This window comes from Canis lupus, chromosome 17 (assembly GCF_048164855.1).
Source record: "Canis lupus baileyi chromosome 17, mCanLup2.hap1, whole genome shotgun sequence".
Classification (NCBI taxonomy): domain Eukaryota; kingdom Metazoa; phylum Chordata; class Mammalia; order Carnivora; family Canidae; genus Canis; species Canis lupus.
The window spans coordinates 43,647,109-43,769,004 of NC_132854.1; the positions used below are offsets into that span (position 1 = coordinate 43,647,109).

The following is a 121,896-nucleotide window of genomic DNA, read 5'->3' on the forward strand; positions in this document are numbered from 1 at the left end:
CCCTGTGGGGAACCTGATGTGTGACTTTATCCCAGGACCCCAGGATCAGGACCTGAAGCCAAAGCAGACACTCAACCACAGAGCCACCCAGGTGCCCCTTCTCTCTGATCTTTATTATTTTCTTCCTCCTATTAACTTCAGGCTTCATTTGTTCTTCTTTTTCTAATGTTTTTTTGTTTGTTTATGAGTAAGTTAGATTGTTTGAGAGTTTTCTTGTTCTTGTTTTGGGGGTAGGCCTATATTACTATGAACTTCTATCTTAGAATTTGTTTTGCTCTTTCTAAAAAAAAAAAAAAAAAAGACTTTTTTTTTTTTTGCTGCATCCTATAAATTTTGGTCAACTGTATTTCCATTTTCATTTGTCTCAAGGTTTTTGTATTTCTCCTGTGATTGATGTTTTGGTTGTTCAGTGGCATGCTGTTTAATCACCACATATTTTTAATTTTTCTGATTTGACCCTTTTAATTGATTTCTAGTTTTATACCATTGTGGTCAGAAAAGATGCTTTATAGGATTTCATTCTTCTTAAAGTTACTGAGTCTTGTCCTGTGGCCTAACATATAACCTAAATCAGAGAATGATCTATTTGCACTCGAAAAGAATGTGTATTCTGCTACTTTTGGATGGAAAGTCCTGAATATATCTATAAATGTATATATGTCCATATATATCTATGTTTAATGTGTCATTTAAAGCCAATATTTTATTTTCTGTCTGGATGATATATCCATTGATGTAGTTGGGCAGAAATCTTCAAATATCATTGTATTGCTGTCAATTTATCCCTTTAGATCTGTTAATATTTGCTTTATATATTTAGGTTCTTCTATGTTGTTGCATGTATATTTACAATTGTGATATACTTTTGTTGTATTGACCCCGTTACCACCATTTGAAATTTTCCTTTTTCTTTTATTACAGTCTTTGTTTTAAAATGTTTTTTTTTTTTTTTTTTTTTTTTTTTTTTTTTCCTGAGGCACCTGGGTGGCTCAGTCAGTTGAGCAGATGGCTCTTGATTACAACTCAGGTCATGATCTCGGGGTCCTGGGATCAAACCCCATGTCAGGCTCTGCATTCAGTGGGGACTGTTTGAGGATTCTTTCTTGTCTTCCCCTGTGTTGTACCATGTGCATGTGTGTGCACTCTCTCTCTCCAAATAAGTAAATAAATCTTTTTTAAAAAAATCAATAAAGTGTATTTTTTCAGATATAAGTATAACTACCTCAGCTTTCTTCTGGTTTCCATTTGTGTGGATCACCGATTTTCATTCCCTTTCAGTCTTTGCATATCCTTCCAACTGGGGTGAGCCTCTTGTACACAACACATATAAGTGAGTCTTGATATTTTATCCATTTAGCTACACTATGACTTTTGGTTAGAGAATTTAGTTCACCCACATTTAAAGTAATTATTGAGGGCAGCCTGGGTGGTTCAGCGGTTTAGCGCTGCCTTCAGCCCAAGGCGTGATCCTGGAGATGTGGGATCGAGTCCCAAGTCGGGCTTCCTGTGTGGAGCCTGCTTCTCCCTCTGCCTATGTCTCTGCCTCTCTCTGTGTGTCTCTCATGAATAAATAAATAGAATATTAAAAATAAAAAATAAAGTAATTATTGATAAGTATGTACTTACTGCTATTTAAAAAATTGTTTTCTGGGTCTGCATTCTTTTTTTTTTTTTCTTGCTCTCTGTCTTTGTGGTATGATGATTTTCTCTAGTGATATGCTTAGATTCTTTTCTTATTATCCTCTGTGTATCTACTATAGATTTTTGCTTTGTGGTTACCATGACACTCACATATAATACTGTATATAGATAACAGTTTAAGTTGATAGCCACATAAGTTTGAATGTATTCAAAAATTACATTCTTAGTCCCTTCTCCCCGTTTTTTGCTTTTTGGATGTCATATTTTAGATCTTTTTATTTTTTATATCCTTTGATTTTCAGTTATTTTTACTCTTAACCTTCATAATAGCTTTTAAGTGATTAGTCCATTACTTTTACTATATATTTACTTTTACCTATAAGTTCTATAGTTTCATATATTTTTTGTTGTTGTTGTTATTAATCAATGCCCCTCTTTCAGCTTAAAGAAGTTCCTTTAACATTTTTTTCTAAGGCTGGCTTAGTGTTAATGAACTCCTTTAGTTTTTGCTTTTCTAGAAAACTATTTCTCTTTCAATTTTGAATGATAACCTTGCCGTGTAGGTTATCTTGGTTGGAAGTTTTTTCTTTTCAGTATTTTGAATATATTGTGCCACTCCCTTCTAGACTGCAAAGATTCTGATAAAAAAATCTACTGATATAGGGGTTCTCTTGTACATAACAACTTGCTTTTCTCTTTCTGCCTTTTCTTTTTTAAATTTTAAGAGAGAGAGAGAGAGAAATCAAATTGGGGAGGGGCAATGGGAGAGGGAGAGAGAATCTCAGGCAAAATCCCTGCTGAGCATTAAGCCCAATGCCGGGCTTGATACCAGGACTATGAGATCATGACCTGAGCTGAAATCATGAGTCAGACACAACTGACTGAGCCATCCAGGCACATCTTTTTTTTTTTTTTTTTTTTCCCCTTCACTGCTTTAAAAATCTTTCTTATTTGTAACTTTTGACATTTTAATTGCAATTTTTTTTGGAGTGAATCTTTTTAGGTTCATCTCATTTGAACTCTGTGCTACCTAGATCTGCATGTCTGTTTCCTTTTCCAGCTTAGAGACATTTTCAACCATTATTTCTTCAAATACATTTTCTGTCCCTTTTTCTCTCTTTTCTCCTTCTATGACCCTATATAGTGAATGTTATTTCCCTTAATGTCTGATAGGTCCTTTAAACTATCTTTACTTTTTAAAAACTTATTTTCTCTCTTTTTGCTTCTCTGGGTGAATTCCACTGCTTATCTTCTAGATCATTGATCATTTCTTCCACTTCATTCAGTCTGCTGTTGAACCTCTTTAGTTTGTTTTTCAGTTCAATGACTGTATTCTTCAGCTGTGTGACTTGGTTGAGACTTTCTTATGTTTTCTATCTCTTTGTTGAAGTTCTATGTTCATTCATTCTTTCCCAAAGTAGGTGAACATCTTTATGACCAATACTTTGAGCTCTTTTTTCAGGCACATTATTTTTTTCCACTTAATTAAGGTTTCTTTCTGAATTTTAATCTTATTCTTTCATTTGGAATATATTCCTCTGTTTCCTCAATTTGTTTGAATCTCTGTGTTTGTTTCTATGTACTAACTCTCCCAGTTTTGAAGGAGTAGCCTTGTGTAGAAAATGGATCTTATTGTTCAACCTTGCTCTAGCTCTTGGTTGACTCTTGACTCTTTGTGGTTGTCTAAGCATCCTCATTTATTTTTGTAGGTCCCAGTTGTGGAGGTTGTGTGAAGACTTGTCAGTGTTCCAAAGGGAAGGATCTAGTTTTGGTCTGATTAGAAGCCAGGCCCTTGAGCTGCACCTTTGAAAGTATGCAAATATATCCAGTCCTATGGGACTGCAGTCACAAACCCTGCTGGCCTCTAGACTGGTAAATCCTGTGTTCTCTGGCCAAAGTTGTAAAAATCAGGGCTTCAGACAAGTGTATAAGCTTCTTTCTTGGAAATACTAGCAAGCTGTAGCAAGACAAAGGGAGCAAAGATGGCAACTCTCAGCCTACATTCCCTGAGAGCACTTCTGTAGCCTCCAGATGTGTGGCAAACCTGAAGACTACCCCTCAGACTGAAGCTCCAAGACAGTTAATTAGAGCTTTTTAATAGAAAGACTGGGAGTGTGTTTCAGTCTGGCCCTCTGTGTAGTGACTGACCGTGGATGGTAGCCCACCCAGAACTATCATTCTTATTGTTATAGTCCTATGAGACCCAGGAACACAAATCCCTAGCCACCAGAACCTAGTGATCAAGAAGTGTCTCCTGTATGGATTATATAAGCCTATTGGCTTTTGTAGGACTATAAGGGAGCATAGGGCCAGGGTGTGCCCACCCACTCTAGTGGGGCCTCAGGAGAGCACAGGGCTGAGGGCACCTGCTGGCTCTAAGAGGGTATCAAAGTAGTGGGATAGCACAAAAGTAGAACCTGTTTCTATCCCTAGGGAGAGTCCCAACAGGCTCTTGCCCATCCACCAGATGCTTTAAGATTAGCAAATACACCTTCTTCACTTATAGTAGATGCTTTTCAAACTATTTCTCTTGCACTGGTCCTGAGGCAAATGAGTCTATGCACAAGCCATTTAAGAGAAGTTTCTCAATTCCCTACAGCCCTTTCAGTCTCTTGGACGTGAGCCCCATTGATTTTCAGACCCAGATGTTTTGGGGGCTCATCTCTCCATTGAAGGTCCCAAAAGTTGGGTTTCCTAATATGGAGCACAAACTTCTTTGTCCCCAGGAAGAAGTTCCAGAATTGTGAGATACCTCCAAATTGTAGCTTACCACACTTGGGATAGGGTATTTGGTGAGACCCTGTCTCTGACTCTCATACTTGTCTCAATGTGGCCCTGATACTACTGTTACGAAGGAACTGTTTAACTAGTTCTTAGGTCTTTTTCAGAGGAAAGTTGTTACACATATAGCTGGAGATGTAGTGTGTCTATAGGAAGAGAGGAGTTTAGGATCTTCCTGTGCTGCCATCTTGGACTATCTCCCAACATTCCATTTTTGCTATATATTATTTATCATTTCATTATACATGTACATATATAGATATTCTCTTTCTCTGTTATAATGAAATACAAAGCTTTAAAGTTTATTTTCCATTATGAAAAATGTTTAAGAAAAATTAGTTATACTTGCTTTAGGTAACATTTTCATTTCTTTTCAAATGCATTTCAAATAAAACAGTAAGGCCACATCAGTGGAAAACCATATAGACATAACAAAGTGTTATTTTTTCTTTTGTACTCATAGCTTTAAAATTTAAAATCAATTATTATGTGGGCAGTAGGAGCCTGAGGATACCAACTGAGTCAACACACTTTTATTGATACAGGCTTGTCTTTACAACTGAAACATACTTTCGCTGTATGTCAATCATACCCTAACCGCAAAGCCTTTTATTATTTTTCTCTAGATTATTACTTTCTTCTCAGTTTAAATGGATTGGAAAATTGAAATGCTATTTTACATTTTCTGCCTCCAAGAAAAAAGTATAACTAATCTAAAATGAGGCAACCAGCAACATATCAACTTTGTCAATCACTATTGACATAATATTCAATTCTATCTGTATGCTAATATCGATTTATTTCTGGAAATGTATTTTTCAAATATAAGTCAACCAAGAACATGAAGCATTAATATGATTCCAGTGAACAAATATGGATAATTTTTAGCAACAGAGTGTCATGATTACATTTTGGTATAATTCAGATAAAAAGCAAAATCACTAAAATCATTTCAGAATTTGTTCTACATTTGTAGTGAGTTTTAGAGCTATTTTTGGGGTCCAATGTAGTAGCTACTACAAGCGATATTCTGGTGCACACCAATAGATTATGAAAACATACTATCTTCATTAAAAAAGTTTTTAAATAAATATGTTACAGGTGCTTTATAAGTGAAATGATATTCAACAGTGTTGTTTGTATAATTATTTGAAAAAAAGAGGATAAACATCTCTAGACTTTGTTATTTTTCTCTAGTAACTAATTTTATAGTGAAAGAAAAAAATCAGTTATGATCATTATATGAAACTTAGATTATTTTGATCTAAGGCATCCATTAAAGTACTAGCTAAACATGGGTTACAGAAGTTAAAAAATCACCAATTGTGATAAACATACAGACAGAAATGAACAAGACAAAGCCAATTTTGTCCAAATTAAAATATAATAAAATTGGCATGAAAATATTTGAAAATCTGATATAATTATTTATAACATAACCATCTCTATTCCTTAAACATTTGAGGCATTTAATTTGCTAAATGTCAAATGTTACTTTGAAATTCTCTCAGATGAAAATCATTTGTACAGCAAGCATGCTGCTGTCAGTAGCTGCCAAAAACAAGCCAACATATAATCTATACGATTTTATTTTAAAATCATTAATTTTTTAAAAGGTGGAATGTAAATGCAATAATAACTATGGCAATAACATCAAACACTGAGCAAAAGCTGTCAAAAATATGTCTTATAGAAAAGGTCGGTGAATGTTGGTGGGAATGTAAATGGTGCAGCCACAGTGAAAAAAGTAGTACAGCCACAGTGAAAAAAGTAGTAGGGTTCTTTAAAAAGTTAAAAATAGAATTGCTCTAGGATCCAGTAATTACACTAGTGGGTATTTACCCAAAAAATACAAAACCAGGAATTCAAAGAGATAAATGCACCCTTCTGTTTATAGCAGCCTTATTTACAATAACCAAATTATGGAAGCAGTCCAAACACACACACACACACACACACACACACATACACACACACAATGGAATATTACTCGGCCATAGAAATAATAAAATCTTGCCACTTGCAATGACATGGATGGAACTAGAGAGTATAATTTGAAGTGAAATAAATCAGTCAGAAAAAGACAAATATCATATGATTTCACTCATATGTAGAATTTAAGAGAGAAAACAAATGAACATAGGGGGAAAAAAAGAAAATGAGAGAGAGAGAGAAACGAAGAATAGACTCTTAACTGTAGAGAACAAACTGATGCTTACCAGAGGGGAGGTGGTGGGCAGATGGGTGAAACAGGTGATGGGGATTAAGGAGGGCATTTGTCGTGATGAGCACTGTATTATTTGTAATTGTTGAAACAATACATTGCATATCTGAAGCCCACATAACACTGTATATTAACTATACTGGAGTTAAAATAATTTAAATTTAAAAAAAATTTAAACTTAGTGACCTTATGTGTATATATTACTTCTTAATCATATGTATATTTGAACTTCCCTCAAGACTGCATTTCTCCAAATGATAACTTAATTCATTTTTATAATAATCAAGTGCTTTTAGATGATCATTTTAGAATATTATTTTAATAATAAGAAGCATAAATAAAACGTTCATCCACTTAAACAGCTGGTGCTGAGGAAAATAAAGAATATAAGGGCCCAAGGAATACTGCCTTCGAATTTTAAAATAGTATTGAAGAAAAATCCTTAAGTTATAATTATAAAAACTTTACTTTTGACAGATTTAGATTGTTAGTTTATGCCTGAGGTGGAATTCTCAGGCATAAAAACTTTATATTTAGAATCTCTAAAACAGAAAAAAGACCCAACACTTAGCTTTAAATAAGAAAAGCAGTTCAATTATTGAAAGTCATGCTTTTGTAGATATTTCCTCTTGCCAAGTGTGGAATATGTTTCATTTAATAAGCAAAATGCTGGGTAACTTCTTAAGGGAGATGAAATTACAGATAAAACTCATATACCTGTCACCAAGAACTTAAACTCAATTAATATCCCTGGTTTTTTGCTTAAAATTACATGAAAAAATCAAGATTTTTTATATACAAAGCTAATGTAGAAAGCCATGAGTGTCCCAAACTTCACTATAAATCATGATAGAGGATATATATATTTCTATATCCATATATGTATATATTAAATATAACAGATACACCAAAAGATAGATGAATAGTAAATAGGATGATGAGAACACAGGAATCTGTAAAAACCTACCAGAGTTTGGTGGTCTGGGCAAATAGAGAAAGCAGGGAGATTTTATATGTGACTGGTTTTTATGTTCCCTCACTACTACCAGTATTATGATTTATGGAAAAGAATGACAAATAAATAAATATAATACATTATAGACAGTAATAATTCTACAATATTACTGAAAGAATTGAGACCAAAAATGAAATAATTTGCTCAAATTTATGTTATAAATACTGAAAATAGGACTGGGATCTTGGAATTATATGTATATCTACATATATAGTTTGTTTGGTTTCCTCTATGTTATTATATGTTGTGTTATTATATGGTAGACATCTTAGAAATAAATAACACGGATCACTGATATAAATATGAATAACTGTGGAAGTTTACTGTGTGTCACCAATAATAAATAAAATGATGATGAAAATGAATAAAGATTCATTAACAAAAAGGGCATGATTTCATAGTCAAAAAAGAGAGCTCTCTATATTTTGTTGTAAATAAATCGCAAAATCCTCAGTGGATGCCAGAAACCACAGATAGTACTGAGCTCTCTATACACAATATTTTCTCCTAAACATACCTACCTATGATAAGGTTAATTTATAGATTGGACACAGTGAGATACTAACAACAATAACCAATAATAAAATAGAACAAATATACTGTAATAAAAGTTATATGAATGTGGCCTGTCAAGATGTTCTATTGTACTGTATTCACCCTTCTTGTGATTATGTGTGATATAAAATGGTCAGGTGATAAGATGAAGGAGGGGAATTATGTAGGTACTGTGATGTAGTGTCAGGCCACTCTTGACTTTTTGAAGATATACCTGGATCTGGAGAACAGTTGACTGGAGGTAATTGGAACTGTAGAAAACAAAACTGCTCATAAGGGGAGACTACTTCATTACTCTGTTCAAATTCCAAATTGCTGAGGTGTTCTCTCCTTACATAATTTTGAAATACATACAATATGACCTAGCAAAAATAATGAAATCAATGGGGCTCCTGGGTGGCTTCGTCAGTGAAGCCTCCGCTTTGGGCTTACGTAGAGATCCCAGAGTCCTGGGATGGAGCCCCCGTGTGGTCAGTCTCCGGCTCAGTGGGGAGTCTGCCTCTCCTTCTTCTGCCTCCCCCTACTCTCTCTCACTTTTTCAAATAAATAAAATCTTTTTTGAAAAATAATGAAACCTATAAGTATAATACAGTAGAACAAATCACATCAAAATTCGGTAGCTTGCGACTACAATAACTTACTTTTCTTCACATGCTCACTGGTCCAGTTGGATCTACTTCTAAATACATGTTAGGTCCAGTTGGATCTGCTTCTAAATACATGTTAGGTTCAGTTGGATCTACTTTTAAATACATGTTAGGTTCATTACTATGTAGTGGCAGAAGTATAAGAGGGAAAAGAATTCATGTGATACCTCTGAAGGTCTAGGCTCAGAACAGACAGGACACACAGATCTGCTACCAGAATTCTATTGGCCAGGTAAGTCATATAACGAAGCCAAATATCAGCAGGATGGGGAAATATACTTCATCTCTGGTATAATAAAGTGCAATGCAACAGAAAGAAATGAAGAATTTGGAAGTATATTGGAATCTGTAATAAAAATGATAAACTGGTGATTTCTGGTGAAAAAGGTTTAATAATTATGTCACTAATCCATATGTGCTTCTGTCTTATCTTTGGAATATAATATAATTGTCAAAATGCAAAGTATGGAAAAGTTAGCTTTACAAAGACACTGAAATCTAGAATAAAGGTGGATATGATAAAAAATAACTTGCATTGTAAGAACAATTCTAAAAAAAAACAATTCTAATCTATAGTTTCAGAAAAAGTACACAATGTGGTAAAGAAGAACAAATAACGATTAAGATGTTAAATTTAAATTACCAAAATATATAAACCCCCAACCTTAATGCTTTTCCCCAAATCATCATCCTTTACTTCTACTCATGTTATATTATTTAGCATTATTATATGGCCCCAACCTAAATGCAAGGGTTACAATAGAGAAGCAAATATGCATTTGCTTAATTACCTAATCACAAAGATGTTCTAGGAAATGGTCTTCTAAATATTGATGTTTAAATATTTATTGAATGCATGAATGGGAAAATAAATAAAATATCACGATCAAAATTGACTAAACTTAATGAAAAATTAACCTTGAGGTTATGTGGGAAACAGTGAGAAAAGCACATGTTTTCTCAATCATCAATAGAGAACAAAAGTCATAGCTTTTAGGAAAAACATACCAACTGCTTGAATTTATCACCAGATCCCTTGTTGGCTCAATATTTAAAATATAAATTACAATATTTCAAAAGAGAGTGATCTTTGGTGGCAAGATGAATATACTAAAAAAAAATAACTTCTAAATAAACTGGTTTTAAATAAATAAATAACAAAGCAAAAAACACCCAGTATACTTAATAATACAATAAATTAAGGAAATGTTAAAAGCATTAAACCAGGCCTTTTTACAAAGTTTCTTAATTTGACTTTGAGGACACTATGGAAATGTCTTTAAAAAAACATGATATATATTTAAACATACACACAGACGTGTGTATGAATAAATCTGGTAGAGATTTTCTAGTAATATATTATAATGCTCTACTTGAATAGCAAATTGAATCTAACAATAGATAAAAAAGATAATCCATCATAACTCATTAATTGTGGTTAGCACCATAATGTAAAATTACTTTAATATTTGAAGAAGTGTCTGGGTGGCTCAGTCAGTTAAGCGTCTGACTTTTGGTTTTGGCTCAGGTCATATTAGGATCCTGAGATTGAGCCCCACATTGGGCTCTGCATTCAGCATGCAGTCTGTCTGGGATTCTTCCCTCATCCTCTCCTTTCCCCCATTCTCAGACAAGCCTGCGTGTTGCTCTCTTACTTTCTCTCTCTCAAATAAATACATTAATTAATTAAACAAAATCAATCAGCGCAATTCCCCATACAAATAGGATAACAAAACCCACATGATCACAGTAATACCTCAAAATAGTTTATCAAATTCTATATCCAATCATTAAAATGCTCAGCCAGCTAGGAATACAGGAGAAATGTTAAATCCAATAAAGTATATCGATAAAAAAAACCCACAATATATATCATACTTGGCTATGAACATGGTGAAAGACTGAATGTCTTCTTTATGGAATAGAAATTGGGAAAAAAAAAACCACTCTCATCTATCCTATATGCCATAATGCGGAAAGTCCTGTTGAGTGAATTAAACATGAGAAAATGTACATATACATACACAGACGCACAGACATACAGGCACATACTCACACACACACACAGAGACACCCCTAAACTGGAAAGAAAGAAGCAAAACTATTCTTATTCACTGACAACATGATTGTGAATATGGAGAAAATCCTAAAGAATCTATAGAAAGACTACCAGAATTAAGTAAATTTAATAAGACCATATGATAAAAAACTAAAGATCATATTTATTTTTATATAATCACATGAATATGTAGAATATGAAATTTTAAAAATAATATAGCATGAAAATATAATTAGGGGTAATGTTAACAAAGACACATAAGACCTCTGCACTAAAAACTGCAAAACAGGCACCTTAGGGGGGCTCAGTTGGTTAACCATTGCCCTTCAACTCAGGTCATGATCTCAGGGTCCTGGGATTGAATCCAGTGTCAGACTCCCCTGCTCAGCCCAGAGTTTGCTTCTCCGTCTCCCTTTGTCCCTGACCCCAACTCATGCTCTTTCTATCTTCTCTCAAATAAATTAATGTCTTAAAAAATAAAACCTAAAAAAATCTGCAAAACATTGCTGAAAGATGTTAATGAAGACCTAATTTTTTATAGATGTATTTATGGTCCGACAACTCAATACTGTAAAGATGTTTATTCTCTTCCAAAGTACCTATAAATTCAGAGAAATTACAAGCAAAATTCATACAGGGCTTTTTTTGAGGAAATTGGCAAGTTGATTTCATAACTTATGTTCAAAGGGAAAAGACATGGAAGAGCCAAAACAATTTTGAAAGGATAACAAATTTAGAGAATTTACATCCCCTTATTGTGAGACTTACAAGCTATAGTAATAAAAAATTGTACATTTCTGTATGGAAGGATAGATTAGTAGAACAAAAGAGTGTACAGAAACAGATTCTGATATGTATGAAAGTATGCCCAATTGACTTTCTACAGAAGTCCCAAGGTATTTGGATAAAGGGAAGAATATTGTTTTTAAGAAATTGTGCTAGGAAAGAAGAAATGAGTACTCTAATGGGAAAAGAAGATTCTTAAACTTGATATCATACCACACACAAACATTCACTCAAAATGAATCCTAGATCTATGTAAATCTTAAACTATTAGTGTTGAATAAGAAATAGGAAAACACTCCCACAAACTTGGTGTAGTCAAAGATATCCTGCACATAAAACTACAAGAACTAACGATTAAAGAAAAAAAAAAAAGGTAGAACTTCATTTACTCAAAATGAATCCTAGATCTATGTAAATCTTAAACTATTAGTGTTGAATAAGAAATAGGAAAACACTCCCACAAACTTGGTGTAGTCAAAGATATCCTGCACATAAAACTACAAGAACGATTAAAGAAAAAAAAAAAAAAGGTAGAACTTCAAAATTTGAAACTCCAATCCTTGAAATTTCACCATTAACAAAATAGAAAGGTACCAACTCAGAAAAACTACTCCTAATGCCTATACCTATACTTGACACTGGACTTGTATCTAGAATTGATAAAATGATTTAAAAAACTCTTGCTGCTCAATAGAAAATGTCACAGTACCCCTAGACTCATATGCAAACAATTGGGAAGTTACTTAAACTGATATTTTTTAAAAGATGATGGTTATTTAATATATGAAAATATGTTTTTTTTAAAGTAATTCTTGTGTACCATTGGTGGGAATGTAAATTGCTATAGCCACAGTGGAAAATAGTATGGAGGTTCCTCAAAAATTAAAAATAGAAATATCATATGATCCAGTAATTCTACTACTGGGTATTTACCCAAAGAAAATGAAAACACTAATTTAAAAAGATATATCTTCCTTTATAGCAGCATCATTTACATTGGCCAAAATGTGGAAGCAACCCGAGAGTCCATCCATAGATGAACAGATAAAGAAGGTGCAGCATATATACATATATACACAATGGAATAATTCTCAGCTAAGAAAAAAAAATGAGATCTTGTCATTTGTAACAACATGGATGGAGCTAGCAGATATAATGCTAAATGAAATAAGTCAGAGAAAGACAAACACCATATGGTTTTACTCTTATGTAGAATCTAAGAAACAAAAGAAATGAACAAGGAAACAGACAAAAAAAAAAAAAAAAAAAGACTCCATACAGAGAACAAACTGATGGGTGCCAGAGGGGAAGTGGGGCAGGGGATAAGTGAAGTACATAAAGTGGATTAAGAGGTAAAAACTTTCAGTTATGAAATAAATAAGTCACAAAGATGAAAAGGACAGCCTAGGGAACAGAGTTAATAATATTACAATAACATTGATTAGTGACAGGTGGTGACTACATTTATTTTGGGGAGTACTGAGTAATATATAGAATTGATGAATCATTATGTTGAACACTTGAAATATAACACTGTACTTCAATTTTTATAAAAAAGGAAAACTGGGGATCCCTGGGTGGCTCAGTGGTTTAGTGCCTGCCTTCCATACAAGATGTGATCCTGGAGTCCTGGGATTGAGTCCCACATCAGGCTCCCTGCATGGAGCCTGCTTCTCCCTCTGTCTGTGTCTCTGCCTTTCTCTATATCTATCTCATGAATAAATAAATAAAATCTTTAAAAATAAAAAAGTTTTTAAAAATTAAAAAAGGATAATAGGATTTTTCAACATTTCTCCCTCCTTTGAACCAGAAGATGCATAACTATTATTCTATACCTGTCTCACCATTGTATGTGGCATGTGTTGGAAGTATCCTCTTTCTTTGGTTTCAGATCCAAAAAAATGGAAAACATTTTTGGCCTAGGAGCTGTACTTAATGGTTTATACTTGGGAACCTCATTCATACTTGATGTAGATGTAAATAATTTTAATGATAAAATTATGGGTTCGAACTGATAAGATTTAGCTTTAAGTGATATGATTTAAGACTTGAGCTGGTGCCCAAATGCAATGAGACTAGTAAAGAACTAGGGAGGGGGTATTTGCCTTTGGGAGGGAGGTGAATCACTGAGGGCCAGAGGATGGTCCATAGACAGAACTCTAAGATGGACCCAAAGGTGCCTATTCCCTAATGCACATGTCTGTATAATTCTCTTTCCTTGGAGAGCAGGACTACTAAATATGATGGAATATCATTCTTGTGATTGTATTTCATTAAACGGTTCTTTCAGATCTAATTATTGTTAGCCGAATTAAGGTAGCTCCAATCAGTTTATCATTAGAATTAAGGTTATTAATTAACCGTTTAGTAATTAGCTACAAATTACTAAGTAGTTAATTAGTAATTACTATTAAACTAATAGTGATTAAGGTTACTAATTACACTAATCAAAAGAGATTATTTTGTTGGGTCTAACCCAAACAGGGAGCCCTTAAATGGGATTGGCCCTTCTTGATGATATGAAGATGTGATATGAGAGAGACATATTGAATGGCTGGATTTGTAGGTGAAGGGTCACACATGGCAAGGATTTGGGAATAACATATAGAAGTTGAGAGCACCCCTTAGCCAAGAGAGAGCAAGAAAACAGGGACCTTCATATTACAACTACAAGGAACTGAATTTTGCCAATAACTTACACGGCCTTGGGCAAAAACCCCAAGTCCCAGGTGGGAATATAGCTAGTTGACACATTTATTTTGGCCTTATGAGACATTGAGGAGAGAAAGCAGTTAAGCCTTACCTGGCCTTTTGAACTACAGAACTGTGAGATAATACATTTGTGTTCTTTTAAGCCACTAAGTTTGTGGTAGCATGTTACACAGCATAGAAAGCTAAGAGCTTTGTATGATTAACTCCTTGTATAAAAAGCATGATTATGGTACATGCCAAGTATTCACTTTTGTTTTGTGCACTGTATTATTTTTCTCCACTCCCTTAAAGATGATAGAACTATATTTGTATACTTGACCAAGAAGCAATATACCTGCAGCCAGTGATATGTTCTCACTGTTTTGTCTGAGATGATTGTATCCTTATGTGAAAAATTTAGAATATTGACTTTCAAGATCTGAGACTCATTAATAACAGAGAACTCAAAAGACATATAAAGACAATATACTAATAGGATCATTATTAAGAGTTGTTATACTATATTGAAAAGCAGAAAATATTTGACCACATGCAATCAAAGCTGAAGTTTAGGAAGTCATTCCAACGAGAGCAGAATAATATGCAGAAAAACTATGACCATTTGGCCCAAAAGGGAGAGAGAGAGAGAGAATTTTCATAGCCATGATGGTGTCCCTGCTTCCCTTCCTATAAAGTTTTGTTATATTGGGGGGGAGGGTCTACTATTATCCAGTAATAAGGACACCTGAAATAATTTACTTTTTAGTGACCCTGAGTGAGACTCTATTCCTTGTAACTTAACCAAATTTTAGCAAGACGCTAAATTATGCTAGGAATAGGGCAAATATGGAAAGTATATTATGCTGTTTTGTCTAGAGGGTGGTAAATCCCTTCCGCTCTGGGATTTAATGTTGGAGCTGAGTTGAGACTTCCATCTGGAAAAGCCTAAATTTTTATAATATGTATTATTATGAATATATAATAATTTGACAATATTTGGCAGGGATCTCTGGAACAACTTTACGCAAATCAAGGTTTATGTATTACACGCAGGGAGTGAATATACAGAAAATAAGTATAATGACTCTGCACACAGATCTTTTTGCCTCAGCAAGCACATACTATAAAACATTGCCTCACTAAGGGTCCATAGGCAAAATAAAGCTGAAAAAAACTGGCTAGGAGAAAGACTAGGAGCTAAATATCCAGGGAGAAGGAGCAATGATATGATCATGTAGCCTCAAATATTGGATAAAACATAAGCATTCGTTTCTAATGATTTCCCAACTGTAAATTTTATGAGAACTTGTCAAATCATGATTGCTAACTTCAAATCACCGTGATAGTCATTGCACCTTATAAATTGTCTCCTTTTATGAGCTATCATAAGTGATTCTATATTCCTGGTTGGCACTCACATAATGTAGAGAATATGGCCTCTTAACGTTAGAGCACCTGCAGAAGAGACTGTGCTCACCAATATTTAAGTGTTTCCCTTCTTTCCTGGGATGCAGCTAGACCATACTTTGTCAACTCCCTCACTGTGAGCCTTGGCCACCTCAGTGAGTTCTGGCCAATATAATATGGGCCCAATAATAGGTGCCCCTTCCTGTCCTGCCCAACAAGAAAGGAAACAATTTTTTTTTCTTCTGTAGTATCTTCTCTTCTCCATCATCAGAATAAAAAAGAGAGAAATCCCAGGTCCTAGAGAATACTGATCCACAAGACTGAAGAGGGATTACTCCTTGAGTTACAGGTTGGAAAGTTGCCTGTTGAACACTCCTTGAGTTGTTATGACAGCTAGGAAAAAATTTAAGTTGTGTTAAGTCACCTTTATTTTGGTATTGTATATCACAAATATTCCTCCCGAATGCAAAATGATATTTTCATTTAGGAATATATGCTTAAAAATACATTAAATGTCCTTGGATTAGCAGTAGAGTGATGGGGAACATGGCAATGAAGATCAAAGGTAGGAGAACTGTGATTTATTGTGGAAAAATATTTGCCAGCCCGTTGCCTTCAATTACTTGAAGGGAGGCCCTAGGCAAAGTGGTAAGAAAAAGTCAGCATGAGAGTATGATATTATGTGTTGGGTCCTATTAACTCCTTATTGTAGATTTTTATGTGAAGGAAATAGGCAAAGAAAAACTTAAGTGGTTTTTAAACAAATTCTAGAAATAGAGAAAAATCGAGAAATATAGGCCCTTATAGTATTAAGTGAACTTGTAGAATCCAAATGAAATATAACTGGCAAAGCCTTAGAATGGCAAAAGCCCTTGAAAAACTCATCTTTGAAACAAAGTTCAGATTAAGGGTATGTCTGTCCTCCCTACCCCAGTTGGCATGGAGATAGCCACTATTGAATTAGGAGTAAGGCATGAGAGTGAGAAAGCACTAAATATATCAAGATATAACATTATATTTAAGAATATATTTTATTGTGATTTCTGGAAAATGGAAGTGCCTGGAAGCGAGTACTGAAGGGGTCCACAAAATCACTATCTCTAAAAATAGAGCTCTTGAAGTATTCAAGACTTAAAAACAGTTTTGAGTCTTCCTTTTATACCCACCGGAAGCACATTATAATTCAGAGAAACAGACTTTATGGGGAAAAGTGGAACTTTTATGAGTGATGAGATAAAACTTTACTTGGTGGATCAACAGTAATAAGAGAAAAATGCAATCATTATTTATGCATTTTGCATAAACTTGCATATGTATTGTTACTTTGCAACAGATTAATCACTTAAAGAGCATGTGTTTGCACGTGCATGTGCACATACATGTACACACATTGCACACGTACACACAATTCTGGCATTATGTCAAGCATGTATTATCACATATATAACTAATAACCATGATTATATATCTTATATATACACATGAATATAAATGACCACATATATTAATAGATATGATTATGCATGTGTATATGAATTAACCATATATGTGCATCTATATATAACATGACTATATATAAATCTTATAAAAAATACATGCCTATTGCTATGGTCCGAATGTTTATCTTCAAAAAATCCATAGTTTGGAATCATAGCACCTCATGTAATGGTGTTAGAAGATGAGGCTTTTAGGAAATGATTAGGTCATGAAAGTAGAGCCCTTATGAATAGGATTAGTGCTCTTAATAAAGACATTTCAGCAGAGCTCCTAGACCCATCCACCCTATAAGGATACAGCGACAAGGACGCTGTTAGGAGCCAGGAAGATGGCCTGCAATGGACCATGCTGCCGGATCTTGCACTTCCCAGTTTTAGAACTGAGAAATACATTTCCATTGTTTATAAGCTTCCCAGTCTGTGGTATTCTGTTAAAGTAGCCCAGAAGGACTAAGACAGCTGTATTAAAGTAGAGTTATTTTTTCTCTCTCACACATACACTCATATACAATTTCTGTTCAACTATCAGTTATAATGGTCACAAGATCACAGCCTCTTTTTCTTATCATTCATTCATTCATTCATTCATTCATTCATTTGAAGAGCACTAGGAGGGGGTGAGGAGGGAATCCAGAGGGAGAGGGAGAAGCAGATGCCCCACTGAGCAGGGAGCCTGGGATCAGGACCTGAGCCAAAGACAGGATGCTTAACTAACTTGAGCCATCCAGGTGCCCCCAGGCTCTTCTCTAAATATAGCTACAACTGGAAACTTTAAAAAATTAAGAAATAGGAGATGGTTTGTTCTAGGTTCTGATACCTTATAATCAGCAAGCCTTCTTTTTATCTTAGAAAAATGATAGGAAAAATTGTAGAGGAAGAGTTCGCTCTGGTGTGCTGTTATAGGGCTGGCATAATTTTGTAAATTCTGCTTCAATAAAATCCCTACCTGTTACATATCAATTTCAAAATTAATCAAAGCATAGAGAGGGCAGATCTTATTTCACTAGATCAAAGTTTGCAGGTCCTAAAATCTTTACTGGAAGCTGAAGAATTCTCTCTCTGCTCCAGTTCACACCCTGAGAAATAAAATCTAAGAGTGATAAGAGAGGTAGCTTCCTCATTACCTGCAAATATTTAAATACTGGGTCTGGTTAAATCTCTCTTCATTCAAAAATAAGTAAAATGAACCAAAAAAGCATGCTCTTAGGGAACAATTGTGCATCACAAGAGGATACTCAGAGGAAAGTCACAAGTCAAAAAACAAAATTGCTCTATTACACAGAATGAAATTTTAAGGAGTACTTACATTCTTACTCTCAATGTTCGACTATGTGGACTTTCTGAGCTAGGATTAGAGTGCCACATGTATCAAACAGGCTGGAATTGACAGACTTGAAAATAAAGTTATGTGAATTTGGGAAAAATATCTGTATAGATCCAAAATAATGTAATACAATTAATATTTGAAATAATTAATGACAACGGTTACATTGTAAAACTTGCAATCATGCTAAAAAGGACAAACTTCTTCCAGAAGTAAAGAACACATAAATGAAATGGTTTTAAAAAGAAATGAAAATGTAGAGGAGAATGACACTTTGAAGATATGTGGATAATGTTTCCTTTTAAAAATAAATTAACAACCATTATATGAACTACCAAGGAAATAATACAGAACAGTAATGCTGAACATCATTGTGGCATCTGCTCTTTATAATGCATCTGAGTTTTTAAGGTAACTTTTTAAGTTTTTAAGTAACTTCTTAAATTAGATATGGTTTTCTTGAGGTTTTAATATAAAATCTAGATGAAATATATTCTAATAGGCAATTTTTGCATGCAGGCATCTTAATTACATTAATTCAATAAAAAAAAAATGTTTTCAAGCTACCCTAAGAGGAAAAGATGTTCTTATGGTGCATTCGTTTCCCCTTTCCCCTGAAGACTTCTTTGGCTGAAGCATCCTCCTTTTTTGGCATTTCAAGGAAATGGAAAATGCTGTCTTGTAATCAAATACTCTGGGTACATATTTATTAGATAAATAGGAACTATAAAGGCCAGAGTTTATAAATACATGAATTCTACTCAGAGCTTAGTACTGAGTCTTGTTTGTAATATATGACAACAATGCATGAATAACCGAAAATAAAATTTTTGAATTTTTTCTAAATTCTATTCTGGTGGAATCACAGAGAGCCATTGAGAGACTTCAGTACTTGTGTGGACTGATCACACTGAGGGTGGAGCAAATGTCATAGCTAGAATTAGCTTTCACCTGTTAACCAACCTGCATAGTCACAGAATTGTACATAGTAACTAATGTCCTTGGACTTTATTAATTACAGTAAGAAAAAAAATGCCTTTTTAAAAAAATTGCATTTCACTGACATTAATATAGAATTGGAGATTCTAGGGTTTATATATTTGTTCATGAATTTCGTTGGCTTTGTATATTTAGTTGAATATGTGTGGGGAAATAAGCCTCTTGGAAAATTTTTTCTTTTGGAAGTTATTGCCAGGTTTTGAGCAGTCCCTTTAAAAGTGCTGTCAGAACAAATACATCAGGTCACACAGCAGGTGGTTTATCTCTCTGAAAGCCTAAGCATTAAAATAGAGAAGGCTGCAGACTAGTAATTAGGTATTGATTGGTTTATCTAACACATTCTGCACATTTCTAAACAAATGCAGCATTGTTTCTGATTCTTTTCTTCTAAACCTTGAAATTGGTCAGTGCATTCATTGCTAAGATTACAAAATATGAGGTGCAGTTTTTACAACTGATTCACTGATCTCACTTGAACCCAATCAATAAACTTCACAAAATGATTCCATTCTTAGAAAAATGTCACAAAGATCCACAGAAGCCCATTTAAACCTCCAATAAGTACTTCTACTTTATATCATCAGAAATATATATTTTAAACATCACCAAAGACTTATACACACAGCCCTTTCTTTTAGAAATATTGTGGATCATAATACCCTGCAGAGTTAACAGAGAGACGTGTGGAGTCACAGAGCAAATTACTAAGGGTCACACCATTAATCAGGGCACCAAGGTGAGAATATAAATGAGAAAGTAGAGTTTGAAGAACATATAAGCGTATAACTAAAGAGACACAAATGTGAAAAAACAATTAAGGGATTATAATAACAAAGAGATAAATAGTTAAAAACATTAAAAACCAAAATTCACACAGATTTGCAAGATCATGATGGCATTTAATGTTACAGAATTTATTTTCTTTATTTTTTTAACGATTTTATTTATTTATTCATGAGACACACAGAGAGGGGCAGAGACACAGGCAGAGGGAGAAGCAGGCTCCATGCAGGGAACCCGACGTGGGATTCAATCCTGGGTCTCCAGGATCAGGCCCTGGGCTGAAGGCAGCACTAAACCACTGAGCCACCAGGGCTGCCCAGTGTTACAGAATTTAAATTCTTCTTTTGCTCAATAATGATCACAGTCTTAAAAGGTCAAGACTAAAATATTAAGGAAATACAAAGAATCTGATCTTTGAAAAATAATAAGTGGTTTTTCAGAGGGTAAGGAAATGGGAACAGTGTATAAAGGAATCAAGCAATGAAAAGCAAAAAAAAAATTATTCAGATTTACACTGTGGTATTTTCTACATTAATACAATTAAAGGCATCATAAATTCACTTTTGCTTTGCTGATAAAAGCTGCACATACTATTAAAAATAACACAATGGGTTTAATTTAGATATGGATGTAAAAGAAACAGTAAAAGTGGATCTCACAAATTTAAAAAAATTATACACATTACATATTATTCTTATTTCACATCTAATTTGCTCCTATAATACCCCATTCCAAATAAGAAGGTGTCACATGCCTTGTTCAAATCATCTAGAGGGTGTGACAAAGTTCAAATTGAAACAAAATAAATGCACTTTATTTAAGATTTATTGAGGGCAAGAGGTAAAAGGAGAGGGAGAGAGAGAATCCCAGACTCCCCACTGAGCATGGAGCCTGATCTCAGGACCCCAAGATCATGACCTGAGCCAAAATCAAGAGCCTGATGCTTAACCAACGGAGCCACCCAGGTGCCCGCCAAGTAAATGTATTTTAGAGCTAGACTTTCCACCATTATTCCTGAGGATCTCCACTGCAAGGAACAAATGAGAATCTAATAGTGAAGATGTTTAGAATTTAATCCATATTTACTTATTATAGAATTTTTCCTTACTCATTTTCTTCCAGGACTCCAAAGAGGAGAGCCAAAACAATGAAAGCATGTTGTATTCTACATATGTATACACAATTCTTTTTTCACATACAAAAAACTAAATTTATGATGAAACCTATTTTGGTCTTCCATAGAGCTGGCATGTATGTTTGTATAGAGATGTATGTCATATGAGGGGCCCAGACATATTGCCTGCTTGGCATTTATGAAAGATATTGTCAAATGTAAATGTGTTTTTTAATTATCTTATTGCCTTATCTGTATGCTTTATAAATTGGTTCTATGTCATCCTTCCAATTGGAATGTATACATTTGATTTTACAGCAAAACCCAGAAATAAACTGCTAAGATGTTCCTAATGTGATACAAATGTAGAAAATTACTTCTGTTCACTGGCTTCATCCAATGTGTTCCAATGCTTTATTGTTTATTTGTATTTTGAGAAAGTCATAACCCAATGGAAGTAGGATATAAATATGTAGAAGGTTGCCAAGGCAGTCATACATTTTAATATAAGGTATATTGGGAAAAATACTTTTTTTTTTTAAACCTCTAGGTGTAGCAAGCTTATTTGGGGCTGTATAAAAACATAACGGAAAAATGTGCATCTTTCCTCTTCTCTTTTTAATCCCTCTCTTTGCCATGGCTGAAAGGATGAGCAAATAGCTCATCCTTTACGTATTGTCACAATGACTACTCACTGCTTGATTTTTATGCAGAAGATAGATGAATCTTTCACTCCACATGACTGCACAAAACAAACTAGATTTAAAATGTGTGTGTGTGTATACTATATATATATATAGTAGCTATTAAGGAAAACATTGAGTGCTGTTTCACCCTGGCCAGCAAAAATGTGTATGACGGTCAGTTGATAAGAAATGGAAAAAGGAAATATATGTTGTATATGTCTATTGAAAGGGAGAATCTACATATGATAAAATATTATACACAAGATTTTAAATAGCCTGTCATGCTATATAAATGGAGAAAGACAGAGATGGGCAATGGAAGATTTTAAAATTAATAAGCGTTTTGACATAAAATCCATAAATACTAGTAGCTGATAATGCCATAGTGACTCAATTGCTTATTAAGATACTTTCTCAAAGTCCTTGCCCAAAGAACATATGGTTCAGATACTCCTAAGTTCTTGAGGTCCACTGGTAAAGAAAACAGATGAAAAATACATAAATGTGTGGAGTGCATGGCCCACTAGAGATAGCACTAAGTATGGAATCTTAGAACAGGCTTTTTAAATTCGTAAGTATAAATTAGATCTTTTAAAGTTTATTGACATTGTTAACAATATATGAAATACTACCTTTTGAACTCTAAAGTGTCTGATATAGAATATTGTATGTAAATAATTGATTTACTTAATGCATATTTGTTATTTTAAATTTGCTGGCACAAATTGTTGAAATTAGAGTGATTTTTAGTTATCTACTACATTTAGTTGTTTTTATCAGTAACACATAAAAGTAAGAAAGGAACTAATAGGGTACATATAACAGAAGGAAAAGGCACTATTGCTTGGTGCCATAATGGGAATGGGTTGTAGATTCTTTAATATTCTTAAAAGTATTACTTTTGTAAGGTATAAATATTTGAGACTTTATATTAAGTGACATACTATAAATACATAATTGAATCCTTTTTAAAATAAAGTTCAAAGCCCTCCTTGATTTCTTCACAATTAAGGTCCTGGTTGCACACCTGCCATTATTTCACTTCATTTTGCCCATGCTATATCTGGTCTTGTTTCCTTTTAGTTCTTTGAGCAAACATCTCTCTCCTTATACATGAAGTGCAAGGCCTGGAGCATTCCAATCCTACCTCTTGCTCACTCAATTTCTACTCTTTCTGTAGGAATTTAGACCATACATTCCCAAACTTGCACATTAAAATCACCAGGATGGTATGTTAAAACACAGATTCCTAGATCTCACAGAGTTTCCGACTTAGTATGTCTGGAGTCAAGTTGGAGAATTTCCATTTCTTATAAGTTTCCATATGCTTTCCAGGGACCACACTTTGAGTACCACTTCTTTAGGCTTCAAGTTAGATATGAATTCCTTACAGAAGTTTCTCCCATCCTCTTACAGTAGATTCAAATATTGTTACATATATCCAGTGTTTCCTATTTTTCCTCTTCCAGGACATTAATCTGTTCACTTTTATTCATATTCAAAATACATTAGCTGTGTTTGAAATCTATGATAAGGCACTGATTTGGACAATTCTGTTCTCTAGATTACTATCCATTACCATCAACACAGGAATATATCGTGTGCTTAATAATTAAATGGAAATAATCTATGTTGAATAGTTTTTGTTATGAAATTCGAGGTAGAACTTAATCTGTGGTGCTTCAAAATTATTTTTTAAAGATTTTGTTTATTTGAGAGAGAGTAAGAGGAGTGTGAGGAGAGGACAAGAGGGAGTAGCAGACTCCCCACTGAACAGAAGGCCTGATGTGGAGCTGGATCCCAGGACTCTGGGATCATGACCCTAGCAGACGGCAGACACTTAACCAACTGAGCCACCAGGTGCCCCCAGAATTATTAATTCTTTTATAAAAGCAAAATGTATGATTTAAAAATTGTGGACCATAAATGTAAACAGTATGCCATTTAATGATTTTGCTGATCATGCTCCTCATTTGAACACTATTTGGCCTATAATCTCTATCCTGAGATAAAATTTATAAGCATGTATAGACATACATTTGTTAAATTCAAATTTAACATGTAGTTAAATTAAAATCAGTAAGTCATGTAAACTGAAGCAGTATTTTAAGGGTATCTTTGCAATATTCCAAAGCATTAAGCTCTATAATTATTAGTTAAAAATTTAGCTTTTATATGCATGTAATTTTGCCCACTAACTTTGGTTTTCTTTTTGTTATAGTAACTTATTTTATTTTATTTTATTTTTATTTTTATTTTTTTATAGTAACTTATTTTAAATTTCAAATAAAGTCCATATTACTGGTATAATAGAAAGGAAGCTCTGAGGTTGTATAATGATTTTATATGGGAGAGGTATAAATTTAAAAAGCTGAAAATCACTACATGTATTTCTTTTATTCTAATTTGTCCTATATACCATACTATGAAATTAATCTCTAAAGGTTCTCCAAATGAGTCATTTACTCAGTGAAAACTGACTAAAATAAACCAAACAGGAATTTATAGAGAATAATTGATCTTCAACATATTTTTAAAGCATATGGTCTTATATACCCCCATGTATACATTCTAGACACCAATGGAATTCTCTATTGCTTGTCATTTCCTAGAAATGTCACATCTTCATTTGCATTTTGTCTTCACTTAAGGTCCAATCTCTGCCTAGATTATTCTCCACATGCTATCACATGTCGTAATAACCTCTCATCAAGGCCCAAAATAAATGTCACTCTATTCCCTTCATCATATCTTCCTTGATTCCAGGACCTAGCAATATTCCTAGTGCTTTATAAAACTTCTACTTAGGGATGCCTGGGTGCTCAGTGGTTTAGCATCTGCCTTTGGCCCAGGGAGTGATCCTGGAACTCCAGGGTAGAGTCCCACATCAGGCTCCCTGCATGGAGCCTGCCTCTCCCTCTGCCTATGTTTCTGCCTCTCTCTCTCTCTCTCTCTCTCTCTCTTTCATAAATAAAAATCTTTTTAAAAAAAGAAAGAAAACTTCTACTTAGTATTTTAATTTCTTATATTTATGCCTAGTGATCCCTTTAGATGATAACTTCTGTCAAAATATCTTTTAAAAATTATTCTCATATCTCTTTCATGTTACACTTGAGAGTATATGATTTTATATAGGCAGAAAGGTGCTTGATTTAAAAGTCCATGTAAAAATAAGTGCTAGATAAGGCTACCTAGAATCTAGAAGATCCCAAAGAATCTACCTGGCTAACATATAGCAATATTTTCTTATAGAAGTGGCTTGTTCAAGTTCATGTGTTATAGGTACACATCAAAAGGAGTCTGGACTTCTGAATAAAAAAAATCTAAGAAAAACAAATTTTACTTACATCATTTTTTAGAGAAGTAGAATAATTCCACCATAGTTTTATTAAAAGAGGATTAAAAATATAACAAAGTATATATGTGCATTTATCACCTCTTCTGATTTTTAAAATTTAAGTCCACAAATAACATAAGATTTTGTTCCTTTAGGATATTACAACATTGAGAAAAAAATAAAATTTTTCTTTTCAATAAAAATAAAATACCAAATCTAAAGTTTTTACCTTTGTAAACATGGGTGTTTGGTGCACTGTCATTGTTGAATAACCAATTCTATAAAGAGTGGTTTCCTTGCCAAAGTTTATAAATACCACAAACATGTAAAACATTTTGAGAATACTCTAAATATAGAAATATTCTACATTATTAATAATCATATTCATTATTTGGCATCATGTTATTCAGACAACTAGCATGAATATTGGGAGAAAATATTTTTGTTCTATTCCTAATTTTAATCTTTTCATGACACATTAAATAGAGTTTGTAGACATTTTGTGATTATTTTGCTACAGTACTTATACTGTTTTCAATGATTCAATGGAGTATTATTTTACTACTATTACAAAGAACATATTTAACAAATATTCTCAGAGCATCAATTTTATAATGTTTATATATGAACATAAAAATTTTGGAAAGGATTAGTTTTCATCACCAAATGGTGGGAAATATGTATTCTTATCAAATATTTGATATTGCTTTTCCTAAAGAAGAATGACATTTAAAATATTGACAATGAAAAATATGAATGCCCTATTTTTCAAGCACATGCTTTTTCAATCATCTAACTAGTTGACATGACTAAAAGGAAATCTTCACGTGTGTGTGTGTGTGTGTGTGTGTGTGTGTGTGGAAAAGACTGCATTTACCTTTCAGATTAGGTAACAAGTTACTCTGTGTGATAAAGTTAAGGATTTGGAGATTTACTTTTCTATAATCCTTCATTACAGGAGAACCTTTTGATTCAAAGATGACATTTCCTGGAAATCCCAGAGGAGTGTTAAGTTACCTTGGAATAAACTGAATCATCAGTGATCATCTTAGCTGTCAATGACCTATAGATGACATTTGTATCTAATTAATTAGATGTCTTCTTTTGAAAGAAACAGTACATTGTGCATAATTAGAAGAGACATCAAGGTTGGAGTCATTGGCTCATTAATCTAATGAAGCTAGCCTATGGCATTTATATTACTCAGTGGTGATGTTATTTTATTTGCAATTAACAATCTGTATGTAAAATGTTAATTCTTGATAAAGAACATGGAAATTAAGCACTAAATAATTTTTCAGAGGAAATTTCATATTCAGTTGTTTGACACATGCCCTTGACAATTATTTGCTGCAAAAGCATGAAAAACCAGAGATATTGTTTTTGACTGACTAGTTTCTCACACTCACACATGAGACATCTATTCATAATATTCACATCCATAATAATTTCTGTGCCACCTCCTCAATCATGGTGTTGGTCTAAAGTATAGGCATGTGACATGAACCAGGTACATTTGGGTCCTTCCCTAGGAGTTTTCAAATTGTTTTGATAAAGTAGCTACTTCTCCTCTTTAATCTAGTACTACAGATCCTCTTTGATCATAGAACTATAAGAATATAAACTTAGGGAAAGAGCCAGTCATCAATCGAGCTTACCTGAGATCATGAAACCATCAAAGAAGAACAGAGATGAGAGGAGAAAGTCCCTAATTTCATTAAAAACCTTGGGCTAGCCACTTCTAAGACTGAAATCATGTTTTGTTTTATTTTTTAATTAAGAAATATAATTTACTTCTGTTGTTTTGGCATTTCAGAAATGAATTTCCATTAATTGGAATTGAAATAGTCCTGATTATACAAGATATATTTATCATACAAATTCCAAGTGAACTACTACAGAAGAAAGGAAGTAAAGATGAAAATAAAGAATAGTATTGTAAATTAATTAACAATAATCTTAAATTATCTCATTGTATAGAAAGTTTGTTTTTTCCCATTACATACAAGAAAATTCTTTGGTATCTGTGGAACTTTATAACACTTGAAACTATGTATTAGAGAGAGGATTGAAACCTAAATCCATTTGACTCCAAAAGCCATACAGTATCTATAATATCATTAAAGGCTCTAAAGTAAAATTAAAAAAAAATCTTAGAGGAAAATAGCTTATATGGACACATATGTATACATAAACTTGCCAAAAAATACATAGATAATTTATCTTCAAGATATATTTATATTTATTTGAGAGAAAGGAAGAAGCAGACATCCCCATGAGCAAGGACACCCCCCCACCCACCCGCACCGCCCGCCTAATGTGGGGCTAGATTCCAGAATCCTGAGATCATGACCTGAACCCAAGGCAGATGTTTAATCTACTGGGCCACCCAGGTGCCCCTACATAGATGGTTTTAAACAAGAGGCATTTACTTAATATCCTGTTTAATTAGGGTTACTCTTTGCACAAAAATGGCTACTTGACTTTTTCAATTTTACCTTAGTTATCATGAATGGTAGACTCAGAGCTGAAACATGTATATTTGATGGTGTTTATAAAACCTAAAATGAAGAAAAATGAAATATGTTATAAATCTGCACAGCAAAAGCATCAGCAGCAATTTGGATCCATTTGATGTGGGGACAAACCACTTTATATACATCAAAGATCACATCCATTGGCATATTAAAACAGTATGTTCATTTGGGGAATATAAATAATAGTGAAAGGGAAAAGAAGGGAAGGGGGAAGAAATGTGTGGGAAATATCAGAAAGGGAGACAGAACGTAAAGACTGCTAACTCTGGGAAACGAACTAGGGGTGGTGGAAGGGGAGGAGGGCGGGGGGTGGGAGTGAATGGGTGACGGGCACTGGGTGTTATTCTGTATGTTAGTAAATTGAACACCAATAAAAAAATAAAAAATAAAAAAAAAATAAAATAAAATAAATAAATAAATAAAATAAAATAAAATAAAAAAAAATAAATAAATAAAACAGTATGTGTGTTACAAAGCTGGCATAAATAGGAAATGGTACATGTCATATCTGAAAAGTATTTAACTAGGATGATTTCAATTAGAAATAAAATACGTTTGGGGATTAAATGCATAAATTTCAAATATTCATAGAATGAATATACATGGAAAGCATGATTTCTAGAATAAGCAAAAGTGTGTATCATTAATGTACAGTTGGTATTTTCAGAGATAAATGTATTCCAAAGAAATCTTTACAAAAATGACCAAAAATGGTTGCAAAAAATCATAACTTGCCCTACAAATAATAAGCCAAATAATAGATACTCAGGCTTTGAGTTTAGCCAAGGTTCTTAGTTTATAATGGGTTTAATCTCTGTCAAGTTTCTTAGCTACTCTAAGCCTCAATTTTTTGGGGGAAAGATAATAGTATTCCTTTACATAGTTGTACAAGGATTCCACTTGGCAGTGTGTGAAAATAATTAGGCATAATTTCTACTGCATAACAAATTATTCATTAAATTTAAGTTACTATTATCAGTCATCATATAGACATTTGTATTCAGTGAATATTTGAAGATTTGCTGAAGATTTGTTGTCAAATCATCACTGAATGTAATTAATACCAAACACTAAAAATATATGAATGATTATAGCATTGAGGAATTTCAAATAAATGATTATCTGTAGAATTCAGGCCTTTAATATACCTTTAATATATTCTAAATCCTTAATAATGTTAAAGATTTATGTCCTTAATAATGTTAGCTATCAAAGCAAAGATTGTCCTGGAAAAGTTAAACTGGTAAGAAAAACTATATTCAAGGCTATTGCACTTAGAGCAGAATGTATTCTCAACTCCACTCCACTGGAAGGAAGGGCAGGAGAGTTTTTAGGAGCCGGGGTAAAGGAGGCTGTAGGCTACCTATGTTTGCTAACAAAGGTAGCCTAGTATCTCATGACATTAGTTTCACCACTGGAGCAAGGAGGTGGTACAAGTTAGGATCCTACCTTCCCAGAGAAACTGGCAACTAGGGATACAATCTTGCCTAATAATTACATTTCAAAGTGATGGCTCCCATGTCCTTGGAAAATATATTCCTGGGTTAGAAAACTAGCAACAGGTTTTGCTTTTTGTTTTTGTTTTTGTTTTTTTCTTTTTTGAAAGGATTTACATCCACTTTCAAAAGAGAAAATATTTACAATTACAAGTTTCCTAAAGGAAGTGGTCTAAGAAATGGAAGGGAAAGGATCTCTGTGGTTAGGGCACCTGTATTACATAAGAGCTGTAGCAGAGGGGAGGTCAGAGGCCAAGAGCAGCAAGAAACTTGTGCAGGGTGCTGTCAAACTAAGGGAAATGTTAAGGCCATGTTGGACGTTATCTCTTGGAATTAGTTTAGAATTCATGGATTTGCTGATTTTAATATTATGGCAACTTTCACTGTGATACGTAGAAAAGAAAGCAATCTTAATAAATTCAAGTTCAAAGGGACATCAAATATTTCTAAAGATTTGAATGCTAGAGACAAAACTAACTGCCACCATTATCAAAAGCATGAAGTCTCCTATTTTATACTTATTGTTTGATGTCCTTGGATTTATCAACTACATTGAAGCTTGGAAAGTTTTTGTGTGCCATTAATAACTTCCCTAGCAATAAGAAATGTTTCATGTATTTTATTGCAATTGTATGATAAGATATTCATGTGGGATGTGAATATCTGGGTGGTTCAGTGACTGGAGTCAGTGTTCAAGCAGCCAGGGCCATATAGCCAATCTTACTTCTTACACCTCTGGCCTCCAATTAAGAATCTATCATAAATCTTTTCATTTCAGACATTTTCATGAAGTATCTAAGATGAGATAGATGATATACATGAGTTACCACTAGATAAAGCTGTAAAGTATTCAATATTTGATTTGTGGGTCTTGCTTCTAATTGTATTGTTTCTCTTTCCTTCTTCTTGTTCTTCTTCCAAGTGCGTCTATGTGTGAATTGTAATTATGAAGCACACCCACTCATCTTTTCATGGCAAGGATTTTTTTTTCAGTTTTTTATTTAAATTCTATTTAACATATAGTATATTATTAATTTCAAGGGTAGAGTTTAGTGATTCATCAGTTGCATGTAACACTCAGTTCTCATTACATCATGTGCCCTCCTTAATGCCCATCACCCAATTACCCCATCCCTCCACCACACCCCCTCCAGCGATCCTCAGTTTGTTCCCTATAGTCTCTTATAGTTTGTCTCCCTTCCTGTTTTTACCTTCCCTTCCACAATGTTTATCTGCTTTGTTTTTTAAATTCCATGCGTAATTGAAATCATATGGTATTTGTCTTTCTCTGACTGACTTATTTCACTTAGAATACCCTCTAGTTTTTCTTGGCAATGATTCTTAACAGAACTCCCAAGAAAGTATGTAAGAACCACTTGTGAATGCTTCCCCCCAACTCCAAGTCTCTGCTCCTTCATTTTCCTAATGTTTGTTTCAGAGTGCTCAATTTTCATTTGAAAATCCATTCCCCAGCGGGCACTGTGAAATATTTCTCAACTTTGTCAAAGTGGTGAAAAGAAATTTGGGGATCACTATGGCAATTAATTGATAATCAAGATGCTACTAACAATGCTTGTCTCTTTTTGCTTTTCAGCATAATCATGTCAAGTTTTCTTCAAGGGTATAAAGAATATAATATGAATACTTCTGCTTTTTAAAAAATATTTTCTTATTAGAAACATGCACGTGCCTTAGAAGACAGTTTAGAAATTATAAATGCAATGGTAAGGCTGGAAATTAAGCTCTAAATTCTGAATGTAAAATAAATTAGTATAAGCAAAATTTTTCTAAAAGTCACATAAGCCAATGATAAAAAGCCTTATTAATTAGGTTCAACAATTTTTCCTCTGGCATTGAAACAGATTGAGGTTTCTTAAGATGATTAGAGATAAACATTAGTAACCAAGTGATATGAAAATCTGTACTGTGCATTTGAACACAAATTACACACTGCATTGTGAGATTCTCAAACAATTACAAGTCCTGCAGAAGTTGAATTTAATCATCAGAAAGCAGTTTTCTGTCTTCCTTTCCATGGCCACTCATTAGCATAAGCTCATGGGTGATTCTCATGCCAGCTTGTCCACCCTATTTAAATCTCTGTTCCCTCTATGTAGAGCACTCTCTCTAACATATCATAATTACCTACACTAAACACACCTATATTAAGCACTGTTTGCTATCTAATCATGCAATCATCAGAATTTTAAAGAGAATATATCCAAGGAGTCAAACTTCAGCTTCTGGATATATGGTATAAACAGAATGGCCTGAAATCTTCACACTAAAAATGCCAGGTCAGATATTAAAAAAAAAATCACTCTTTTCCATGCATACATGAACTTAAAAGATAGTGAAGTAAATTTTAAAACCAAGAACAAAGCAAGAATACAAGTCTACTTAGGGTAAGTGGATGCTGAAGCCACCTGTTACTGATAACAGGTGACTCAGAGCACAGAAGAGGAACATCAAAGTCAGGAGCTCACGCAGGGCAGGAAGTCAGATCACAACCTTCCCCTGTCCCTGCTCAAAGATTATGCAGTGCTGCAGCCTCAGAGGAAGCATCTATGAGAAAAGGCATTGTCTTCGTGGAGGCAATAGAGAGGAAACGTGACTATGAGGAGAGAGGTGGCTCCCCCATCACTGAATCCACAGGAAGCACTGCACAAAGGTGTGGGACATAATTCACTCTATTTGTGAAACCACAAACCAGGAATTTCCTTCTAAAAAGGCACCAGCAGAAGCAAGTGTAATTCCTCTCCAGAGGATTGGACTTTCAGCCCATTTTGACACCCAAGAGATCACAATCTGAGATTCTATTTTACAAGCAATTTAACCCACTTGCATGGATTAGGCCTTTCAATATGGTCTGAACTATGACTGATCCCATTTGGCCATAGTTGACCACTCTAGATCTTCTAGAAAAAGACAGGAATAGCTGAATCCCAAGCTGGAATGGATTTTCTTAATTCCTTGATTTCTAGAAGAATTGCTAGTGGCAACTGTCATTTTGCATGCAAGCTGCTGTCTCCTGAGGTCTCCATGATTCTTGTACATCCACACACAGATCCATCTACAATCAATGTTTTAAAAATCAATTACATATCGTTAATATGTCTTTTGTTTTAAATGTGTACCCTCTGAGAAAGAGATTGTTTAACCTCTGCTACAGAGGAAGGAGCCAAGGAAAACAGATGGCATGCTTTCTTCCTAGGTTCTTTATGTTTTTCCTGGAAATCTGGACTGGGAAAAAAATTGTAGTTTTTGCTACATGATTATGATTTTGTCATCTTATGCTACTGAGTTTTTATTTTTTACTTTTCCCCTTCACTCTTAAGGAGTAGATGTATCCTTTGTACATTATTATAAGCAGATAGAGAATAGTGATTTGGGATTCAGTAGCATCTGTTCCTCCAAAGGCCCTGAGAGGACCTTTGGGGTCCCACGTGAGTCAGTGACAATGATAAGCTTGAAATACCTTTGTGGATGTGTGAGGGGCTTTAGCTCAGTTAAGTAGAATGAGAGAGCAAGAAGGACCTGGCTTAGCAGCCTCTTCCATAAACATATTACAGGTGGAGTCCCAAGGCTCCAGAGTTTGATAAAATTTTTATGAACTAAAAAAAAAAAATCTCAAACACCAAATTTTAGTTAGTCTATAAACATTCCTGTATTTAACAGGATTTTTTTTTTAAGTGGGCATGACACTCAGTGTGGAGCCCAAGGCAGGGCTCAAAATCATGACCCTGAGATCAAAACCTGAGCTGAGATAAAAAAGTTGAACACTTAATTGATTCAGTCACCCAGGAGCCTCAATTCCTAAACTTTTAAATAGATTAAATGCATCAAGTAAAATTAGTCTTGTGATAATCCAAAGCCTAAATATAATGTTTGATTTTAACATTTATGTTGCAATCAATAACATATGCATCTCCTATGACAGTATCTACACTAAAATATTTGTGGAACTAGGAGAGAAATCTTATGGATAAAATCTGCACTCTCTTTTCTAGATTTGAATCATACATGTTGTAAAGATTTTGAGCATTCGAGTTGGAAAGCTAAATACATGTTCAACTCTGCCAAAGAAATATATTTCTGTTCCTTTATATTTAAGGAAACCAATGCATGAAAAACATACTGGAAAGCTTACAAACAAATTCTTGCCCTGAGGTTCTAATAAAGCATATACGACTTCTCTTTGGAAAAAATAAAATGCTTTTATTGTGCTTCACACCAACCAAGGACTTCCCTCGTCAGGTATTTTTATCAGCAATACTTCTATAAATCTAGTTAAAAGTGGCCTTCCTTAATGAAAGGTACAAAAATTAAAAATTTCTACAAAGCAAGCTATACATTGTTTTTTTTTTCTCTGACTCTCCCCTTTACTCAAAGGAAGAACACACTTGAAATGGACAAATGTATTTTCAGTATAGTGAAGTTTTACATCTCTCCTGCTACCACCACCACCCCTGGTTGTATTTTTGCCACAAATAGGTGAAGCATGTCTTTGCCAGTCTCTTTAGTGACATCTCCTGGAGAGAGCAAACACAATCATCCTCAGTAATTGCTACTGAACTGTGACTAGGGCATGCTGCTCTACTCCACACTTCTGCAATTTTACTGTTTGCTTGCAAAGGACTAAGGGAGCTTTGTGGATTTTTTTTTTTTTTTGTATTGTGCCAGCATGAACACAATATTTTTAAATAAAAATACCCTTCTCCCATCTTAACCTTGAGAAATGATAGGTAAACTGAATGAATTTGATCTTCTTGACAGATGAGAGTACCATTGATGTGAATTCTGTACCCATTCACCTATAATAGTTCCATGGATTGCTAGATCTCTTTCAAATTAAGCAACAACAACAACAAAAGGAAGCTAAGCAGGATTCACAAAGACTTCAGATCTCAGTGTAAAGCTGTGGATTATTTCAATTATTGCACTTCTAAAACCTTTTTTATCATACCTATTCTTCATCCTGAATGTAGGGAAGGTAAATTCTCATTTACAAACCATACAAGCAAAATCTGATAGAATCTAAACATGGCTAAAAGGGGCTACTCACTCACCAAATACTTGCCAAAGCAACGTTAAAATATCAAATTATGTTCATATACATTTACCATGTCAGTTAACCTATATTTATATTTTAATTAAATGGTAATATTTCCAATCCATTTTTCTGAAGTTCTGAAGTGTAATATGATTATTAATCTTAGTTAATAATTAGATTGGGAGATTATCTCTAGAGTTGATACTTTCTTTTTTCCTGTAAAGAGAGGTATACTATATATTTCCCCAAACTGTTTCAATTTAATGGATTGGTTTACATCCTGGCTATAATTGGCTGAGTCTATTTCCTTCTGTGACCCCTTTATACTCCTGGCATTGGTGTAGTGATTGGCACATAGAAAGAGATCAATGTGTGTTTACTAAATTGAATCAAATGCACCAATTTTGAAATGTGAAACGACCTTCAAGAAGCTGTAAACTTTAGTAAAGACCATTGCATTCAGAATGCATTTATTCATAATACATTGATATTATTGTAACAATTAATTTGAAATGCATTACACCAATTTGTTATTTGTGTAGTTAGTTTCATTAAGGCTACTTGTTCTTCTGTTCAGCTGGTTTACCATAGAGGAAGCTAAATTCTGGAGAGGCTCAGGCTCCCACAATCAACAATTAGGTCCAGTAATGCACTGGACATGTCCAGTGAGTTGCAAGGTCATTCATATGCTAGAGACTTTAGATTATTGCTTGAATAAATTGATGTATTTCCTCCAAGGGTAATTTTCAGGATATTACAGATTAACATCTTAAATAGGTGCCTTAGATAGAGATTTAATCTTCTTTTCAGACTATTATTTCCCTGATAATGTATGGGATGTTGAAGCACTCATTTACACATATTCTAACTCAGAACTACAAACTATCATGTCTAGACAACCTGGACAGAAATCCATTTTTTTCTTTTATTTTTATATAGAAGAAATTTCTGGTTTTGAATCACATTAGTTTTTTAGCTTCTTAATAGTCCCACTGTAATTATTGAAGTCTGGCATTTCCACCTCCCTTTTTTGGTGACTGCGACTGCTACTGCCATCTTTTTACCTCTCGGCCTCTGCTATCATTTCTGACCAATCTGAAGAGGACTCTGACTGCAAATTTGTGTCACAGATCTATCTAAATCCCTTCTTGGTTCACTTTCCCAAGTAGAAAACTCTAAATGTAGTACAAAATGCCCCCTGTATTCCAGCTCTTGTCTATCTTTCTGTATATCAGAATATTATCTTATTTTCAGATTAAAGGCAGTGAGATTTTGTGTTTCTCTTAATTTTATTAAAAGTTACTGTATGTTTTTTAACAGTAGACCTAATAATAGTAAATACAATTTTCTCCTATAACATATTCAATCCATTATCTGCATCCACATCACATTATGACCCATTACCATTACAACAAATAGTTTGAAGCTGGCAAATCTCATCCTCATCTTTTAGGAGTCTTAATTTTACTATTTGTTATCTCCAGCCCATGTGACATAAACTTCTTATACAGAGGCTCTAGGCACTGTGTGGCTTGCTCATTCTCTAGCTTGCTCTAGTTTAGATGTGATGCGTTAGCTCCAATTTATTACATAGTTAGAGAGTGCACACTGCATTCTAGGCCCTTCAAGACTAACACCACCATTTCTTCATATTAGATTAAAGCCGATTGCATATCATAGGTGTTACATGTTGCACTATGAATCTTTTTTTTTTTTAAGATTTATTTACTTATTCATGAACGACAGAGAGAGAGAAGGGCAGAGACACAGGAAGAGGGATAAGCAGGCTCCCTGTAGGGAGCCTGATGTGGGACTCAATCCCAGGACCCCGGGAGGATGACCTGAGCCACAGGCAGACGCTCAACCACTGAGCCATCCAGGTGCCCCTACACTACATGTTTTAATTGAAACATCTTAGTCCATTTTTAACATTACTATTAAACATTATTATTATTAACCATAAATTAGTGATAAGAAAACAGAAGGAGAGATGCTGAGCCCTTGCTCACTGCCACACGGACAACTTGGAACTGGGCAATCTAGAAGTTGGGTCCCAAAGATTCTGTTCTGTAACACTTGGTTGGTGGTGATCATCAAGGGGTCATGACTGCCACTTGACCTGCAAGCAGAACCCAGGCAACCAGAGGTTCCTTACCCTTCCTCCTATCCTTGGAATATACATTCTCCACCCATGTTCCCACACTAGAAGACACTACAAAGATGCAGCTTTGAGACGGTACTGTGTGGTAGAGACAATCTGGACTGAGTACAAAACTGAACCCTGTTAAGGGCTCTAAATAAACTCTTAATATTCTGGTTGGCAGTTGTGGAGATCTATTTGTCTTGCAGCTGCCCAAGACAAGTCTAGTATGTAAATTCCCTGCTTAATAAGTCCTCTACCCACCAATCTGGAGTGGTCTGCCACTTTTTTCAATCTCTCCTTGTCCTCTATGTACAGAAACCAATTTTGGATCTTACCCCAGTAAGTCCCAAGATTTCAAACCAACACACATCCCTGTCAGGAGTAGAGGCACATAAGGGCAGGCAAAGGAATGCTGTTCATGATCAAAGAAGGGAAAGGAATCTAATCAGAAAGGAATATACATGAGCTGGGAATTTCCTTTTTATATATTAAAATTTCCCTAAATCTAGATATGAAAAGAATATGATTTAGCAAATAAGAACCTAATGAATACATGAGAAAGAAAAAAAAACTATTGAGTTTAAAAAGTAATGAAATATAAAAGTAAATACTTTATTAAATAGTAGCACTTAAAAAGTTGAAATACCAACCTGTCTCTTTAAATCAGATTTGTGACAATGAACTCTGGAGAATTTTAATAGACCAAAATCCTTCTGTTAAGAGACTGGACAACAGTATGAGAAGAAAAAAAAAAAATCAAAGAACACTGCAATAGATAGGATGATCTGATCTGATTACAGAATTTGACCTCTTTCTCCTTAGGTCTAAGACATTCTCATTTGGAATTCAAGATCCCTTTTTGGTAAACACTTTTAGTTTTATGAAAAAGGCTTAATCATTAAAATTAGAAAAAAAACTCACTAATGAGATAGAAAAGTTTAAGGGTAAAAATCAGAGGGATAAAAGGTCAGTCTGACCTCAGAGTGGCAGAAAAATATCAGGAAAAAGAAAATTCTATTCTGTACAGGCTTTGTCCTCTGCTCCAATGGTGTTCTCAGTGTCAAGCCTAACATTTTAGAAATTCACTCTTGAAATGAAGCAGTATTTAATATGAAATTGTTGAAAACCAGGCTTTGAAAGACAAAAAATGAGTATTGTCCTTTGAATTAGCCTACTTTGTTTTCTCTCTCATCAACTGCTCTTAGAGATTACTGAGGAGGCAAATAGAAAATCTTGATGGATTTAGGCTTTACGTTTTCTTTTAAAGTTCCAACAATTAAGCATGTAGACTCTAACTCCAATGGTATTTGGAGAAATATTTGTTTCCTGATAGTCCTTTAGAGATTCAAATGGCTTTCATTTTATGATTGACTGTAATTGAATGAAGAGACTCATGATAATTTTAATGAAATTAGATTTCTTTCTCAATTATTTTAAAGCAAGGCTTTAACTCTCTTTTAAAAGTAAATTGTGTTTTTTAGTTGAGTCTTCATAATTCTCAAGAAATCACCTTATTAAGTCATTTATTTTCTTTTTTTAAAAAAATTAACTTTTTATTTATTTATGATAGTCACAGAGAGAGAGAGAGAGAGAGAGGCGCAGAGACACAGGCAGAGGGAGAAGCAGGCTCCATGCATCGGGAGCCCGACGTGGGATTCGATCCCAGGTCTCCAGGATCGCGCCCTGGGCCAAAGGCAGATGCCAAACTGCTGCGCCACCCAGGGTTCCCGACTTTCTTCTTTACATATGAAGAAAAAAGCTTGTCACTTAGGATGCAGGCATTTACCCATATTTGGAATTGGCTTTTCCTATCAGGCACAATAGGAATGCAGTCTTGGGAGAAGTGCCCCCCCCCCCCCAAGAAAAAAAACACATCCTGCACAGTATATGACACCAAACAGGACTCTCTGCACTAAACATTCTGTTGTCATCGGCAATGCTCAGGGAGCAAAATTCTTGCAGATATTAGAGAGAGAATTTTGCAGATATTAAGAAGTCTTTGTAGTCACAGAAAGGAAATCATACACAAGAATTTACCTATGAAGGGATCCCTGGGTGGCTCAGTGGTTTAGTGCCTGCCTTCGGCCCAGGGCGTGATCCTGGAGTTCTGGGATCAAGTCCCACATCAGGCTCCCTGTATGGAGCCTGCTTCTCCCTCCGCTTGTGTCTCTGCCTCTCTCTGTGTCTCTCATGAATAAATAAGATCTTTAATAAAAAAAAAAGAATTTACTTATGAATGAATAGGAGGGGGAAGATCCTTGGATTATAGCACCCCATTCTAATTTCTATGCGCCACCTTTACCCAGTATATTTTATTGATACTTTATTGGGAGGTACAGAGTAATATCCAGGTAAAGAGTATGATGCAAGACTTTCATACTTCTATTCCCGCCTCCCCTTCAACCTCCCCAAATATAATCCAGGTGTGTGCTACAAGAAAAGGTAGGATGGAAAAGCATTCTCATTTTGCTTCTTTCTTAATCATTTGACAGTTTAGAAATGTAAAAAAGGAGAGGATTTTGTGAGTCAGCAAACAGGCTTTATCAGTTTGGACTTGTTCCATAATACTTGGACAGCTCTAGGATGGTAATTTGCCATTTGAATTGGAACTCCATTTGGGAAGGAGAGAGGTATTGGAGCACCGGGTGTCAGAAAGACTGAAGCATCAGAACAAGACAAAGAAGCTGCCTGCCTGTGACAGCCATGGGGAAACCACATTCATTCAACTCCTACCTGGTACTACCAAACCTCTCCTCCAGGAAGCTTATGTTTACAGATCATGGGGGAGTTCAAGCAGCTGCTTTGGTGAAAACAGACACAAACAAAAAAGCATTTACTTACTGTATGAGCAGTTGGAGAAAATGATATTGAAACTCTGTCGAGGGAGCTTAGCTTTAAAAACGAATATTTTGAGACAGGAAAATATATCTAAAATAAGAAAGATATATGCTTCTGCAAACAGAGAAGCCAGACTTATTTTCCAGGTGTTAGCATTTTGTGCTTCTTTCTAAGTGCCTGTAGTTCTGGAATGCATGAGATCATTACTGGGGGCAGAACAAGGAGCCTGTGGGCCTTGTATCCTCTTTGTCAGGAAATTTTCTAACATTAAAGCCCTCCATGCAGAAAAATGGTGGATTTACTATTCTGTTTGATTCCTCATGTGTGAAGTTTTTGCTGTGCCTACACTACAAGTTTTGCTTAGAAAGTCTCTTTAAGAATCCTCTAAAAAGTCTCTTTTGTGAGCTGAATAAACGGTTCCATTGCTTTCCTATTTGATAGGTTTTCCTCACTTCAAATTTTTGATGAAGTGGTCTTTAGACTCATAATCCTCCCCAGGCCCTTTGTTCTGATCTCTCCATTACCCGTCATCTATTAGCTTCCCACCCTCTTCAGCTCCTGGAGTGTTTCTAATTTTCTCAGTCCTTAATCCTCCACTAGAGAGATATTCCTGCTTTGCAGAAATACAAATTATGTCATTCATATTGAATCTTTCCCTGGAGAGGATAAAACAGATTTACAGAAAACATGGAGCCTGGTATGGAGGGAACTTCTCTCCAACTCTTACTCTGGAATACTGTGGTCGTTAGCTTCTCTGTGCCTTCCCACTGTCCAGGGAGGTCGATGGCTTCAAACAGGATTCCCCACGTGGAACATTCTGCTGTCATCAGCAATGTGCAAGGAAGCAAAAACTAAGATGATTTGCCATTCAAACGGAATAAGGTTCTAGAGAGAATATGGCAGGTAATATTGAAGAGAGGCATTTTTCTCATAGTCACACAAAGGAGGTCATACAGACGAACATACCCATGAAAGATTAGGATGGAAAACATCCTTTGGTTATGGCACCTATTCCTACTTTCTGTACCCCACTTTCACCCAGTATACTTTGTCAGAAGATTATGCCATAAAACAAATGCCACACATTACTAATTCAGCAGAGACTGAGTACTTGCTAAGTGGTAGGGATTGAATGATGTATCTTGTGCTAGGTAAAGATGCAGAACACATAGTTTCTGGGAAAGGGGTATTTGCTGTCTCATGGTAACCTCTGTTTCCTGGTTACTGATAATCTATTAAGGGAGATCATTTAGAGATGGTTCTTATGCACCATGTTCTAACTATACATGTATGTTTTTCTTTTTCCTTTAAAAGTTTCCTAACAGTGTCTCATTTTATTTTCTATATTTCTCTCAGGGATGTGATGAACTAATAATTGGACTCAAGGTGTTAATAAATTACACTGCCAGTATTTGCCTCAATGTATTTTTATATATTTTTATAAAATAAGGTGACCTAAAAGAAGTAACATGATTAAATGACAGTAGAGAAAGCATATTTAATTCTTGCCTTTTCATCATAAGACTGTTTGGAAGCACCATTTATACAAAATTAGAAATGGAACAATACCACTCACCATGAGGATCTGGATTCTCTATACAGGTGTTCATGCCTAAAAGAATTTTCTAAGATTTTCCAAAACTAGTTAAATGCTAATAATAGAATTTTAGAGCTTTCTGAAAATGTTCACATCTTTTATAAAAGGGAAAAAAGTCAAATAGAAATTAATCAATCATGGATTACTAAACTATATAAATTGGGATTAAAGGGTTTCAGATAAATTTAAATCGAATATGGTCCAGATCCATCTATGTACACACACACACACACACACACACACACGCAGGAAAACAAAACAAAATATCAAATCCCAAAGCCCTTGACTGGCTTTCGAAGAAAGAGCTCAAGGATGGAGTATCTCTCGCTCTTTTTTTTTTTTTTTTTTTTTAATGAAAGTCTAGGTATGGTAAAAGCTACAAACAGACCTATTAAATAGAACTTAGTCTGTAGAAAATAATACGACTTTATATATTAAAAAGGTTTAACTTTTCTTGGAGGCTACCTAAAGAGTTACATAGCATGAAAATTTGGCACTAGAAAATGTAACTTGAAATACATGATTCTCACAGGGGGCCAGCATTTCATGGAGGCTAAAAGCAACCATTTTATTCAGAAGCTCAGTTTGGTGGTGAGCAACCTAGGACTTTGAAGACTAAATAGGAAGGCTCATCCTAAGTAGACTTCTTTTCTTTTCTCCAGGATCCCAATGGGCTACTTGAAATATCTACAAGTCGTTCATCCAAACAGCAGTGCATCATTACAAGAACTAATTGCTCATTATTTTTGCAGCGCAGCTTAAAAGGGACACATGAAAGATTTCTCAGAGGGTTCGCGTTTCAATTTTGAAGCCTGGAGTGAAAGGACTTCGACTGTGATCCATTGTGAGAGCTGACTAGCAACTAGAGCCTGTTGCAACCCCCCACTGTGCCCTGCGTTCTAAAAGAATGCAAGCTTACTGTGTCAGCAGTTGTACCACGCACACATGAATGAACTTTCAGAATGACCGTTTTATTATGTGTATCTAAAAATGAGACAAACCCATATGCCTGGGGTTTGGGTCTTCAGGAACGAACATGCATCAAGGCCTGTGGTTTGATTGAGCATGTTACCTTATTTTAGAAGGGATGATGCCTGTGAGATCAAACTAAGACAGGTCCCTGCTTGTTCTCTATGAATCTGACATGCCTTCATACAGAGGGGATACTAATAGGCTGCTGAGCTATTAATGAAATCCAATTTCAAACCATGTCTCATAGCCGTCCATGCTGGTAGGATACAAGAACAACAATCACAGCACTTTTAACAGCCCTTTCAGGTTGACTTAAATAAAAGTGATAGAAAAATCCCATGTATAACAAAAAAGCATTGAATAATGGCACTGGGATCAGGTGGCGAGGTAGTTCATTGTCAACATCTTACAACCTTAGAATATAAGGCTCTATCATGTGTGGGCATTATGTGATTCATGAAATGATGAAAAAAAAATGGATTGAAATGCAGTGCACTTGAAATTTTTTTAATTCTTAGGATTATAGGATAAAAATGAAGCAACTATTTTTGATACAATGAAATGTCTCAAAATTTCACTAAAGACTGATCTAAAATTTTACATCTCTGATTAACTTTTTACTTTCTATTAATAATCAAAAGTCTTTTTCTCTTTTCAATTAAGTGTGATAAATTGTAAATATGTGTACCATTATATTACATATAATATTCAGATCCCTTCATTTAAATTCTAGCACAGCAATCCTCCTTTAGTTCTCTTTGGTAGGGGTGAATAACCTGTTTTCATTCCTTTCACTACTACCACAAATTTATAGATTGTTTAGACAAATAGTCTTGTACTTATCCAATTAATATATCTAAATATTTATCTGCTTTTGGTTTCTTTCTGCCTATGTTTTATATACTTATTTGTATTGTATAAATAAAAACACCCTTTACCTCTAATCATGTTTGATTAAAGGATGCATTAATTTAAAATCTCTCCCTTAATGTGGGACTATTCCCTTTCAAGCCAGGCTTATCTTTAATATTATGTTTTTGTTTGAAGCTTTCTTTTCTATCTCTCTTATTTTTGTTAGAACTCAAGTAATAGAATCATAGAAATGTTAATGTCAAAGGGGTCTTTGAAAATTTTTCACCCCAAACTGTCATTCCACAGAGCAGAGAAGTGGGTTCAGAGATATTCAAGGACCGTCCATAGGAGTCACCTGCATATTCCTTTTTTTTTGTTTTTTTTTTTTTTGTTTTTTGGTCACCCGCATATTCCTGATAGAACATGCTAGGAGGCAGATCCCCTTACTTCTAATGTATTTCTATTTTTATAATCAACACCAAATACTGACAATGAGCATATTTTAAGATACAGTAAATTGTTTGTTCTTAGTTCAGTGCTCTGGTTTTTCCAACTGTTTACTGCTTCTCAGATGAACATCCCTTAAAAACAGGTGTCATGGGGACATCTGGATGGCTCAGTGGTTGAGCACCTGCCTTCAGCCCAAGGCGTGATCCTGGAGACCTGGGATTGAGTCCCACATCGGGGTCCCTGCATGGAGCCTGCTTCTCCCTCTGCCTGTGTCTCTGCCTCTCTCTTTCTCTCCCTGCCCTCCTCATGAATAAATAAAATCTTAAAAAACAAAACCAAAACAAAACAAAACAAAAAAAACAGGGGTCATGGACTTCAGATACAGAAGAAGTCAGAATCAGTACATATATATTCAAGAGATCTTTCATGATTCTTTCTCCTTTCTTAACCCAGACTGATTGATTGTTGAGTGATCTAATTCAGTAGTGAACATCCCTGATACCTATCTGAATCATTTCCTGTTTCTGATTACTAATTGGCCTGCTTGCTATCTCTAATTGTACTTTGTGAGGACTACTTGGTGATATGTTTTGTGAGCTCATTAACAGCTCTGTTCATCCTCAGGGAGGTGAAAGTGGTCATTCAAGGTCATACACCTGTTTAATAGGGAGTCTGGTTTCAAACCCACACGTGACTGAAACCTCTGAGCTCAAAAGGTATATTGCTTCTGAGGAAACCCGAATTAACTCTGAGGGATAGGACAAAACCCTAGGATTTAGAAAAGGTGGCTCAGTGGTTTGGTGCCACCTTCAGCCCGGGACGTTATTCTGGAGACCTGGGATCGAGTCCCAAGTCAGCCTCCCTGCATGGAGCCTGCTTCTCCCTCTGCCTGTGTCTCTGCCTCTCTCTCATGAATAAATATATATATATATATTTTTAAAAAAGCAGCAATGACTGAATAAGCAGATATTTTATGCTTATAATTTGGAGTCAACTAGGCAGGAGTTTCAGTCCTGCCCTTGCTGACTTCTAATCCTTTGGGAGTACCTAAACTCTCTTAACTTCTGTATTTCCCCACTTTGATATATATATGAGGGTTTTTTGTATGTACTGTGTTCTCTAGGAAAGTTATATAAATAACTTATTAATGAGGAATGTATTCAGTTACCTCCATAGCTAAGTAAATTCAGTGCATTTAACAGTATAATAATCAGGGGATCCCTGGGTGGCTCAGCGGTTTGGAGCCTGCCTTTGGCCCAGGGCGTGATCCTGGAGTCCCGGGATCGAGTCCCATGTCGGGCTCCCTGCATGGAGCCTGCTTCTCCCTCTGCTTGTGTCTCTGCCTCTCTCTCTCTCTCTGTCTCTCGTGAATAAATAAAATATCTTTTAAAAAAAAACAGTATAATAATCAGTACACACAAACTAAATCTTCCTTCAGGATTTCCACTCAACTCTAGTTTGAAAACACTTCTACTTATCAAGGCTTGAAATTCAAGAATCATCTTGAATTCTTAGTTTTTCTCGTATAACAGTCAAGAAAGTGATTTTGATCATCATACCCCCAATAGTATCTCTCACATCCACCTGCTCCTGGCTTTCCATTCTCATTGCTCTTTCCTTAGTGAGATACATGCCACAATTTCAATTTCTTTATTTCAATAAGGTAAAAGCAGATACCGATACCAGCAACTTCCTGAATCACATTTTTAAGCCTTCTTCTTTCAACTGAAGCATTTGGGTTATAGTTAAACCATACCATATCCAGTACCTGAAGATTTTATGAATGCTGCTTCAACTTCAACTTTTATTAGTTATTTTTATTATTTCTGATGATAGTGAACAGAGAAAGCCAAGAACAGAAGTCAACTAAAACTTTTCACTTCACCTTTAGAGTACAGATTTTGTTCTGGAGTGTCTCATGAGAAACCTTCTTTTGTTGCAATCTTAACTGATATATATCTATGTTGTCATAGGTTTAATAATATAGAATGGATGAGATGCATTCCCAGAAGAAGTGAGGTTTGCGTGGTATAATCTTTCTTGGTAAAGTGTATTAGTTATTGATCCTTTTAAAACATTCAACCAAATTATATCTTCTAAATGATTCTAGAATTTTACAAGTGACTTACACCACGCACTTGATCTCAAATTCTCATATCAACAACACTGTATCAGAAGAATATTCTCTACCAACTCTTTTCTAACATGTCATGAGTGTTTCCATTTTGATGGCTATCGTTCTTTGAAGAAAGTTTGCCATTGGTTGGTATTGGTTTGCTGTTGTTTTTAGATTCTGCCTTTAAATAATATTTGCCAGAAATTAAAAACTTATTTTCATTTGGATAAGTCTTCGTTGAGAGAAAACATCTATGTAGTTTAGATATTTGTTTTCCAGTTTTTATAAAGATTATTCCCCTCAAAAATAGGTATTTTGAATATAGTTGAAATCATTGATTCTTCCCTTAAAATTTTTGTAAGACTAGAGTTGTGTTTGGCTTAACCTTTCTATACATTTTGTTTTAGTCATGTACATTTTTATTTTGCTAAGTATTCCTGTTTAAAATCATCCTTCTCTTCCTCACTAGCCTTCTAATCTGATTTATCAGTCTTTAGCTACATCCAATCTTTTTACATATTTCCCTTTTCCATTTTTGATTCATTCATGAGTAAGATGCCATGCATTTTCTCAACAATTTCTTAGCATCCCTAAGCTATTTTTTCCCTTTTAAAGTCTCAGAGAAGCCTAGAAATATTGTTTTCCTGTTGAATTTCTATAGCCTAGAAAAATAGCACACTGCTCCTTTTAAGATGGTTATTTATCAAAATTATTATTAAATATGAATTTGACAAATACACATTTACACTTACTCCCTTCTTTATCCTTTCCCTATCCTATCTCAAGGATGGGCAGTTTAATCTGATTGGTCAGATTTTAGGACAACGAAAATGCCATTTTCATTATCTGGGTTCCTATAAAATCATTTAATTCTTGATATCTCGTTGGTACACAGGCATCAGAGTGGAAAACAGATTCATGTTCTTTTAAGGGTGAGCCAAACACCTCCTTCTTCTCTCCTGAAATCCAGGACCCTTTCTTCTAACTTTTCTATTCATTGTGGGTGTGAGTTGTGGAGAAGAAAAGACTAGGGAAGGTTTGAGCCTAAGCCAGGTTTTCTGATTTGCTACCATTTTCTGCACTGAGATTTAGGTACAAGCATAAATTACCAGGTGTTATATTAGTTTCATTTTTGATTAACCACCCCCCCCTTTTTTTTAACTTTCCAAAAAGATCTCTGGAGAAATAGGAGCTGTGGCCTATAATTCCGTTATTCCTAGGATTTTTTTCTTCCCATAATGCTATTAATTACCCTACATTTTTATTGTTTTTATTTTTAACCAGTGCAATGGCCAGCATGATTCTGAATATTCAGTTCCAAAATTGAGTTAACAGTTGTTGGACCTTAACAATCTCAGTTTCTTTCATTCTTTGTAGAATAGGTTGATCCTATGATAATCCACCTAACAACAGAATCTGTTCAATAGATATCTGTAACACTCAGAAATACATAACTTGGACTGTAATTTTTGAAACTATGTTGACTGACATTTAATGCATACAGAATGGCACTACTTTTGTGTTTGCTCATATAGTTTTTAGAGTTCCTTTTATAACATTTTTAATCAACACTTTGCAGCAACATTAGAATACCCTAAATTTAGGCCTCCAAATGAATCCAGGTTGTTAACTTAGATATTTATAATTCCGGAACTAGAATTTACAACACATGCATCAGCCTTCCTAAAATAGTCTCCATTGACCTTATCTAGGAAAGGGGGAGACATGGATTTGGTTATCTGGGCTCCCCTGTGATGCACACAAGGACATCCACTACGTCTGTTGCCTTTAAAATCTAAGCTGCCCACTGCTGCATCTGTAGGCACAGCAACTTTATGTGGTGAAGCATTCCTAATAGTTTCAAGTTTCTCCTGTGCATCCTCTTAGTACAAAAATACCAGTGCCTAAATACAATCCTCAGTGTTCCATTTCATTCAAGTCCCTTTAGCAGAAAAATATTAGCTTTCACGTCTTTTTTTTTTTTTTAAGTCTTGTTCTTCCTAACAGTTTGACAGTTTGCCTTGTCAGTGAATAGATCTGCTTCATTTAGGAATACACTACACTAGTTTTTCATCCTTTGGCAGTGCTTTAAATTTAGATACAATTTATAATAACACTAAAGAGAAGTCTATCCTTTAAAGAAGAGTGGAATGCAAAACACATACATAAAAAGCATGCATCTGGGTCCCAGTTGTATTCTTTTCAAGTGTTCTTATCTGTGCTCATGGGAAAATCTAGAGCTGTATGCCTCGTTTTGATTCACAGAGCAAAGAGAAGAACAACTTCAAAAAAGTAATTCCTGGTTTTACCCACAACAGTGTTCATTATTCACAATGATCAAAAAGGGAGTGTTCTCCACAATTACTACACATCACATGAATATACTTGTGAATGCACCACCTATTTTAGTGTTTTGTTTTACTGAGAGATATCCCCTTCTTATGAGGCAGGGGGGATATTTTCTTAGGTATAACCAGGCCCTCACACTTTTCACATAAACAAAATTAAGTTTTCAGGTCTGCCTTCCTGGTCATTTGAAAGTAGGGGAGGTTTGGAGGCAATTTAGTTCTGCTGCACCTGTTCTCCTTCTGGGACCCAGGCTGAAGAAAACACTGCTTGCAATGTGTTTTCCTCATGGTGGAGAGAGAACATATAAAAAGGTTGGTGGAAGCTTTCCATGATCATGAAGGCTTTAGCCAGCAACACTTACACTGCTAATTTCTCTTCTCCATATTATATTCCATTGGTCAAAGAAGGCCAAACCCCACATGAAGGGGTCAGTATAAATACTCAGCTAACTCTAATGGAAATCAAAGCAACATCACAGGACAAAGGCACTCGATTTTCAGAGAGGGAGGAAAACAATAATCCAACCTATAGAAGACAGATAAACTAGAAAGGGTTGCTATGAGTTTCTAACATAAAATAAATAAAGATCACATAAATAGCACTCATTGCTATTTAAGGATGCTTTTATTTTTCTTGTTAAATTTTTCTTAGCAGGGAGGCTTTCTTGTACAGTAATTGTAGAGTTGAAGAGGTGAAGTTATTAGATGAAACTTATCATCACTGCCCCTTCATTAGAACATTTCTGAATCCTGACTAGCTCAGTACAGGTCAAAACAGCCCATCTTTATGTCACACTAGGCACCCTTAAGCAAAACATGCATAGGACAGAGAATGACACAATGCTCTTCCTCAGCTTTGTTGTACCTTGACTAAAGTAGTCTTTGAAGAAACACATTTAATTTTTCCCTCCATGTTATGTTCTAACATACTTCATAACTAGTGGGAATTCATCATAGAAAAATCCTAAATGGGTTAAAATTAGGACTGATTACATTCAAAGGGCATCTATAAAAGGGCAAAATGCACATTTTCAGATGTTTCTATTGAGAAAGAACACGAATGAAATTGAGGATAATGAAACTAATTCTCTTAAAATCATTTAAGTCTATGTAGTCTTTGGGAAGTTTTTGAACATTTTTAAGGATTGTGTGTATTCCAGTTTGAAAACCAATTAAATATGGTGTACTGAGAAGTTAGAAGTTGAAAAGCTATGATCCCCACAAGTAGATGCTTAAAAATAATTAGCAAATGTCAACGTTCATTCATTACCTATAGAAAATGTAGGAAACTAGCAATAAAATGTTCCTAACTTAATGAATGACATATTAAAAGTAAACAATGAACCTGTCATTGAGGAATACCAAATTGAAATAAGGAGAATATAGCCCTTTCCACCATGTCTATTTAGCCTTGTATTAGAGTCCCTGGTCAATGCAATAAAACCAGAAACAATAGGTCATGATTCATAAGAAGAAATGAAAACTTCTTTGCTTTTAATTGACTAATTGACTACAGGGAAAATCCAAAAACCCATATATACAAACCATTTAAATTAATAGGATAATTATGCAAGTTGGGTAGCTAAAGATTATCATACAAAAATAATTATCATTCTTTGGAAACAAAAATCCTATTCTTAGCTGACTACAAAATCAAAACATAGCTAGGAATATAGCTAGAAAAAAAGACCCACAACATTTCTTAGGAAGTAGTTACAGAAATAACAGAAAGACAGAAAGCCTGATTGTTCATAAATTAAAAGACTCAATGAAGTAATACATTCAAACCTCCCCTAAATTGATCTACAGAGGTTGTAGGACTTATTCTAGCAGAGATACTCTATCAATCTACAAAAATGAAGAGAGTACTATTGGTGAAGAATAGGGGTCATCAATACAATAGGAAAAAATTTTGAAGTTAGACCAATCATATACATAAACTTGTTATAAGGCAGCAGTAGTATTATAAATCATTGAAGTAAGGTTAATATATTAGAATACATTAAAATGTTCTTTAAAAAACACAATTAGCAAGGTCATAAGATTTTAAGAAAAATACACTAGGAGATTTAATATTAAAACACATAAAAGAAATCACTATCCAGAGCTTTTACAAATCAAACTCATTTAAACCATTAAATTTCCAATATAAGAAAAAAGTAATTAGCTTGAATTAGTGTTGTTAGAATGTCAAATCATACTTGAAAATTTTCAAAAAAAAAAAAAAAGAAAGAAAAGAAAATTTTCAGGTTGATAACCAATGTCACCCAGGCATTTCCCAAATAAGAGTCAAGATAGTGATCAGACTGCTCCATCATTAAACAAAATAAAACAAAACAAAACATTAAAAGCTATACTTGCATTAGAAAAAGGAAATAAGCATGGACCTAAATTTTGTTCTGTCTCTAATTGTAAGATGGCCATTTATTGACATATTCTGTCTCTAATTGTAAGATGGCCGGCTTTGACTATACTTCATATCAGAACTTTTGCCCAAGATATGGATATGGATATCCTCCATCTACTGTTGAATAAAGATGTGGTGTACACACACACAATGAAATGTTACTCAGCCATAAGAAAAGACTGAAATCTTGCCATTTGCAATGACATGGAAGGAGCTACAGAGTATAACACTAAGCGAAATAAGTCAAAGAAAGACAAATATCTTAGGATTTCACTCCTATGTGGAATTTAAGAAATAAAACAAATGAACAAAGGAAACAAAGAGAGGCAAACCAAGCAATATACTCTTAACTCTAGAGAACAAACTGATGGTTACCAGAGAGGAGAGGGGTGGGGTGGGAGATGGGTGAAATGGGTGATGAGGTCGCACTTGTGATGTGCACCAGGTGTTGTATAAAAATGCTGATTTGATGTACTGTACACCTGAAACTAATAGTACACGGTATGTTAACTATTGTAAAGAGAAGCAAACAAAACAACTTTTCGTTATTACCAAATAAAGGCAGCACACTGTGAAATTTAAAGAGCAGTATTTTACTAATTAAACTCTAAGTTTATAAAACAGAAATGAAAAGTTCTTAATTAAAAGACTTATTGGTTAATACTTTATACCTGTTACACAAACATCCTCTCCACAAGAAAACCATGATGTATTTATACAACTCGGTTTCCTATAGATCATGTTGCTACTTCTCTCTCTCCTGAACAGATGGAGGAGTTAAAAACACAGTGCATGCAAACTCTAAAAGAAGATGCTATAGAATTCTCAACGTCATCCTGTGTTCCACATGCACCACCCCCTAGAATGTTTACATTGCTATTGCTGATGCCCCAGATCTGCCTGCCTCATCCTGACCTGCCCTGAAACAGCTGTCTGAAAACCGTTAGCTTCTGGGCTCAATTTTGTCCAGGTTTTCAGGGCCAAGAGCACGAAGCAATTCTACATGTTTGTCTCTTTAATGGTGAGGCTTGACAATATTCTGCAGCCCCTAACCTGCAATCTGGTGTGTTAGCACTGAACTGAGAACGTCCCATCTTACAATATGCTTAGTATCCTAAGTTCCTTCTTTTGTTCCCTACCTCATTAGACTACTGCTGGCATATAAACCTAATTTCCCATTGTTGTCACAACCCACTGTGAGTCACTTTGTGATTTTCTACAACTATCATGGAAAGAGAACTTTGTACTCAAATGCCTCCCTTTAACATGAGCTCTGATTTAACCTCACTTAAATTCTCGCAAAACCACGGATAGAAGGTGAAGGAGGATCAATAAAGTATCCTCCACCCCGAGAGGGCATTTTAATACCAAACTACACAGCAAGCCACTCCCTATCACTTACAGAGTTTTATAGTCAGGGTAACTTACTGACGGGGACGGGAGGACGGAGGACTCAGATCACCACGCAGCTATTCTCTACCAAGCCCAAACTGCAACCTTGAGTTTTAGAGAGTGAGGGGCATGGTGGTGAGGTCACAGGGCAGTTAACTAAAGTGGAGACTTCTGTGCACCAGTCATCTCTACTAGTTATCTAAAGTGGTGCTATCTGTGTGCCAGAGGGGAGAATAAGATAAAGGGCCAAAGATGAAGTCCGTGTTGTCAGCATTCCTACAACCACTGTTTGAAAAAGATGCTTTCTGAAATTACTATTCTGGTGTGTTTTTAATTTTTTTAATTTAATTTTTTTAATGATGTATGGTTGACACCCAGTGTTACATTAGTTTCCAACATATAATATAGAGATTAAACAAATCTATACTTTGTGCCATGCTCACAAGAGTAGCCACCATCTGTCACCACACAACACTATTATAGTACCACTGACTCTGTTCCCTATGGTGTACTTTTTATCCTCGTGACTTACTCATTCCAAAACTGGAAGCCTGCATCTCCCTCCACCCTTCAGTCATTTTGACCAACTTCCCAACTCCCTCCTCTCTGGCAACTACTAGTTCTCTGTATTTATGGGTCTGTTTCTGCTTTTTGCTTATTTACCATTTTTTTAAGATCCCACAACAAATTGAAATCATGTGGCATTCTCTGATTTATTTCACTTTGCATGATGCCCCCTAGGCCTATCCATGTTGTTGCAAATGGCAAGATCTCATTCTTTTTTTTTTTATGGATGAGTAGTATCCCATTACATATATCCCATTATATATACATACACACACATACATACACACATATATACACATATACACACATATATATGTCGTAGAATATATATATGTATATACATGTATATACACATTATATTCAATGGATATATAGTATAATGGATAATATTGGATAATTAATTGGAATATATATCCATGATAATGGGTGCTTATTGCAACATTATTTACAATACCCATGATATGGAGCAATATATATATATATATATATATATATATATATCATATATATCATCCTCCTTATTCATTCATCCATTGATGGACATGTGAGTTGCTTCCATATCTTGACTATTGTAGATAATGCTGCAAAAACTATAGAGTTTTTTGCAGATAGCCTACATCTTTTTGAATTGTTTTCATTTTATTTCCATAAATACTCAGAAGTGGAATTTCTAGATCATATGTGATTTTAATTTTTTGAGGAACTTCTACACTGTTTTCATAATGACTGCAATGATTACATTCCCAGCAATAGTGCATGAAGATCCTTTTTCTCCACATCCTCACCAACACTTGTTTCTTGTCTTTTTTATTTTATCCCTTTTGAAAGATATAAGGTGATATCTCACTGTGGTTTTGATTTTCATTTCCCTGATGATTACTGATGTTGAGCATCATTTTCATATGTCTGTTGGCCATCTGTATGTATTATTTAGAAAAATGTCTATTCAGACTCTCTGCCCATTATTTAATCAGATTGTTTGGGGATTTTGGTGTTGAGCTGTAGAAATTCCTTTTATATTTTGAATATTAGCCCCTTATTTATTGGACATACCATGTGTTAATATCTTCTCGCACTAAGTTGTCTTTCGCTTCATTGGTGGTTTCCTTTGCTGTGCAGAAATTTTTATTTTGATGTAATCCCAATAGTTTATTTTTGCTTTTGTTTCCCTTGCTTATGGGAATATATATATATATATATATATGTATATATATATATATGAATATATATGGGAATATATTATGGGAATATATCTAGATAAGTGTTGCTCAAGCCAATGTCCAAGAGATCATTATGTTTTATTTTAGGAGTTTTACGGTTTCAGGTGTCACATGAAGTCTTTAACCCATTTTGAGTTTATTTTTGTTTATGGTGTAAAAAAAGTGCTGAGACTACTGCTCTTATACTGTGAGTGGTCCCAGAACTATTTAGGTAAGCTGGTCCAACTTTTGGTAACCACATTTCGGAGCTAGACCTTCCTCTGTAAGGTACAATATCTTCTTCCTCCCCCCATTCTGGCATTTTCCTCTATTAGAAAACTCATGATGAAGGTTTCAGCACTGTTTGACAAAAAAGGTCCATGTGAGCTTTGAAGTCATACTTTCTTGGAACCACTAAATTAGGAAACCGTGGTCGATAGATCAAAAAATGCATTTGAAAATTAATGATTATGATTATCTTCCTAAGCAAATTGCTTTGGAGGTTATGAGAGCTTTGTTCATAAATGCAGTGGAATGAGCATCAGATTAAAACCTAGCTGCTCATGAGTTGGTGAAATTGTGAAAGTAACAGATTCTGAGACGCATGTGCTTTTCTGTAAAATAGAAGCATTTAGAACAACAGCCTTCTTATATTGTGCCAGAGACTGATAAAGTTTCAAGTGTTTTGTTAAGTTCCATGCAAATGTTACAAAAACAAAGAAGTGCCCTGATGAATTAAATATAATATTCAGTCCCAACACTTTCCCATTACAAAAATAAGAACATAAACTAATCAAAATTCTAATCAGATTTTAAATTGCACTTTGTAATAAAATTTCCTAACAAAATTATGTATTTCCAAATTCTGTTTAATAGTCAGAGGAACTTAGTCTATGCATGCAATGATGCCAGTGTATGACCAAAATGAACCAAAAAACCTGAACTGCCCACCTTAAGAGTAAGTCAGAGCTACTAGCTCGACTACATTTCTGATCAGTTCCAGTTAGCTCAGGAATATTAGTCCTAGGAGATTCTCTTGCCTCTAATGTATGTTATCAGACTTTAGGCCAATGTGAAGCAAAAGATAAAATACTGCATTTATTTTTTTCATTTTAAAAATATTTACTGAGCAGCTACCACATGCCAAGCTCTGTTCTAGGCAATGAGGATAGAACAGGAACCAAATCAAATAATGAGGCTGCCTTCTAGGGGCATAAAATGTAGCTCCGGAGACAGAATAGAAACATACAGACCAATAAATATCATGATAGACTCTTCCTTGAGGATTCCCAACCCCATCTCCTTATCCTGCGCACACAGCATGCAGTGATTTTTTTGTTTTCCAACTTCCCTTTCAGTGATAATGGGGACATATTACTGGGTGCTGGCTAATGGGAAACATTGTGTATGCCACTCTTAAACCTACCCATGACAAGCCCTGTAATTTTTCTTCACTCTCTTGCCATTAATTCACTGACATAATACTGATGATCTTAGAAAATGGCAAAGGCTCATGAAGGAAAAATTCATGACCCAAAGTGTCCAAGCTCGGAGCAGAATCTCATTGACAAGGGTCCAAAGTGTAATGTGAATGAGAAATCAATTTGTACTGAACTAAACCAGTATGTTTTTGTTGATCGTTTGTTATAGAGGCTATAGAGTTAATTACACTCACTAATGCAAATGTACGAACTTATTGGCAAGTAGTCATATATACTGTGTAAAAGCATCAACATAATAAGATATATAGAGAAAGGGCTATTATAAATAATATAACCAGAAAAAGTCTTTGGGTTTTGGTAAAGTTTGAACAGAAGGTGAATAAAGAGACAAAATTGTGTTTATTTGGGGATGGACATTCATTCTCTAGTTACATAACATCTATAAATACCCTGAAGCAAAACGGTATCTGGCTTTTTTGAGGAACTGAGAAAAAGAATATAGTTGGAAATGTTGGAAAGAGAGTTAGGGGTCAGATCATTTTAGGGCACATTAGGATTTGATTTAAAACTAAAAGAATTTATCAGAACATTTCCATTAAGATCATAATGATGGAAAACAATACTGCAGTTCAACTAAAAAGAATACTTTGCAAGTGCGAAGTGAAAGTACTATTTGATCTATAGGAACTCTGTTTTTTATAGCATTTACTGGTAGTGTCATCTTTAACATTAACCCGTTTGTATTGGCTCATATGCTGCAATATTGGAAAGATCTTTGTTCCTATGTCATTTCGTCCTTCTCCATAGCAGTAATGTTGCCACAGAATCTTGGTCTGTGCAAATTCTTAAACCCCTCATGCTTCCATCATATAATACTTTTAGATCATTTTGACCAACATTTGCTACTTTTATATTTTCCAGAGGATTGTTAGTTGTGTACCTTTATACTGGATATTCCTATACAATATCAATAGCAACTAAGCAGCAATATGAATATGTATAGATTCATTTTGCTCCAAGTCCACAATATTCTTCTTTTTTAAGCAAAAATAAAAGCAACAAATTATATTATTTGATTGCTTTAGAAAGCCTACCAAACATTAAAAATAAAGGGAATTTTTCAAGGTCCAATATATTATAAGTGACTGCACCGGTTGCAGATCCAATTTCATCCTAGCTCCAAAGTATTCAGTTGTTTTAGGATAATTCAAATGTAGGGAATTTTTATATGTGGAAAAAAATATTTTTCAAGTAATGTGATTTGTCATTTTAAGTTCACTACCATCCATTGATTTCTATTATATTTTCTTTTAAGCAATGAAAGAAAACTAGTCCAATTTTTGAAAATAACTATATTTTTATTGCTTAAAATTTGAAGTTGAGAAACAAAAGCAAATTATGTCTGTGAAAGTAATGACTATCTTCATTTACTGCTTCACAACAAGATAAAAATCATCACTATCAGAATATTTCACATAAACAAAGTAAGGTTTTATTAATTAAGTGATTTAAAAAGAGGGGTGCCTGGGTGGCTCAGTTGGTCAAGCATGTGCCTTCGGCTCCGGTCATGATCCGGGGGTTCTTGGACTGATCCCAGCATCTGGCTCCCTGCTAAGTAGACAGTCCGCTTCTCCCTCTGCCCCCCCCCCACTCATGCTCCCTTCTTCTCTCTCTCTCTCTCTCCGCTCTCTCTGTCTCTCTCTCTAAGGTAAAGTCTTAAAGAGATTTACTAAAAAGATAAAACATATAAAGGAATACTCTAATATAACAGTTCAATTATGGATTAGCTTTCCATAAATTGAATGTTCAAACCACCAATTAAAAGCATTATTCCTATAGGAAAGTGATTTATCTTCTCTGCTCCAGTTTTATACTAATAAAAGAAAATATGAAAAACTACTACCTACATAGTTATATCATTAATAATAAAATGGTCTTAATGAGATAATGCTAAAGATGTCATTGAGACCTTCTCATAACAAACACATTACACATATATTTTCTCTAAAATTGCAATATTTAAATGGAAATGTCAGTATTCCATTGTTTACTCTGTAAACAATTATATTGCATTGAAAAATTGCAGGAAAGGAGAAAAAGTGAGTCTAAATTTTATAATAATTATTCAATATTATCAGGAAATATTCTATCTGGACTCTGCCATTAATATTTTAAATGTGGGGGCCCCCTGTGTGGCTCAATCAGTTAAGCATCTGACTCTTATTTTCACACACACACACACACACACACACAGACATATATATAACAAACCTAAATAGGGAAAAAACCTACTTCCAGTAATCATTGTTAGAAATTAAGATTGCCTGGAATGCTTTAGCACTGCTTTATCAAATATTTATTATTATTACTTTCACTTATATTTTTGAAAAGCATGATAGAAGTCTATTTACAATATCCTGCATTTTCAATCGTGTATCATGATAAAATAATTCAATTTGTTCTGGTTGTCATCCTCCATTGTTACCATCAAATATACAAATAAACAAGTATGTCTCAACAGTAGAGTTCAATTTGAAAACTACAAAATTTCTTAATGACTTTTTTAATATCAACAGTCTTCAGTAGTTTTCATTTATTCAAGAAAACCAGAAGTGTAATTGGAGTCTATTGCACTCAAACTCATCATCTAAAAGAATTACCATTAAGAAAATAGTTTCCAATCTTATGGGTTTTATCTTATTTTCTGGTGCTATAAATAACCCAATGCCTTGCAGTAAGTAGGAAGTAGACAGCATTTTCTGAATGAATGCATATGTTAACAATGAAGCTATACTTTTGTAAGAGAGAAAATAACTTTGGCTGTGCTTTGAACAAATAAAGATTTTGAACATGACACAACCTAACAAAGAAAGTGTTTCTTTGAGAATAAAATGCTTTTTAACCTGTGAAATATATATAATTAGCTCTAAAAGGATCTTACTTTAATCTAAGGCTTAAAAAGGAGATATGTTTTACAAACACGCAGCTAGACATTTCTAGCTAAAGAATAGTGACAATAGGACTTTTCTTCTGACATGAGTTAGGGATCCCTTTAAAGTAATCACTTGCTTTAATAAAGCAGCAATCCATAAATAACTGCAACACATCTCTTTTATATGTTCTTGATAAAGGACAGATGGGTTAACTCACACTATTATGAATTCTTAATGAAAGGCTAATAGAAACTTATCAACCTAATCCAGAAAATTTGCTGTAATATTTTGCATGCTATTTTTTTAACATTGGGAATTCTATTAGCATCCAAATCTAGTAGTGACAACTGATAGGAGGCATTTATCTGAGGAACACCTACAGCACAACTGAGATGGCTGCTTTAAGTAGGTTCCCTTCCTTTCTCCCAGTTACCAGTATTTCTCTTCAAATGTGTCCTTAGCATAAGAGAATCAACTTTACAGGTAAAAACAGTTTTACTAACAAAGTACCAGCTGTTGGATTCTTAGAGTACATAAATAGCAATATAAGTTTGAAATCTATTTGAAAGAAACACTTCGTTAGAAAAAAAAGAAATAACAACCACTCAAATGACAAGTTACATATGGAAGGAATATTTCAAAATAGCAAATATATCTTGTTCAAAGTAACTGATGAAGATTCGTTGAGATCTGACAAGTTTTCTGTCATGAGCAAAAATATTTTTGATTTTTTTTAATTTTTATTTTATTTATGATAGTCACACACACACACACACACAGAGAGAGAGAGAGAGAGAGAGAGAGAGAGAGAGGCAGAGACATAGGCAGAGGGAGAAGCAGGCTCCATGTACCGGGAGCCCGATGTGGGATTCGATCCCGGGTCTCCAGGATCGCGCCCTGGGCCAAAGGCAGGCGCCAAACTGCTGCACCACCCAGGGATCCAGCAAAAATATTTTTAAAACTTTGGTTCTTGGGGCAGCCCGGGTGGCTCAGGGATTTAGCGCCTGCCTTCAGCCCAGGGCATGATCCTGGAGACCTGGGTTCGAGTCCCATGTCGGGCTCCCTGCGTGGAGCCTGCTTCTCCCTCTGTTTGTGTCTCTGCCTCTCTCTGTGTCAGTCATGAATACATAAATAAAATCTTAAAAAAAGAAAAAACTTTGGTTCTTATCACAGCACTGTCCTATAGAATGGTAAGGCACGCCAAAATTGTGAGCTGAGCATGTAATTTTAAATTTCTTATAGACAAAATATCGAAAGGAAACAAATTAAAATGATTTTGATAATGTCTTATCTAACTTCATATGTCTAAATTATCATCATTTTAACATGAACCCAACCCATAATTGTTAACAAAGTATTTTACATTCTTGTTTTTATCTTGCCTTTGAAGTCAGTTTTAAATTTCAAAAACATACATCTCTGTTCAGAGTAGCCACATTTCAATTTCTCAATAGCCATATCTTACCATTTTATAAATGAGAAAATTGCATGCCAGAGTTGAAGTGAAAGATCAACAATTTATCAACTTGTAATGTTAGAACTATGACTGCATTAGATTTCATTTGACTTAAAATCAATTCTGTTTTTCTATTCTAACACAAAATGATACAGTACAGTGTGATCGGAGTAAAAATTTGTCCATGTTTTTCTAAGTAATTTTAATTTGCTGGGTTTAATCTGTTATATTTTTTGCTTGTTTTACTTGTTTATCGTGCTTCCAGTAATCAAGAGGAAGAAAGAAGGGAGGCAAAATATGCACCGGAAAAGAAAGTGTGATGTGAAAGCAAGTTAAAAGTACTTGATCAAATAAAGAGAATTATTTTTGCTGTTTTTTACAAAGAATAACAGAATAATAATATAAGAGATTATTATTGGGAGAACAAAGCTAATCACTGATATGGCTAAAAAATTTCATAGTATTAACAAGATTATGACAAAAGTTTAGATTTTCCCTTTTGTACGCCTGAAACTAATATAATACTGTATGTTAACTATACTGGAATTAGTTTTTTTTTTTTTTTTAAGTTCAGATTTCTCTAGTAGGCGGTCTAGCATTTCCTTTAATCAATCTGTGTAAATCTTGCTAATGAACATACACTGCACTTTCATTATGTGTGTGTATTAGAGAAGGTGAATGATTGATTCCATCTGTATTAGTAGATTTTTTAGAATTATGGACTCTTATATTATTAACCTTTGCAAGCGTTTTGTAGGGGGTAACTTTTTCACTAACCACCCTTATTGTTACCAACTGCATTTGAAAGAATCAAAAGCAGTAATGGAAACTCAAATCAAGTAGTATCTGACCCAGAGGTTAAATGGGCACGCAGAGTTACAAATAAGCTTTGGGTTCATTCTTTGCCTTATATTTAAAACAGTTGTTGTTCAGTAGCAGAGTTGACTGCTTATTCTTTTATCTATATAGAATGAGAATTTAAGGCCTTCAGGCTGCCTTTTCTTCCATGCCAAAGATGTTAATAATGTATCTGCCTACCAATGTGACAAAGAATATGTGTCTGCTGGGTTCTTTTCTTTGAAGTGAGGTGAAAACTGAAAACTACTTTGTCATTTGAAAATCCTTTCCATATAAGTCTTCCATCTCACACCCCCTGCAGAGACTGCAGTCTAGGTTAACTTTGGGCATAAGAAATTCATGAACTTGCCCCTGGTTAATAGATAATAAAATATACACATATACATATATACTCATATATATATATATGAGACATACTTCTCTTGTGTTTAAGTGTTTGAAGTAATACATGGTTGAACACTTCATAAAAATTGTATAATATATGCATTTTTTAAAATGTGAAAACCAAAGCTGAGCTTAGTAAAAAACAGTGCCAAATAAATATGAAAAACTGTTACCATTTTAAGAGAGCTTGTTTTTGATAAAGCAATTTATTTCTGGAAGCAAGCGCTAACAATTATTATAAATAGTAAATGACATTGAGCCATTTGCTTACCCACTCCCCATCTGAAATTATCCTGACATCAACTATAATTGAGCAGTTACTCAAGTTTGTACATGTATTTACTATTCATTTTGGTATAAAAACATTCGATGTCATGTTAAAATACTTGCATTTGTATCCAGAACAGGATAATAGAATCCAGTGGTCATCATGCTAGGTGAAAACATGGGCAGTCACACAAAAATTTGTCCTTTTGGAAGGATGAAAATAGCGTGTGTAATTGAAGCAATCTTTCATACTGCAGCAGGGACAATTTAAAAATGAAAATAATAGCCTCATTAATCGTCAATCTCCAAAGCCATGAAATTTGTGTTAAAGATCTCTGTTCCTCTTGCTAGTTAGCAAGGACCCAAGCCACCGGTAGTAACCATTCTGCCTAATTTACACTCTTTGTGTCAAAAGGAGAAATGAAAAATAGGGGATGACAGAGGTGAATGAAGCTGTCCTTCCCTTAATTTTATTTAACTCACCATAACCAGCTCTCTCAAGATGTGCTCCGGGAATAATTCGCTTTTTATATTATCCACCAGCACCACCACGTGGTGAAATTTTTACTTTCTCTCTGAAATGATGAAGACAAAATAAAAACAATACTGGGATAATATTAGTACCAATTAAGCAGCTGAAATATATCCCATAAAAAGTGCATCTCAGAATCCCCAGGCTAAATCAAAGAGCCACTGAAAATATTACATTTCAGAAATCAAGAAATGAGATAATTTAATGCATAGATTGCTTTGGTTATGCTTATTTTTCTTGTTTTATGTTACCCATATTTTATTCCACAAAGAGGTATTTTTTTTTACTATTGCAATTTATTTTCATTTTATTCCTCCATACTGTCAATTTACTCTAACAGCATAAAAATATATAATCTTTTGATTGCACATTATTTGATTTGGTGGCAGAATTTTGAAGAATAAAAAAATGAACTATAAGTTTAAATATTTGTTATTTCAGTGGAATAATATATGAAAAGCTATAAAATGTTTTAAATTGGTCTAAGAAAATCATTTATCTTTGTGATAATATAAATACAAAGTGTAAATAAATTTTTTACCTACTGTGAATAAAACTATACACAATATACATTTTTAAAGACATTTGTTTAAAAATGACACAGTTTTAAGTATTGTCATTTTGGAGTTCTAAAATAGAATATGTCATTTGTAAAAATAAGGAATGGAAAAAGCTGGATAGCAAAGAAACTGTTGTCAGATTTGCCAGGTAAAAAGTGCCAGGGTCCTAGTAACAGATTGCATTATAATCATCTATGCAGTGGAGAGCATTGAGCACTAGAGTCTGGTCTGTGTAATTTTAAGGATGGTATTGCAAGGTGGAGATATAGTTCAGTTGGCATTAGTTTATAATGTAGAGCTTTGGTTGGTGGGCAAAGGAAGGCAAGTGTACTGATGTGTATATTTGATAATTGAACTGTGAATCTTGATAAGTAAGTTATTTTAGTTGGTTCATTCTTATCTTTCAGAAATAAGCATTCTCCAGAACAAAGAGATAAGTTTTGCCTAACCCTAGTATTGTTTAGTGCCAACACAGGTAAGTAATCTTTCTCAAAAATTCATTCCGATCGATAAGCATGTACGTTTGTCTCCGAATTGCTTAATATAAGAAAGAGTAAAATATGGTGGGTTAAGTTCTCTATTCATTTCTGAAAACCACAGGAAAAACAGCATCAACAAACTCATGTCAATTACAACTGTCAGGAGATAACCCACTGTGGGTCCCCTGCATCACTACAAGTCTTACAGTCTGTCTTTGTACCAGACTATCTTTTCAAGGATGTTTGTAAAATGAGAAGTCTGAGAAATACAGCTTGTTGTATACCTTCTGGGGTTGAATCAGGGATTCCCAAGGTTGTAATAGATGATGGTAGCAATGAGATCCATGCTACCTAATATACAGCATCAGACCAAAACACAGGACAGTTTATTTGGTTGAATCACACCTGTCGCCATAAAGTTCAAACGAAAAGTAAGTGCCAAGCCTTGTTTAATGGCATGGAACACCTCTTTCCCTCTTTATTCCTTCAATCTCTCCCCCTCTATTCACAAGTCAGAGACTTTATAGTAAAAGATAAATAAGGTGGGGCTAAGGACACCTTGTCATCAAAGAAAATCAATGTCCCCATGTACCTGTCTGAGTATGCTGGGGAATTCTGAAGCAAGGGACTCAATTACAGCTCTGTTGAATATAGAAACTAAAGCTGTTATTTTACCCACAACTCTGGAAGGAAGAGGGGCCCTTATTCCACTTATTCTGCCTGGGCAGAGTTCACAGTGGAAAAGGAGAGCTAACATGACTCTGTTGACAGGGTCCTTTGAGTCAATTAGTTGTATTATTGTTGCTCCTACCTATAACGCTTAGCAGGAATTAATGTGCTGTACGCACGTGCCTCCTGTTTTAGAGTGCCAAAAGATGTTCTTTTCATCAGGAACAACCACACCACCTCTCTAGAAATGCCAACTTGCCTCTCTACAACTTCCTGGGTGGTCCAGCATTCAGTATAGAATACAAGAGGAGAAACTAAAAGTCATGACTTTGATCAAAGTCTTAAAGGCAGCAGGAGTGTGAGATGCAGTATCTCAATACATTAGCCCTGTATGTTCAGTGGTAAAGGGAGCTTAGAATGGATCTTTGCTTAAGTGAACTCATTTGTTGCCTCTATAGCCCTGGCTGCTACAGACTTTGCAACTATATCCAAATCCATTACACAAAATGATAGTACTTGGTAAGCAGTCTTGGACATACCAGGTTCAAGAAAAGTTCACAGTATAACATAAAGTATCCAATATGTGTTCATAATACTCCCCCAGGAGCATCTAAACTACCTTGTCATTTGCCAGTTTGGGGTGGATGAGGGTTTAGCATGAATGGTTCTAATTTCTAATGTCCAAAGCTTTACTATGTAGATGATATACTGTTGTATGACTAATCAGACTAGGACCCAGTGACCATGACTTAGTCCATGGACCTTCCTCCAGAAGGTGTCAATGATGAATTCTGATGAAAATTAGGGGCCTTATTGGTAAGTAATGTTTCTCAGAACTATGTGAGTAGATTCATAAGGATTATTTGACAGTTGAGGAACGAAATCTCTCCTTGGCTCCCTTCTACCTTAAACTGAGGTTTTATATATATAGGCCACCACACATAAGACTTTTTTTAAAGATTTTTATTTATTTATTTATTCATGAGAGACACGGAGAGAGAGAGGGCGAGAGAGAGAGATAGAGAGAGGCAGAGACCCAGGCAGAGGGAGAAGCAGGCTCCACGCAGGGAACCCGATGTGGGAGTCGAACCTGGGAATCTGGGGTCATGCCCCAAGCACAAGGCAGGCGCTCAACCACTGAGCCACCCAGGCATCCCACATCAGACTTTTTTGAGTGTTACCCAAACCAATAGATCTAACTCTTTAGAATCCATCCAGTAAACTGAATATGTTCTATATTTAGGGCACTGCAAGCCTAGTGTTCTCTTAAAGCCACATGTCTTGGTAAATGATGATTCTGCTGATTAGAGCTTCTAGCAAAGAGAAAAGCTTCTACTTGGATGCGTCTTTTGAGTTGTGGACTCACTTTCCAGATATGGTTAATAATTATTCCAATTTTTATAAATAAGTTATTAGCTTGCTACTTTACTCCGATTGAAACTTAACTCCTGACTCATGAGACCTTGTTTTTTGTTTTTTTTTTTTTTTTGAGACCTTGTTATTCATCATATTGCCATTTAAGAGTAAGTCATCACAAATCTAATGGTCAGCAAGTTAAAAAGGATCCAATGAGGCTTACCTGAGAAATAGATATGCAATATTAAAGAATGCAGATAATTGGGTCCCAGCATTATTTCATCTTTACCTGAAAAATTGGCAGCTACCACTTTAGGGAAAATTTAGCCCTAACTATGCTACTTGAAGCAAAGCTATTGAATTACCTAGACTCTCAATTTACAGATCTTGCCCTAAATTCCAGGCCTGTTTCAATGATGATTTAGATAAGTCAAAACCTGATAGTGTATAGTAGGCTGCTACCACTGGTGAACCTCAGCACCAGCTAAGCAGGACCAAACATGAATATTGTTTCTTCCCTCATTGAACAGATATCAAGGGCATTTTCATAGCTCTTCCCAAGTCTTTGTCAAATGAAATTTCTTATATTTTTTACCAACTCTTGGGCCATTGCTAATTGACTGCTTATTTGTCTGACATTTGGAAAACTATTGGCTGATAGATTTAAAACTGAAACTGATTTCAGTCACTGAATGAGCTGAGTTATGCATGTAGATGACCATTGTAAGAAAACAATCTCTGATGAGACAGACTGAAGTCGATCTACTAATCAAGCAACACTCAGATTCCTACCATTTCTGTCTGAATTCATCATCATACCAGGCATGGAAATCCATCACCAACACAAACCAGGCTCTAAGCAAACAATTCTGTTTCTAATGCAGAGGATACAACTGCTTGCCAGATTGTCAAAGTTGACCCAGTTGTCTCAGGTTGACAGAAGTGTTGTCTCCACCTGCTTTTGGCATGTTGACTACATTTGATTTTGAGCCTCCTCTCAGGGGCTGTCAGTGGTGCTGTATAGTTGATGATATATTTTCAGGTTATGATGATGCCGTTTCAGTCAATCAACTGACTTGTCTATATCACATTGGCCCCTGAGACTATTATTTGCCATCTTTTCAGTTTTTCAGATTATTTCCCATCCAACAATGGTGCAGCCATTATCCCAGAAGCCTCTGAATACTGGACTCATGTCAAGTTATTTAATGGATGCTCCACATTCCCCACCATCCACTGATATCTGGTATTGCTGAGCAGTAGAATAGACTCCTCGAAAAATCCACTCAAAGATTTCTGACTCTATCTTCCTCACTTCTTTGACCTTAATAAGGCAGTTCTGTCACTGAATGTGCTATTTCTAGAAAGGGATCATTTCCTCTCAGTCTAGATAATGATGAAGACAAAAAGTACAGGGGATATATAGCCATTTTTCAAAAATTTGTAATTCCATCCTGACTTTTCCTGGGTACTATGCTTTATTCTTCCCCTGTGGCAATCCAGGCTGATCTGGTTGATGAAATTTCCAGGTATCAGCAAGTCAAAAGAAGGCCTCAGGGATTCAATACTCATTTTGTTCTAGACACCTACATTTTTCATTTAGGATTGCAGTCTTATACAATAAAGATAATTAGCATTTGTTGAGTACACTCCTTGCTGAGTTCCCTTTCTACCAGTAGGTCAAAGTGGAAGACAATGGATATCTATAAAATTATAGGGATGCCTGGGTGGCTGGCTCAGTGGTTGAGGGTCTGCCTTGAGCTTAGGGTATGATCCTGGAGTTCCAGGATGGAGTCCCACATTGGGCTCCCTGCAGAGAGCCTGCTTTTCCCTCTGCCTGTGTCTCTGCCTCTCTCTGGGTGTCTCTCATGAATAAATATATAAAATCTCTAAAAAACAAGATTATGAAAATCACCTTGTTCCTTTTCTATCTAACCTTCAAGACAAAAGATCTTCATGAAGGGAGATGATAATTGAGCAAAAGGTAAATTTACACATACTGGAATGGTACACACTGATTTTGTAATGGTGGAAGGAAGACAACAACTTGACTCCTAGAGAGGGGTCACCTTAGAATATAGGACAAGTAGGATAGAGGGACATTAATGTCATCTCTCTCTCTTAGAACCATTTCTGAATCCTCCCTCATGAAGGAAAACACCATGGTACAAATCTTAAAAGCCACTGCAAGGACCTTAAATTTAACTCACTCTTAGGTCTGACATTTCCTGTGGAGTTGTTCTGACCTATTAGCAAACAACAAATGTTCTCAACTCCTGTACCTCCCACACAAAACACCTAACAATTACTCTAGATCTCTTCTCCACCTTCTTTCCTAAAACTATCACTTTGTTATGCCATGGAATGGATGTGTGTCACCTGACTGATGGTCTGGGTATTAGGACAGATTGGTCCAATGGCCCTTAGAAGTCCTTGAAAAACAAATATTCAACTTAATTATTCAAACTCAACTGTGAAACTTACGACCTACTCTTTGGCTGGCATATCCCTTTGGATGTTGGATGTACTATTACCTGTACCCAGTAATTGATGTATATCCCGTATGTGTATGTTGGTTGGTTCGAAGGGGGGTGGTCTCAACAATCTAAAAAAAAAAAAAAAATTCTTTCTGGGGTAATTAGCTCATTAAATTTTATTTATTGTGTTGAAGTCAGTAATTAAAACACCTACCTACTAAAAACATGAACACATGCACCCTCATTTGTAAGAGATCTTGAATCTTGAGAAACCACTCATGATAAATCATGTAACCCTCAGCAATAAATATGTCTCCAAAATGAAGTACACTTCGTTTTTTGAGGAAGCTTCCTAGAAGGATAATTGACCTAATGTTTACCAAATTTGTTAGGTAAAAGCAGAGCAGTGCTCCACTAGGGATCATTACTTCTCACTACTCACACAACGCCCTCTGTGTGCTCAACCTAGCACCTTGAATCATGAGGTTTTCCACAATGGATGATAGGAGGAGGCCCTGAGTCCAGGACACTGGCATTGTCACCACTCATTCTTTAGATCTTTTCCTGGCCTTATTCTCACATGTGTGCTTATCAATATTTAGCTGAATATTTGGGAGGTACCCTGTGAGGTGTTCTAGATGTCTACCTCCACTTCGTTACTCTGATCTATGAACCACCATTGTCACCTCTGCCTTTATCAACCTCCAGCTCACTGTCCTCAAATCAAAAAGTCTGTTGGGGTCATCTGCCTTTTTTCCCTTGTACCATGGCCTGGAAACACTATCAAGAAATTGAGGGTAGGCAATGATAGGGGTAATCTTGTTTGCTTCTTACCTCTCACAGTCACTGCCCCTTGTTGGCTGTCTGGTGTCTTTAAATATGTTATTTAAAATATTTTGGCTATTTTGTCTTTGTTTCAAACAGAAAGATAAATTAGGTCCCTGTTGGTCCATCTTGGATGGCAACAGAAGCCCCTTACAATTTTTATTATGGATTTTAGTATCACCTGGACAACTATAACTAACAAAGCAACCAACCAAATTATTTGATTTTTGACTGGAGTTTCACTGAATTTGCCAATTAATTCATTGAGAATTAACATCTTTATAAAGCTGAGTTTGCCATTTCACTGTGATTTTATGTCTCAATTTATTAATGCCTTTTATCTATTTTAATATTATTTTTATCATTTTATTCCTAAAAAGTTTGCACAATATTTGTATAATTTATTTCCATGTAGTTTATGACTTCTGTCATTATGGATAATAGAATTTTTGCTTTTTATTTAATTTCCAGATTGGTTATTTCTGATATAGATCAGAATTGTTTTTAATAAAGATTGATCTAGGGGCACCTGGGTGGCTCAATCAGTTAAGCATCTGCCTTCAGCTCAGGTCATGATCCCAGGACCCTAAGACCCAGCCCTGCATCAGGCTCCCTGCTCAGTGGGGAGTAAGCTTCTCCCTCTTCCTCTGCTCTTCCCCCTGCTTGTTCTCTCTTTCTCTCTCTCTCTGTCAAATAAATAAATAAAATCTTAAAAAAAAAGATTGACCTAATGGTTTGCATCTTTGTTTAACTATATTATCAATTTAATGACTATGCTCTTCCTAAGATTTCTAATTTTCTTTCAGTTTTCTTTCATTTCTGTATGATTTTGCCCTTTAGTTCTTGTTAATTATGGATATCACCTCATCATTTTCTTTTGAGAATACTTCAAAAAATCCTACTTAGAGTATTTTAAATTATTTTATGATATTAATTCTTAAAAACATGAACTAATAATGCAGTTTATTCTGATGGATGCCTTTCTAGTGCTAGATGTTTTTTTTTCTTACATATCTAATTCAGAATTCGGGTTTGCAGATCTTTGAATAAAATGGTTTATCTTTAGTTTTATGGTTGTCTCCGCTCAGCTCTCTGAGGTATTCAGTACAGAATGAAAGTTTATATGATAACTTTAGAGCTCTTGCCCCAGAATGATGGTTCTATCACCAAGCAGCAGGTTATGTGTCAATTCTTGGTTTCAGTATTATACACATAGGGGGATAATTTTTTCCTACTAAATAGAACTGTACTCAAACCTTCTTTCAGATACATTCATTAAAATTTAAGTGTATCCTCAAGAGGCAAACAACAATAGAATATTTCAGCCTAAAACAGGAGTATGGGGAGTATGCATACCATTCTTATGTTCAAGCAAATAGTCTTCTTCTTTAAATGGAAATGTTTTCTCGTTCTGTAATAATCAAAATATGTTGTGGTTATTTACTTGCATTTAGATATACAGTTCAGTCGGCTGGTGGCTTTAACTACCAACAGATTTGTCCTTTTATTTATTTTTTTTTATGGTCTCCAAATAAATTTACTCTTAATTTTTTTTTTACTTTTTGATATTTTTTTCAATATGATATAATTTTGAAGTAACATTTTACTATAATAGACAAAAAGGAATTCAACTGGATCCAAATATAAATCATAGCTTATACGGCCATTTATTTATTCATGTATTTACTTAAATCTGGTCATCTTCTAGAAATGATCTAATGTGGCTTACAGATATGCATCAAATGTAACACAGACATATAAACTAATATTGCTGGGGAGGAGAAGGAGAAAGTAAAGAAGGAAAAGAAGAAAGAGAAGGAGAAAAAGAAGAGACAAAGACAAAAAAAAGAGAAACAAATCATGAGATTAAAAATGAATAGTACAGCTGTCTATAAACTTTATATGAGTCAAACATTCTCTACCAGTTAGAAGGTAAAAGTTGGAATTAATTACACACTTAAAAAGGTCCACTTATGGCTTCCATTCAGTCTTTCCCACCATAATAGCCCTTACTTCACAGGTCAGGGAACCAATGTGGGTATTGTGTCAGCTTCTGAGAATATGTTCTCCAAACACACATTTCAGCAAAACGGCCATAAGGTGTGTTTGGGAACCACTCTACACATTATGAGACAGACCTAACCTAAAATTTCATTGATTACATGATGTCTGTAAGTCATTTCTGACTGGTAAACCACAGTAGTATTTTGGGTCTCTTGGAATTAATGTCATTTAAAAACCATTGTCCAGTAGTCCCCAGAAGAACTCGTTATTTCCTTTTCCCCAGTGCACAATTACCTTGGTAAAAGGTTGTAGGGCCCTTTGGGGAAGGCTGTGAGAAAGACTAACAGTGTCAATTTTTGACAGTGTACAAAGGTCCTTTCTCAAAGGGATACAACTTCCCCTTCATTCAAAACGTTCTGGATGAGCACTGGGTATTATTCTATATGTTGGTAAATTGAACACCAATAAAAAATACATTTATAAATAAATAAAAACAAACAAACAAACAAAAACATTCTGGGACCCTTACACCAGCTCAAGTCTGGGAACTGATTTTGAAGACACGACTCTCCATTTTTATGATTCAGGATAGATCTTTGTTTTTTTTTAATCTCAAACTTTTTAACTTACACACACCAAGTAAGAATTTATTAGACTTCCTATCTGTGTCACTTCTAGGAACACTATGATTAACTAGCCAACATCATAGGGTCGGGTCAGTCAGACTATTCTGATTGTTGCTTTAACTCTGCTGTCCATTATAGTAACCACAGCCAATTGGCAGCCCCTTGGTCCTCCCACTGGGATCCAATTACCAATTCATTGACAGCAGTCACCAGTCACCACTGTTAGGTCTGGCTTATTGGTAGGATCAATGACAGAGCTCTTCAAGGATTCTGGAACTCACCTCCCAAATATCTTTCTCATAGTTGAGTAAAAGTATGTCTTCTGGACCCTCCCAGCATAAGTGTGGACACATATGTCTCACGGGATAAATCTGCTCTAACATTTCAATCTCCTTGAGGCTTTGAATCTTTCCCTTAGTAGGTCTAACATTTCTAATTTACTCACTGTAGGCCACTATTTAGTTCATGTTTCAGCCAACCAACCAAAAAACAATTAGAGCCCATCCTAGCTTTCCAAGCTGCAGCCTTAAATGCAAAATCTCTGTTTAGTGAGTCCATATCAAAATTTAGCCTGATCCAACTTTATGTTCCTTCCATCATTATATCATACCCTCAATATCCATCCCCACATATGTTTCTGGGCTTCTGTGTATATGCATTAAAAAAAAACAAAAACAAACAAAAACATAAGAAGTCCTTTTGGACTGCTCACTTCCTTATGGGTCACATCCTGTACTTTACCTTTAGGACGCTGCTGGGACTTAAATCTAGTTAGATCTAGAAGCAGAGTGGAATGATGGGGGTGAGTCTGAGGAGAATCAGCACTGTCTTGAATGGCAACTGCCTCAGGGGAGCCTATTATCATCTCCTCTAGCAATGCAAACTGGGATGGGGAGGCTACTATTGCTAGGATTGGTGAGGTACCTTTCGTTAGCAAAGAAGATTTATCAGAATTTATAAGGTCGATGTTTCCAGTTTCATCAGGCATATCAGTCATCCCCATTCCAACTTAAAAAATCTTATTCTTTCCCAGTAAGTGCCCTCACTTTAATGGACACCTGCAAGATTGGGAGTTCTACTTGCATTGTAATTTAGCCAATCACAGAATGAGGCTCTGCCTGTGATTTTCAGCAAACTCTGCCTGTGGCTACAGAAGATAAAAATTTCCTTCAGTGCACACATAGAAGCTATAAGGCCATTTCTGGGGTGATTGAGCTGGGAATTTGAATCCCTGAGCGCATCCTTTTCTTTTACTACTTTGTTGACAGACATTAGGAGCAACCAGCTAGCTTCATAATCATTAGTTTTCCAAAAATGTTTGAAAATATCATATACATAGTCACCAAGCTTCTTATTTCTTATAAGTGCTCGATTAGGAGAATCCAACCGGGAGATATTTTGCATATCTCTAATGCCAGATCATGTATCATGTACTCTTTACTACTGGAAATAGTCACTAGCATCTTTAAATATAAGCAAATTAGAGAGCCAATTCCAGAAACTCCAGAAGCAGTTCAGAAAACTCATCCTTAAAATTCTGTTTTTCTAGAACCCCAGTCTCACTGCCAAAAATCTGTATTAGTTGGGGTTTGCCAGAGAAATAGAATTGACTTATGTAATTATGGAGGCTGAGAAATCCTAAAATATGCAGTTGGCAAGCAAGAGACTGAGGACAGCTAATGGTGGAGCTCCCGTTCAAGTCCAGAGGCCTGAAAACCAGGAGAGCAAATGGTGTAAATTCTAGTCTGAATCAAGTCCAAACACGGAAGATTGGTGTCCCATCTCAAAGACAGGCAGAAAGACAATTCTTTCTTACTCAGCTTTTATTCTATTTAGGTCTTTGATGGATTGGATGAGGCTCACTGCCATTGGAGTAGGAAGTCTGCTTTATAAATTCTACTGACTCAAATGTTAATCTCATCTAGAATCACCCTCAGAGACATACTCAAGTATCGGTGCACCTTGTGGGCCAGTCAAATTGATATATAAAATTAAGTAGCACAGCTATCTTTAAGTATTTCAATAGATTTCTCTTTCTGAGTTTAAGAGTAAAATGAATAATTGAGTACTTGATTCTCTTACAGCACATTCATTGATTGCTATATTTTTTCTTCATCTTCTTAAGCTATTGCAAAACAATTATTTTTCCAAAATATTTTTTGCATATGATACCTATAGGTACCTTTATCAAATGGATTCCTCCTCTGATGTTATTTACTAACTTTAGTGGGAGAATTTGTTTTATCTGGGTCATTAGTTTATGCTGGGTATTATTCTACTTTTGTTTTAAGTCTCTTTCAAAATGTTCAGCAAAGATTTGGAGACTTGACAATGGGATAATTTCTTATTAGTTTCTGTTTGCCAGCTAAATCTTGTATTTCTAGATTTAGTCTATTTTTAAAAAGTCAGGAGATAGGTAGTTAGGGTCACATTTTCTCAAGGATATATTTCAAAGCTTACAAAGACATTAAAGAGTAAATTTATCCTTGAACTTCCCAGCGGATTCATCCTTTCATTACTTTAAAAACTGCAGGAGAGTCCCATATGTTTACACAGGAAAGAATTGGGGATAGCCTCCAAAGACCTTGTGTCTGAAATTCATGGACTCTAAAGTTATTATCATGGTTTTCCCATTTTTGACTTTTTTTTTTTTAAGATTTTATTTATTTATTCATGAGAGGCAGAGAGAGGCAGAGATATAGACAAAGGAAGAAGCAGGCTCCCTCTGGGGAGCCCGATGCAGGACTCAATCCCAAATCCCAGGGATCACGCCTGAACCAAAGGCAGACGCTCAACCACTGAGCTACCCAGGTGCCCCCATTTTGAACTTTTCTGTTCATGGGGTTTTTTTGTTTGTTTCTGTTTTTTTATTTGCTTGTTTGTCTTTTTAATCTGAGGGTCCAATTTACATATTAAAGAATTAGTAAATATTATAGAGCCTCAGATTATATACTACCCATTCTAAATAATCTCTAAATGTCTACATATCTTGTCTAACTACTAACAAGCTTTGACAATATTTCTTTACTCTGAAAAAGACGAGTGCCTAACATGAACTATAATGCATTTGCACTGATCTCTAAATGACCCATTGAGAAGGCCAGTTGGTAGATAAGATGGGAAGAAGCATGGGTTAAGATAGGATCCTATCAATCAGTCCAAGAGTGAGTACTCTTAGACTGAATTCAACTTGATCTAAGCCACAAGAGTTTGGCCATAGTTGGTAACATATAACACTTGTGCATTTTGTGATTTGGGGGCCTCAAACTAGTGAGGGATCATTTTCTGTAGTGGTATCAATAAATCTGTTTTTCTTAGAAAAGGAAAATTTTGGAGCAGAGATTTTCCTAATGCCATATTTTTAACAGATATTATAAGATAGGTTCAAGAAAAATTTTATAAGGTTTTGATGGAAGACTCAAGGCAAAGTTTATGCTTTAAAGTATCTAATCTCTCAGACCTTTTGATCTTATATGATGTGTGTTCTCTTCCCTGTGAATATTTGCTTAAAGACACTCTAACAAAAGGGATAGGGATAGGAGAGAGACAAAGAATAGTGTTGTTAAAAATAACATTAAGAATATGTTTTGTGACACCTGGGTGGCTCAGTGGTTAAGTATCTGCCTTCGGCTCAGGGCATGATTCCAGAGTCCCGAGATCGAGTCCCTCTTCCTATGTCTCTGCCTCTCTCTCTCTGTGTCTCTCATGTATAAATAAATAATAAATCTTAAAAAAAAAAGAATATGTTTCTAACTAAGATCAGTTAATTGAAGAAACACTAAAAAGGTTTCTTTCTTAATTCTTAGAAATCAAAATTTGGGAGCAGAACAAAGAAATTATAGCACAAACCATTATGTGGTTTATCTCATTGTTGCAGTTATATGGATCCCTAAGAGGGAGGCTGAAGGGTCTCAGAGGAACATGCTGCTTTTAAGCTAAGGTTCTGAGCCTCAGCAAAGAGGGGCTTTCGATTGGATATACTTGAGGTTTCTGGGCTTCCTGACAGCAAACATTCCCCAAATGACCTCCACTGATCAAACAGATCTGTTTATGAGCCCTAACTCAGATGGAGAGAACACTATCTTGACAGAGACTTAATAATACCTCAGAAAGAGAGGTCATGGGTTGATATTCATAGGCTGGAAGAGGAGCTACACTCAGAAGATTTAAATTGGATTTTCCAATATGGCTATCTGGTTGGGATTAGGCAAATTCTGTGGTAAAATGTTTAGTGAGGAAATTAAATTAAATCTTGGTGATCAAACAAAAGTTGTTTGATAGTAAACTGGATGCCTGGGTAAGGAATTTATTATCCTGAAAAAGGAGATTTAACCCAGATGAGCAACCAATTTGATTCAATAAATTAGATTTAAAGAATTTCCTAAATAGTCATAAAGGATATTTACTTAAAAACTGATCTTCCTGGAACAGAAAAATTCATGCTTACAGAAGTGGCCTTGGTAAAAAGGAAAGAGATTCAGGATGGATTTAACGTTTTGCCACTGAAATATACTGTTTTTGCTTTCCTGCCAATATTTAAAAATTCTCAGACTTGCAAAATATTGCATATAGCCAGTTGAAGAATCAGAATGTACATAATGGTTGGGTACCTCAAAATGTCCAGTGAATTTCATGGTAAGGTAATCTGGCAAAATTGCTTAAACTATTAAGCTAATTTGTTGTTTTCCTTCTTCATTTTTTTTAAAGTCTGTTTAATATATTATGGTATTTCTCACCTAAAGTAAAATGGCATTATTCAATAATAACCAAGAGAATTTAATATGAACAATTAGGAAAATGTACTTTGTGCAATCTCATTGATACATTACATAATTCATATATTTCTGTCATTTTAACCTTTTACAAAACACGATTCCATTTGCATAAACAGGCTAGTCCTTGGAGTACACAGATGGCTCTCTCAACTATTCGGTGACTAATTCCTGTTAGTGAATGCAGTTGACATGGAAACAACTAGTCAACACCAAATAACCTGATTATTATGTGTAAATAGCAGCCCCTCTGTGATTATAGCAAATACCTTATTTATATATGAAGGAAATGTCTAACAGTAACTCAACAACAATTTTCAATGTCTCTTTAGGATATTTATTTATTTTTTTATTTTTATTTTTTTAAATTTTTTATTTATTTATGATAGTCACAGAGAGAGAGAGAGAGACAGAGACATAGGCAGAGGGAGAAGCAGGCTCCATGCACCAGGAGCCTGATGTGGGATTCGATCCCAGGTCTCCAGGATCGCGCCCTGGGCCAAAGGCAGGCGCCAAACCGCTGCGCCACTCAGGGATCCCTCTTTAGGATATTTATATGTGATTTTGCATACACCAAAATACCTTACAGGTCTTCAGATGCTTATAGGTTTTATATCATCTATCTACCTATCTATCTATCATCTATCTATCGAAAGGTAGATAGAGAAGAAGAGAGAAGAGAGGGAAAGAGAAAATTTATGAAAATCTAAGTGAAACGTTCTTGAAATACTAAAGCAATAATCAACCTCTGGGATCAATTAGCATTTCATGAAATTATGCTTCTAGGTTTCAACATCATCCTCCATCTGTTTTATAGCTACAAAATGACACCTTTGACTTATTTTAGATAATTATATTTTAAAAAATAAGGTTTGTAAATATCACAGCGCTGAAGAAGTTAAAAATAGATGTTGAAAGTGGCATATTTAATTTCTTTCCCCTTTATTGTTGTATAATACATGCAGGTTTTGTGTCAGCTACAGCTCTTTGATGATATTATCAAAGTTTAGTTTTCCTTTATATCTTGAATAATTGTGAGTAGCAAGAAAGTATAGTTTCACTTATTTTATTATAGAAAAATATAAGCAGTTTGATATTTCTTCTTAAATACCTAAATCTAAATTTTGACGTGAAAGGTGGATGCTAAACACATGTACCACATATCACTGGGTCATAAAGAGCTGTAGCCACAATTACCAGATTTTGATGCTCAGTTCGATAAGATAACCTCTTGCATTAACAAGTATTTGTTGAGAACCTATCAGTCAATGATGATAGACCAGTGAACAAAACACACAAATTTACAGTCTTCATGAATATTTCATTCTAGTGAATGGATAGTAACTGTAAGAAAATTATTTAAAAAGCATTTTTAAAATGTTTTTTAGGGGCACCTGAGTGGCTCAGTGGTTGAGCGTTTGCCTTTGGCTCAGGTCGTGATCCCGGGATCATGGGATCGTGTCCCGCGTCAGGTTCCCTGCACGGAGCCTGTTTCTTCCTCTGCTTATGTCTCTGCCTCTTTCTGTGTGTCCTTCATGAATAAATAAAAAACTCTTTAAAGCAACAATAAAAAATAAAATGTACTTTAAATTATATTTATATTTATTAAAATATATTTGAATATCTTTATATGTTTATAAATATATATTGTGCATATAGGCAAATATATAAAATTGTATATTTTAAAATTAAATTTATTTAAAACTATATTTTGAAAATTATATTTTGTTTTCTAACTTTATAGTTAGAAAGTAATATGAGCTCTGGGGAAAAAAGCTGAGGAAAAAATATATGTAATGTTATGCTGTAAAGATGGGTTTGCAATTTTAATCAAGGTGGTAATGGGAGATTACAGTGGAATATTGACAAATGACTAAATATCAGGACAAAGTGTGGGAGCAAGCCATGCAAATATCTTACAGAAGTACTTACCTGCAGAGGGAACAGCAAGCACAAAGACTCTAAGTTTGAGAATATAATTAATGTTTCAAGGTACCTCAAAGAGGCCAGAGTTACTGCACTGGAATGAGTCAGGGAGAAGAGAATATCAACTGAAGTAAGAGAGTTAAGAAGGAGGCAGGTGGGTGGTTCAGTGGGATAAGCATCTGCCTTCGAGTCAGGTCATGATCCCAGAATTCTGGGATCAAGCCCAACTCCTGCTCCCCACTCATTAAGGAATCTGTTTCTCCCTCTCCCTCTTCAATCCACCCCACCACCACCCCTTATGTGTGTGCACAGTCTCTCTCTAATAAATAAATAATTTTAAAAATGTCCAATGTTAGTCATCTGACAACTCTTTCAGTTGTCTGTTGGTGTATTAAATAAATATTAGTGGCTTTAAACATTGAACAATAAATAGCTCACAATTGTGAGAACCAGAAATTCAGGAAAGGGTCATCAGAGATGGCTCATCTATGTTTTCCATTCCATTGGCTTTCTTTTCAAGGTCATTTGATGACTGGATCCTTGGCTGTTCTCCACATGGTGTGTGTCATCATTTGGAGTCTTATCCTCCAGGATGTTTCTCATCAGGCAGATAGCCCAGACTCTGGCCTCCCAGAGGGCAAACAATGGATGCTGGAAGGCCTCTTCAGGTTTACATTTGGACATAACACAAAAGCACATACAGAATAGAAGGAAACACAGCCTTGATGTTTAGAAATTATCTACCACAACAACCAAAAAGCAATGAAAACTTCTAGCATCAAATTTGGGTCCACTAGGTACATACATTCCCCATTGAAAAGAAGTAGGATTTTTCTATTAATGGCCAAACCTAGGTACAGAAAATGTGGAAGAACAAATTCAGGGTATCTTAATGCATCAGAAACCAAGGGAGTCAAGAGTATAAAGGAAGAAACAATCATATAGGACATGCCTCTTGATGTGATGCTTTAGAAAGTACATGAACAATGTATAAAATATTCTTCCAAAAAATGAAGTTTGAGTTTGTTCAAATCTCTGATTGTAACCATTAACTCAAATCAAATTCAAGACTCAGAGGAACATGTTAAACAACAACATGTTAATAGCATGCTAGTATCAGGCTAATTTGTGTTAGAAACTAGCTAATAGCTTTTGAGAAAATTGCTTCACAGGGACTCAATCTCTTGCAATAAGATGGAGATAAGAAGATATTTTATGAATATATACTATACAAATTTGAAAGAGTATAAATTGAATAGAACAGCATAGCATAGCATAGCAATGCTCTCCAATAAAAATGAGTTTCAACTCTCCCTCTCCTCCTCCTGACATACCTGTTACTGCCAGTAGAGAATTTTTGCTGGAGTTGTCTGTGGTCCCTAGTACAAATTGATTCCTATGATTGCTCCTCATGAATAGCTTTTCACTAAGCAGATACCTCTCAAATATATAAATCCTTTTGTGGTATGGAATGAATGATTTAATAATGGTCTCAACAAAATTCAAAGATTTTTCAGAAAATAGAAAAACATCCTGCCACAAGCTTCTCCCACCTGAACAACTTATCTATTTCTTTGTTTCTATACTCTGCTTTTTTTTTTTTTTTTTGGTACTTTAGATGGATTCTCATGCTATTCAGCAAAGATCAGTACTTCCACTTGTAGAGCAGATCCCATCCCCTCTCACCTACTTAATGATACTGCTCTCTGCTCTCTCTTCTGAATCACTGTGTTTCCCCTCATTTCTAATGGATTTTTCGGCCTACCACTAGACAAGTATCCTAATATTCATTCTGTCTTCAAGATAAAGCTCTCTTGACCTACTTCCTTTTGCCGGTGTTTCCCATTTCACTTTTCCCTTTATATCAAAACTCCTCAATACTAGTTTACAGTCATCGTGTCCATCATTGTGTCCTTTGTGGCTTCATCCTCAGTGTCCTACTTTTTTAATAATTAAAAGTTCAGGGCATAGACCTAGCCCATTTTCTACACTCACTCCTTTGTTACCTCATATAATCTGATAGCTTTATTTTTTTAAGATTATTTATTTATTTATTCATGAAAGACACAGAGAGAGAGAGAGAGAGAGAGAGAGAGAGAGAGAGAAAGGCAGAGGCAGAGGCAGAGGGAGAAGCAGACTTCCTGCAGGGAGCCCTATGTGGGACTCAATCCCAGGACCCCATATCAGGACCTGAAGTGAAGGCAGATGCTCAACCACTGAGCCACCCAGGTGCCCCTAATATTTTAGCTTTAAACATTATCTAAATGAAGACCACTCTAAATGTACATCTCCACAAAGGTCCTGAATTCCAGACTTGGATATTCACTTACCACTTGGGTATCTCATAGGTATATTAAACTTATAATATAAAACCCTGAACTCCCAATTCCTTCTTTCTTCAAATATGCTATTTCTGGAAACTTTCACATTTCAGTAAATAGACATTCCATTCTTCTAATTGTCTGGATTGATTTTTTTAGTAATTGCTGATTACCTTGTCTTGTTCTAATATTTAATCTCTCACAAATCCTGTTTATCTATCTTCAACATATAACTTAAAATCTAAACAATTCTCAACCTCTCTGTGGTGTTTTGATACCCCTCACAGATTTCCTTTACAGGGGTGGCACTCAATCCTCTGCTTTTGTGAAAGTTGTTTTCAGGTGACTAAGGGAAACCATATTACGGAGTAAGTTAAATCTCTTCCAGCTCTCAAGTGACCAAATTCAGTATTTGCAGATGGAGGCATACAAGAATTCTAATATGTGGTTTAAGCTTTTATGCTACAGAAGCTTCCCTTTTATTGGACAATATTAGAGTTTACCAGCTACCATATTTTTGCTGAATTTTTCCTCCCTTCTCTATCATACTTCACTCCATACCTTACAGGTTTGTGTTTCTTTTTATTTTTTGTTATTTTTTTTTGTTATTTTTTTAATTTTTTTTTTATTTATTTATGATAGTTACAGAGAGAGAGAGAGAGGCAGAGACACAGGCAGAGGGAGAAGCAGGCTCCATGCACCGGGAGCCCGATGTGGGATTCGATCCCGGGTCTCCAGGATCGCGCCCTGGGCCAAAGGCAGGCGCCAAACCGCTGCGCCACCCAGGGATCCCTAGTTTTTGTTATTTTTTTCTGGAAACATTGCTTCCATAGGTTAGGCACAGCAAACCCATATCTCTTACCTGGATGATTGGAATATCTTTCCTACCTTTGTGCCTGCTTTTGCTCACTTTCAGTCTATTTTGACACAGCATTCAAAATATAGTATTCAAAATAACTAGTTTTAAGAGAAAATATGTTAGTAGTTCCATTCAAATAAAAAATTGTAAAGTTCTTGCAGCTAGTTTATTTGATTTTATATTTTTAATCTCTTTTCCTTTTACTGATACTGATGTTTATATAGAATACATTGTAATGTTTATTCTATCAGTGTGTGTTTGTGTGCATGCTTCTATTAGCTTAAAAATAAAAAACTTAGCATGTAAGGTTTCTGACCCCACTTATAAACTAGTTATCCTTCTCCTGGGAGTACAGGGAACTAACAGAATGATAGCACTATTCTTTTGCTAAGCACTACCAAAGTTGTTGTGTGTTGATCAAAAGATAGCAGATCTTCATAAAGGGAGACTAAATAGCAAACGTAAATCTCCTATTTTATTTATTTTCGTTTATAACTCATGCTTTTTTCTATTATTATTCACCTTTTCTGCTTAACTTTCCTCTTTCCTTCCACTTTCTTCTCCAATTATCTTTTTTTTTCCTACTCTTTTGCTTAAATAAACACAGTACAATACATGTACAGATAGCTATGCAAATGGACCTCATATATCCAGAGAAGGTGAAAGAAAACTTAGTTCTATTCCAGCATGGAATTGCTCTCAATCCCTTCAAGAAATAGTCACCCTGTGTCCCCACAAAAATTGACTTGAGATGCTTCCCACATTCCTTTCTGTTCTGATCTAGCCATGTTGGTTAAAAGGCCATTTGCCTGAAACCAATTTGTTAGAAATCAATACACCAAAGGATCATTTTAGCAAATGGCCAATACTGTTGATTTAGCACATGTACTAACTTTAAATTTTTAACAGAAATGTTTAAATGCTTTATAAATAATGTTTAGTATTGGTTACTGCTTCTGGCACATGGGAAAATATATGTTACCATGAGGACCACAAATTTTTACTTTTGAAAGAAAATCCTACGGTTTTTATAGTCTTAAAAGATATACAGAATTTTTGCCTAATTACAGTATCCAGTATTATAAAATTTATATTTTAAAATGGTATGATTAAATACTAATTCATTTTCTATATTGTGATTTAATATTTTATTCTAAATTAATTATAATGAATTTTAATGTCAATTTCTTTTTTCAGTATCTACTTATTTATCACTTTACCAAATATCATAGCAAAGTTTTTTTTTACTTTTAATCATAATAATAATAAACTTTATAATTTTTTGTGGCTGTTTCCTAGTTAATTTCTTAATTTCCAAACTAATCTTGTATTCTGCTATAATAATGTGTTCCACCATGCTCACTTCTAATTGACTGTCTCAAATGTATTTATCCTTTCAAGTTATAATTGCTATACGATCTCTGTTCTTCAACAGTTTATTGGTAGAAACCACAATGCCAATATTTTGTTATAATATTATTTTAACTATTTTAGATATTTTATTCTTTTGATATTTTTATTCTCCTTTCGAATTTCAAAATATTTTTCTCTTCTGCCAATTCCTAGTATAAAATAACAAATTTAATTTATATTTCTGATAACTGTCATGATTTTGATCCAATGATAGTTTAAATATAAATTTATTTCAAAAATATTCAATAAGATTAATAATGAACAAAAGTGATAGAAAAATCTTCAGATTATAATCAGGATGCATACTGGATGAAATATTCCAAAGATAAGAAAAATATCGAAGAGATGCAAGGACATACTTGCATTATTTGAAGGTCTTTTGGGATGACATTTTTTTTTTCTAAAGTCTATGGCAAGCCACAAAATATTAATTGGTAAAAGAATAGCATAATTTTTTCATAAGAGATTTCTCATATTTCATAACCTCTACCTATATATCTTACTTATATAAATAGAGAGTTGAAAATAAAAGAATGGAAAAAGACATACCATTCAAATAATAATGGAGAGAAAATTGGAGGGGTCCATTAACATCAGACAAAATATACATTAAGACAAAATTGCTACCAGAAAAATAAGAGATTGCCTTATAGAGGCAAAAGGGGCAATACATCACAAATAAATCACAATTATAAAGATACATACACCTAACAACAAAGTCCAGAAATAAATGAAACAAAAACTGACATAATTGAAGGAAGGAAAAAAAATAATTCAGTAATAATAGTTCAAGACTGTAAATACTTATCATATTAGTTAGAACAATTAGAAAAAAGATCAATGAGAAAATAAAACATCTAAAAATTACTATACATCAGGTAGAACCAAGAGAAACCTACAGATGATTCTAACAACAGTAGAAAATGCATTCTGCTTAAGTTCAGAGGTACCAGCATAGACCATATGCTAGGCCATAAAACAATTCTCAATACATTGAAACAGAAATAAATAATATAAACTCATCTGAACACAAAGGCATAAAAAGACAAATTAGTAATGGAAGGAACTTTGAGAAATCTAAAAATATTTGAAAATTAAACATATTCCTAAATAACTTAAAATCTAACCACCATAGAAGTCACAAGGGAAATTAGAATACACTTTGTAATGAATAAACATATAAAGCCAATATACCACAATGTACCAAATCCTATAGGATGAAGAGAAGTTCCACCTTAAAACTTAAAAAAAAAAAAAGTTTAACTAAACCTAAAGCAAGGAGAAGAAAGGAGATAATAATGATCAGAGCAGAAAGGAATAAATAGTAAAACAGAAAAACAGTAAAGAATATTTTTAAAACGCTGATTCTCTGAATAAACAAACTTGACAAACTTTGCTAGAAAGACCAAGCAAATGAGAGAGATCAATGACAAATATCAGTTTTTTCAAAAAAAGAGGAGACAGTGAATATCAACCTTGCAGAAATAAAAACAGTCCTATAAGGGAATACTATAAACAATTCTATGGCAATGTATTAGATAACCTAGATAAAATTGCCAAGTTCCTAGGAATGCACAAACTACAAAGACTGAATTCAGGAAAATAGAAAATATGTGTGTACTTATTACAAGTAAATATGATGAATAGGTAATCAAAACTCTTCCAATAAAGAAAAGTCCAGGGCCAGATGGCTCCGCTGGTTATTCCTTCAAACATTTAAAGACAAATTAAGGTGAATCCTTCTGTAGTTCCTCCAAAATTCAAAGGGGTGGTAACAGTTTCCAGTTCATTCCATAAAACCAAAGGCATCACAAGAAAAAAGTTAACAGATCAATATCCCACATGACTGTAGTTGCAGGAATTGTCAACAAGATATTTTCAAACCAAATTCAGGAAAATACAAAAATAATGTTGCACCCTCCCAAAGTGTGCTTTACTCCAGGTATGCAAGCAAAATTCAATAGAAGTAAACAAATCTTTGTAATATGCTATAGAATAAGGGGGAAAATATATACACGGTCATCTCAGCTCACAGACACACACGAAACCGCATTAACAAAAAACACTATTCTTTTATCGCAAATTGTTCAACAAAGTAGGAATAGAAGGCACTTCAACCTAAAAAAACAACTTCTACCAAAAAATCCACAGCCAGTATCATATTGAACTGTGAAAGAATGAAGGCCTCTCTCTTAAGATCAAGCACAATGCTCACCATTTCTAGGTAACATTATACAAAAAACAACAACATATTAGAAATGTTAGTAAATGAGTTCAGCAAATTTGCAGGTACAAGATTGATATGCAAAAATCAGTGTATTTCTATATTCTAGCAATAAACAAATAATAAAATTAATAGAACAATTGTATTTACAATAACATCAAAAAGAATAAAATACTTAGAATGGTTTTAACAAAAGAAGTGCAAGACATGTACACTCAAAACCTTAAATCATCTTAGAAAAAAATTAGGAACCTACATGAATGGAAACATATCTCATGCTTATAAATTTGAAGACAGTATCATTCAGATGACAATACTTCCTAAATTGTTCTACAGATTCAACACAATCTTTATCAAGATCCACACTGGCTCTTCTGCAGAATTTTATGAGTCTATAAAGTTTATATGAAAAGGCAAGGGATGTGGATAGCCACATATATAGTCCAATATATTTATATATATATAAAGACCAACACTTTCTGACTTCAAAACTTAAACAAAGCTACAACAAGCAAGACAGATTCACAACAGTCTAGGATTGATGTATATACATCAATGGAATAGAATAGAGAATTCAGAAGTAAATCCAAAAATTTATCACCAGTTGATTTTAAGACAATTCAAAGGGAGAAATAAGTCTTCAACAATTGTGGAGGGACAACTGGATATATACAAAAAGGAATGAATTTGGAACCCTATCTGACATCATATACATTAAAATATACAAAGACATAAATGTAAAAACTAAAACTATGAAATTCTTAGAGAAAAACACAGGTTTAAATTTTCATGATCTTGGAGTAGGCAATGGTTTCTGGGATATGACAGCAAAAGCAAAAACAATGAAAGACAAAACAATAAATTGGCTTCATCAAAATAAAGGACTGTCAGAAAGTGCTAAGATGAGCCATCGGCTTCCTGTTTCTGTTCTAATATATAAACAGTGTGGAAATCATTACCTGTCTCTCAACAAGCCAAAAGCTGTACAAACTAAAAATCAACTTTTCTTAATTCCACCCAGGAATTAAAGTCACATGACAAACCACCACTCTGAATACTGAAGAGACAAGTGAATACCAAAAATCATAGCTTACTGAAAGAGGAGGCTTGGAGCAGAAAGTGCTGCAGTTAGTATCAAGGTAGGAAGATTTACACTCTGATAAATTGCTGCAGGCTCAGTGTGGACAAGTCTGTAAGATAAAAATTCTACATAAGGCTCAGGTTTAGGCGGCCCTCATACTTTATTGAATTTTACCTCTAGGAACCCCACCAGGCTCACATAGTGACAATCAGGGAAAAAAAAAAATCCCTCCATCCTGGAAGGGAAACGGGTAAGAGAAGGAGAAAAGTTTTCATTTGGAAATATTTCCAAACCATTCTGTTCTCTTTAACTAAATCTGCCTCAGAGAAACTCTTCTAGTAGAGCCAAACCAACCTGAGAGAAGGACAAACCCAACTCCAGCTCCCTCTTGACCTCTGGTGTCACCCAAGGGTAGGGGTATGGCAGGGACAGAGAAGCTTTTGTGAAGGTCATAGTCTAGGGGCCTAGGTTCTGTGAAGGTCATAGCCCAAGGAGCATTAGGAAAAGACTGGGACCTGATCAGTGGAATATGGGATGGATCCCCCCCACACACACCTTACCGCCACTTCCATAGGGCTGCTATATGGTATCAAGTTATTAGAGCTAAAAGAGCAGCAAGGCTCACATTCTACCTAAGGAGTTCTCTAGAGGAGTTCAAAGCCAAGAAGGGAGACAAAATCCAGGAAACTGACAGAAATGTTCACCTCTGACACTTGGAGCCATAGCAAACAACACATACAGCATAACCCCTAACCAGATAAAACAGAAAACTTCACATTAAAGGCCCATTTACCTGAACTCCTTTCACACTCCATATCATGTCAGGCTCTCAACAGAAAACTAAAAGATATACTAAAAAGCTAAACAGTTGTAAGAGACAAAGTAAGCAATAGAACTAAAGTCAAATATGGCAGGGAGTTTGAGATGACCAGATAGGGATTTAAATTCACTATGATTACTATGCTAAGGGAGCTAATGGAAAAAGCAGATAGACAGCATTGAAGAAAACATGTTATATAAGCAGATCTGGGAACTCAGAGAGAATCAGAAAGAAATGCTATAAATCAAACACAATAACAGAAATAAAGAATGCCTTTAATGGGCTCACCAGCAGCACCCCCCCCCCAAAAAAAAAGAATCCGTGCACTTAAAGATATGTCAGTAGAAAATTCCCAAATGGAAAGGCAAAGAGAGAAAAAAAAAAAGACTAAAATTCCTCAAATGTTTTGCATGGAATTACCACATGGTGAAGCGATTCCACTATTACATTTATATCCCAGAGGAATAAAACATATCCACCCAAAAGTTGTATGCAAATATTCATAGCAGCATTTTCTTGATACTAGAAACCTAGGAACAACCAAAATTTTCATCAACTGCTGAATGGATAAACAGAACATAGTATAGTCAGACAATGGAATATTATCCAGCCAAACAAGAAGAATGAAATGGTAATAACCCTATAATATAAATCTTGATGACGTTAAGTGAAGTGAAAGGAGCCAGACACAAAAGTTTACCTATTATATGATGCTGTTTTTATGAATACAAACTATAAAGCTTCAGGACCATTTAAATTTGGGCTTTCACGGATATTCACCCCTTTATTTTCATTTTCAGTTAAAAAAATGCTTCCATATGGGAGAGTGAATGGACAGGGGTTGTTATACACCGACATTTCCTTACCTGTTCTACTATATGAAATCTAGGGTGTTTTAATCTACCAGGAAATGGGTACAACTGATATCTAAAGCTGATATAAATAATTCAAAAATTTACATGCAACTCTAATCGTATAAATTCCTCTCAAAAGACTTCATATAGGGCAGCCCCAGTGGCCCAGCAGTTAGGGCCGCCTTCAGCCCAGGGCGTGATCCTGGAGACCAGGATCAAGTCCCACATCAGGCTCCCTGCATGGAGCCTGCTTCTTCCTTTGCCTGTGTCTCTGCCTCTTTCTCTCTCTCTCCCTCTCTCTCTCTCTCTCTCTGTCTGTCATGAATAAATAAATAAAATCTTAAAAAAATAAAAAATAAAAAATAAAGACACTCATATGTTTCCTAAAAATAAACCTACTAGCTAAATTCAATTAATCTGAGAAATTAAGTAAAAACCATCAATGTATTGAAGAAATGGTCTTTTTTGTAATACTTGTTTTTCATAGCATTCCCTACATTGCAGCTTGATGGATAGGAAATGGGAAAATTGACCTGAATGTTATGAATAAATTTGGAGCATATGAATTTTTTCTTAATCTGGACTCTCATCCTTTTCCTGCAAGATTTGCAAAATGAGAAATACTAACCTGAAAAACTGTCTATGACAGATTATCTAGATTTGAAATAAGGCTGTTTTCCCCGCCCCACCAATTTTGTCTGATTCTAGAAACTGATATTATAATTATGCCACATTCCAAAAGAAGAGATTCAGTAAGATATTTTTTTAAAAAATAAGAATTTGAATGCTTTCAGAAGAAATAAAAAAGAGAGATGCCTTTTCTATAAAATTATAAACATATTTTAAAATGTCACCAGTGATTGCCCCCCCCTTTTTTTTTTACTTTTAAAAATGTCCTGCAATTAAGAGTTTTTCCCGATAAATAGAGTTGTTGTTCTCTGTTAATTTGAAGAGTAAGACTTACCTTAAAATGGAGAATAAACAGTTTATATCTTCTCGGGAGATACACAGAATACAAATCATGGAATTTTTATAATGTTAAAAAGACTTTTAGGCCATATTAGGCAGTAAAATTAAAACAAAAATTACAGATGAATATAGCCCTTGTGATTTTCCTAGAGTCTTATTTAGATCATATTTTGAAAGGCACAAATGTTAAATATTTATGATCTTTGGTGCTAAAATATAATTTTAGAAGATTTTGGCAAAACGTATTTATTTAATATGAAAATATCCTTTGGAGAAGAACCAGCAGGATTGTTACTAAGCGACCCAGTAAGATAAGGTTGCCCAGCAACAAGTTGTCAGGGATCAGGACTTTTCTCTTCTCTGGTCTTAAATTCAAATTTCCAAGAGATCTATGAGGTCCTGTCCTCAGGGTTTCTGGGCTATTTCACCTGAGGATGTCAAGTACTTTCCTAGAAAAATCTTTGTACAGTTGACCTTAATATATAGATATTTTTTTAGCTTCATCCTGTCTTCTGCATCTAACACATTTCGCAGTGTGTCCTATCCTATGTAGGGTTTTGTGTAATTATAATTAGAATTGTCTAACTCAGCACAAACTTTTTTTTTGTCTCCTATGGATATAATAATAAGCATTTGGTCCTTAGAACCATAAATGATGTATTGATGGATAAATTAATCTGAACAGTCCCACATTCTTAGAATAAGTTTATTGCCATATTATGATTCATTTACTATGTCCTGGGGTAAATTTGTTAATTTCTTTGAAAATTTGCTTTCATATGCAAAGGTAAATTACCCTGATTGTCCCTAGAAGTATTGAGAGTCAGAATTTGAGAGCTGAAGCTCTGTTCGACTAGCAAGAAAGTTTATCTCTTGTGCTTACTTTTAAAAGATGCTGATAAGAAATAGAGTTCTTTCCAATCCCGCTAATGGGTAAGTGTTGTCCATCATTTTAGCTACAAACAAGAACAAGGAAGTCATGATTTTCCTGTCACTGAAGAGGAATTCCAGCATTCCAAGTTTGCCTTATATCTATGCTTATATCTAAACTTATGTCTACAAAGAATTCAACTAATGTAAAGGTTAGCCTTGAAAAAGTGGAAATTGCATTGAACGATCCAAACAAATGCATCCTATTTTTTTTAATGCATCCTATTGAGATAGGACTAACAGAAGTGTGAAAAGAAGATATTTATTAGGAAGAAATGAAGTAACTCACAGAAACCCCCAAATAACACAAATTTATTTTTAGAAATTGAAATACTTAAAACATATACAAAATATTCATGTTGTAAATATAATAGACAAGCCAACTATGTTGCCACAATAAACAGATTTTATGTATTAATACACAACTAGATTAAAACTAAAGGTATGAAGAAAATTATAGAAAACTAACAAAGAGGGGGAGGGGCAATTGGAGTGTCAGACATTAGAGTCCAACAAAGCAGATTTCAGAGCAATGCATTTATCAGAGATTCGCAGTTACTGAGAAAAATAACATTCAAACTATTGCTATTCTTATTGATTGATTTTTATTATGGTAAGAACGCTTAATATCAGACCTACACTCTTCAATTTTTATTTTTTACTTTTTAAAGGATTTTATTTATTTATTTGAGGGGGAGTAAATGCAGAGGGAGAAGCAGACACTCTGCTGAGCAGGGAGCCTGATGCAGGGCTTGATCTCAGGACTCTGGAATCATGATCTGACCTGAAGACAGATGTTTACTCAACTGAGTCACCTAAGTATCCTTACCCTCTTAAATTTTTAAGTGTATAATATGTTGTTGTTAACTATTGGCACAATGTTGTAAGGAGATCTCTAGAACTTATTCATTTTGCATAAGTGAAACTTCATACCCATTGCTCCCTGCAATAAGTAAGATATGGAAACAACCCAGATGTCCACTGATAGATGAATAAAGAACGTATGGCATAAATGTATAATAGAATATTATTCAGCCTTTAAAAGGAAGGAAATCCTGCCACATGTGAAAACATAGATGAATCTGGAAGATACTATGCTAAAGAAATAAGCCAGTCATAGGACAAATACTACATGCTGTAACATTAATATAGTTGAAGTGAGAAAAGAAGTTTTAGTCTCTATCATCTATCTGATTTTGTTTACATAATAGGCTTCCCAAATACAAAACTAATGTAAGATTTTAATAGGAAAAGTCTTAATGAGAACTAATAAAATGTAAAATAATCATGTTATCAAAAAAGTTAAGAAAAAGTACTTTTTAAAATATTCATGTTATCAAAAAAGTTAAGAAAAAGTACTTTTTGACATTTTCATTTATTTCTAAGCCTAACATTTGTATGTAGTGATACTAATTTCATGTGATCTTACTAGCTACTCAGCAGTTATAAGACTACATATCCTAATTTCATGTCACATTTTGAGACTTGTTAATAAAAATTAGTGTTTTCACAAATTGAAATTTGGCAGTACCGGCAAGTAAAACAGGGAGTATATAACTTAGACTGAGTTATAAAAATCTAAAAGTTACATCTTAAACCAGGAGTTTTCTTATTGAAACATTTATGTTGATGCATGCAAATGTAGTTCATTCCATTTAGATGCTAACTATTAAAATTTAAAACTCAATATTGGGTCACAAAAGATCATGAACTATGATGCTGATATCTGTTCATATATAATCTTCAAAGACTGGGTTTAAAGTTCAAACACTTACATAAGCATGTTAATGGTACCAAAAATTAATTAAAAATAGTTACAACCTAAGCGGTGATTATATTCTGATTTTTCTAATTGAAGAGAAATGAAACTGTCATACATCTGGAAGAGGTCCACCTACGTAATTTGTGGGGTTCAGTTCAAAGTAAAATGTAGTGAACCTTGTTAAAAAAGAAAAACAGGAAAAAACTCTTTTCCTTTTTCTGAGGCCCTTTCCTTACCTATCATGGTATTTTTAATTTGTTATTTAATATTGCATTCCTTAGGGCAATGGGATACTGGTGGGGGAGTGCATATACTCACAGGAGCCCAGAGCCCTGCCCCATGACTTGATGGATGGGATGGTATGCGTGAATGCATGAATGTGTGCATGAGTGCATCAATATATGGGTGTATAGCATTACCACCAAGCTCTGTAACTGGGGCAATTACATTCAGAAAAATATAGATAGATGGATAGGTAGATAGATGGTTGGATGGATGAGTCAATGGATGCATGGATGGATAGACACAGACAGGGAGATAGAAAGTAGATGATAGATAAATAGGTAGATCATAGTTTAACATTAAAGTTAATATTGCTGGCAAAGCATCTTTCCAGTTTACTCCTACAGTTCTTTATTTGAATAACATCCAAAGTTTGTGTGGAGCTAGATGCTTGGGTTAAAGGGTCTGAATTATGCTTCTCTGCTCAGACATGCCTGCAATGCAGTGAGTACAAAGTCAGAGACAGACCAAGGCAGGAAAGAAGGCCCAAAGCAAAGCATTTAGTCCGTCTTTTGTGCATTAGGAAAAACTTTGAGAGGATATTTTTTAATCAAGTTCTAAAAGACGCTTGTCACATTGTTAGATGAAGTGGCCACAAAAGGATTAGAAGGCAGGAAAACAGAAGCAATCACATAGAGGCTAGAAATCACAGAGTGTATGCAGAAACACAGAGAAGGATTAGTGTTCATAGAGCAAAAATCTAAGAAAGAAATGATAATAAAAGAGATGAAGTTATCATAGGCATTGACATTATCCTAAAAAAACTTCAACTTTATGGTATTGGTGAGTGGCTTCCTATTGGAGGTAAGTTTGTCCTTCAGGGAACATTTGGCAGCATCTAGAGACATGTTTGTTGCATTTTGAGCTGGGGGTTGCTTATAGCATCTAGTGCATAGAAACCGAGGATGCCACTAAGCAGCTTTTACAATGTGCAGGCTAGCCCTCACAACAATGTAATATTATAATATGATTGACAAATCAAAATCTAAGAAAGAAATGATAAAAGTGTCAAGATCGAGAAATTCTGTGTAATTGAATGGGTATTCACTTAAGAGAACTAAAAAAAAAAAAAGTGTTCCTTGGCTAGTCTATGATGGTAGCCACATGGCTATAGGAGATATAATTTATGAACACTCAGGGGTACCTGGGTGGCTCAGTCAGTTAAGTGTCTCCATTCAGCTCAGTTCGTGATCCCCAAGTCCTAGGATCCAGGCCACATCACATTAGGCTCCCTATTCTGCGAGGAGTCAGCTTCTCTCCCTCCCTCTGCCTGTCGCTCCTTCTCCTTGTGCTCTCTCTGCCAAATAAATAAACAAAATCTTTAAAAAAATGTATGAACATTCATTATGATATTTCCTAGATTGCACTAAATTTCTATATTTTTAAATTCAAGTATAATTAACATACAGTGTTCTGTTAGTTTCAGGCGTACATTATGATTCAAAAATTCTACACATTACTCAGTGCTCATCATGATAGACTGCACTAAATTTTATAGGTAAGATAACATAAACTTTCAATTCTTGATTGACTTTGGGAACTTGGAGAATTTCCATTAGTGAATTAGGTACTTTACAATAATGCTTCTTTAAAATTGAAGCTACAGCCTATGACTCAACAAGTGGCTAAGGATTAATTTTTATCCCCTCTGCCACCATCTGCTTTGCTGTTTAATTGCACTGCTCCACACAATATTACATTTTAATTATGAAAGGTTGAGAGAACATTAATTTGGAATTGGCTCAAGGAAAAGATCTCAATTAGATTTCCTAAGTTTTTCAGTTTGACCTCATTTATTTTCTGTCTTTACTACTGAATACAGACAATATTTGAGAGATGAATTGTAATTGGTTAACAATTAAAGTGATCTGGCTTTAAATATAAGCACCCAACACATGAAATGCTAATACACTTGAAATCTAGATGCACATGATTTTATCAAGCTAACACGGTGCTGTTGAAAGTAACATATTGTTACTAGAAGAGAAAAATCTCAATTGAATTCATGAAGTGGCTCTAAAAGTACAAAGAAAACAAATAAAAGTATATAGAAACATAAAATCAGTGATTTTGTAGAATTTAATCAAACTACCAACAAAAATGTATCCTTTCCCAATTTTGATCATCCATTATGAATGCAATCAGATTTAAAAGATATTATATTCAGTACCAGGTTAAACTTCAATTTCAAACATATAATCAAAAGCTTCAAAACCTCATACTTGTTATCAATATACTCTATGTCCCCCCAAAACATAATTGGAAGTGCAGAATATTAATATTTCACATGTTACTTTTTACAATAAAAAAAATCTAGCTTTTTATGAATCTCAGAGTGATTAAACTTAAAGAACAGATGGAAAGGATTGGCTCTTATCGTTAAAAATGTGTACCATTGGCTTTGTAGGGTCCATGAAAATTCTTTGGACAATCTGATTGGAATTGGATTATATCCACAGAATAAGTGTGGAAAACTATTATTCTTACAAAATTAATTCTTCCAATTCATGGATATACAATATCTTTTGATGATTTCTGTCTTCTTTAACTCTTTACAGAAAAGTTGTATAAATTCCTAATAATTAGACTTCACTTTTTTTTTACTTATTCCTAAGTATATTGCTCAAATAAGTAGGGGAAGTTTTAAAGCTTGTTTTTATGTCTTCACTGGTAAATAGTACATTATTTTTATGTTGACTTTTAAAACTGTCCTATTAAATTCTTCGTGGAGTCTTTGGTGTTTTCTATCACCAGTAATCTAAAGATGATAGTTTTACTTCCTTTTTTAGAAATTTTGTTTTTATTTTTCTTGTTTTATTGTTCAGATTATAACAGACATAGAGGGTTGATCATCATATTTCTTGCCTTTCCCCTCATTTAAGGAATCTGATTCAGCTTAGATATTTTTAATGACCCATTATCCATTTCACTGATGCTAATGCCTGTGCTCAATCTGCTGTTAAACAACATAGTTATTTATTGCCTTTATCGTGTATTCTTTCTCTTACATAGCCATGTCTATTTTTATAACAAGTGGTTTTGAATAAGCAGCTTCACATTTTCACAAAAATCTAGAGAGTCCAGCTAATATCTTCAACCAGTGAAGGTTTACTCTTTGCTAAGCAGATATACTAGAGACAATCCCAAAGCTGAGGTCAACCTGGGTTGCAGTTTCAGTAAAAGTGAGACTACCTCTTTACTCTGTCCTTGTATCTAATATGTAGTCCTCTATATTTTTGTTCCTTGTGATCCTGGCATGTCACAGAAGTGTCACAAGAGAGTGAAAATATTACATTGCTTTTTAGAAGTTTTGGCTTAGACTGACATAGCTTTAAAATATGGCAAATGTTTTCAATCTGTGCTTTTGAGAATCTTCAAGTCCCTAGTTTGATGTTTCATAGTTTTCTCTTTTTTTTAAATTTCAATTCAATTTGCCAACATATAATATCACACCTAGTACTCATCCCATGAAGTGCCCTCCTCAGTGCCCTTCACCCAGTTACCCCCATCCCCCCCACCCACCTCCCCTTCCACAACCCTTTGTTTGTTTCCCAGAGTTAGGAGTTTCTCAAGGTTTGTCTCCTTCTCTAATTTTTCCCACTCAGTTCCCCTCCTTTCCCTTATAATCCATTTCACTATTTCTTAGATTTCAAACCCTAACAGTACCTAAAATCTTACCCAGTTTTCTCTCCTCTGGGCCTAGTTCCCAGCCAAACTCCAAATCCACCAAAATAGGCAAACTTCTTGAAAAAGAGCAAAAAAGGATGTTCAGAGTCACTGTCTCAAAAGCTTTTTTCTTATATATAATCTTTGAGACTCTCTCTTGAATAAACACTTGTCTATTCAAGAGAAAAACCCTGATTTTCTAAGGTCTTTGGTTTAGTTCTCAAGTCCCTTGTCTGGCATAGATATAAAATTTAGCATCTATATTGAGGGGAAAACTAGCCAAGTGGAAACCCCTCAGATACCTGGTTTTGTCATTCCACTCCATGGTTTGACAAAAGTTCTCCATCCAAGCAGTAACCCTTTGCCTGTGTCTGGACTAAATTCCCAGACTTCAGCCTGAACCAGGGTTGGTTAGATACCACCATTGAGGCCTTCAAATTCTCACATAATCTATTAAAGTTTCTCCTCTTTCCAGAATTGTATGCACTCTGGTCCAGGTTGGTTCCACAGCTTTAAAGATAATAGTTTACTTTTTATTACTTATTATTTTTTAAAATTTATTTGTTATTTATTTAAAATTATTATAGATTTACTATTTTTAGTATATATATATATATATATATATATATTTTAGTATATTTGATTAGTGGAATGTTGGCCTGTCTCTGAACCACTATATTCTACTCTTAACAAAAGTATTTTTTAAAAATCATGAATGGTAATTTAATTTTATGAAATAATATCTCATTGACGAAGGCTATCTTACAGTTTTTCTCCTTTAAATTAATGAAGTAACTGCCATTTAAAGATTCTTTTCTACTATTTAATCCTCCTCTTATTTCTAGGATAAATTCAAGTAAAACAATATGTCTTATCCCTAGGATTTATATGCTGTTTTAGTGCTTTTGTCTCCAGGATACTTGTTTCTCCTTGTTGCCCACAATTCAAATCAGCTCTTCTACTGTTGATATCTTTCTATACGAGTGGTAGTTCATAAGGAGTCCTTTTCTTTCCCCTTATAAGTCAGAAAGTATATAGACTGTTTCAGAGTGGAAAGATCTTAGAGAGTTCCTAGTTATGTGTGATCCCCAAAGCTGAAACTTCCCTCTACACTCAAATTATAGGGTTTCAAGAAAGAGAAGAAATCTTATTATATACACATTCTCAAACATCTTAAACAGTAATTTATCATTGATTATATGGTAACCATTCTGCAAGGGCTCCAAAACTAAGTAAGAATTTATGCTATAAAATCCTAAAATTCTACATTCAATAATAGTAAACAGATGTTGGTCTGGAAAGAAACAAATTAGAAAATTTGGTGGCAATCTAGAGAATTTGGAAGCATTTTGCTGTGGTACAAATAACACAATCTTTGTAATCAGATACACTTTAGTTTCTAAAGACTGGCTGGCTCCTAATCATCCCAATGATATGATTCAAATGTGTGACCTAAATCTTCTGAACTTCAGAGCAGTCTTTTTTTTTTTTTTTTTTTTTAAACGAGAATAAAGAATGGCACACATTGGAGAGAATTACCTTTAGGTTCATTGAGAAGATTTATGCAACTAATCAAAACTGTGTTTGCTCCCAGGGGTGCCTGGCCGGCTCAGTCCCTAGAGCATGTGACTGGATTACAGGGTAGGAAGTTTGAGCCCCACATTGGGTGTAGAGATCATTTTAAAATAAAATCTTTTTAAAAATGTGCTTGCTCCTTCTCTTTGTTTCCTCAAAAAACAATAGTAACATTGAACATGTACGTTGGAAAATGTAAACTCCTTCTAAATCATTGCATAAAAGTAGAATTTTTGCTTATTAAGGGTGAGAGAAAAATGTTGCTGTCTATTCTATTCTAAATAAGTATGGATAGTAAGCGAAGAAATAGTTAAAATCACATTGCTGTGGATTTAAGGTATATATTTTTTGTAACACAAATAATTTTTTAAATATAATTTTTACTTATAAAAATTCCTATGTAATTGAACTTATTTACAAATTCATTACCAATATCAATACTCTATTATATGTTAAATCAGAGGTTTATTTCTAAATAATAAAACAAAACTTAACCAGACTTTTAAAATAACAGACTAAGCTAGTATTTAAAAATGACAACAATCACTGCTTGATTACATGAATAAATTAATGCTTATATATCAATATTTACTAATTATTATTATTTTTTAAAATTTTATTTATTCATGAGAGACACAGAGAGAGAGAGAGAGGCAGAGACATTGGCAGAGAGAGAAGCAGGCTCCATGCAGGGAACCCGATGCAGGACTCGATCCCAGGACTCCAGGATCACTCCCTGAGCCAAAAGCAGACGCTCAACTGCTGAGCCACCCAGACATCCCGATAGTTTATTAACTTTGTTTTTGTTGTAGTTAGGTGAGAAGAAATTTTAAAAATAGCATCAAATTCTCAAGTAGTGTTCAAGAAAAGATACAGGTAAAGTTATTTTATTCTATAAAATAAACATATCATAGTCTTATAGAATTCGAAAGATTTTCAAAATGATATAAATAATAAAAGGAGCAGAATACACTAACACAACTAAGGATTGCTGGTTATGACTAATAAATAACCTTTTTAGTAGCCTACCTATTTCCCACTTCTTTTACTACTTTTAATGCTTTCAAAAATAGAGGAGCTATATATTTGATTAAATAAATGTAAAATTCTGAACATGGCAGTAAATTCAAGTGTCAAAGAGGTGTCCAAAATACCATTAGAGAGGAGTCTAATACATCAGATCAAAGGTTTAAAGTTGGTTATTTGGAAAATAAATAATATTAAAGCAGTGTCAAAATGTAGTTCTCTGGCTAATATTAAAATATATATACTTAAATTTTTTGTTTAAACCATTTTATGGTGAAATATTCCACTTTCAGAAATATTTATAGGTTCATTTATTATTTTGGAAGAGTTAAAAAACTGCAAAATAAGGTATATAATTCAGAAACAAAACCTTTATTTGATAATCAGGGGATGCATTAATTTTCTACTGCTGAAACAAATTAGCAAAATTACATAATGTTTAAATTATCAAATGCATTATCTCACAGATTTTGTAGGTCAGAGGCCCAACAGAATAGGTTTCACAAAACTGAAATAAAGGTATTGGCCCTGCAGGACTCTTACCTAGATGATTAAAGGAAAATTCCATTTCCACACTTATACAGATGGTTTGCAGGATTCAGTTCCTTGTGGTGTGGGACTGAGGTTCCTGGGCTCCTCCATGTTTAAACTATCAAAAGGGTATCAAATCTTCATGCTTTCAATGTCTGACCTCCCCTTCTGTCATACTTTCTTGTATCCAGCCAGAGAAAATTCTACACTTTAAGAGTACATACAATTATATTAGGCTTTCCTTCATATAATCCAAGATAATGCCCTAATCTTAGTCAACTGGTCCATGAATTTAATTTTATCTGCAAACTTCATTTTGCATATAGCAGAACATATTTATAAACATGATAACAGGCAGTGAAGACCATGGAGCCAAATTCTGCCTGCTAGAGGTGAGATCCTTTATAGTTAGGTAATATAAGGACTATTGAGACATAAATATATGTATGAGAAAATTTTTCTCCTTCACATTAATACTACAATTAACTACAATTTGTGGTATTTGTGTTAGGAAAATTTTTGAATTGATTTTAATGAATAAACAAAAATAAAGCATGACAAAGTATCTTCTACATATGGAGAGGCATAGTAGATTTTATTTATTTATTATTTATTTATTTATTTATTTATTTATTTATTTATTTATTTATTTTTAAAGCTTTTATTTATTTATTCATGAGAGACACACACAGAGAGAGAGAGAGAGGCAGAGCCACAGGCAGAGGGAGAAAGTGGGCTCCATGCAGGGAGCCTGATGTGGGACTCGCTCCCAGGACTCTGGGATCATGCCCTGGGCCGAAGGCAGGCGCCAAACCAGTGAGCCACCCAAGCATCCCTCATGTATTTTATTTTTAAATACTACTCTAGTAGTTGATAGAAATTTGATAGAGTAAGTATCCAGATTTTAACAAAATTCTGTCAGGAAGTTTATGATAATGTTTGTAGATATAAAGATGTGGAGCCTAAGATTATAATATAGGTAAATATTACCTAATTTTGTGGTACAGCATCTTTTCTTCAGTCTTATTTTGCTTAATATTTTAATCTAATGCATAAAGACATTTTCATCTGATTTTTGGACTGTTAAACACAGAGAAGAATAATTGTCACCTACATGACAAAAACCCAAAGACTACTAGGTAGGATGATGAACTGATTTTAAATAAATTTAATATGGATAAATATCTGTCCTGCAGTTTGGTGCAAAATATCAACTGTTTATTTTAAACTGAGAGGAACTTATGTAAACAAGTGCATCCAGAAAGATAATTTACAAGTGGTAGCTCACAGTCAATACAAATGAATAATGCAATATGCTTCCAGTAAATCTAATGCAAAAAAATACTTTATTAGTAGAAATACTGCATCTATAAAAGAAATATGGAATTTTTCATCCTCCTCTGTCATAATTTATCTGGGTGTTAAAAATTAAAAAAAAAATCTAAACAAACTGCAACAATCAAACCTTCAAAAATGCAAACTCAGAGGTCATTGTAGCTGTCTTTTAAGAATTACTATGACATTTTGCTATAAATAATTGATTAAACTTTGCCCTGGTAATAATAATGAAAACAGTAATAATAGAGCTAGTAGTCCAGGCTATCATTTTTTGTTTTACTACAGAAGAAGATGGATAAGGAAGGCTCACAGAGACAACTTATTATTCTAACTAAAATAAAAGTTTTAGAGACTTTCTTGTTAATCAGGTAGCAGCTACTGGGTAGTAAATCGGCTTTATTTTTATTCATGTCATCTCTGAAGATGGTCAGGAAGAGACCAATCAGTATTGTGCACAATAATGGTTCCTGTTGATTCCAGAGGAAGGAAGGAATTCAAATTGCTAATTATAAGGCTATTGAACTATTGTTTGTATTTTAAAGATTTATTAAGTCATAACCACCCCAAGAATCATTTTCTTTGTGGAATGTGCTTATATCCTTTTATTTTTCTTATATATAAATTTTTAAATATTTTACTTATTTATTCATGAGAGAGAGAGAGAGAGAGAGAGAGAGGTAGAGACACAGGCAGAGGGAGAAGCAGGCTCCATGCAGGGAGCCCAACGTGGGACTCGATCCTGGGTCTCCAGCATCAGGCCCTGGGCCGAAGGCAGCGCTAAACCGCTGAGCCACCTGGACAGCCCTGCTTTTCTTTTCTAATCTAAGAAATAAGATAACTAGTGAAAAGTCTGAAGAACATGATGGTGAAATGACTTCACAGGACACTTAACTGAAAGAATCTATGTCTGTCTTGAGCTATAGAGGTTTAGCCGATCCCTTCCCTACCACCATCACCTACTCTTCTGAAGGATTCCCTAATCTGCTATAATTACTCATAATTCTGTATATGTTTGAGGGTAGGATGAGCTCCAGGCTCAAGAATTTTATGTAGAAATGGTAACTCCTTTTGTTTTCTTTTTAAATTGAAGTGTAGTTGACATATAATGTTGTATTAGTTTCAACTGTCAACTTAGTGATTCAACAATCCTATACATTACACCAAAAAAGAAGGAAATCTTACCATTGTGACAACCTGCATAGACATAGAGGGTGTTACCCTAAGTGAAATACAGACAGAAAAAGACAGACACTACATGATTTCACTTTTATGTGGAATTTAGAAATGATCTCTTTTTTTCAGAAAGAGAGAGAACACAGTGGGGAGGGGCAGAAGGAGAGAGGATTTTTTTTTTTTAATATATTTATGATAGTCACAGAGAGAGAGAGAGAGAGGCAGAGACACAGGCAGAGGGAGAAGCAGGCTCCATGCACCAGGAGCCCGACGTGGGATTCGATTCCGGGTCTACCAGGATCGCGCCCTGGGCCAAAGGCAGGCGCCAAACCGCTGTGCCACCCAGGGATCCCAGGAGAGACAATCTTAAGCAGACTCTGTGCTCAGTATGACACCGTCCTGGGATTTGATCCAATGATCCTGAGATCACTATCTGAGCAGAAACCAAGAGTCAGACGCTCAACTGAGCCACCCACGCGCCCCTAGAAATGGTAATTCTTGGTTAATACATGGAAGTTTATGCAAAGAAACAAAAGCTGATTGAGGCAAGAAAAGTATCAATCTGCGGGAAATAAAGACTTCCTTGTATGTTGCCAAAGTGATAGACTCTTTTGCAAGAATAACTCAAGGATTTGACATGAAGCAAACTCATCTCATCACCCTTTTCTGGGTCCAAAGCTGCTGCCTCTAAAAGTGCCATTTCATTGTGCTTTTTTTTTTTTTCATTTTTTTTTCATTGTGCTTTGTATCAGTTAGTGCTGGAGAAATCTTGAATAGCTTATGTACAGAACTGTTTTTAAATTTTATATTATTTTGAAGATTTGCTTCTTTAGGTTTGGGGCACATTGACCACCCCTGTCTGGCTGAGAACTCTCTACAGTCTGTGGGCTGACAGTGTGCTGATCTTTTAAAAGTTTCTTTCCCTCCCCAACTCTCCTTTTAGGTGAGGCTTCTGTGAGGTCTGTTAGGTGTGCATCCTGCAGCTTATTGGCATAAAATGCACTCTTCCTTTGGTGGCCTCTCTTTGGGTGCCGATTGGGAGAAAGAAACAATAGTGCAAACTGTTTTGATAGTGAAAATTGACAAGTGTCTTTTTGAAATAAAGAACCAGTCCCTCTGGAAAAAATAAATAAATAAATAAAAAAAAAAAAAAAAACAAGGTTGAAATTAAGTTGGGAAGAATTGATACTTTAACAATGTTGACCTTTCCAATCCATGAGAATGGACTAGCTTTCCATTAATTCAGATCTGCTTTGATTTTTTTTTTCATTAGTATTTTGTAGTTCTCTGGAGAAACCCTATAAATATTTTGTTAGTCCTAATAGCTAAGTGCAGAATTTTTCTGAGAGCAATTGCAAATAATGTTTAATCTCAAGTTCTGAAAGTTCATTGCTGCTATATATGACAGCCACGGCCCTTTGTAACTTGCCTTGCATTTTACAATCTTTTTGTAGTAACTTTTCAGTGTGAGGAGATTTTGTTGGTTTTTAGGAGTTTTCTGCATGGAGAGTTTTATTTCTCCATAATCTGAACACATTTTATTTTCTTTTTTTCCTATTGCATGAGCCAGGGCTTGCTAGTATGATGTTTTGAGTAGGAGTGAGGTAAGAGGAAATGCTTCCCATTTTCCCTATCTTGGTAAGGTATCCAATTTCTCAAAATATGTTAGCTGTGTATTTTATAATTTTTTTTATCAAAATGAAGTTATGCTCCTGTTTCTTAGCTTGCTAAGAGCTTTTATCTGGATTATTGTTGAATCTTATAAAACGCTTCTATTTCCATCCATTGATGTTATCATACGACTTTTCTTTAGTCTGTTGATGTGGGAGACTACACTGATTGATTCTCAAATACTGAACCATCCTTATATACCTGGAATAAATCACAGTGATCACTGTGTATAAAATTTATATAGGGCCGCCTGGCCGGCTCAGCGGTTTAGCGGCACCTTCTGCCCAGGTTGTGATCCTGGAGACCTGGGATCGAGTCCCACGTCGGGCTCCCTGCATGGAGCCTGCTTCTCCCTCTGCCTGTGTCTCTGCCTCTGTGTGTGTGTGTGTGTCTTTCATGAACAAAAACAAAAACAAACAAAAAAAATCTTGAAAAAATAAAATTTATATATATTAAGGATTTTATTTACTGATATTTTGTTGAGGATTTTTAAACCTGTTAATTAAAGATATTGATCTGTCATTTACCTTTGTTGTACTGGGTTTATCTGATTTTGGTATTAGGGTAATCCTGGCTTCTCGGAATTTTCCCTCTGTTTCTGTTTTCTGGAAGTTATTGTTAAATTGGTATCACTTATTCCTTAAATACTTGGTAGAATTCAAGAGTAAAATCATTTTGGGCCCTATAAGTTCTCTTTCAGATAGTTATTAATTAGTGACTTATATCCTTTAATTGATACAGGTACATTAATAGTATCTATCTCTCCTTCTATAATTTTTGCTAGTTTGCCTCTTCTAAAAATTGGTCCATTTTATCTAAATAATCAAAGTTGTGGGCATAATATTGGTTGTAATACTCCTTTATTATCCTTTTAATGTTCTGTTATAACATTGATGATCCTTGGGGCAGCCCGGGTGGCTCAGCGGTTTAGCGCCGCCTTCAGCCCAGGGTGTAATCCTGGAGACCCGGGATTGAGTCCTACGTCGGGCTTTCTGCATGGATCCGGCTTCTCCCTCTGCCTGTGTCTCTGTCTCTCTGTCTCTGTCTCTCTCTCTCTCTCTCTCTCTCATGAATAAATAAATAAATAAATCTTAAAAAAAAAATTGATGATCCTCTATTTCATTCATGATATTTTCTCTTTTTTTCTTGGTTAGCCTGGCTAGATGCTACAAAATGTGTTGATCTTTTCAAAGAACCATATGTTGACTTTGTGGGGCTTTTTTTTCAATTTTTTCCTTTTTCAGTATCATTGATTTTGCCTTAATTTATATTAGTTCATTCCATCAGCTTTTTCTTCTATTTCTTTTTTTCTGTAATCTCCTTAGATAAAATATTTGGTTAGTAGAGTATTAACTTTTCATATCAATTTTAACTCTGTAGAAAGTTAGTTTTTATTTAGGAAATTCTAAATTTAACTGCAAAAATCGATATCATGTTTTTAGTGAAACTGAAGGAATAAAAATTGTCCCATCTTACTTTTCTTGCCAGTTCCTATAGGAGGTGATTACCCTGCTCTCATAAGGGAAATGGAAATGAAGTTGAGCATGAGAATTATTTTAATATTAATAACAAATAATTTAACTTTTGAATTTTTATAATTTTCTTCTTTTAAATTATAAGTTATGTATAATTATCTACACTTTAAAAATGAGAAAGTAAGGTAGAGGGCTTATAGAGGCTTATAAAATTTTCTAACACTATAGATTTAGTAAATTAGTATTAAATTCCAAGTCTTTGTATACTAAGGCATGATGAACATAACTTCCCAGCAGACTTGTTTTAGCTCATTACAAACTTATTGGTGGAATTATTTAAGCATAAGATATGCAATTAGTTTGCAGGGGTATTAAAATGGAGACCATATTGTCAAGTGTCATATAACCATATAATATATGGTCATTTCTATTCTTGAGTAATCCTATTATATGGATATCCTAACAGAAGAGTTCATTTTCTACTATATCTTTTATGTAACATTTAAGACCATAATGTGGTAGTCTGAATAATGGCCTCCTAAAGATATTCATGCCCTAAGCCCCAGAACCTATGAACATGTTACCCTACATGGTATATAAGATCCTGCAGATGTAATCCAGTCAAGGATCCTGAGATGGAGAGATTATCCTAGATTGTCCTGATAATTGAAATGTAATTACAAGCATCCTTGCGAAAGAGAAACAAGAGTATCAGAGTCCAGAGGTTTTTGCATATGAAAGAAGGGCCACAAGCCAATTCAGTCAATCCATACAAATTCTGTAAAGAGCTAAGAAAGATTTTCCCCTGAAGCTTCCAGAAGGAATACGGCAATGCTGTTCCCTTGATTTTAGACTTCTGACCTCCAGAAATACAAGATAAAATTTTTGTGTTCTTCAAGCCACTAAATTCATGGTAAGTTTTTACATAAGCAATCAGAATCTAACTCACAAGTCCAGGTGGGAGACAACATCCTTTGCCAATATCTTAGGTGATACATATGATTTACAATATTTAGAGACCCAAAGTATACAAAATGATATGTGAAATGAAGTCATGTGCATATGAATTGAAGATGATTAAATTCTTCTTGATGCTAATTTTCTTACCAGTGCAAATATAACAATTTACTATATCCAACGGGATCTTAAAGTCTACTTCTGGAGGAAGGTAACAGGTAGTCTAGAGTTGAGAGGAGAGAGATGAGAGAGAAAGAGGCACATAGAAGAGACAGAGACAGAAGGGTCAGTGTTTTTTATTCTCAATTAGTAAGTTGTTTCTATGAATAACTGCAGTATTTGACTCTTCCTCCTCCATCTTCAGCATTTTTATACAACCTTCCCACTCTATTAGAAACAGAAGGCCAAGATCTAATGGAGGTCTAAGAGTAAATGATGCATTCTCACTTTTCACTTAATTCAAGTAATTGGTTACCATTGCTTAATTTGCAGATCTCTGATTGAATTCTGACACTTTGCAATGTTAAATGAGCTTGAACAGCAGATGGCTAACTTTAAAAAAAAAATCAAGTAGTTTGAACTTCAGAAATTGGTAAAAGGTAAATATAAAATGCAAATAAAATGAAAAATAAAGTATGTTTACTAGCACAGTATTATTTTTAAAGACTTTATTTATTTATTCATGAGAAACAGAGAGAGAGAGGTAGAGACACAGGCAGAGGGAGAAGCTGGCTCCATACAGGGAGACCGACACGTGGGACTCAATCCCGGGCCTCCAGGATCACACCCTTGGCCAAATGTGGCTCTAAACCGCTGAGCCACCCACGCTGCTCCAGCACTGTATTTTCATTCAAGAACACTCACAAAATAAGTTGTATCAGGGACCTTAAAATAGTAACTAAATGATTGAAAGAATCATCAGTTTATTTTTTTATATTTGATTTAATAGAAAACCTCCTAAATAATTCCATTCTTTCATGAATTATCTACTTAGTAAACACACCAATAAAATTATGTACCAGTCAAAATTTTGTGACTGTTCTAGTTACTAAAGATATAAAGATACAAAAGGACATTTCCCTTACTCAAGAATCTTACATGCAAGTGGGGAAGACAAAGTAAAACAGGATTGGTATAACTATAGAAGTATACAAGTTACTCTTACACTTGATAGTTGGGAAAAGGAAGAAAGTGGATATCAGGTAGAGATAATTTAATTTATAGTAAAGTTTCTAACTTTAAAACATCAATCTTATCCTTGCCCCATAAATAATAGTAGTGATACAAAGACATTACAACATGTGAAAACAAAAACTATAATTTAGCTATATACTAAATAACTAGTTTTGATGCAATACGCACAAAACTTAATCAATATAATATTTGTGATTAAAAAGCCTTAAAAATTATGTATTATTCCAAGCACACCATTGGTGCCTATTGAACAAATTCCACAGTTCTCAATTATCTGGATGAGGGCTATTAATGGTAACATCCAATTGATGTAAAAATACCCCTAAGGTTTCCGCATCTATCTGATTCTCCAAATTTCCAAATTCTCCTAAAATGAAGCTTTATTTTCTTATTTTGTTGGAAGTTTTAGAATAAGAGAGAACAGAAAGCCTCATCTGCTGGTGGGAGGATAACTCTGAGAGCCCACCCTCTCTCTTTTTTGGTAATTAGGAACTTTGTAATAAACAGGCTTGAAGAAAATGGTGATCAGAAACAGGAATGTGGAGTGGGCTCAGGAATAAGCCAGAGATCAATTCACAGTTCCCAGTTCACAGAAGGAGATGGTCTAAAGGCAATCTGGCCTGGGAAAGTACTTTCTGCACATTTGAACTTATCAAGGGAAATTGACAGTTTATATCAATTCAAAAGAGGACAGTTTAACAAGATAAGCAAATATTATAGACTTGAAACCCATAATTTTTGTTATGTAAAGTTGCTTAAGATATCTCTTCACTCATTTCAACCAAAAATTATTTATGAAATAATTTCAAATTGATGCTTTTGAACATAGCAGTAGTTATGACTACTTGAAACCAAATAAATTCTCTGTTCATTTTTGTTTTGTGGTTGTTAGCTAGATAGCTAGAAAAAGCTGTTCCTAGTTAACCAAAACTATTAAAAAATTAATATTATATTATTCATAATACTAATAAAAAACATTGAAAACACATTTCTTGAAAGTACATCTATCTAAGATAAATGCCAGAATTCTAGGAAATTATGTTACATTTTGTTAAAAATAAACAACATCTGGGGCACCTGGGTGGCTCAGTGGTTGAGCATCTGCCTTCAGCTCAGGTCATGATCGTGGGGTCTGGGATTGAGTTCTGCACTGGGATCCCCACACAGAGCCTGCTTCTCCCTCTGCCTATGTCTCTGCCTCTCGGGGTCTCTCATGAATAAATAAATAAAATCTTAAAAATAATATAAAATTTTAAAAAACAACATCTATGTGAACAGCAATGAAGACAGCAATTGCATTGGTAACACTTGATTTTTTTAAAAAAACATATGTTAAATATATTCTTCAATTTCTGATATCCTGATTCCAAACGTGTACCACATTATGGACTGAGGAATGAGAGAAATGTCTGTGCTGGTGGAATTTTTTCTCTTGCCCTTGTATTTTCGCCAGTCTGCTACCAGGATCATCAAGTGATTATCTCTCTGAAACACATGTTAGAGCTAGTTTAGAGGACTTCTGACATGATTGCATACCGTCTGAATCTATGGGCCTCCTTCAAGTTTTGAAGAGTTTGACAATTAGTTACCTTCAGGAGGAGTTAAGAATGCTGGCTTTAGAATAAACCCACTCAAGCAGTCATCTCACTGTTCTGAGAAAAGCACCCCCTAAAGGGACCATAGATTTAAAAACACATAACCAGCCAGTTTTTTTCTGGTAGTAGCTTTGATGTTAGAGACCAAGCAAACACACCTGGTGCTGACTTTAATGTATGTTGAGTATTCTTTGTATGTCAACCAAAAGACAACAAAGACAAACCCTCCAAACCCAAAGGATTATTTGATATCATGATAAATTTCATTAGTTTCCATTTAAAAATAATAATAAATCTTCCATTTAAAAATAATTATCTGCAAAGATTCATTTTAATCTCATTTTTCCTCTCTTCTTCCTCCTTGACTAAATGTGCCAACATTCTCATTTCACTGTCCCCAAGGAGCTGTACTTACAAGGAGAGCAATGTGGATCATGCCACCATGGAGCAATGGAGCTCTACAGACTCTGTCTCCTACATAACACTTGCTCTCTGAAAGGGGGAAAAATTAAGTAGAGTGGACAAATGTGAGAAACGAAGGATAACATTTTTTATTATCCACTATGTGAAGGATGCCATACTTGGAAATTTTTACATACCGATTACATGAAACAATTTAATCTTTTCAACAATTTTAAGAGATAAATATCGTTACCATTTTACAAAGAGGAAGAGGCACTGAATCGCAGAAAGGCCAATAGACACCCAAGGTTACACAGCTAGTTAGTAAAAGAAACAGAATCTGTATAGGATTAATCCCAAATGCCCTGTGTTCCTACCACACGAAGCTGACCAATACAATTCCATCAAATTTAATTGACCATGCATCTACTGTACCATATCTGTTCTTCAAAAAATTAAAGTAATTTTCTTCTGACATATGCTTTGGGGTTTTGCACAATCTCTACATATTTTCTCCACTTCCATGCATAATCCTCCAGAGAATAAAACCAAACATTTGTATTCAATTATTTTATTCAATTATTTACCATATATATAGTTGCCATTTTATTAAACTAGAATATAAATGAAGATTAATGATTTGGTTCCATTTTGTTTTAGCAAATAGAGGCATTATTGCTGATATTCTTTATTCATTACTAAACTTGATTTTTGGCCTGTTACCGCAAAGACTATTTTATTCTCCTAATTGAATTGGCATTATTCCTGATTAAAACCATTTTAATAAGTTATACTAAGTACTTGAAATATCGTCTCAAGTGTAAATTATTCTTTTCTATGTAAGGCAATTAATTATCTGAGCTTTTTCAGTATGTTATTAAGTATAAGCACTATTTTCAATAAACATTAAGTTAACCCTCTTAATTTAAAAAAATGGTTATTTTAGACTACTGCTACCAAGCAGATTACAATTTCCTGAAATATTGCCAATAACCTCATACCACTGAACCGCCGCTCTCTCACAGCACTTTAACATGCTCACTTGCTTTCAGGCTCCACCTGGCTCCTCCTTTGTAAGGATGATATGAGCAACACTTTCCAGTAATTTTCCACTTGTACTTATTTATTTTTGAACTTCATCTATGCCAATTAAAAATCTACATCACTTCGAAATTCACCTTGTCAGCTTCTACACATTGAAACTTAGAGAAAGGCACTATCCTGCCTGGATAGTCTTAGGAACCGGTATTATTTTGATGTTCTTTATCTCCTACCCTCCCCCATATTTTCAGTGTTTCCATGGTTTTATTCCCCAAGCTTCAAACACCTCAACACTTCCAGATCCTTTTATGTCAGCAGAGGTCCTCCTCTCATGCTATACTGAGGACACTTGGCCTACCGTGTGAAAGCATCTTCACTTACCAAGTTCCTATACACTCTGGCTTTGTTACAAACAAGACAAAAATCATCTGTGAAAAGAAAAGCTTCCACATACTGTTTCTAAACTCTTTTCTTAAAGGGATGCCAATTGTTATGCCAATTGTAACTTAAAACGCTGCAATTTTGATTCCTTTTTCCCGACTCAGAGATATTGTTCAACTCTCTTCCTCATTTCTTACATTATCACTCTTTATTGAGTGCCCTTCTTTGCTTTAATTTTTTTTTAATTTTTAAGTTTTTTTTTTTTTTTTTTTAAGTAATCTCTGTACCCAGCATGGGGCTTGAACTCATGACCCAGAGATTAAGAGTCGTAGGCTCAGGACACCTGGTGGCTCAGTGGTTGAGCATCTGCCTTTAGCCCAGGGCATGATCCTGGACACCCGGGATCAAGTCCCATGTTGGATTCCCTGCATGGAGCCTGTTTCTCCCTCTGCCTGTGTCTCTGCCTCTATCTTTCTGTGTCTCCTATGAATAAATAAATAAAAGTTAAAAAAAAAAAGAATTGTAGGGTCTTGTGGCTGAAGCAGCCAGGCACCCCTAAAAAAATTCTTGCATGTACTAATTAAGAACATCTGGTCAAAGATTTAGTATTTTGCTTCAGTAAACCACCTCTCCATCAGTGTCCAACTTATCTCCTCTACCTCACCACCAGTTTACATCACCTCTAATAGAATCGTGGACTCAGGATCAGAAGGGACCTGGCTTCATAAAGCCAAGTCTGGAAACTTTACCAAAAGGCAGGAATTTTGGTGTTCTTTTAAAATTTCTATTAGAGAATGAACTTTTTAATAAAGCACCTTGTTTTCTTTCAATGTATCTCTAAGTACTATTCTACTTTTACTATAAGGGTTTGTCTACCTATCCTATGGAATATATTCCCATTTGTTGAAGTCCTATAGCCGTATGGAATAGCTCTAACTATGCTCTTAGTTGCCTTACATTATTTCTCCCAAAACCTAATTATAGGTATCCAAAGTTCCATCTTGTCTTCCCATATAATCTCTTACAGTGAATCCATCTCTTCTTAAAACAGTCCAGAGCTCCATATCACATTTCTAACTCCTTAATCACATTCCCATATAAATATTCCAGTGGCCCACCAACTCTAATAGTAAAAAACCTTCTTTGCCTAAACTCCAGTCCTAATCCTTTACATCTCTATTTAGTATATGAGTAATTGGTTCTTTTCCTTTTTCTTACTTTCTGCTTTCAAATAGCTTAGAAGTGTTGATGACTCTCTACTTTATTTTATTTTTTTTAGTCCCAGAACTGCAACAAAGAGCAAAGTAGTCCCCGCCAGCTGGGAGCTGACCTGGCACTACCAACTGGCCTTCATGTTGCTAGAAGCCAGCCCATCCGCCCCAGCCAGGCCACAGGGTTCTCATGGTGAGTATAGTAATTTTATGGAACAAGGCCAGTCTGTAGCTGTGATGGAACTAAACAAAAACAAGACCACTCCATTATCATATCTATACACTGAGAAACAAAACATACTCATTGTGCAAACCACAAAAATGACCAAACGCCCCCACCCACCTCCCCCGATCTTGGCTAATATGAATGACTTCTGCTTCTTTCCTAAATTGCTACTTTCACCTTGCTTTATTATTTCACCATTTAGATAACAATGATTAGAATACAGTTACAGGTTGAATTATGGACCAAAAAATATGTTGAGATCCTTCTCTAGTACCTCAGAAAGTGATCTTAACTGCAGATAGGGTCATCATGGGTATCATTTGTTCAATAGCGATGAAGTCATATTAGAGTAAGGTTGGGTCCTCCTTGAAAGAGGAAATGCTGGTTAATTCTATGTGAGGGCAGAAGAAGAGACTAGTGACACAGCTACAAAACAAAGACTAAAAGCCACCATCAGAAGCTAAGGGGCAGTGAAGGATTCTAGCTAGAGTCTCAGAGGTTGATGGTCTTGTGCACACCTTAATTTTCAACTTCTAGTCTCCAGAATGGTGAAAAAATACATTTATGTTGTTTTAAACCTTCCAGCTTGTCAAACTTTGCTACAGCAGCCCCAGGAAACTAACTTAGATACAAATCCTTAGATACAAATCCCAAAATTACCCTGGCTCCCAACAACATTGAATCCATAGGTAAGCTCCCCCCAAATCACATTACACAAGGTCAAATCCTAGTCTTACCTAATAATCTCTTACTGAAATGCTGTATGACTTCTCACTAAGGACACTTCCTGTCGCAAAAAGTCAGCAAACTCAACTTTGTTCCACTACCTGATGGTTTCTAACAGAAGTGCAGTGAAATCTTTTTTTTTTTTTTTTTTTTTTTTTTTAGTGCAGTGAAATCTTCCTCCTCATTCATACTTTTTACCTCACAATTGAAAAGTTGTAGCAGGTTCCTAACTATCATTACGCCTTAAGTTTTGACTGTATTAATTTCTGATCTAATATTTAATATGCCAGTTAATCTTTCTAAGTATGTTCTGAGAGGTTTTAGTGATGTCCAGTGAACCATGACTCAGGGATTAGTGTAATCCCTTCTCATCAGCACTGGCCTGTGACCTGCCTGACTCAATAGGATATAGCAGAAGTTATGCTGTGTCAGTTTCCAGGCTAAGCCTTATGAAGGTTTGACATCTTCCAATTTTGCACTCTGAGGCAAATCAGCTCCCATGCATGAAGTCTGAATACTCTGAGGTCTTCATTTTTATGGACAAGAAGTATACCTGATAATAAACAAAGGCTCACATTGTATATTTCTAAGCATTTGAAAATTATTAATCAAGCTAAAAAAATCATTTAAAAAAAGTCTGTCCTCCCTAATGTAGAAATACAGCATGAATAAGCTGGTAGGTCAATTTTGAATATGCAAATTCTCAGAATCCTTGGATTTCTGTGCTGGGATTGAATGATGTGGGAATAGTAGGCCTATGCTTCTGGCTCTCATTTCTCTGGATCCATGTGCTTTGTCATCCCTCTTCTCTTCTCTTTTCCAGTCTGTTCTGCACTACAAAGGAACTCATACACATATCCAAGATCCACCCCTATCCCCACCAGAGTTGCCTTTGAGTTAATGACTCAACATTAGCAGACCTTCAGGAGGACAGAAGGTCCTCCCCTTGAATTAGGCTCAAGATTATTTGGTTGGGAAATTCAATGTTCCAGTTCACTCTACTTGCTTGGGGCTGCTGGGACAGAGGAAGGATCTGAATTATGGTTTACTCTGGCCTTTAAGTGCCTCATCATATGGGGTAGCATAAGACTGGAAGGAGACAAGAGCATGACTTCATAAGCTGTAGGCTCCAGGACAAGACTTTCATAATAGGTTTACAGTTAGTGCTGAGTACTGCTTTCACATCTTATGAATTGTGTCTCATATACCATGACAGAAACCATTATTTTAGTGATTATGAGTGAAATGTCTTCTGTATAGTAGAATATTAAGACTATTTCTAGATCCAAATGTGCTAAGTGAAATTTACCACTTATTTTATAGCCCCTACTTAGAGTCCCTGTTCCAGCACGAGGATTTGTCTTTACAGCCATATTTCTACAGTATAACAGGATGCATGCTTCAAAGCTGAATCAATATCTTGAAGGAAAAAATATAAAATAATTTAATTTATTGTGAAACATCTTTATTTCTCAGTGAGTTACTAAAGTGCCCTATCATATTTGCATTTCAAATAATTTTTTTGATTAGATACTCCCATTGTGTCTTACAATTTTAACATTTCAATAATAGTCAAAAGTTAGTGTGCATGCAGATCATCAATTTTAGTTATTTGCAATATTAACAGTAAATATACAAGAACATATATTAAAATTATTCATAATTATTTTTGAACAGTGCAAAAATGATGTGTAAAATATTCTCGAAGATATGTATACCCAGTAAGAGCTTGCTTAAAGCGTAGGATCTATAATCACACCTTTATTCATCTGTTACCATGCTAGAAATCTTACCTCAAAATTATATGTTGTCAAGAATGGTAAGTAGCATGTCATTTGCAGCTCCGCTAGACTTTCTTAGTTTTGGGGGTCAATTTGTATCCATGAGTTATGAAGAAAATAGTCACTAAAGACTACTTTCAGCTCTAATTTCAGATACTAATTTAAAAAGCATGTCATTAGGTATAAGGAGACTTTGGAGATACTGGAATATTGATTTAAAGTGTATATTTTTATTATCTTCACACTTTGAAAAGTCTTCCAATTTTTTTAATCCCATGCTTCGATGTACACTTTCAGTATGTCCTCATTATCATTTCTTTCACAGACGTGTGACAAAAATTATCAGTTGATGGGGAGAAGTTAAATTCAGAGACTGACACATTGGCTTTTTAATCCTATTAAAAAATCCTAAAATCTTAAAAGTCTTATTTTATATTAAAAGTTATCACATTTTGGCTGTGACTCTTAGTTGCCTCAAGCTACAAAACCCATGGTGGTAACACTGGCTGTAAGAGGCCCACTGAAATATTAGTTTCTCTTAACCTTGTATTGAATACCATGAGAAAATATCTGTAGCTTTGTCCTCTAATTCAGACATTCTTTTATTTTTCTTTTATTTATTTATTTATTTATTTATTTATTCATAAGAAGCACAGAGGGAAAGAGAGAGAGAGAGAGAGAGAGAGAGAGGCAGAGACACAGGCAGAGGGAGAAGCAGGCTCCATGCAGGGAGCCCGACGGGGGACTTGATCCCGGGTCTCCAGGATCACACCCAGGCTGAAGGCGGCGCTAAACCGCTGAGCCAATGGGGCTGCCCCCTAATTCAGACATTCTTAAGAACATGTGTTTCATTAACCATGAGAGCCTTCCAGATTTGAAAAAAAAAAAAAAAAAAAAAAAAAAAAAATATATATATATATATATATATATATATATATATATATATATATATATGTTTTGATCCTACATCCATTTATTCAAACAGGTATCCAAGAAAATGTAAGTGGTCATGATATTTTAACAAGTGACTTTCACTATTCTTTTTAACACTGACTCCAAATAAAAAGAATATTTTTGACTGATAATTATTTTTTGATTAGTGCGGTTTTGGGATTGATATTCAGATGCAAAATCTTTTATGTCTATATTAAGGTTTCTGCTGCTCACATAGTAGTTTTGTCAATACTGACCAAGAAGTATTAGGAATTTTTTATTCATGACAGACACAGAGAGAGAGAGAGAGAGAGAGAGAGAGAGAGAGAGGCAGAGACACAGGCAGAGAGAGAAGCAGGCTCCATGCAGGGAGCCTAATGTAGGACTTGATCCCAGGACTCCAGGATCACGCCCTGGGCCCAAGGCAGATGCTCCACTGCTGAGCCACCCAGGTGTCCAGTATTAAGAATTAAAGAAAATATTCCTGTTCCTGTAACATATATTCTCAATGCTGAACAGATCAAAAAGTCATTAAGCATTTTTCCTTCCTGTGTCAAAACACATTTACAAAAGATGGCATATTCTCTCCATACTAGTGTGTTTACCCATTGTAAGCTAAATTATCAGATAGCCCAAACTCTTGGTGTTATTTGCTCTTGCACATTATATGTCACTGCTTTGAATAGTCAAGCATGTAATTTGGCAAGGTTATTTTCCAGAACCTCATTTTGTCCCCGAATGTATTATGCGTTATTACCTTTGTAGGTGGCTTAGAAGCTCCTAGCAATTACCTTAACCTTACATTTCAAATTTGTGAAATGTATAGGAGAATAATTGTTTCATCCCTTCTTTCCCTGGGACCAAAAAATGACCTGTAGACTAATTGATGGTGTGTTGAGTATCACATTTTTCAAAACACTGCCTTGACTTCAAGATGTAAATACAAAAAAAAAAAAAAATGTAAATACAAAATAATATTTGTAGTACATTGAATGTGGGTATGCTATGTATTTTAGATACTTCTCTGGAGGAATTAAAATCTAAAATATATGGGTAAAACTATACTTTTACATTTCATTCATTTGCATTTAATATTAAACTTAAAATAATTTTATTGAATGAAATACAGATCCTTAAAACATATACATTTTAGTCTCACTTATTGTCAAAGTAGTGCTATAGTATACATCCAAATTCACAGTATCTAGCAAGCTTGCCAGCTTGCTAAAGTACAAATATGTGGATTTATAGCATCAATAGAAAATTTTTTAAATCTGCCTCAAAAAAATGTGGAAAAAGACATTATACTTCCTTTACATTAAGGAGTTATTCTAAATCAGTGTTTACTAAAGTTCTCAGATAATAAGAAAAAATGTTAAATATGCATAATCTGTTTTAATGTTGGATTGGTGTCCAGGAATTGGATTTATAAATACTGCCCCACTCAAATTTTGACAGACAGGATAGTCTTAGGCTTAAGAGCACAGATTCTATATAATGGTTTGATAATCATTTGCTTCTTTGAATTTAGGTACAATAATTTATCTTTCTATACCTGATTCTCCTCAATTGAAAAATTGGATATTAATAATGTGGATACTAAATGAATTCCTATACGAAAGTACTTAAAATGACTGTCTTACCATAATTGCTCTAAAATCAATAGGTTTTATTACTACTACTATCACTGTAAGTCAATTATTTAAAAAACAAACATAGGCAATGTGCTTGATGAGGATTTGAGAAAGTGTAAAATGAAATTTTCTCATTTCTTTTTCCAAAATTCCTATCTTCAGAATGCACAGAGCTTTTGTGTGTGTGTTTGTGTGTGTGTGTGTGTGACAGATGCATGCATCCATCCACCTTCTCGTTCATTGTGAGAGTCCTGAGAAAATAACACTGATCAGATAATAATACTGATCAGATAAACTTGAGGCTCTCATGGGGTTTACACTTGAGTATGTCTATACTACTAATCAGTAAAAGTTTTTATTTCTTATACATTACTTAGAAAAAAGAGTTTTTTTCTCTGAAAAAAACCCAGAGATGTATTTATGTATTTATGAAATGTCTAATTGATCATAATTATCAAAATAGTTAAGAAAAAATAGTTTTTCAGAGATGAAAAGTATCCTTTACCATCATACTGACATTTCAGAGATATTAGAAAAAAATATTTTTTAAAAATGTACTGGGTCAGGGACAGATGAAATGATTCTGTAACAATCTAGACTAGATGATATATCTGGATTTTTAAACAGATTATAGCAGAAACAGAAGTGAAGTCTACCCTGAAATATGGGAAGTTTGATAACTATAAATTGGTTTTGGAAATAAAATAGTATCAAAGTAATATCAGATGTCATACTCAATGATATTCAACACGCTATCCATAGATGTGTAAGTGGAGGTAAGTGTAGTAGGCCTTACACTGTGGTTACAATATATTAACAGACCTTCTGAATTCTACTTCTAAGATGCATCTTTCCACAAAATGACAAAGTAAATTGTCCTACATTCCCAATATATGTGTAAGTCATCTTTGATGAATATGATTATGTCAACTCACTGAATCAGAGGTTAGAAGCTATAATTATGAGAATAGCATTCTTCTTGATTATGTGCATCCTAGATCTCAGACTTATAGTGGTGAAAATATACATGATTTATCAAGACTAACATGACAGAGGAACTTAAGATTCTAAGAATAGTGATTCTCATCAACGCCTATGAAAGGATGAAGTGATGTTTAAGGAGAGCAGATATTATTAAAATTTAACTGCCTAAGGGCAGAGTATGAAAACTAGACAAAAGGAGGCAAAAAAAAAAAAAATCTAAAATTGTCCTCAGTGGCTTTTTGTGGCTGAGTGGTTTAGCACTGCCTTCAGCCCAGGGCATGATCCTGGACACCCGGGATCGAGTCCCACATCAGGCTCCCTGCATGGGGCCTACTTCTCCCTCTGCCTCTCTCTCTCTCTCTCTCTCTGTCTCATGAATAAATGAATAAAATATTTTTTAAAATAAACAAATAATAAAATTGTCCTCAAATAATAGACAAAGGTTACTGTACTAGAATCTGTCCTTACTGATGGTTCCATAGAAACTAGCCTAATTTTGAACAAACCATTTCTGAGTTGACTTTTTTATAGTTGGCCTTGTTGTATCCTGACATATGCTATAATCTATAGCACTATTAGAGAATATTTATAATATGTTTTTTATTTAAGATTTTATATATTTATTCCTGAGAAACACAGAGACGCAGAGACATAGGCAGAGGGAGAAGCAGGCTCCATCGATCCTCAGATTCTGGATCACACCTGAGTCAAAGGCAGATGCTCAACCGTTGAGCTACCCAGGTGTTCCTATAATACGGTTTTAAACACTCTGTAATACTGGTAGTAGATGAAACAACCTGATAAACAGTCAGTCCAGAAACTCAACCCCCCTTCCCCCCATTTTATTTTTTGCTGCTCTTACAAAAAAAAGTCTGGAATGAATGCACTATATATCCATATGGGAGAAAGCTAAGATTGGTGAAACATTTTGTAATATGCAACCATCGCATAGGTTTTCTTTTCACAAGACTCAACAATGTTAAGCTAATTTCTTTGATACTTATGAGGAAATAGGAAATCAGAAGTTGGGCACTTCATCAATGATCACTCATGTAGTGAGTGCTGGAAAAAGCTGGGAGAACGTTTGCGGGGGCCTTTTATAGGCCAGTTCCTGTATCAGGTTCTTTTATAAGCATTACTCTTTTAGCTTTTTCTATCCTGTGAGAAAGACGCAAAATGTAGAAACAAACAGGTTAGAAAAAATACATTTCTATCTGGGTTCCAGAGTTCCCCGTATTTAATCAGGCTGACTCACACTAACTAAACTCACAAAAAAAAATAAAATATATATCAGCAGATAAATTAATATACTAATCCTCAGTGAGCAATATACCTGTCACACAAACTAATACTTGCTTGGGTGGCCAAAAAATCAATTTGGCAAACCAAATCATGGTCGGAAGGTTTTCCTGTGAGCATGCAAATCACAATAAGGAGAGTGATTTTACATGCTTCAAATATTACAGAGCATCAGGCTCTGATTGCTTCATTTGCAGATTTCCATCATTGAAAGATGTCTGCCATAAGCACCAAGACAGCAGAGTTTTATGTCACAACTCTATGTTCCTTGCACAGTGCAGAAGGTGAACGGACAACCTTGCTCCCCGGTTACTCAATTTTCTTACTCTATTTCTGACTCCTCCTCTTCCTCTTTCTCCTCTTTGACCTTCTCCTCCTTCTCTATGATCTATTCTTTTATTTTTTTAAGGTATGCTAAAATTATCTAAATAATGTAAAGTCTCACAATGTCCTGGAGCCCAGTCTCTACTTCTGTCATTCACAGAAAAATTTTATGTATGATCTTATTTTTCATAGTATATTATCTATTATTTATTTATTACTTAATGTTTCTTATTATGCCCTACAGTTTAATTTTTATAAGGTGTGCAAAGTAAAATGAATTTCAGTTCAATATAATCTAATATGAAAACTCAAAATAATAGTGATGTTAACATCATATAATTTTCTGGAGAGAAGTAGTCCAAGGCATGCATGGTGGCTGTTTGAGGACATGAGGAAACAATCTATTTCTGATCTATCCAATTTAAGTCTCGGTTTCCATCATCAGCATTACCTCAAGATACAAGATGATTATCAGAGAACTATCCAGAGCAGTGCTTTCCAAACTACATAGTATAACATCATTAATGTGATCTTTGCATAGAAAAGCTTGTTTGGTTTTACCCACCTCCACATGTCCTAACTAATAAGGGCATGGAGCACTGTTTGATAGAATCAGAGAGTTTACCAGGAATCCTGAAATCGACTTCCCTCTCTTCCACATAGTGGCTGTATTATGCTACTCCCATAGCCCCAAAACCTTCAGTTTCCTCTTATCTATTATGGATATAATGTATCTGTTTAATGAGGAACATCGAGACAGAAAATGAAACTGTTTTTGGAAGCATATAGTACAAAACAAATCAACTGAATATATTTTTAAGCCCTGCATTATGTTTAAAAAAATAATTTCATTTTTCCAAGTTGAAGTTACTCTTTAGTCAGAGCCCATTCCATCTGAGGAAGAAAGACATAATCTTTGTAAATCCAGGATATGCTTAGTCAGTTTCACTACTGGAACAAGTCACTTCAGAATGTTCTCATCTCTTTTCACCCTGCTGTTAGGAGTAAGTTGAGGCCCTCTAACATGTTGGATTTGATTGTATTGATCAGCATTCATCCATTCTGCCTTTTCAGGCCTCCAAGCTTTGTAGGATGTTCTATTGCTCATCAACTTTGGAAATACAACTGCTAAAGACTCATCTCCAGAATTATTCCCATGTACAATCCCTTGCCCCCTCATCCATTTCTTAGATGTTATCTTTCTTTTTGTAAAAAAAAAAATATGTTATTTATTTATTCATGAGAGATACAGAGAGGCGCAGAGACAGAAGTAGGCTCCACACAGGGAGCCCAACATAGGACACGATCCCAGGTCTCCAGGATCACGTCCTGGGCGGAAGGCGGCGCTAAACCACTGAGCCACCCGGGCTGCCCCTTAGATGGTATCCTTGAAAGCTATTGTCTACCATTAGTTTCCAAAGTATTCTTTTAAAGATTTTATTTATTTATTTACTTACTTACAAGTGAGAAGCAGATTTCCTGCCGAGCAAAGAGCTTGAAGCTGTGAGTCTCCATCCCAGGACCCTGGGATCATGATCTGAACCAAAGACAGACACTTAACTGACTGAGCTACCCAGGGACCCCCAAAGTATTTTTTAAATTAGGAGTGCACTCTCTCTTTCCATTTGATTTGTTCACACATAAAAAAACATGTTCCAGAATTAAAAGAAAATAAAATTTTCTGAGAAAGAATAAATTGGGGAGGGGGGAGTGAGCAGAATTTCTACCTAGTTACGTCTCTGTGGCAACTCATCATGTCCATTAAGATCATTAAGGTCTCAGTTTTCCATAACTCACAAAAAATAGTTAGCCTCACTAAGGAGATGGAGAATCAGAAATTCTGTGCATACTAACAACGTAGGTATTATGTAGTATGCAGTTACATAAACATCTTGTTGTCAATTAAGAAAATGGAGAATTTTCATGAAATTGGCATAAATACAAGTAGAAATTATAGGTTAACTATAAATTTTGGTGGAAACTGATATTTTAAAAGCCTTTAAGTTTAACTTACATTTTTCATCCTGTAATTCAAGTGTGAATGATCCAAAAACACCTTAGTTCTATAATAGCCCTATTATTTATCACCACAAAAATAGCTGACATTGTCCAGTTAGTCCAAATGTTAGGACAGAAGAAGAGTAATGGATAAAATTAATGGAATTGTTTTGATCCTTAATACTTATACCCAGTGGAATCAATTTTCTCATGCCATGTTATGGTCTGTGATATATGAGCAACTCAGAGAAAGAAAGTAAGAGTAAAGATATATTTTCTCTGTTCCCTATTCAACTCAAAAAAATGAAAAGTGTTGTTTCTATGAAGGCAACATTCCCAATTTCCAAAATCTATCAGATTTTTAAAGATCTGATCAATCTATCTTTTCCCAAAGTCTATCCCATTTTGAAAAATAATTAAGACACAAAATTAGAAATATGTACCTCACATAGGTATGAACTAATACTGTCATTGCAGTGAGTTATTATTAAAGTCACACAAGGTTGACCAGCCAGCAATGCTTTCCATTTTCCTCAAACTTTCTTCCACCCACTAATAAAAACATTAATATATATACATCGATGTTTGCAGACACTTTCTCACTAGTGTATTATTAGCAAGCAAACATAAAGCATTTCTTATGCAAGATGTGGAAGTTACTTCCTAAAATAACTTCTTTATATTATATTTACAAATATTAGGCCTGCATTATAGGATTTCTGCAACCTATATGGGATTAGGTGTAATATGGTATATGTGTACTATGTACATAATTTAAAAAAAAATATTCATGAGAGACATAGAAAGAGAGGCAGAGACATAGGCAGAGGGAGAAGCAGGCTCCCTATAGGGAATCTGATGGGAACTCAGTCCTAGGACCCTGGTATCATGCCCTGAGCCAAAGGCTGATGCTCAGCTGCTGAGCCACCCGGCTGTCCCTGTATTTACATTTTTAAGAGAGTGTCTTGGAGGGGCACCTCAGTGACTCAGTCAGCCAAGGATCTCTTGATTTCACCTCAGGTCATGATCTCAGGGTCATGAGATCAAGCCCCTCCTTGGGCTCCACGCTCAGCACAGAGTCTGCTTATCCCTCTCCTTCCTCTCCTCCTACCCCTTGCTTGCATTCTCTCTCTCAAAGAAAAATAAGAAAGAAAAAGGAGAGAGGGAGAATGTCTTGGGTTTTCAAACAAATATGAGACTCACACAATGGTTAAATCAATTTATTGGTCCAATATTTTACAGATGAGAAAATACAGATCTAGTGAGATTAAGCTAAGTTATAGTAGAGCTAAAGTCAGAGAACTGACCTTCAAATTAACAGTCTATTTTTCCCCAACACAAAAAATGACATTTTTATGTGTCACCTGATGTACCTCATATTCAGTTCAATGTGTATCAAGAACACTGGTAGTCACAAGCTACTTTTTCATGAAATCCCTTTTCTCTTAGTTCCAAGCACATGGTTACAGTACTTTTATCAACCCTTCTCAGTTATGTGTGGCTGAGACTTTCAGCTCTGGCCAATGGAATGTGGGTAGAAGTAATAACAATATGTCCAGACCTGGGCCATGATAACCTCCCACTGAGTTTTCAAACTGTTTCTTCTCTTGTCTGTTCAATAATGGTTGATGTCAGTGAAGCCTGGAGGTGACATGCATATGGAGCAGCCTCTGTCGGCCTGAGAATCTGAATACTCTTTTGAAGCAGTGAGTTCATGGACTTTGGGGAATTCACAGGTTCCAGAAATATCCATCTTTGGATTCCACGTAAAGAAGAAAATAAACCTCTCTGAATTAAACTACTGACATTTGTGGGTTTATTTGTTATAGGATATAGTATTATCCTAGGTAACACAGACATATTAAGGGTATCACCTAAAATGGTATTAGGGTCTCTAGTTTTGGCATTAAGGTCTCTGGTCCAGTACTATGTATTGTATTTAAAGTGAGAAAATCACAATCAATTGTACTTTAAAATCTATTTCTTAGTCTCCTCAGGAATACTGCTTGTAAAAGAAATGTGTCTTTTAAATAAGAAAAAGCAATAAAAAATTTCCAGGCATTATAATTAAGATAACAGCTCATTGTGTATGAAGAAATCAAATCAAAACATCTCTTTTTGAGGATGAGATTTTGCCATTTGTGACAAGCGGATGGACCTAG

The 121,896-nt window shown here is 34.8% G+C and overlaps 1 long non-coding RNA gene across 1 annotated transcript; it reads left to right on the top strand.

Annotated features, from left to right (window-relative positions):
• The first annotated feature begins 51,238 nt into the window (after positions 1-51,238).
• On the top strand, positions 51,239-121,513 carry LOC140608408 (uncharacterized). The gene is made up of 4 exons (XR_012010428.1): positions 51,239-51,375; positions 62,352-62,419; positions 109,898-110,022; positions 121,370-121,513. It is a non-coding gene; the product is annotated as an uncharacterized lncRNA (long non-coding RNA).
• The last annotated feature ends 383 nt before the right edge of the window (positions 121,514-121,896 follow it).